Source organism: Halichoerus grypus, chromosome 3 (assembly GCF_964656455.1).
Source record: "Halichoerus grypus chromosome 3, mHalGry1.hap1.1, whole genome shotgun sequence".
Taxonomy (NCBI): domain Eukaryota; kingdom Metazoa; phylum Chordata; class Mammalia; order Carnivora; family Phocidae; genus Halichoerus; species Halichoerus grypus.
Window position 1 is genome coordinate 117,164,490 of NC_135714.1, and position 144,179 is coordinate 117,308,668.

The 144,179-nt window shown below is 35.6% G+C and overlaps 3 long non-coding RNA genes and 1 pseudogene across 4 annotated transcripts; 2 read left to right on the top strand and 2 right to left on the bottom strand.

Annotated features, from left to right (window-relative positions):
• Positions 1-3,230: 3,230 nt before the first annotated feature.
• On the bottom strand, positions 3,231-4,412 carry LOC118528977 (F-box only protein 8-like; annotated as a pseudogene).
• LOC118541259 (uncharacterized) lies at positions 3,892-42,751 on the top strand. Its single transcript, XR_013446172.1, has 4 exons — positions 3,892-4,153; positions 16,589-16,739; positions 41,734-41,887; positions 42,532-42,751. It is a non-coding gene; the product is annotated as an uncharacterized LOC118541259 (long non-coding RNA).
• A 6,010-nt stretch (positions 42,752-48,761) lies between these two features.
• On the top strand, positions 48,762-64,681 carry LOC118541257 (uncharacterized). Its single transcript, XR_013446173.1, has 3 exons — positions 48,762-48,826; positions 53,383-53,444; positions 63,529-64,681. It is a non-coding gene; the product is annotated as an uncharacterized LOC118541257 (long non-coding RNA).
• Positions 64,682-109,486: 44,805 nt separating this feature from the next.
• On the bottom strand, positions 109,487-127,971 carry LOC118541258 (uncharacterized). Of its 2 annotated transcripts, none has more exons than XR_004920011.2 (4): positions 127,457-127,971; positions 116,403-116,545; positions 111,303-114,045; positions 109,487-111,082 (listed from the first exon to the last, which is right to left on the bottom strand). It is a non-coding gene; the product is annotated as an uncharacterized LOC118541258 (long non-coding RNA). The 2 variants fall into 2 exon arrangements; XR_013446466.1 differs by lacking the exon at positions 127,457-127,971 and adding an exon at positions 118,585-118,677.
• Positions 127,972-144,179: the final 16,208 nt, after the last annotated feature.

The following is a 144,179-nucleotide window of genomic DNA, read 5'->3' on the forward strand; positions in this document are numbered from 1 at the left end:
GTGTATAAAGTACAGTAAATAAAAATAGGAATATAGGAAGAAATTAGGAGAAGATAAAGCCAGAAAAATGAGAGTATGAAGCCATATAGAAGATGTAGGCTGGAACTATAGGCCATTGTAGGGACTCTCAACTCTTGGTGAGATGGAAACATCTTGGTAGTCTTTTATGCAAAAGAGAAGCATGATCGGAGTCACACTTTTGACAGGAAAATTCTGGTACATTAACAATGAACTGTGGGGGGCGGGTAGAGACAAAGATGGAGAGCAAAAAGGTCACTTGGGAGACTATTGTAGTAATCCAGATGAAAGATAATGGTGGTCAGGTGGAGGATTTAGTCCTCAGCAGTTAGAAAGAGCTACCACTAACAGAAGTTTTCTAAAAAATCTATAGATAGAGCATGCGTAGAGACAGTGTGATAAACCAATCAGGAGCTCAGTTTTGAACATGGTAAATTAACTATGTGTGTTAGACATTCCAAGTGAAGATGTCAAAGGGGTAGCTGTATATGTGAAGCTGAATGGCAGGGGAAAGAAGATTGCAGGTATATAATTGGGAGGCATTAACATATAAATGGCATTTAAAGGTCACCAAGGGAATTAGCATAAATAGAAAAGAAAAGAAGTCCAAATACTGATCCTCAGTAAGCCCAAACATTGTGATTGTGAGACAGGGAGAAAGCAGTTAATGTAAATGAAAGAATTATCCTTTTAGAAAGAAGGAAAACCCAGAGAGTACAATTTCCTCAAAGCCACATATACATCAAATGATGATAGTAGATCAAATGGAATTCTCCATTTGAATTCTCCATGGAATTCTCCTATTGAGAGTCATCAGTGACCTTGAGAAGAGCCATTTTGGTTGAGTGGTGGCAATGAAAGCTTGTTGGTGGAGGTTCAGTAGTGAATGGGAAAAGGAAAATTGGAAAAAGTGAGTATAGGCAAAGAGATAAATGGAGCAGTCCTGGAAGGAATGTAAAGTAAAGAAAGGTTGTTTTTTTGTTTGTTCGTTTGTTTTTGTTTTTATTTTTTATGTATGAAACAAATCCATATCTATGCACTTACAGAAAATTCCAGTAGAAAGGGAAAGTCGGTGAAAAGAGAAAGGGGAAATTGCTAAGCAAAGACACTGTCTATGATAGACAATGAGCTCTAGTTCACAAGGTGAGAGGGTGAAGATGTGTGGTAAAGGACACCATATAAGCTCAGATGCAGGTGGATTACTGCAAATAGTTGTGGGGGCTTGTGGAAAGTCTCTTCTGATTGTCCCTATCTTCTCAGTGAACTCAGTGAATTAGCTGAGAATGAGGTAGTAGGAAGTGGGCTGGAAATTTGAGGGAAAAGAAGGGATGAAATACTTGTGGGGAAGCTGACAAGTATAAATGGAATAATGGAATGTAATATGATTCAAAGCACATAATAAAGTTTTATGATTAGAAATTTTAAGTGAAAACAGATTGTGTGTATGCGTGTGTTTTCCAGCCACTTGTGGTATACAAGTGTATATGTGGAATAACAAAAAAGTTAGCAATTTTTTTACATAATAGCATAATGAAATCAGAGAGGGTCAAGAAGTTTGGATTACTAAACTGAGTAATAGAGAATCAAGGCATGCTACATGTGAGGAACAGAGAAAATGTTAGGACCAATGCATTGTAAGTGTTCTAGGTCAAACTGTGTCCCCCAAAACGTATGTTCAAGTCCTAACCTAACTAGTACCTGTGAATGTGACCATATTTGGAAATAGTCTTTGAAGATGTAATCAAGTTAAGATAAGGTCATGCTAGATTTGGGTGGGCCTAATTTAATGGCTGATGACCTTTTACGAGAAAGGAAATTTGACACAGACACAGAGGTAAGACAGCCATGTGAAGACAGAAGTTGAGAATGGAGTTATGCTGCCACAAACCAAAAAACAATGAGAAGGTCAGAAACCACGAAAAGCTAAAAGAGACAATGAAGGATTCTTCCCTAAAAGCTTCCAAGGGAGCATGGCCCTGCTGACCCTTGATTATGGACTTCTTAACTCTTGATTATGGTCCCCAGAATTGTGAGAGAATAAATGTCTGTTGTTTTAAACCACTCAGTTTGTGAAACTTTGTTATATAATAGCCCTAGAAAACTAACACAGTAAATCATAGCAAGATCAAAGATGTGGCCATACCAGAGATATTTAGTCACGGAGACAGGAAGTGATGGCTGGAGTGCTCAGGACTGAGCGTTTATCCATGGCAGTGAGTGGTGGAGGGGGTGTGAAGATCATTGAAAAAGAGAACTTCAAGAAACCGAAATGCCAGGGAATTGCAAGGATTATCTTTGTGGATCTTAAAATCATCAAGAATTATGACAGTAGTAATATTAGAGAGAATGATAAGAATGTAGAAGTCAAAATATTACACTAATACTGGGAACTGATTTCAGGGCTTTAGATGACAGCAAAAAAGAGGGGAATGGATAGAATACTCTGAAGACATAAGATTTAAAGCTGATGTTATTTTGTATGTTTAAAAATTTCATTCAGTTGGTAGCATGCTATATGTATTCTTCAAATCAAATTTTTATGTAGCCTTATATTTGACATTTATCCATATAAATACATGTCCACCAACTTTTGCTATGTGATATTCCATTCTATAGCTATGCAAAATTTGTTTATCAATTCCTCTGTTAATAGATGTTTAAGTTTTTTCTAGTTCTTAATATTAAAAGCAAAACTTTCTTCCATTGTTTTTTGTTTTTATCCTATTGTATCTATAATTTTGTCCCCATTGTTTTTATTTATTTATTTATTTTGAGAGAAAAAGGAAAAGCATTAGTTAAAATCTTTACAATAAAATAATTGTGATTATAAATCTCTTTAATTAAATATGTACACATGACATAGTATTCTAAAAAAGAATGGAAATGAATAGTTTTTCAAGCAAATCTAATGCACAAATATACCATTTTTTAGAGGATGTCAGTTTAACATTCTTAAACAGCTGTGTGAGACAATGGCTCTGCTTTGTGTAAAACATGATAAGCAAAATTAAGAAAAACTCTACAAAATTCTCTAGTTCCCCAAGGAAATTACTAAAAAAGGAAATAGTAAAAGAAAAAAAAAGGTGTACACTTGAGCTTGATTGTATACAGAGGCTAGAATGACCAGCTCTACTGTAACCCCCATATCTGGTAATAAGTCCTTGGGTATCTTTAGTTTGAAGTTAATAGTTGAAGTCCTAGCAATTGTGTTTTTATGCAGGTACATGGCCAATAAGGTAGATGTTGTTATAAAAATGCCCTACAAAATCTTTACTAATGTTTTGAGCAGCATGACAGGTATTTAGAATAAATTCTCTTTTTGACATTTTGTTCTTCAGGTGAGGGCTAGTGAGGTCAATAGAAAGTAGAATCAAAGAGTAGCACTGAGGGGGCTCCTGGGTGGCTTGGCCAGTTGAGTGTCCACTCTTGATTTCAGCTCAGGTCACGATCTCAGGGTCATGAGATTGAGTCCCACATCAAGCTCCCCGCCCAGCGGGAAGTCTGCTTGAGATTCTCTTTTTCCATCTCTTTCTGCTCCTCCCCCCACTCTCTCTCTTTAAAATAAATAAACTTAAGAAAAAAATGAGTAGCCCAGTAGATAGACTGCATCAAGACTAAGGCCAAGTTCTTGAATTAAATCAGGGTTACAAGCACAGAACCTATGTGAGAACTTTGTTAGGAGAGCTTCGAGAACTCCCCACACACTCCCCAGGGGCATAGACATGATGAAAAGATTCTCTCCGTGGATTGGGCAAGAATTGATTTCTAAAGTTATGCAACGTTACAAGGTCATCCAAGACATCTCTCCTTTCAGCAAGATAGAGTCTCAGTTTTGTTTTTTGTTTGTTTGTTTTTTTCCCCAACTCAGTGTTCTTGTATAGAAGATAAACTTTGGTGAATCATCTAAAATACCCTTGGACATAAAGTAGCTTACTCCGTCCTCTGGGTTAGCAGTGAAGGTGAGGTTGCCTTCATCCAGCTGCATATACAATTTTCTGAAAGAAAATCCTAGAGGTGGCTTCTTATATATGGAACAGTGACCTCAAGTGGATTTACACAACGCTTGCCAGGGAAGTTCATCTTTTGCAAGGTCCTGCCAAACACATGAAGTTAAGCAGAGGTCAGTTGCATTCAGGTAAGACAAGATGGTAAAGCTTAGCTTGAGGGGGCAACATTTCCAAATTAATGAATCCTTCCTGTTCTTTAGATTTCTGTGCCTTCAAAAGGTGATATATATCAATGCCTCCTTGGACTTTTTTACTATGACTGCTGTTAGAAGTGTTGCTGGCAGCCATCCTCCTGCTCTGTTCTCTGCTGAGGTAGCTTTGCTTACTGTTGCCTTCCTCCTGTCGCTGCTGGTTTCTGGACACTCTCTACAGCCCCTGAACCATCTGCAAGCCCTTAGAAACTGGCTCATGTGACTGTGGAGGTCAGTCAGGCAAGTGTGGAATCTGTAGGGCAGGTTGTCAGAAAGGGCAGGCTGGAACTCTCTGAAATGGGCTGAAATTGCTGTTGGCAAACCAAAATTTCTTCTTTTGAGAATCTGCATTATTTTCAAATTGTGTCTCCTGCCTTTCTTTGTTGATCTATCCTTCTCAAATTTTTTCCTCTTTTATTAGCCTCTAAGAAAAACTGGCTTTATAAAAAATATTCTTTGTTTTTTCTTTGTTTTTTTAGAAATAATAACAGATTTTTTTTATAGTGTAGATTTTGTACATTTCTAGATTTTGTGGGAGCACTATTATTGATATTATTTCACTATTTGAGTTAAACGCTTATGTCATTTTTCTGAATTTTCTCCATTTTTAAAGAAATTCACTTAAGAGTGTAAATTTCTGTGGTTTTTGCTACATTTCACAAATATTTATAAAAATATATCTTTTCCATTCAGTTATTGATATTTTGTAATTTTCAGTGAGTTACTCTTTGAATTTAATTTTAACTCATAATATGGAGAATGTTACATAAATTTTCAATTGTATGTTTTGTTTTGTTTCTTACATGCCCCTTCTTTCTTCTGAGCTTTATGTCTTCTTTGTTGAAATTCATCTATTAATTCTTTCAACAGTGTTAAAGCCTCTCATTTTTTTGTATGCAAATATTTTTATTTTCTAGTCAATCCTGAATTACAGATATTCAAGTAGAATTATACAATGTCTGCCTGATGAATTATTTTTTTGTCATGAATGACTCCCTTTATCTGTATAAAAGCATATTAATTATATATTAAGATTGCTATATGCCAGGACCTGGCAGATCCTCTCCCATTTCTTGAATTTTAAACTTTCTTAGTCATTATATTTTAGGTATGATTCTTTTAAATAAAATGTGTTACTCTATCAAATCTAACATTCTCTGTATTTAAAGAGGCAAATTTATATTTGGACTTATTTCAATCACTTTGTTTTGTATATCTACTCATCATGTTTTATTTGTTCTTTTTACTCCATTTTTGACTTCTTTAAAATTGATCGAAATTTTTATATTTTCTTTCCCCATTATAATTTCAGTTGTTATATATATTCCAAATTTTGTGTACTTGTACCTAACATTTTTTTACCTCTTTATAGAAATAGATCACTCTTAATTGTACAACTCTAGGGATTTTCACAAAGTGTCCATTTAACCAGCCTCCAGTTTAAGAAACCAAAGATTACAAACATTCCAGAAATACTTCGTGCTCGCTGCCAGTCACTATCACCAGCTGCTTACTTTCTGTGTGGCACGTGGAGCTATTTCCTTAGAGCCATCTCCTAGTTTGCAAATTATCTGTTTAGCTCCAACTAATCCCTTTAGTCTTTCCATTGAGTTTCCATTCAGTTATTATACGCATACTACTTACGAGTTCTATTTTATTTTTCCAAATTTGTTCTTTTCTTCCTTTATTAGCTCCTCAAAAGTTTTAAGTGTATATATTTAATGGTTTCCTTATTATTCTGTGATTTTAGCTTTTAAGGTCAATTTCTATTTCTTGCATCTACTAATACCCTCATGGAGGCTCACTTGTCATGTTTTATAATTGCATTTTATGAATTAATTTTCATCAAACATATATGATTATATTTTTTCAGTTTCCTTGTTTCTGACAAGGTTATATAGATATCAATATTCTAGGAAAAATTGTAGGTGAAGATTATAAATTTGAAAACTAGGTTTAGATGTGTTTACTCCAAGGCTTTGATTTTTCCCAACTGCCTTTGTACCTTTATACTCAAGACTCTAGGCAAAACAGAAATTTTGTGGCCACCTCTTTGTTTGTGTGTAGAGTTTTTCCAGTTCACTTTTAATGGATGGAACGTATCTATGAAAGGATTTTTCAAGCAGTATTTTACACAGAATTAGAAAGTGGAGTTTAACCACCTCAGCAGCCTGGGGCCATCTTTCTTGTCTTCCTGTGTAGATTAAAAGGCTAGGCTTCAGCCTTGAAAGCCTAAATATAGGGCTAAAATCACTACAGATTATAGGGCCATCAACTCACAGCATATTAATTTTTATTATCCTTTCTACTCCTTAAGTTTTTCATTTCTTTGTGTTTGACTAGATTATTATATTTAGAGTGTTATTTTACCTATGACCTCATGTTTGTAGCAGAAAGGAAACTATGGGAGTCAGCTCAGGTCATCATGTTTTTAATAAAAGAAAGGAGTGTAAACACTCAACTAACTTTTCCTATTAAAGACAATAAGCTGCTGAGCTCATCGGCATCTCCTTTACTCTGCTTCATCCTCAAGACCCCTCTTCTCTTTTCCACATTTCTTAGTAGGCTCTGTTGTTTCTCCCCAAACAACCAGGACCTAATCCCATCACTCATATGCGGCACTTCTTCCATATCATTCAATTTTCTCCAAACACCAAAATCCTTTCCTGAGCTTTAATTGGGTCAAATGTAATTCCTAGAAATAATTTCTCTAATTGTAGGTTTAGGAAAATCAATTTACAACTCTGTTTTTAAAAATTATTTTTTAAATGTTGATTTTCAATAGCCTGTTGTAGAAGAGAAAACAAAACAAAACAAAACAAAACAAAACCTAACATGCTCTAAAAGATTTATAACTCCAAGATAAGAAAGGACTTGGACAATCAAACACACACAACTGTAAGGAGACATAAAACTATCATGAAAACCATGGCTTTGCCACAATTTTTGATTAGCTGGAACAGCACTTTGTTATTTATCTTAGACCATATTTAAAGCCATTAGTCAACAGACTGAAATCATTCCAATACCTATCTCAGATTTTAATTTTTATTTCCTTTTGCTTGTATATTCTCTAGAGTCAAATAGTTTTCCTATCTGATTTCTTCAAGCTATTTGTTTTTATGCTTCAAAACAGACTACACTGATTAAAAGTTTGGCTTTTTGTTGCACAACATTGTGAATGTACTAAATGCCAACGAATTGTTCCCTTTACAGGTTAATTTTATGTTATGTGAATTTTACCACAATAAAAAAAAGAGTGGGATTTTTCTCACTGCCTACATTGATAGAGCAGAAGCAATTACTTTCTACCTGTACACTGAATTCACTCCTGACTTAGTCAGTCCTTGCTTAAGTTCATACATGGATATATGACATCTGAGAGATTTTGTCTGGCATCCCCTAATTTTCGCACCCAGTTTCCCATTAATATGTACATTCTGTTGAGTCGGAAGAGATTGCCTTCTTTATGCTTGCTCTTTCTACCAGCTTAACTCCTACTCACTTTTCAGTCTGCTACAACCTGGTTTTCACCTGTGCAATTCCAGGAATAGCTCTAATGACAGTTTCCCTGCTTGACAAATACCTTAAGCTTTCTCAGTATTAAAAGTGGAGATAAAGAACTTCCTCTTGAGAATCTCTTATAATGTGTATATAGACATGTATACGCATGTATACATTATATATATATGTAATTTGTTAATGTCTTTGTCTGATTCTCATCCCAACTTTCACATTCCTTAGTATAGTTTGCTGATTCTAACGTTCCTATCTCACTTTTCTTATTTGTATTTATTTATTTATTTATTTTAGGAAGGGAGAGAGAGAGAGAGAGAGCACACAAGCGTGGGGGGGTGGGGCAGAGGGGAAGGAGAGGGAAGAGGAAAGAATCTCAAGCAGACTCCAGGTGCATGGAGCCCTGTGTGGGGCTGATCTCATGACCCTGAGATCATGACCTGAGCTGAAACCAAGAGTCGGACGCCCAACTGACTGAGCCACCTAGGCGCCCCCTATCTATGTTTTTGATGTGAAAATTTCACATTACTTAGTTAACAGACCTCTTACAGTTTTATATACATCCTTTTTACAGTTTCAGCTCACACAAAACTTTTAGGGACATCTGCAGTTCTACTAAATCTCAAACTAATGCAATAAATTATGTGCAATCTCTACCGCTACCAACAAACTGCTGAATGCCTCTAGATTAAATCATTTTATTTTGAAGCCCACCAATTACATCTTTTCCAGTCTCAACTGTGCTCTCAGTTATTCCTTTCAATGTCTTCGACCAACTGTCTCTCTTATTCTCCAGAGCAAACATTCTAAACCTCTGAATGCCCTCTTTAAGAAAATTCACTTAATATAAATTCCATGAAAAAAAGACCATATTAGCTATTCCACAAATATATTGACTGAATGAATTAATGAATGAAATCCATATTTTGCTTACATATTTGGCATTTATATTTTTATTCAGTATATCAAAATGTTGTCTTCCTTACATTTCTAAGATAATGTTAGAACGAAACATACACATTTGTTCAATGACTTGTGCACGCAGTAGGTAAATTTTGTGTTACAAAACAGTCTGTTCATTTTTACTTGCTTCCGTCAGTAATCCTTAACCAAGAGGGAGCCTAATTACTACTGACTATCAGTAATAGTCTTGATTGTATAAAAGCTCTCTCTAGATCAATGTCAATGTTTTTTACTCTAACATGACTTTGTAAAAGGGAAATCATTGCTATCAAACTGAGAGTTAAGGAAGGAAGAAATGCTGTAATCAGTTATGGGCATTAAATTAAATAGTGAGTAATGATACTGTTCATTTGAAAAGAAATAATTTGCACCTGCATATTTTCATTTGGCTGTATGATAATATCTTTTTAAAATTATGCAATGATTGCAGGGCGCCTGGGTGGCTCAGTTGTTAAGTGTCTGCTTCAGCTCAGGTCATGGTCCCAGGGTTCTGGGATCGAGCCCCACATCGGTCTCCCTGTTGGGCGGGAAGGCTGCTTCTCCCTCTCCCACTTCCCCTGCTTGTGTTCCCTCTCTCGCTGTGTCTCTCTCTGTCAAATAAATAAATCTTTAAAAAAAAAATTATGCAATGATTGTAACATTTACTATATTAATAAAATATCCCAATTTTGTAATTATAAAAGAATATAAGAGCTTTGTTAATTCAGCTACAATTAAAACCACATATTTTATACAATGTCATAATTTAGAAGATTTTCCCAACTTCTGACCTACACCATGTGATAATCAAGATAATGAAATTATAGTTCTTTCAGTCTTTTTCACATGATTTTAAATTGATATCAGTTTGTTTTGCTCTATCATTTTTATTGCAAAAGTTTACCTTTATCATCAACTTATTTGTCATTTTTCCACTTCTTAACCATTATTGGAACATAGTACATTCTTTATTGTATTAGAATAATTGTCATTTTATTCAATCTCCCCCTTCTGCTAATTTTATGCTGTTTGTAAACTGATTCAAATAATCTGACTTTCAAGCCATTCTATTTCTCTACTACTTTTCTGAATAAATTATTTGGACCTTCATTTTCTTCTTCTCCTAGGCCACTGAAATTAATTAAAAGAAAAGCAGACAGGCTTTTAAGTGTTCTTTCTATAATTCAATCTCTCCTGGCCAGAGGATATCTGGAGGCTGACAGTTTGGTTCTGAGTTTCTGAAAAACATTGAGTTTTACAGAAGGTGCCCAGTCACCAGAGCAATAACAAGAGAGAAGCTTTCCCTCAGGAAGCATCGCTCTGATTCTTTCTGGAAGCTGGTTTATTCTCATACAATCAACTACCTTGACCAAGTCTTTGTAGAAACTCACTTTACTATTGACACATTGAACAGTGAATTCAGGATCACAATCGTTTAGAAGCATATAAATGAAAATACTAGTTCACAATTTGGGACAAGAAAAAGAAATATATGAAAAAAAGAAAAAATATATTAAAAATCAATATTCATGCCTCTATTTTAGGGAGTCTTTATTTCCTCTTACTTCACAGATATTCAGAAAAAAAAAATTATTGTCACTGAGCTATTTCACTCTGGATCTCCTACTCATTTAAAATTCCACAAAATGCTGCATTTTTTTTCTTGATCATTTTGCATGTAAATTGAGCAGAATGCTTCTATATTGTACAAATATACTTGTATACTTGTATTATAAAAACTTATGTCTACCTCATACCCCCAATGTTTCAATAGCATTTACCTTCTAGGTTGACTTTGGTAAGATTCCATCTTGGCACATTCAGGCCAACTGAGTCATTCTTATCAACAAGGGAGGTTTGTTTCGACATATAAATGGTCTTGAAAGCATTCGTGTAAATTTACATTAATGTAAATTAAGAGATTAAGCATGGGTTCAAATTCATTTAGTGCTTGCTTGAGTTTCCCCAAATTATTTGACTTCCCTAAATCTAAGATCCCACTAACTTCATGGGATGCCGTCTGTTGTGTTGTTTGCAGCCTAGGAAGTAATATATGGCAGCCAAAGAAAGTTTTCTTTTATCTCTTGAATGTGAATGGTAATACCTCATTATTGTGTCTTTTTTTTTTTTTTGTGGAGGAAGAAGGTTAAATTATGTAATCTATGTAAGGTATTTAGAAGAGTGTCTTGAACACAATACTCTCTCAATGATTAAGGAATATTCGTGTTATTAGTTTTTATTCTTCATCTACCTTTGCTACACAACTACTTTGAAAATATTTTAAACTATAGTATCTGGTATTTCACAAGCTCCAATTAATCCATTATCTGTTGCCATTCATTTTATCTACCCTGTGTGAGAAATAGCATCAAAATTTGTCATGTAACCCACCCTAATGTCAAAATAAAATGAATCAGAAATCTGAGACATACCTCTTACACAAGAGTTTGTGAAGGGCACCTGGGTGGCTCAGTTGGTTAAGCGACTGACTTCGGCTCAGGTCATGATCCTGGAGTCCCTGGATCGAGTCCCGCATCGGGCTCCCTGCTCGGCAGGGAGTCTGCTTCTCCCTCTGACCCTCCCCCCTCTCATGTACTCGCTCTCTCTCATTCTCTCTCTCTCAAATAAATAATAAATAAAATCTTTAAAAAAAAAAAAAGAGTTTGTGAAAAATATTTTACTGTCATGAGGAATAACTATCCACATTGCAATATCTGTGATCTGTCAATCTATGATTATTTATATTTTAAGTTCATCTGACAATATCATTTTCCAATAACACTTTATAGCTTCAATACCCTTTAGAACAGAGTATATAAAGACTCAGCAGAAATTTGCTAAGCATTACTTCATTACTCTAAAAGAATTCATCATAATTAACACATAATTGCAATAATTAACTTACCCTTACTCTGCCTCGGTCTCCTCTTGAGTGTTTTACGTTGGCGATAAAATGATATACCCCATAGAGAAAGCTTTTCACTGAAGATAAATTTAATTTGAGATCAAGAGAAGAAAGACAAAAGAAAAGGCACAATGTAACGATTAGTGTGGAGTTGCCCAATATCCTTTGTGCATTTTAGTTGTCTTTCAAAAGTGTAAGATTGAAAGGAGGTTTTGGGATCTTCTCTGATTTGTAGTATTTGTTCTGAGTTGTCTGGAATTCTATTTGTTTTCTCACCCAGTGCTGACATGGGGTTGATGGCTGTAAGTTTCTTGTCATTGTCCCCACAGGATCCTTTTCCTTATCAGTTCCTGGCAGATTGTGACCATTTAAGGAGAGACTTCTTTACTGGTTTATCAACCTTATTTTCATAGCTTCTTATTTCCCAATGTCAAAAGGTATTAGGTACATTAAAAAAATGCACTCAACCACGCCAGGCAATTGTAAGTAGGATTGTATTTTAAGTGATAGAGCAAACAAAAATGACCTTGGTAAGTCTCACAGCTTGTCAGAAATATGACCATTTCTTCAATTCAAGTTTTATTTAAGAACACAAGAGCTAAGCTTAAGGGAAGTGGACTGTTTTTGGAAGAAAAAACTAGAAAATGATAGCTTACAAGTTTGAAGACCATCAATTCACACTATTATAAAAACCCAACAAGGGGTGCAGGGGGACTGGAGTGAAAAACTGCACATAGTAAACTGCAAAACAAAACCATAGGAGAATAGCAAAAGTCAAAGGAAAGAATTCCAATCCCAAATCTTGAAATGTTCCCTTTGACTCATTGATAGTCACAAACAATTCCAATGATTTATGACCAAACAAGGCAAGTATTCAGGATGCACATGTTGGGGATTTACTCTACGATGCAGCTTATGAAAACAGTGAACCGATTTGCCATCATAAAAAAGTATATACTGTCCAGAAATTTCTTGAGAAAATATTGCCAGATTGGGTAATAACTTTGTGAATAAGCCTGGAAAGTAGAGGGCTTTATGGCGCTTAATAATCAAGACAGAATCTGGGAATTGAACAAAATGCATTTTGTCTTCAGTCATTTGCATAACAGCAGTTTTATTTTAAAAGGTTTCATGCTGAAACTAGGAATGCTCTAAAAAGAGAAACAGTGAGAATTCCCATTTTGAAACAAGCTGAGTAGGAGTGAAAATATTGCCAAGTGGTCTGGCTGCATCTCAGGATTGTTGTAAAAATAAGTTATGGTGAACTCAGGCCTGAGTCAAAGGCTATGGACACAGAGGTCAGGATAATGGCTGAGTCCTGAGGATCACATTCCATTCCCATTGCTATGAAAATAGAAAGTAAATATGAAGAATGAAATTTTGGTGGGTCCTGAGAATTGCAGGCAGTTCACTTACAGAATAGAAGGTTTGCTTTTTCCTCATGAAGAAAGGATACATAAAATAGTGTGCCTTTACCTTCAAATTCGTAAAGCATCAAACATGTGCATACTACTACTAATAACATCATGATAATATCATTGCCCTAGGCAATTGTCTTTTATGGAAATGAGTACAAACAATTAAAGTGAATCACTTCCTACAAGTATTAAGAACTGTACTTCCTTGTAATATGTACTTTACAGTGCAGGAGCTCCTTTAATCTTGAATAGCTAAATTTTGAAAATAAGTTTTAATTTGGAGACCAAACATAATATGACTTCCAAATAATAAACTTTAACACATAATATAGTTTTTTAAATTCTCAAACCTTGAATTCTTAAAACATTTTTTATATCTAGTTCATAACCAGTTGACTATATCAAAATAGTAATTTTCATTTAATGTTGACCTCATGTTAAAGCCCACATTCTGCTATTGGCCACTGCATTTTCTACTTAATGGTAATTTTCTCTATCAGTCTTTGAGGTTAACTTTTATTGTTTTATGAAAGCAATTTAGCTGTGAATCTAAACAGGAAAAAATATGTCTAGAACTCAGTACTTGTATGTAAGCCATTAATAACTAATTTCCTACTTAGAATAAAATCATTATAAATAATGTATCCATTCTTACCCACTGGAGAATAATTTTCTATACAAAGAATCTTGAAAATAATATTATTTTAAGACCATAAAGAAATGTTACTGAAATGTTATCTAGTATAATTCTCATTCCATAGATAAGGAAATTCAACCTCAAATTACAGTAATTTTCCCATAACACATAGTGGCAAAATTAAGAGTCAAATGGATTCCCAGCAGATTTTAAACTCTTTGAGGGGAGGTACTTTATTTTTTTAGCCTTTAAAGTATGCAGTCATTAAGCAATATTTAATGAATGAAATATATTTTAGAGCATTTTTTAACTTGAAAATTGGAGATGATATGTGTATGTATACAAAGTCAAGACTTAACTATTTCATCTCACTGAAACTTAAACTTCTTTTTTTCTAAGATTTTGTGTACTTATTTGAGAGAGAACGCGTGCTTGCACACATGCAAGAGAGAGAGAGAGCATGCACGCACAAGAGCACAAGCATGGGTAGAGGGAGAGGGAGAAGCAGACTCCCCACTGAGCAGGGAGCCCGATGCAGGCCTCCATCCCTGGATCCTGGGATCATGTCCTGAGACGAAGGCAGATGCTTAACCAACTGAGCCATGCAGGTGCCCCTGAAATTTCAACTTCTTAAGTGTTTGGGTATAATATCTTTATTGTAGGTGTCTCAGAACAAAGTATAGTACCTAATATAGTAAATGTTAAATTAAAAAAATAGTTGAATGAATGAATATAAAATGTGTAATACTTATATATTGGTTGTAGTAATGAATAGTGATTAATTTTAATATTAACAAATAATAATATTAATTTATACCTGAATTAATGACTATAAACATATTATATCTAAAATATCTAAAATATCTCACTTTAAAAGAAAGCAAACTACAAAATCAGATAACCAGTTGTGATGGTTAGTTCTATGTACCAGTTTAGCAAGGCTATAGTACCAAATTATTTAATCAAACTACTCTAGGTGTTGCTGTGAAGGTATTTTATAGATGTGGCTCACACCTAACATCAGCTGACTTTAATTAAAGCTTACCATGGATAGTACAGGTGGGCCTCGTCCAATCAGCTGAAGACTTTAAAAGCAAAAACTGAGCTTTCTTAGAGAAGGCATTCTGCCTCAAGACTATAACATGGAAACCCTGAGTTTCTAGCATGCCTGCCTGCCCTACAGATTTCAGAATTGCCAGTCCCCATGATCATGTAAGCTTAGTCCTTAAATTATATATATTATACAACCATCTTATTCATTCTGTTTCTCTGGAGAACTCTGAGTGTTACACCAGAATTATAAAATCAGCTTGGGAAATATTTAGCACTTCCTGTTAACAGTTTTGCTAGAATCTTACTGTCATTCTTAATATTAGACAATTTAAACTATTTAGGGATACGTGATCAAAAAACAGAAAACAAATATATTGCTGATTAGTTGGCTAAAAATGTATTATCTCATTTATTCATTTCCCTCTCTCCTGAACAAAGCATTCAGAATCTTAGCCAGGGTTTCTATTAGGTCATGGTTTTCACAAAGATATTAAGATCCTTTATAAGCAAATATGGCTTAAATATTCCTATTTGTGACCTGCTTTATATATTCAATCCCTTGAATATAATCACCTATTTCTCTCTTGTATGGTCAAAATAAGTCACAGAAAGGAAAACAATGTTTAATAATATATTCTGCCCAAATACTGAAACAAATTACCTGATTTATGTTTCTAAAAAAGAAATAAATATGTAAAAACCAGGTACCTGAACTAGTTGGTTTACCCTTGCTGAATATGTGTTTTGAAAAAGTTTAATTGAAACCATCTGTTGATGACTCATTCACTGCTGAATCATCTAAAGTATTTTCTCTCCAATTTATACCAATGTTCAACAAAATGCCTTTCAAAATTTCTGAATTACCTTTTTCTACTGAAACAAAGAAAATTGGCCAAAAAAGTAAGCAAGGAAATTAATGAATCAGTCAAAGTTTTTCTGCAATTGATATGATCATGTGATTTTTCTTCATTAGTTTGTTTCTTCTACATGTAATTTCATTATTTTTTTATTTTTTCAGCTTTAATTGAAATATAATAATTGACATATAACCTCATGTAAGTTTAAGGTGTATAACGTGTTATTTTGATACGTTTATAAATTGCAAAATGATTACCACTGTAGTATTAGCTACAACCTCCAGCCCATCACGTGGTTATTTCTTTTTTGTGGTGAGAATCTTTAAGATCTATTCTCTTAGCAATATTCAAGCATATGATACAGTATTATTAGCTACAAACACCATGCTATATATTAGATTCCCAACCTTATTAATCTTATAACTGGAAGTTTGTACTCTTTGACCAATATCTCCCCATTTCTTCCACCCTCCAACCCCAGAAACCACAACTCTGCTCTTTCTCTGAGTTTGTCTTTTTTAGATGCCATATATGTGACATCATACAGTATTTATCTTCTCTGTCTGACTTATTTCACTTAGCATAATACTCTCAAGGTCTATCCAAGTCATCGCATTGGAGGGATTTTCTGCTTTCTCATAGCTGAGTGATATTTTATATATATATATTTTATATATATATTTATATATATATATATATATATATATATATATATATATATATGTCACACCTTTACCCATTCATCAGTTGACAGACACTTAGGTGGTTTCCATATCTTGACTATTGTGAGTAATGCTGCAATGAATATGGGAGTGTAGATACTCTATAAGATCCTGATTTTGATTCTTTTGGATATATACCCAGAAGTGGATTGCTGGATTATATGAAAGTTCTCTTTTTAATTTTTTAAGAAAAGATGCTCTTTTGTACCTGTCATTTGTTTGTCTTCTTTGGAAAACTGTTCCTTCAGTTTCTCTGTCCATTTTTTAATCAGGGTTTACGTTATTTGCTATTGAGTTGTATGTGTTCTTTATATATTCACAGTGTGAACCCTGGTGCTGGCAGCTCTCTGTGGCCATGGAGCTACCAGAGCTGGAAGGACTACGGGAAGGATATCAAGGCTTCAGCGGGAAGGAAATAGAAACCTCGGAGGACAATGATCAGGAGGTTGCCACAGAAGTAATGGACGCTAAAAGTAAGGCCAGAAGCACAGTTTTAGTAAAGCATTTGGTCAGTAATTTAGAGTAGAGGACGTTTCTTTTTCTGTAGATAGAACTAATAGTCAGAAAACCGCACAGATATAGAAGAATAAACAACTCCATTAACCAACTGGATTTCATTGATAGCTACAGAACACTACACTCAACAATAGCAGGATATACACTTTTCAAGCACACATGGAACACTCACCAAGATAGACCATTTTTAGGGTTATAAAACACACCTCAACAAACTGAAAAGAAATGAAATAATACCATGTATGCCCTCTAACTATAAGAGAATTAATCTAGACTAATAACAAAAAGATAACAGAAAAATCTTCAAACACCTGTAAATTAAACGGAACATTTCTAAATAATTCGTGGGTCAAAGAGGAAGTCTCAAGAAAAATGAACTAAATGAAAATAATATACCAAAATTTGAGGCAGTACTTAGAGAGGAAGCACTGGAGCAATGCTAAAGCAACAAAACAGCTAAAAGAATGCTAGGAGAGAAATTTACAATTGCTTATATTAGAAAAGAAGAAAGGTCTCAAATCAATAATCTAAACTTTTACCTTAAGGCAACAAAGAAGAAGGAAGAGGAGGGGGAGGAGACCAAAACAAACCTGAACCCAGCAGAAGGAAAGAAATAATAAAGAGTAGAATTCAATGAATTTGAAAACAGACCACTAGGATATGCCTATGTTAAGATGCTGAATCCATGAAAGACTCAGGAATTACGAGAGAAGGAAAGAAAAAAAATAAGAGAGAGGACTTTCTTTGTATTTGAGGGAGAATTTTAAAGAGTAATATGCTGGTCAGTAATGTTGATACTGCAAAGATCAAGTAGGAAAATTAGAAGCAGTAGTTTAAGTGTGACAATTAGGGAATCATTCCTGACTTTTGATATAACGATAAAATCAAGGTGGTGTAGATGTGAGATTTCAATTACCTGAATGGTAAGTTAGAAATAGAAATATGGAAATAATTTTCTAGGCACTCTTGAGGAAAGAGTGGGAGCTTGATCAGGTGACAGAATTGGAGAAAAGTGTTTTAGTACATTTCACAACTGACCATGATTGAAGGTCTTGACAAAAAGTCAAAGGGAGCCAGTAAATAGAAGATGAGTAATTAGCAGATGAAAGAACAGAAGAGGGAATGATCAATGGGACAAGATCAAGGGAATGCAGGTGTGATGGATTATCAGCAGAATAGGCTGGAGGAGTCATGGCTGGGGAGCACAGGAAGATGTTAATTTGGAAAAGGGGAATAACATTTCATCCTTTGAAAAGAAAAATGATAAGCAATCATGGAAAATGTGCAAAGAAATTTTGACAGGGATGGGGAGTGACACGAAATAAGTTCATAATGGATGGCTTTATTTGTAAATTAGGAAGCAAGTTGAACTCGCTCTAATGGTGAGAGGGTCAGCATGGCCTTAGGACCCTCAGAGAAGTGAAAATCTTGCAATACCCACAACGAGAACTGGATAGGGACTTATTTCTGTCTGAATAAAAAGAACACTGTTCAGAACAAAAGGCCCAACTGAGGTTAGATGCTATGAATTTTAATGAAACACAGAAGCATGACTAAAGAATTTCTCCCAAACCTAGTGGCAAAAACATCTCCACCATTTTCATGATACAAAAGGGAAAGGATTGGAGCCTGACAACGTGATGGACTTTGGATATCAATTAATGGGCACCTGAAATTTAAAACATTTCTAGGACACAAACTGAATTCTGAAAGTAATAGGAGGTATTTACTATTGCCTGGAATCTAACATAATACCAAAACAGAACATTTTTAATACTATTTTCACTCACATGATAATCTGCAGTTTTTTTTTTTTTTTTAAGATTTTATTTATTTGTCAGAGAGAGAGCACACAAGCAGAGGGAGCTTCAGGCAGAGGGAGAAGCAGGCTACCTGCCCAGCAGGGAGCCCGATGCAGGACTCCATCCCAGGACCCTAGGATCATGATCTGAGCCGAAGGCAGCCGCTTAACTGACTGAGACACCAGGCGTCCCAATAATCTGCAGTTTCAACTCATTTCTTTTTTCCTGGAATTTTTATTCCCTTTTCTCTCCTGTATCTTTTATCTGTCTCCTTACTCCACCACTCCACTTTCTTACAACATTCATTCTCTCTCTCATCATTCCTCCACTAACTTCCCTGGAAACCTGTATTTTAGCAATTATTTAAATAAATCCATATTTTCTCCATATTTTAAAAAGTTTAATTTTCTAAAGAAAAAAATACTTATAAAGTGAAGATTTTAAAATTAAACAATAAAAAATAATATTCTTGAATATTATAGTAAGCTAACTATGTAATATTAATTTTTAACCCATACTCAGGTTTTCCATATAATCTAATCAAAACCAAAAGCACCTGCACAGGACAAATTATCAAAATAATCAATAGGAATGAGTCTCCTTCTTTTCATATATGATTGTTACCTATCATTTTGTTATTTTTATCCACATCCATTAAACCTATTGAATTTTTCAAAGAAAAAAAAGCACTTTACTTGAAGTTTTAATTTCTCATTGCAAATATTGTTAACAATACTGTTAACAAAAAAGGCAAAAAAATTCAGCCTTGCATGTAAGCAGAGAGAATTTCTTGTACCACAAAATTTTACTAAATTTTTGGTACTTTATTATTATTTAAAGCATGATGCATCTGATGGCAATGAGAATCCATACCAGAACAATGTTAATACTTTGATTCACATTTTTGATTTAATTAAAATTCTTCCCTGTCTTTAGATTGTTTTCCTTTATATCTGAAGTTAAATCCCTTTGTATCCTCTGCCTGTGGGCCCCAACTGATTTATAGAGCTGCACTGGTAGATAGTTCAAAAACATGCTTAGAATAGTTTATTCCATTTTCACTGTTTTGATTTAAATACATGCTTCAAACATCAAGGGCAGTCATTTCCCGAGGCCTATAGGAAAATTGTACAGGCTTCTTTCTAGTTTCCTCAGTAATTGTGGCAGTACTAGACCCACTAACAGCCTAGTTTGAGGACTACATTTAAAAGCATGTCTAAGCTGTTATAAAACAATTATAACTGGAAATGACATCAAACAAAGCTGAAAAGCATAGCCTGTGAGACATATTCTTCATAGAAATGAGAGATCAGGCTTATAAAAACTTGCTAAAACTCTTGGACTTGCACTTAAGTTTAACCAAAATGAAGGTACAAATATATCATATTTTAATGTAGAAGTTGTATAGCCAGTTCTTTTTTTAATTTTTTTTTAAAGTTTTTATTTAAATTCTACTTAGTTAACATACCATGTATTATCAGTTTCAGGTGTACAATATAGTGATTCAGCACTTCCATACATCACTTGGTGCTCATCACAAGTGCCCTCCTTAATCCCCATCACCTCTTTCACACACACCCCCCACCCACTTCCCCTCTAGTCACCATCAGTTTGTTCTCTATAGTTAAGAGTCTGTTTCTTGGTTTGCCTCTCTTTTATTCCCTGTCATCCTTTGTTTTGTTTCTTGAATTCCACATATGAGTGAAATCATATGGTATTCGTAAAAAATGAATAATCCAATGTATAGCCAATTCTGTTGGTAGTAAAGAAGATTAGGAAAACATCACTCCAAACTACAAGGCAAAGAATTTGAAGGGCATACAGAGAACAGTATTAAATAGCATTCTCTTCATAAATCTGTGTGAAAAAGACATTTATTACTCAAAGTCAAATCATCTTTAGAATCAGGTATTTTCCCATCTTCAAAATATAAATATATGTCCAAAGACTGATACATTTTTTAATGTGGAATATCTTAGGTGTTGATTTTGCCTGCCATAGAATATAATACTCCTATATTAAAATATATTTCTCTGTAGCCAATAGTGTTGTAATTAATTATGGACTCTTCAACACACCCATGTACATATACGTGCACATGGAACAAATGAGTAGTTTTAGAGAAATACTTTACAATTATATGGTAAATTCCCCAACATCAACTCTTATATTTATTTATTAAACCCATATAGGATTTCCCATGTGCCAAGCACTCTTCTAAGTACCTTATAGGTATAAACATACTTAATGTTCATAACTATCCTAAAGTTATGCACTATTAGTGCCACAATTTTACATATGAGGAAACTGAGGCACAGAGGGATTGAGCAAATTGCCCAAGGTAGTAAGTGTCAGAGAAAGATAGTAGCAAGATTCTAAGATGGGATTCAAACTCAAGGGGCTGTGTCCACTACTGCTAAAAGAAAGCAAATTTAGGGTCACACTTCACATTTTACCCAGTTATCTATTTTAGATAACCAGACATTCTCATCACAGTGCTTAATACTATCTACTTTTCTCCCTTCTTTTTCCCCTCACCACTTTCTTTCCTTCTACCTTTATTTTTTCTCAGTGCTGAATAGGTATCAGGCATCTTGCCAGGGCTCTGAGGATGAAAAATCAAGCATTCAAAACGCTTAAGACTAATACAATGTACAGATAGGCGTATAGACCAGTGTGGACTACAAATGAGTACTCACATCATATGAAGATGTACATGGGATGGGAAACCCTACCCACCCTGGATGCAGGACCTTCCTAAATCTCCTGAAAGTGACCACTGAAATGGGCTTATGTCAAAGTGGTGATAAGTAAACACCACAGAGGTCGATAGCAAAGGGCAAATGACACAAAGATGAGAGAACATGAGCAGCTCTGGGAACTGCAAATAGGATGCTATAAAACCAGCAAATTAAACAGGAATCAGAGCATTAAAAGACCAGTTGAGAAGGTAAGATTTTATTCTCCAGATTACCACATGACATGGAAAATTTTCAATTAGTAAAGTATCTAAACTCTATGAAGTAATAAGATCATCCTGGAAAATACACCAGTTACTGAGGAAATACTTAGTCATTTACATATGAAATTCTAAATGCCAGACAGCTCTACCAGAGCAGGAGAACAAGGAGGAGACATACGTGACAAACACCAAAAAGATTGGTGAGAAGTACAGGTTAGGATGATCATATGTTGAGGTAACTATGGGACATTCAGGTAGCGATGTAGAGAGGTAGTCCCTATATAGAAACAGCATTTAAAGAAAGGCCTGGAAGGAAGGTAGGTATCTTGGCATCTACAGCTTCTGGAGGATAGTTGAAATCATTAGAAATGGTGAGATATCTCAGAAAGATTGCATACAATAAAAAGAAAAAAGAGGAGCGCCTGGGTGACTCAGTCAGTTAAGCGTCTACCTTCAGCTCAGGTCATGTTCCTGGGGTCCTGGGATCAAGCCCTGCATTGGCTCCCTGCTCATTGGGGAGCTGCTTCTCCCTCTCCTGCTCCTCCTGCTTGTGTGCTCTCTCTCTCTGTCAAATAAATAAATAAAGGGGAGCCTGGGTGGCTCAGTCATTAAGCGTCTGCCTTCGGCTCAGGTCATGATCCCAGGGTCCTGGGATCAAGCCCCACATCGAGCCCCACACCGGGCTCCCTGCTCGGCGGGAAGGCTGCTTCTCTCTCTCCCACTACCCCTGCTTGTGTTCCCTCTCTAGCTCTCTCTCTCTCTCTCTCTCTCTGTGTCAAATAAATAAATAAATAATCTTTTAAAATAATAAATAAATAAATAAATATCTTAAAAAAAAAGAAAAAGAAAAAAGAAGGGCCACACATCAAATAACAGAGCTCACTAATATTTAGAATGGACTTCAGATGAGAAAGTTGGGAAGAAGTTTGAGAAAGATTGGGTAGGTCAGTGGAAAATAAGAACAGACAGGACCAGGGAAACTAAGAGGAGAGAGATTTTTAAAAGCCTGGAGAGTTAAATGTTTCAAATGATACAGCAATAGTAGATAAGAACAGAGGATATTAAAAGAACTTAGCAACAAAAATGTAATTAGCAACAAAGGCAAAAAATAGTTTTGGCGCCTTGTTCGAGTCAAAGATATTGTAGTGATGGCAGTACTGAATGAGCAAAGAGGAGTAGAAAAAGTAAGTCTATACTTTTTCAAAAAGGCTGAGCCACATAGTTCTGTGGCTTCCTCTCTACAGTAGTTTCTCCTCCATTCACATTCAGCCTGTCCCAAAGAATCACAGCCATAATGGACACTTAGACTTAAGTGAAATTTCCTCACTCCCACTACAGTGTAGTACCCCACAACCTCTCTCACACATTTTATCCAGCCCACCACTCCTGCTCTCACTGCTTTTCACCTCTATAATGACCTTTCTCTATAAATCTCAATCTCCCTATATAACTCAATATGATCAACCTATTACATGATACTCCCTTAAACACCATTGGATTCTTTCCTCTGTACATTAGTCAGGCTCTTGGGGCTGCAAGTGACCCAAATCCAACTCCAACTAGATTCAGCATAAAAGGTCGTTTATTGGCTTATATAACAGAAAAGCCTATGGGTACACTAGCTTTAGGCAAAGCTGGATCCAGGTGATCAAACCATACTATCAGGAACACATCTCTCCATTTCTTGGCTCCACTTTTCTTCTGTGTTGCAGTAATTCTCAGACAGATGTTCTTAATATGTTGGTGAGGAGGATGACTCCCAGAAGCTCCAAACCTACATATTTTTTGTGGCTTGTGTGATATTGTGATTTATAATAAGAAATATACATTTGGTCTTTGTTCACTATTCCGGGCACAGAGCTCCTAAAAACCTTGGAATTTTGTAAGTGAGGAGAGCAAGAGCAACAAAGATGTCTTTTATTATGTTAATGAGGTGATTTTTGGAAAGCACCTAAGGATGGGGGCTATATGTTAGGAGAACCAACTATGGGATTTGAGTGTTGGAAATTTCAGTCCTACCCTGTCACTTCTGGGGAGGGAAGAGGGGCTGGAGGTTGAGTTCAATTATCCAGAGTCAATAATTTAATCAATCATGTTTATGCAATGAAGCCTCCATAAAACCACAAAAGGATGGGGTTTGGATAATTTCCTGGTTGGTGACCATGTGGAGACTTGGGGAGAATTGTAGGCTCTGAGAGATCATGGAAGTTCTATACTTTTTCCTCATACCTTTCCTTATGCATCTCTTCCATCTGGCTATTTCTGAGTTACATCTTTTTTTATAATAAACTGGTAATCTAGTAAGTTAAATGTTTCTTTGAATTTGGTGAGGCACTGTTAATTAGTTGAACCCAAGGAGGAGGTTGTTGGAATCTCTGATTTGTAGCCAGTTGATCAGAAAAACAGGTCATAATCCAGACTCATGATTGGTGTCTGGAGGGGTTACCAGGCAGTCTTTGTAGGCCTGAACTCTTGACCTGTGGGATCTGAGGCTATCACTAGGTAGATAGCATCAGAATTGAGTTAAATTGTAGGATATCCAGCTGGTGTTGCAGGGAATTGCTTGGTGGGGTGGGGAAACACTCCCTCCCCCCCCGCAACTCCCCACAAATATTGGAACTGTGATCAGAATTGTAGCTTGCAATTTAGGGAATAGTGAGGGGTTCTTTATCAAGATTCTGACTGGCCCACTACCCTATCCTTGAAGTTGGGGAAAAGTATCAGTCCCGGTGAAGCACATAGGATGAGAATGAGGAAAAGTGCCTTCTGAAGTTAAAAGAAGGTCTGAAAAAGGAAGAAAAAAAAAAAAAAGTGGGGCAGAGAGATGCTGCTTGGCAAATAAAGCTAATTACAGCTAATATCCACACCAAAACACTAACCATACTTCCCTACTTGCCTTTCTAATCCCTAAACCTGATTTCTTCATTTCTCCAATATAGTATATTGGAAAACTCACAGGTTTGAATCAGAAATAGCCTACAGCGAGAATGACCTTGACAACCTATATTCTGTCAGACTGGTCATAAAACATGTTGGCCTCCTATAAATCTCTGTGCAAATCTCCTTTGGCCTAGTGCTTAAGGCAATCATTCCTGGTCCCCAAAAGCTGCAATCATGCCAGGCAGAGGCTGGTCTTCCCCAAAATGGACATTGACGTGAGGCATTCTGCCACTGCCTTGCCATGTCATAAAGCTGCAACTACAAGACTTGGAACAAGCTCCCTAATGACACCAGGGGGGGAGCTGATTCATTCTCTCACATACAATCCATAACCACAGCACCACATGGGCAGGAGAGAGCTGGAACAAAGGTTTGTCAAGACCTGTCATTCTTTTCCCTAATCATCAGACTCTCCCACTACTCCACACTGGAAAACTTCTATCCAGAATTTTACAGGAATCATTCCCTTGTTTGTTTGTATGTTTGTTAATAGTTTTGTTTTGGTTTTGTTTTTAAGATTTATTTATTTATTTATTTTAGAGAGAGAGAGAGACAGCACTAGCGGGAGGGGCAGAGGGACAGGGAGAGAGAATCTTAAGCAGACTCCATGCCTCAATGTGGGGCTTAATCCCAGGACCCCAAGATCATGACCTGAGCTGAAAACCAAGAGTCAGATGCCCAACCAACTGCATCACCCAGGTGCTCCAATATCGTTATCCTTTACAGAAATGAACTATAAAACATTTTTTTCTTAGCACCTTCTCTATTGACATATCCATTTGGTTGCAAGTAGTTGTAATTAATTTTCTTTCACTTCATTTCTTTATAGTAATCCGTGGGTGATGCCAAAAACCAATGGTAGAATTACATGCTCGTGCGTATCTGCTGGTATGTGCGTTCCTGTTGGGTATAAACCTAGGAATGAAATGGCCAGGCCTATCTTCAACTTCAGTAGATAATAAAAAATACTTTTCCAAAGTGGTTGTAACAGTTCTCATTCCTACCAGCTGGGTATTAGTATTCCTGTTGACCCCCATCTTACCACTGACATTGTTAATCTCTTTAAAATTTAGCATTCTGGTTGTCTAGTGGTATTACATTGTGGTTTAAAACTGCATATCCTTGGTTTTCATTCAGGTTGAAAACTTTTTATTTATTGGGCATTTGGAGAGTCTCCTAAGGAGTTGTCTTTTTTTTTCTAATTTCTTGTTAGGAGTTTCTTAGATATTCTGGATTGGCCATTTTGTTAGTTATATGTGTTGCAAATATCTTTACCCCACCTGCAACTTCCTCTTCACTGTTAATGGTCATTTTAGTGTTTTACTAACTGACTTTGATAAAGATGAATGGTTTAGAATAAGAGTAGTAGGAGGGAAATATGATATATTTTAAGCACCAATTAACCTAATATGCCATAGGTGCCAGGCATTCTCCAGGAGTTTCTATCTAAATATTTTTGAAATAAACATAGACACACAGATCATCAGAGGTCATTGATTTAACACCAATTGCAAGATCAAGAAATAAGTATTATTAGCAATCCACAAGGCTCTCTCTTGCTGTCTCCTAAATACTAATATTTCTTCCTCTTTAGAGATAATTTCTAGTTTTGTGAGTTTTTGAATTTTGTTTACATAGAATCATTCTATGTATTATTTTTGTGTGACTTTTTCTTACTCACTTTTATATTTGTCAGATTTATCCATGTTATTACATATAGCAATAGTTTATTTTTGTTGTCATATGATGTTTCATTGTATGAAATATGTGCCATGTTTTATTTATTTTTTCTATTCTTGATGTCCATTTAAATTATTTCCAGTTTTGGGCTATAATAAAAAATGTTTCTATGAGCATTCATTATTCATGTACATCACACACACACGCACACACACACACGTACGTGTGCACACATGACATCCTGTTGGATATATACTTAGGATTGGAATTTGGGGGCCCAAGGTTATGCATGCTCTCACTTTTTCTGAAAATGTCAAACAGATTCCCAAAATGATTGTATCAATATATACTTCCTTCAACATTGTGTAACAGTTTCATCTGCTCCACATCCTCATCAACACTTGGTATAAGCAGTCTTACTCATTTTAGCTATTCTTATTGGTATGTAGTGGTATCTATTTGTGATTTTAATTTTCATTTACCAGATGAGGTTAAGCATATTGTTATGAACTTTGTGATCAGTTGGACATTCTCTTTTCTTAAAATAAATGTTAAGTTTATTTGTCCATTTTTTGATGGATTCACCCTTTTTTATTGGTTTGTAGGAGTTATCTATGCATTTTGGATATGAAATTTTTCATTTGACTTATTAAAATTTTTGCATTTTTATTTAAACATGAACTACAGATATCTTTTTCCACTACCTTAATTTTCTTCATTTTTTACTCTCTTAATAATGCCTTCTGATGAAAAGTCCTTAAATTTCATATGGTTCAATTCATTAATCATTTTCTTTATGTTTAGTGTTTTTTATATTTTATTTCAGAAAACTTTCTCAGCCATAACTTCATGATGATATAGTCCTATGTTATCTTCCAGGAACATATTGCTTTGCCTTTTTTATGTTGATCTACAGAATGCCTGGAATTGACTTTTGTATGTGGTATGAGGTGGAGGTCAAGTTTCATTTTTTTCCAAATGGATAGTGAACTGATCCACTACTATTTGATAAAAATAGCATCTTTCCTTACTGCTTTTTCATTGCTATTTTTTGTTATAAATCAATCATCCCATTGATTTCTGGCTTGCACTGTTCATATTGAAAAACCAAGTATTAGTCTAATTATTCCTGCTTGATGAATAATACATTTTTTCATTTGCCTGCTTTTAAAATGTATCTCTTTGTCTTTGACTTTCACCAGTGTTACTATAATGGATATGTATAGTTTTTTTTTATTTGTCCTATTGTGATTCTGTGTCTTTCTTCACTATAGGAAATTCTGAGCCATTATCTTTTCAGATATTGATTCTGCCTCATTCTATCTCTCCTCTGCTTCAAGGTATATACCAATTATCCCACTTCACTGTATCCTCTAAGTCTTTTTGTTCTCTCTTCTATATTATTCATTATTTTTTCTCTCTGTGCTTATTCTGAATATCTTCTTCTGATCTAACTTCCAGTTCACTAATTCTTACTTCAGCTGTTTCTTGTGTGCTGTTAAATGGAAGCGTTGCATTTTAATATATTATTTTATTTTTGTTTCAAACAGTTCTTATTTTATTAATCTTCCTTGTAATTTCTTTTTGTAATTTCCAGTTCTTTGATAAATTCTTTATCTTATTTTATTTTTTGCCCTTGAAGAATAAAAGCTTGATTATTTAAAAGTCTGATTGAAAACTCTAATATCAGGCCCCTTTAGGTCTGTTTTGAATTTCTATTGTTTTTCTTGCTTCTCCTCCTATTGACTTCCCTGTTCACATGCCTGGTTGTTTTATATAGTGTGCCATGATTTCTACATGAAAGTTTGTTAAAGTATTTTAGGCCTATCATAATCCCATCTTCCTCCAGGGAAGTAGTAATCCTGGATCATCTTCCTTCAACACTGTTACACAATGTTGAAGGAAGTATATATTGATACAATCATTTTGGGAATCTGTTTGGCATTTTCAGAAAAAAATGAGAGCATGCATAACCTTGGGCTCCCAAATTCCAATCCTAAGTATATATCTTTCTCCAATTTCAGGGTGAGGCCTCTAACTATCTCAAACCAAAATATAAAGAATATGAACACCAGTCTTTTCTCTTCACCCCCTTTGTATGCCCCGATCTTTAACCTTGGTCACATTAGACTGGAGATGCTTTCAAATTACCACTTAGGCTTTCAGCCTCTTGTCTGTTTTTTCTGGTATCAGCTAACACCTCAAGTGAAAAGCAGCCCCAGATAAGTGGCTCTAGCTAATATCTCTTGATTATTTCCTCTCTATGATTTTCATCAGACAATTCTTCATTGGTTTATTGATCTCTGATGCTTTGAAGAAACAAAAAAAGTAAATATTTTTAAGTATTTTGCTTGCCTAATGAGAAAGATTGACCTGAATTTTCAAATCACCATTACTGAAAGTGAAGAATCTCTATTTTGGACCTTTGTAGGATCATTAAAATTTTTCTTTCTCTTGATTGGTATGTTATATTCTTCCTAGCAGAATATTAAATATCTTAAAAACTAAAAATTTCTCCCAAGTAAACTAACCCTTTTAAATAATCAATGATAAACTTAATACAATAGTATGTACTCATAATCCTCACTTTCTTATGACCCATTCACTTTTTTTTAATTTTTTTATTGTTATGTTAATCAGCATACATTACATCATTAGTTTTTGATGGAGTGTTCCATGATTCATTGTTTGTGCATAACACCCAGTGCTCCATGCAGAACGTGCCCTCCTCAATACCCATCACCAGGCTGACCCATCCTCCCACCCCCCTCCCCTCTAGAACCCTCAGTTTGTTTTTCAGAGTCCATCGTCTCTCATGGTTCGTCTCCCCCTCCGATTTCCCCCCCTTCATTCTTCCCCTCCTGCTATCTTCTTTTTTTTTTCTTAACATATATTGCATTATTTGTTTCAGAGGTACAGATCTGAGATTCAGCAGTCTTGCACAATTCACAGCGCTTACCAGAGCACATACCCTCCCCAGTGTCTATCACCCAGTTATGCCATCCCTCCCACCCCACCCCCCACTCCAGCAACCCTCAGTTTGTTTCCTGAGATTAAGAATTCCTCATATCAGTGAGGTCATATGATACATGTCTTTCTCTTTTTGACTTATTTTGCTCAGCATAATACCCTCCAGTTCCATCCACGTCGTTGCAAATGGCAAGATCTCATTCCTTTTGATGGCTGCATAATATTCCATTGTATATATATACCACCTCTTCTTTATCCATTCATCTGTCAATGGACTTCTTGGCTCCTTACATAGTTTATCTATTGTGGACATTGCTGCTATAAACACTGGGGTACACATACCACTTCGGATCCCTACATTTGTATATTTGGGGTAGATACCCAGTATTGCAATTGCTGGATCATATGGTAGCTCTATTTTCAACTTTTTGAGGAACCTCCATACTGTTTTCCAGAGTGGCTGTGCCCGCCTGCATTCCCACCAACAGAGTAGGAGGGTTCCCCTTTTTCTGCATCCGCGCCAACATCTGTCATTTCCTGACTTGTTAATTTTAGCCATTCTGACTGGTGTGAGGTGATATCTCATTGTGGTTTTGATTTGGATTTCCCTGGTACCGAGCGATGTTGAGCACTTTTTCATGTGTCTGTTGGCCTTTTGGATGTCTTCTTTGGAAAAATGTCTGTTCATGTCTTCTGCCCATTTCTTGACTGGATTTTTTGTTCTTTGGGTGTTGAGTTTGATAAGTTCTTTATAGATTTTGGATACTATCCCTTTATCTGATATGTCATTTGCAAATATCTTCTCCCATTCTGTCGGTTGTCTCTTGGTTTTGTTGACTGTTTCTTTTGCTGTGCAAAAGCTTTTTATCTTGATGAAGTCCCAATAGTTCATTTTTGCCCTTGCTTCCCTTGCCTTTGGCAATGTTTCTAGGAAGAAGTTGCTGTGGCTGAGGTCAAAGAGGTTGCTGCCTGTGTTCTCCTTTAGGATTTGGATGGACTCCTGTCTCACATTTAGGTCTTTCAACCATTTTGAGTCTATTTTTGTGTGTGCTGTAAGGAAATGGTCCAGTTTCATTCTTCTGCATGTAGCTGTCCAATTTTCCCAACACCTTTTGTTGAAGAGACTGTCTTTTTTCCATTGGACATTCTTTCCTGCTTTGTCGAAGATTAGTTGACCATAGAGTTGAGGGTCCATTTCTGGGATCTCTATTCTGTTCCATTGATCTATGTGTCTGTTTTTTTGCCAGTACCATACTGTCTTGATGATGACAGCTTTGTAATAGAGCTGGAAGTCCGGAATTGTGATGCCTCCAGCTTTGCTTTTCTTTTTCAACATTCCTCTGGCTATTCGGGGTCTTTTCTGGTTCCATACAAATTTTAGGATGATTTGTTCCATTTCTTTGAAAAAAGTGGATGGTATTTTGATGGGGATTACATTGAATGTGTAGATTGCTCTAGGTAGCATTGACATCTTCACAATATTTGTTCTTCCAATCCATGAGCATGGAACGTTTTTCCATTTCTTTGTGTCTGCCTCAATTTCTTTCATGAGTATTTTATAGTTTTCTGAGTACAGATCCTTTGCCTCTTTGGTTAGATTATTCCTAGGTATCTTATGGTTTTGGGTGCAATTGTAAATGGGATCAACTCCTTAATTTCCCTTTCTTCTGTCTTGTCGTTGGTGTATAGGAATGCCACTGATTTCTGTGCATTGATTTTATATCCTGCCACTTGACTGAATTCCTGTATGAGTTCTAGCAGTTTTGGGGTGGAGTCTTTTGGGTTTTCCACATAAAGTATCATATCATCTGCAAAGAGTGAGAGTTTGACTTCTTCTTTGCCGATTTGGATGCCTTTTATTTCTTTTTGTTGTCTGATTGCTGTGGCTAGGACTTCTAATACTATGTTGAATAGCAGTGGGGATAGTGGACATCCCTGTCGCGTTCCTGACCTTAGGGGGAAAGCTCTCAGTTTTTCCCCATTAAGAATGATATTCGCTGTAGGTTTTTCATAGATGGCTTTTATGATATTGAGGTATGTACCCTTATCCCTATACTCTGAAGAGTTTTGACCAAGAGAGGATGCTGTACTTTGTCAAATGCTTTTTCTGCATCTATTGAGAGGATCATATGATTCTTGTTATTTCTTTTGTTAATGTATATTATCATGTTGATTGATTTGCGGATGTTGAACCAACCTTGCAACCCAGGGATAAATCCCACTTGGTTGTGGTGAATAATCCTTTTAATGTACTGTTGGATCCTATTGGCTAGTATTTTGGTGAGAATTTTTGCATCCATGTTCATCAGGGATATTGGTCTGTAGTTCTCCTTTTTGATGGGGTCTTTGTCTGGTTTTGGGATCAAGGTAGTGGTGGCCTCATAAAACGAGTTTGGAAGTTTTCCTTCCATTTCTATTTTTTGGAACAGTTTCAGAAGAATAGGTATTAATTCTTCTTTAAATGTTTGGTAGAATTCCCCTGGGAAGCCATCTGGCCCTGGGCTTTTGTGTTTTGGGAGATTTTTGATGACTGCTTCAATTTCCTTAGTGGTTATAGGTCTTTTCAGGTTTTCTATTTCTTCCTGGTTCGGTTTTGGTAGTTGATACATCTCTAGGAATGCATCTATTTCTTCCAGGTTATCTAATTTGCTGGCATAGAGTTGCTCATAATATGTTCTTATAATTGTTTGTATTTCTTTGGTGTTGATTGTAGTCTCTCCTCTTTCATTCATGGTTTTGTTGATTTGGGTCATTTCTCTCTTCTTTTTGATAAGTCTGGCCAGGGGTTTATCAATCTTGTTAATTCTTTCAAAGAACCAGCTCCTAGTTTTGTTGATCTGTTCTACTGTTCTTTTAGTTTCTATTTCATTGACTTCTGCTCTGATCTTTATTATTTCTCTTCTCCTGCTGGGTTTAGGCTTTATTTGCTGTTCTTTCTCCAGCTCCTTTAGGTATAAGGTTAGGTTGTGTACTTGAGACCTTTCTTATTTCTTGGCCCCATTCACTTTTTCAGCTGCTAGAATATTGGTTTTGGTCTGTATGTATTTAACAAATATCTTATAAAGTACCTAACATTTAGTCACTCTATTTCAATCTACTTGATTTCTTAAAGATAACTGAATTTATATTTTTTAATTGGTAATTCTAAACCCATTAAAAACACAAACCCCAGGACACCTGCTCAGTCCTACCCTTTCAGTTATCTATAGCTTTGACCCTTTGGGTAACAATTCTTTTCATTTTAATTTGTTTTATATGAATAATTATCATTTGCTTAATCTTTTTACTTCCTTACTTCCTTTTCTTTTCCTGTGTTTTCTGAAGTTTACTTATGGCCCCTTTATGTCTTTCTTTATAGTTTTGAAGTACAAAGTAATTATTAGTCAGTTTTGGAAGAAGTCTTCTATTCCCTCTAAAATGCCCTGCAAGATGTTGTTTTTCTATGATAATTATAGGTAAAACACCTGCATAGTCCTCTGCAGCTCTGCCTCTCTAACATGAGCCATTTGTTTATGTTCACTATCTGCAATAACCAAGACTCTGAGTGTTTTGCTGTCATAGGGAAAAACTTTTTAGATCTCTTTTTGGAGCAGTTACTTTCTGATTGCATTTAAGCTGAAATAAATATGTCACATTTTCTGCATTACCTTCTCCCAGGAAGAGAAGGAATTATTATTTCAGCATTTCATGCATACACCATATTATATAGATCTGTAATTTCCAAACCTGATTGTTTTTCAGAATAGTTTTTAAAAAATACAGAATCCCATGGTGCCACCTAAACCTACGAAATCAGAATTCCTTAGGCTAGAGCCTAGCAACTTCTTGTTGTAGTTTTGTTTGAGTTGGTTTTGACCTCCTTTGATAACTGTGATAACCAACCAGGACTGCAGTCTGCTACAGTGGTGGCTTATACTTCTCAAATCAAATCTTCTAGCCAAAAAACTTAACACTGGTTTTCACTTATGTCTTGTTATATCCTGATATAGCTCTACTTAAATCTGTATTTTTACTAATTATTTTACAATTCCTAGGCACCTAGGATTGTAATACCAAACCTATCATTGACTTTTTTCTCTCCTGCCTTTGCCTCTCCAATTTCTATCCAGTCTTCAAAACATATTGATTTGATTTCCACAATATTTTTCTCATCTGTCTTCTTTACATTTCCAGTGTAACTACTCTAATTCAACTCCCATTTCTCTTGCTAAGACTTTTTAAAGAGACTATTCTCCCTGACTCTAAGATCAAGCCACATAATCCATCTTATGCCCTAATCTCAAAAAACCATAGCTTGACCTTTAGTGTGCTTTTTTCAAATGTTTTTAATAGCTTTTCTCTTTTTCAGTGAAAAGTGAGTGTCCATAGACTGATTGGCAATCAAAATTTACTATTACCTGCTTATGGTGTACTATTTTAGTGTTGTCTCCTGTTTTTCCCTCTTTATACAACTACCTATTAGTCTATTTATTTTTCTAAAAATGCTCTGTACTTTTAGCTTTCATGCATTTGCTTATCGTATCATTTTTTTTAAGGTTTTATTTATTTATTTGACAAAGAGAGACACAGCAAGAGAGGGAACACAGCAAGGGGAGTGGGAGAGGGAGAAGCAGGCTTCCTGCAGAGCAGGGAGCCTGATGTGGGGCTTGATCCCAGGACTCTGGGATCATGACCTGAGCTGAAGGCAGACACTTACTCTGGGATCATGACCTGAGCCGAAGGCAGACGCTTAATGACTGAGCTACCCAAGCGCCCCTGCTTATGGTATCTTTTACATTAGATTTGTCCTTCCACATTCCCTCTCTGTTGAGATAATATATATATATATATACATATATATGTCAAAGTAAAGTTCAAATGCCACATTCTTCAAAGCTTACTTGATCTCACATGGTTGCAATGATCCATTTGTCTTTACAATCTTATTATTTTATGTTATAGATATTTTGCATGTAACTCTTCTGCCTTCATTGTTTGTAAGCTCCCTGAGAATTGAAACTAAATTATTCAGCTTTCTTTGCTCCAGAATGCCTGGCACAATGCCATGCCCACAATGAGGGCTCAGTAATTTATGGAATAAATTGGTGGGTGCATGCATAAACGGCTATACTGAGAATCATAAAATAGCAGTAAAATGACTATCCAGGCATCACTAAAATTTGCTTACAAGATTCTAATGGGAGAAATTGAGAGTAATAGAGCAACAAACATATTATTATTATCTAAGAATTATTTCACTTTGATGAGATGAGTAAGTGATTATCTCTGCCTGAACATATAATAACAGAGTATGTAGAAATATCTACTTAGTGATTATTTAAAATGAATTTGTTTCATCATAATATTTAGATGAATGAATTCCAAACATAAAGTACTACGTATACCTAGGCAAGATATTCTGTCTGTTTTTAAATAATTCTTATCTGGAAAATAACTATTTTTAATATTAGTTGGCAAACATTTATATAAATTTCTGATAGGAAATTACCTAATACATTCTCTACTGTTTCAGGCAAAAATAGGCCTTTAACTCTGCATTCATTATGCAGACCACCAGTAACTGGCTCTTCAAAGAAGTTGTCATTTACTGAAGAACAATGTTCCTGCCAAGTCATTTGAATTACTTGCCTCTTATGGAGTTTGTTTTCACTTATCTAAGACTATGCTATATCTTTGGCCTTTAGAGGTAGTAATATACATATGCTGTTTAAATACAAAAAATTTGGTCTGCATATGTCAACACATTAACAGTTTATGTTTAAAGTACTCAGCGTGATTTAAAAGTGGGCAGGATGTGTAAATTTAATATTTCTGTTTCCAGCAGAGAATAACAATTACCATGAAAGTGTTCTACAAAGGAACTTTAGATAATGTGATCTCCTCTAAAAAACACAATTCATTGTGTTTTCAATTCATTGAAAAAAACAACCTCAAAATAGACTAAACACTATAGAAGAAAGTTACTGGATTATGCAGCTACACTCTAGGATAAACATGGCTTTCAGCAGGGCTGGATCCAGAAACACAAAGGATGCCATTAGGACTGCAGGTCTTTCCATTCTTCTCTTTCCTATGGTTAGGCTTCCTTAAAAACTGTAGTTGTGGCTTTAGGCTCACATTCTCTTTATGATTTGTGATCCTAGAGAACATAGTGGGTGTTTTCTGATAGTACCAGCAACCCAGGGACAATTCTGTCTGGCTCAGCAAAAGGTTCTGGGCCTCATGTCGGTAATGTGGGCAATGTGATTGACAGGTTTATCAAGTGGGTGGAACATTTCCCAGAACAAATTCATGTGGAATGACAAGTACCTAATATTGACTATAGGTAGGTAACAACCGGCAACTCTAAATATGCACTGATAGGTAAACATTTGAGGAAAAACCTGCAAAATGGACCACCTGCTAACATACTTTAAATACTCTAAAAGAGGACAAAAGGCTATTGGAAAGAAGACTAAAGACATTGAGAATTAGATTTTGCTAATAAGTGCTAATTTATTTTCTTTTCTGCGATGAAGCATCCACTTCCTTGTATAACAATTCTTTTTGACCAGAAAATAGTTTATATTATTTCCTCCCCATATGTTCCTCTCCTTTGAGAAATAACAGTCTTCACCTGTGTTTTCTCTTGTATTGAGAGCAATAACTAACTGAAGGGGTTGATATATCTTTCCCATCTACTTTTCTTTACTCAAATAACCTACATGAATTTGCTTCACCCCTGTCTTTTTTTTTTCACTCCTGTCTTTTAAACTTGTCTTGAATATATTATCATCATCCTACCTGTCATGATATTAATTTAGGCTGTCAACATAGAGTACCTGTACTATTGAAATTATCTCTAGAGCAGTCTCAATGCCTACATTTTCCCTATCTTACACATGGTCACAAGGGGGGCAGTGCTAGAGAGCATATCTAATCAAGTTAATGGCTTCCCTTACATTGTAGCTGAATAGATGGCTCCTAACAACTACATTCATGATATGGCACAGCTTTAATTGCAATAACTTCCCTGACTTGTCATCATCATACTTTGGTGATATAGAAATGCCTGTACTTTCCTCAGTATGTTATGGTATTAGGTATCTCCATGTACTGATAGTTCCAGTGCCAACAAAGTCAATAACTACCCTTCAGTTCTATTTCTCTATACATACTTGTATATTGCATTTTCACAGAGTATTTTATCTGTTTGCATACATCACTCTCATTATTCACATTAGGTTCTGTTTCTTAAAGGTGTAAACTATGACCTTAGCTACTCAAAATGGTATTCCATAGACCAGAAATATTAGGATTGCCAAAGAGTGGGTGAGTGAGTGAGTGAGTGAGTGAGTATTTATTTATTTATTTATTTATTTTAGAGGGAGAGAAAGAACATGCATGGAGTGGGGGGCAGAGGGAGAGGGACAGAGAGGGAATCCTAAGCAGGCTATAATGCCCTGAGTGGAACCCATGTAGGGTTCCATCTCATGACCCTGAGATTATGACATGAGCTGAAATTGAGAGTTGGATGCTTAACCAACAGCCATCCAGGTGCCCCACCAAGGAGTTATTTAGAAATGAAGAATTTTGTGCCTACCAGAGGCTTAGTGAATCAGAATATGAATTTTAACAAAACCTTCAGGTGATTTAAATATACTGTAATTTCTGAGGAGCACCGATTTTTGACATAGTCCTTGTAGTTTAATAGCAAGTGTCTAGCAAATATGTACTTATACCTGGTAAATAGTAGATGACTTACACACTTTGAATGAATTGAATTGAATTGAACTGAATTGAATTGAACTGAAAGAAATTTATCCACATCATGATTTTTTCTGAGCCTTGGTAAAAATTTGCACCCTTCCTAGAAATATTGTACTGGGGAACTTGCCTCCTAAGAAGTGAAAGATCCTGTGATAATGTCATATTCCCAGACTATGGATTTAATATTTGGCCATATCTCTTCCTTCAAATCCCGGAAAATTTCTCTGTTTCTTGTAAGCTCACCATTAACCATGAAAGTGAAAGCAGTGGTGAGGGAAAATGTAGGTAAGAATTCAAGCTGAGCCGGGGCACCTGGGTGGCTCAGTCATTAAGCATCTGCCTTCAGCTCGGGTCATGATCCCGGGGTCCTGGGATGGAGCCCCACATCGGGCTCCCTGCTCAGCAGGGAGCCTGCTTCTCCCTCTCCTTCTGCTGCTCCCTTGCTTGTGCTCTCTCTCTGTCTCTCTCTCTCTGTCAAATAAATAAATAAAATCTTAAAAAAAAAAAAAAGAATTCAAGCTGAACTATTGCCTGTTGTAGGAGGTTGACTGCATTGTTTGGTGATGCCCTTCCACACAGACTCTGGGTTTGGGCACCTGATTGCTTTAGCTAGTAGAATAGGTACACATTCAATTTGATCAGAGATGGGCACTTCCATTTCCTTTTTCTTGATCCTTGCCTTCATTACTGGAACAAGGAGCAGAGCCCAGTAGGCCCCTTTTGTTGTACCAGTTAAGGCTTAGACATGACAGAAGACTCAGCCAAGATGAAAAAAGCCAAGGTGTAGCTGATGAGCAGCTGACTAAAGACAGGAGTGAGACCCTCCAATCCCAGGTAGCCAATACAACGATGAGCACAGGTATTTATTGATATATTGTCATATGTCACTGAAGTTCAGTGGTTGTGATGTAACATGAGTGGGGCAAGAGATCGCTGCTACAGTGATGGAATGCAGTTCAAGTACACTCTCAGTGGTGGTTCATTCACAACTTGAATAATTTTTTATAGTGCTTAAACTTAACCAACAGAAGTGTTCTCTATACTTAAATATCTTAGTTATAAATCTTAATTATAGGAATAAAAATAGTTTATAAATATAATAAAGCTGCTCTCAAAAGACTTGGAATCTCTGTAGGAACCTGGTTAGCATTCTTTATTTTCTTCCAAATGTACCATGCCCACCTCTACATTCAGAAGGTCAGACAAGACTGCTTACTTAATTATTAGGTAAGAGCTGCTGGCAAGAATACCCTCACACACACACACACACACACAATAAACGTACACAACAATATATATTATATATAATATGCAACAATATATATGTAATATATATATGTAATATATATGTATATATATGTATATGCAACAATATATATGTAATATATATTGTTGCATGTAAATATTGCCTATATGTAATATATATATTCAACATAAATAGTCAACACACACATATCTATAGCAAGAAATTTGTTAAAAGTGGAAATGAGGCCCTTGTATATGTAAATGCTTCTAACAAAGGAAGGACAGAAGGAAATTTTGTTATATAAGCATCTTTCTTGCTTTTTCATTAGGTTCTCATAATTCTTAGTTGGGAAATCTATTCTTTAGATTATACTTAGGCTAATTAATCCATTAATCCTTTACATCTTTCAGATGATTTAAATCACATTTATTAAAAAAAAAAAAAAACAGAGTTTGAGAAATCTAGGGACTCTGCTTGTATCTTACTGATACCTAAGCCACAATGAGCTAAAGTATTTACAGAGTAATGAGGAAACCATTACTTCTGAATAAAGTTATATATCAATTCAGTTAAAGCATTTTAGTTAGCCATTGGCCAGGGTATAGGGACTGGGGGTGGTAAGGTGGATGAGGCAGCAGCAGGGAGCTACGACCCCATTCTCACAGCAGCTGTGCAATGGCTTTATCACTGGTAACGGTGAACCAGCAGGTCTAGAGGTTTCAGTTTTCCTGATTATAAATCTGAAATTTTTATTCCTTAATATTTTCCCACACCTTCTCCTTTTATGCAATCAAGTATTCCTTCCTTTTGATGTTCAATGGCTTGTAACTCTTTTCTCCAGATGTAACCCAAAATATCATTATTTGCTGTCCAGTCTGCATAAGTAAGATGACGTAAGAATGAACTAAATGAGTCTCTAAGTGATTTTCAAGTAAAGTTGTATCAAAATGTCTGTGAATGATTTGTGTATCATACTCTTAGGTCGTTCTATAATGTACAGTATATATAGTTTGCATTTATCAGTTCCAGCTTTGCCTGAGTCTACTATTTACTCCAAAATTTTCCAAAATTAGATTATAGCAACTGCGTCCTTAATCAGTGAAGAGTATAATTTTCTTGCTTTCACTAATGAAAGCAAAATAAATGTTATTAATGTAGCTTCTATATTTTTAATTATAGAACTACAAAATATGTTTCATTTATCTTCTAGATATTTTTCTTTATTTTTTATTTTTTATTGTATTATGTTATGTTAATCACCATACATTACATCATTAGTTTTTGATATTTGTAACACTCACTTTTGTAAAATAAAATAATTGTGGTTTATTTGTTTTTCTTTAGTTGAATCTCCTAGTACATCTATGACAACAATTCAAGGAAGAAACATGAAAATACTTTTTATGATATTTGTTTTCCTCTACATTTCTATAAACTAGATTTCCATGCTACAAGAAGCTTATTAATATTGTCAAGGAAAAATGTGAAGTGAGGGTTGATTCACTTTCTTCTTTAAAGTGATAACTATTTGTTAGAGACTATGTGACTTATGTGTAAGAAAATAGAGGTTTCAAGATTATGTTAACAAAATCTGAAAGAAACATAGAATTTACCAAATGACAATGACACAAAACAATTATGGAATATGACCTATTATAATCATATAAAGTATTTACTTATAAATTAATCCATCTTCAATTCAAATCATGTGAGCATATTATTAAAAGAAAAGATGTACTCAAAATTGCATATAGTGAATATTTCAGAATTGTTGTTTTGTATCAACATGATGGTTGATATCTATTGTCCAATTACAATTTTGAGAAAATTTCTAAAAAAAGTCAATATTTTATTTGCTTTTTTCAGGAATTTAATATCCTTTATGACTTTATCACTTAATATCTACTTAGGTAGTATTCATCCAATGTCCAGAAATTCTTAATATTCTGCCGAAAACCAACAAATTTCTTAGCCTATCTACAGAAAGCCATAAGGCAGACCAATACTCTAAGAATATAAAAGTGATACAATTCTCACTTAATTAATTGCTGTGCCTCTACTCAGGAATTGATCTATTTCATTACAAATTGTAAAATACTATATCAACCAGGTCAGTTGGATGATACAAGAACTATATTCTGATATGAAGAAAACTGGAAAGCTGGAGAAATTAAAGACAAAAACCAACCACCCAACCAAAGCAAACATACAAACAAAAGATAAAACACATAAAAAAATGAGTCTAAATATTCAGCTGATTACCCAAAGTATCTTTTTCATTTATACAATGATTTTTCATGTATAAATTAGGTTATATTTTGAAATATATCTTTACTTAATATGCTGATAATATAAACAAACTGAGTAGCATTGTTGTGTCCATATTATGAAAAAAGAAAGACATTATATATGATTCTTGTTTTTCCCTTCAAATCTTTATCAATTATGGAAACTAAATAATAAATTTTGCAATATATTTTTAATCTTGGTTGCAAATAAAAGACAACAAAACATAGGTTATTAATTATATCTTTTAAGAAACCATTAATAAAAATTTATTGACTTTTATACCACACATTATCTTCATAGAATTTGCTTCATCTTGCATTTTTATGCTTTGTAATTTCAGAAATCAGCAAGATAAATGTCAGAATAAAATTTTACATTTGGTAGAAATTAAAACTTTGACTTTCCAAGTTAAGAGTTGTTTTGAAAGAAATGGCAAAAGTGCTAGTATCCGGAGGAAATATTAGGCTCAAGATAATCTGTCCAGAGTCTAAAAAGAAAAAAAAAAAGTTGTTCATGGAATTTTCTTCATAACGAGATGAACAAAATATAAAACCTCATGCGGCCTCCTGAGTCATAGCAGGCATGTTAAAAGGTGAAAAATTAAATTCTTTCCAAACTGTTATTTTGTGGCATACTACACAAGGCCTATGTATTAGGGATAAAAATTGTTATGCTTCTTTCAGACATGAATACAAATAATTTATTCAAATAAAATCCAATACTTGATTAGGTCAAAAGGAGAGGGAGAAAATATTATCTTATGACTTATAGATGAACAATCAAGGGACTGATGAAACAGGAAAAGAAAAAGCTTTTAAAGGCCAACCATAGAAATCTTCTTGCCAATAATCCTCTATTATCCAAGCTGGGGATCATGAGTTAGTGTCCTCCTGCCAGTACAAAGACAAATTGTAGTCCAAGATTTCTATGCCAAGAAATATCCAGAGATGAAATCAGAAATATCCCAGGAGGTTAGAAGAAGAACACTTTCAAAGTGTTTTTAACAGAGCAGTTGGTGTGATCAAATGGCCAGAGAAATCTTAGGCTGCATGGTTGCTCTGACTTTGTTGGGTTCACCCGCTTCACGGTTGAGGGAATCTCTGTCCTTAATGCTGCTTGTCTAGACTTAAATGTTTAAGGAAGTATTCGGACAATCCCAGTAAAAACCTTAGGTCTTCAGAAAGACCTTCAAAAAAAGGTCTTCATACTAAAATATTTTAACAATTTGTCCAACATCATTCTGCCACCATCTGGCATAAAGCAACATGTTCCAGTGATTCAATCCCTTTATTTTGGAATTTTCTTTCTTCCAGATTTATGTTTTCCCAAAGAAGAGAAAATCATCAACGTGTAAATTTAGATTTTCGGTGGGCTAGAATGCTATATTGCAGAAGTAAGCAGCGTAGGTCATTTCACATCAGCTGGCAGACTTAGATATTGAAATGCAAAATGGCCACCTGCGATCTGGTAAGTAGAGTAATAATAACTACACATCTGATCTAGAATGAACAGGTGTAAGTTTGTAGGGTGTATCCTTAAACATCATTAGAAAAGCAGAATAATGCTTACATGGAAATAAATTCTATAGTTAGTGGCAAGGGATAGATGTCAAAATGGAAACCATTTGTCCTAAGGGGTTAAGAACTGTTGTGTCAGAATACTCTGGTTATTACACTCATTCCCATAGTTAGTATTAACTAAGAGACCATGGACAAATTAATATCTCTAAGCCTTAAATTCTTGATATTTAAAATCAGGATAATGATTGAGTCTGCCTCAGAAGATTGTTGAAAGTATTAAATAAGTTCCTGTGGGTTTAACATTTAGCACAATGCCTGGCATATTATAGTTTTACACACAAATAGAACATGTTTTATATCTATTATATTTTATCATTTAGTGAGTGCCTAATATATTCCTGATGAAGTATTTTGTAATTAATGAAATTATTTCAAATCGTTATTATAGCCCCACAGGTAGACGTAAATGGCCCCATTATATAGATGTGGAACTTTAGGATCAGAAAGGGTTTTGTTGCTCAAATTTACATGGTGATTAAGTAGTTCATGACAATGGGACCTGTACCTGTCTGATTATTTTTTATCCCACAGGTATGAGTGGAAGCAAGAGTTCTGACCATAAAATAAACCTCAGTTGTATGTGACCTTTTCAGACCTAGTTGGAACCTAGTTGTGGATCTCATATCTTCCATATAATTCTGGAAGAACACCTGCCTCTTGCTTCCAAATATTATTCCTATTTACATGACACAATAAATTTCGCATGGCCAAATGTGACTTCTCTAAGTTAAACACTTGTTCTACAAATGTGTCTCTCTGTTAATACACAAATATTCCCAAAGAGTGATGAGCTATAAGAAATTGAGAGTGACTCCTAGTGCATGTATTTTTCGCTTGTTCATTTGTTTAAAAATTCTTTCCTTGTTCTCATAGATTCTGGAAAAGATTCATAGCAAGGCAAGCAATACCAAGTGCCTAAAACAGTGGAAATGAAAATAACTTAGATCACCAAAGATAAATTTCTAGTTTTAAAATGATACTCAATGTCTAGTGTGTCCTTTAAAGCAACTCTGTATTACTCCAAATCCCTGTTGAGGCTCTGCTTCCCGACTATGAAATACTTTAAATTTTAGTATGGAGGCAGCCAGAAAACTCTTAGACTCAAACTGCCGAAGCAGCCTTGAAATCCATCAAACCATGTGCTTCAAAACAACTTTCTATAAAACTCTTTTTAAAGAGATATGAAGGATGCTTTCAAGAATGTTCTGGTAAACACCAGATTTATCATCTCAAGTAGTCATGTCCCATAAGGTCATCTCATCTCTTCTAATGTACATTTAAATTTGTGGTGAGGGAGGAAAAAATCCTAGACTTGAAACAAAGAATTTAGATACATAAAGAGATTTTCTGAAAATGTCATGACTATAACAACATTTAACCGTTTCAAAATGGCTACCAGATAAGGTGTAAATTCAAAAGTGAGATATTCACAATTACATATTTTACTAAAACTTTTTTTTTATCTTTTCCTCATATGGTAATTGCAGGTTTTCGCTTAGAAGTCGTTACAGTCAAAATGGTTCCAATACAGAAAGAGTTTTAGTAATATTCAGATGAAATCACAGTAAAAGAAATAAACCAGAAAGTTTATATCACTAAGAAATGGAAGCAGATTTTCAAAACTCCAGACAAAACTCTTAATGACAAGGAGAGAATTCCGACTAGTGTAAGTGTCAAAGCTTAGCTGCTGAGATGCCTGTTTCCTTCTTTACATCTTCTTGTCACAGTTGAAAATGAGGCAGAAAAATCTTAAAGGCTCAAACATCATACAAATTAAGATTTTTCTGACTCCTGTTGGGACCATAGAAACCATCAAACCGTTATAGTACATTCTGTATAGAACAAGTAATGAGGTGAGAAGCAGCTCCATTTCTATTTCCTCTGAGTTGGAAAACATGTGGAGCAGAAACTGGACAGACACAGAGTTAGCCATGAGCCACATGCCATTGTCTGAACTCTGAGACAAGAAAGCATTACGCATGCGCACATCTGCACAAGACCATATGCTTCCCAGATTTCGGCTAAAGAAACTAATTCTTTATGATTCAGGGGAACACACAGATTCTTTAGTACAGCTGCAGAATGTGAACCACAGAGAAGAAGCTACAGGGACTAAAGTCACATAGCAATTGGACTAATAGCAATTGCACATTTCAAAACTGAAAACTCTTTGGAATATATTTATATTGTTTGAGACCAATCGCTCTTTCTGCCCCCCTGTGTTTTTATTTCAGGTAGTATAATCCTTTCTTGGGTTTCACAATTCTAAAGCACAGTGCCGAATGCCATGTGGTCTTAATAAAAATTAATCTGACTTTCAGCAGAAAAACCAAAGAAGACTTTTTTTTCTTTTAGATTCCTTTCTTAATAAATTTTTCCCCTAAATATTTATAGTTGTATCTGTTACTTAAAATATACATCACATAGTATTATTAACATCATGTTAATATTGTGTATGTGTGTGTCTAGTATATAAATAGGACTCTTGGCCATTTAAAATTTTTAAATACTGTCTCCTCTGAATATTTCAAATCTAGTAAAAAGCATGGGTGCTCAAAATTTGCCTGCCTGGCTGGAATCCTCAAAAATGTCTTGCCCACAGACCCATGTTCCAAGCAGGGACTTGAACCTCTTCTTTTAAACCTGCTAACACTAAGATACCATGTTGAATTTATACCCTCAATTTATATTCTCATAATTCAATTTTAAACAGGTAAATATTTTTACAAATCAAACAACTCGTTTCTCAAAAAAAGGTTGCCAGTGGATGACCCAAAAGAGGAGAAGTGCAGAATCTCTTGAAGCAACTTCCTCTAGACATCTAAAGATTTCCAGAGCAGCACTAATTTTATCTATTTAAATGTTGAGCTTTGTAGCAAGATTTCTTTTAAATACAGGGACATGTTTCTTAAAAAAAATTCTGGAAAATTCTGACATACACACACACACACACACACAAAACCCAAAGTTAGACGACATTAAATGAATCACCAAAGTCAAACAATGTATTAGTGATGGAGCTAAACTTAGAACTCTTCCCCAATGTCATGTACACCACTCAAATGTAGGCATCTTACTAATTTTGTTTTGTCTTGAATAAACTAAGAGGCCTCCTGGTGCACAGCCTACTTTCTCCCATGCATTCAATTGATTCTGATATATTCCAACCTAGGTTTAAAATAAAAGTTCAAAAGCCAACAAGAGGTAACCCAGTGCTTAGAGCTATTAAATAAATATAGGAAACTCACAGAAAACAACATGTGCATTTTGGCAATGTACACTTGAGCACCGAACTGAGAAAATAAGGTTATAAATACCAATAAAATAATTTTGACTTCTACATGCTTGTGTCAATTGCACTCACTTTATTTACCATTCTAAATGTCCAAATGAAAAAGGTACAGTCTTATAGAATAATACTGTAGAACTCAGAAATGTTCTTGTTCTTAAAATTCAAATATTTCAATATGACAAATTTGTTCAGAGGCATAACTGTCTTTTTAAATATATTTCCTTCATTAGTTTGTTTTTTCAGCACTCTTGTCGCATCTGTACATCAAGACAAAATGTCATTTTCAAACCCACCCTTTGGACGTATTTAACTAGGCTTTTAAAGCAATTGAGAAGAGTGTTGTAACTGCCTAAATTGAGAAGCTTAAAGCAGGAGAACTAAAATAAAGTGATTTACAGCCTAGAATTATTTGCAGAAAGTTTTAGAGTAAGATAAACTTCTAGAAGGCTGATGTTCAATACATATTTTAAAGTTCTGAAGTATTTTGTCCGACTGAAACTGAAGTACACTGGCAAACTGGGCAGTCAGTTTACTTAAGCTTGAAAATTCCATTTCATTCAAATTGGATACAGTAGTTAAATAAAACAATGGGGCTTCTATTTTCTGCCACATGTTATTTTTTTTTAAAAAAAATGTATACAAATGCTGTCATATGAGCAGACTGTTTGCCTGCTCAGTGCAAGGTTTTATGTTTCTGAAAGGCCTCCATCCCCATCCCTTAATGCTGAAAATAAATCAATTTCATCTGTTGGTTGTTTTATTTCTAGGGCTTTTTTTTCCCCCCTGCTTCCTTTTAGGCCAATTTCCACAAAGCCATATGGCAGCTGAGAGAAGGAAAGCAATGGGCTGTATTTTCAGATCTGAACAAAAGGGGCGGCGGGGTCAAAGCGGCCCATGAATGCATGGGACACAGTCCTGTATAGAAGGGCCCCCGCCCGTCAGGGAGGACCGAAGGGAAGGCTGATGGAGCTGCCACTGCTTAAACAGAGACCTGGTGGGTGCTTTCCTTGCTCATGTCATCCACTTTCGTCTACCCCCACTTTCACCACATCCCTTTCCAGTTGGTTTGGTGCCAAAATCCCATTAGCTATATTAATGACATATGGTTGGAGGAAGTGTGTGGCAGGACAATAAAGGCACAAATTGAGCATTCTTTCTTTTCATTCCTGATATTTGTATCACAGGATGCCAGGATCCCAACAAAGATTATGTCCATCACATTTTTTAGAGCTCAGAATGCACTGCAGAAAAGAGTCCATAAAACATAATGACTTGTCCCTCACCTTCTCCAGTCGAGCTCTTCTGCTCTCTAGTGATACAAAATACTAGGTAGATGGCTACACGTTTGAAGAATAGAACATGTTCTCAGGCTTTAAGTTTTTGAATCTTAAAAGTTTTGGATGTAGGGACTTGAAGTTCTGATGCAGGGACGTTCAGACTTTCCTGATTTCGCCGACTACACAGGCACCCACGCGCAAACACAGGCCTACGGGAACTTTGAAACAGTTAAGCTTCAGACCTTTTTAGACATGTGAAACAACTGCATAGCAAAGAAAACATTTTTTTTTAAGATTTTATTTATTTATTTGACAGAGAGAGACACAGCGAGAGAGGGAACACAAGCAGGGGGAGTGGGGGAGGGAGAAGCAGGCTTCCCGCTGAGCAGGGAGCCCGATGTGGGGCTCGATCCCAGGACCCTGGGATCATGACCTGAGCTGAAGGCAGACGCTTAACGACTGAGCCACCCAGGCGCCCTCAAAGAAAACATTTTAGTGATCACCATTTAGAAGGACAAGTCACGATGTACACAATGGCAATGACACAAAATTTTCAAAAGGAGTAAATAAATACATATGCTGTTGCCGCTCACACCAGTGCCTTACACGGAACTTGATGTTCACACTGGCAGGTGGTTAATAAGATGAAAAAAAGTTAGGGATGCATCATACTTTTTCTTTCCAAAGAGAGAGCATTGAAAGAGAGGAAAATGAGATGTGAAGAATAGCTCCTACTCACACACGCGTGTATCCCTTTAATGCCCGTTGCTTTAAAAATTCATGGCCAGACAAATTGGAATGTACAACTGCAACTGCTTCTAATCCTGCCCAGCAGGATTCTTTACTGAATTCTTTACTCAGTAATTGGATATTATAATTATTATTTAAAGAAGTAATATGCATTTAAATATTTAGGTTGAAAAAGAATTAGAAGTATGGGGGAAGGGGCGCCTGGGTGTCTCAGACGGTTAAGCATCTGCTTTTGGCTCAGGTCACGATCCCAGGGTCCTGGGATCGAGCCCCACATCGGGCTTCCTGCTCAGTGGGAAGCCTGCTTCTTCCTCTCCCTCTGCCTGCTGCTTCCCCTGCTTGTACACTCTCTCTCTCTGTCAAAAATAAATAAAATGTTAAAAAAAAAAAAAAAAAAGAAGTATGGGAGAAGAGGTTAATGGATAATTAATTATCTACCATTAGAAAAAATATTGACGGCTGAAGACAGGGAAAACTAGCAGTCCTGGGACTTGAGCAATGATAATGGTGATCTAAATAAAATGGCTCATGATAAGTGCTTCAAAGTGATATATCTCTATCTGTAGATCTACATCCATAGGATCTATTTGAATTTTGCTAGCACCACATGTATAGGTACCAAAGTACCAAAGTCTGCTCAAACAATCCCAAAACTGAGTGGCTCAAACAACATTCATTCTAATTTCACTCACGAATCTGCTGTTTTATCAGGGACAGCTCATCCCTACTCCATTCAGGGCCCACTGGGCAGGTTTGAAGACACAGTGCTGGAATCATCTGAAGACTCACTCACTCAGATAGTAGATATTGATGCTAACTGTTGGCTGAGACTTCAGCTGGATCTGGGGCTACGTCCGGAACACCTACACCTGGCCAGTCCATGCAGCTGTTTGGCTTTTGCACAGCACGGTAGTTCTTTTTGAAGATCAAGAATCCCAGAGGATGAAGCAGAAGCTGTATCACCTTTTAATATTTAGTCATGGAAGTCACACAGTGTCAGATTTGCCATAGTTGAGCCTCACCAAATTCAAGAGAAGAAACCATAAGATCCACCTCTCCATTGTTGAAAGATCATTTAAGATAGAATATATTGATGTGAACATCTTTGGAAATTACTGTCTGTCACAACAGCACTGCTTTAGTGTGAGGAAATAAATCTATATTTGATTAAGCCATCATAGCCAAATTCCTATAACACACATATTTATAGATACATATTGCATATGTTTTTGTTTGTTTCCATGCTTAATATGTGTCCTCTACTAGACTGTGAACTCCACTAGGGCAGAGATTATTTCCTATTGTGCTCCCTGTCTTGTTTATAGTAGCTGTTAATTTTAACAAGAATTTGTTGAAATGTACCCTGAAGCAATAGAGAGAAGGCTGAGAGCTTTGGGAGTTAAATGTCTTTCACTGTGGTCAAGTACAGAATTCCATGTTGCAATACACTGACTCACAGCCATCAGGAGGGAGACTCCTAGGCCTGATCTACTCCTGAACCTTGAAGGTGGGTCTTGCTCTTAGAATGCTCAGGAATTACAAGTAGTTTTTTTGTGTGTGTAAGCACGGACTCTGGAAACAAAACACCAAAAACTGAACACAGTTTCTTGGCAATAACTTTCTAAGGACATTTTATTGGCAGGTTCAATCTGCTCTACAATTTCCTAATGAAAGCAATTTTCGAGTAACCCTGATCTTGTACAGTAGAGCAAATTGGAAGAGGTAAGAATGATTTAAATTCAGGTAGTATGGCATGTCAGTGTTTGAATTTTATATAAAAGACCATGAAAAGCAATGTCAATGTGGAAAACTCTCAAATAATATGCCCACAAAGCATTAAAAAAATAGCAGTAATGTCATTAGTAGTTTTACCTTTGCTAGTAATAAGACAAACTGTTACTATGATTATCAGATGTATTGTTTAAAGTGGTTTTGTTATGATTTCATGCATTGGACTGCATAATATTTACTCTCATGTTTCTTCTAAAGTATAAATTCAATGATGGGGAAAAAAAAGTGTCTCATAGAAAAAAATGAAACTTTTTTCTTCCCTTATGACACGTGCAATTACCTCACCCTCTAAAGAATTTATGTTGTAAATACTGGGTTTATTGCAACACCTCAGATAATTACAGTTTTAGGGGTATTGAGCAGAGAAAGAATTGCTGACTGTCTGCACAATACCCTCTTTTATTCAGTATTAGTCTCAGAAGAATGTGACGATATAGGTTAACTATGTTATGCCGTCCTTAAGGAGAAAAAAGTTTATATTTTTTTAGAGGGCAATATTCTTTTAACAAGCTAACCCAACTTGTAAGAAAGAAATAAAGCCTTATAAAAATTGGAATAAATGTCTTCAAACCAATATGTTATTTGAAACACTGTTTTACATGTTACATTCATTTTTGTCTTACCATCACATAACTCTGCAAATAGCTATTGAATTCAAGCTGTCTCAAGGGTAAAAGCATAAAGCTGAATGTTTCTGTTGGATTTAGCTGAGCTCAAAGAACGTCTGGATTTGTTGGTCATGGCATTCCCTCTTAAACCCTCAAGTGTCTGTTCGAACCCAGTTATACCAGAACAAATCAACAATTCAGGGTTTTCTCTTACATGTAAAAACATCTGTTTACATGGCTTATGTTTGGATGAATATAAGCATATTACCATTTACTGAAAAAAAATGACAAGATGGTATATAGCTTTTGTACCTAGTAATCTATATTCTATTCTTATGTTTCAATACTCTAATAAATTATAGAATAGAGTCTAATTCTCTTTGCCTTGTACTATTTCTGGTAGTAAATAGTCAATCAGAAAACAGATTTTAAAACCAATCTTTACAAAAAATATTTTTTTAAAACGCTTTTTGTTAGTTATTTAAGTGTGAGAGCAAATATATCATCAGGAATATTAGCATTGTTATATTAACTTGTCTATAGATCTTTGTAAAACTCAAATGGAGAGAGAAAACAGATTATAAGATAACAACTTACTAGACATATTTCTCTTTACTCGCATTAAGATAACAACTTATTAGACATATTTCTCTTTACTCGCGTTGTAAAGAGTACTACAACCACCATAACTATATAAACAGAAGAACGGAATACCAACAAATAGAGTAGGTTACAAAGGAGGGAGATGGAGTTTACTTCTTTTGTTTCCTTATCCGATATCTACTGCTCCTTCTCCTAGTTTGTAAATTCCATGGTTTGATCTTTCCAAAGTATGTAAAAGAAGGTAAGCAGGAAAGGACTGAAAAGTACTTACTTCTCTTATATTGCTACAGTGTTACATCACTAGCAGTTTCCGCATTTCAAATGTATCTAAAAAAATTAGCCTGTCAGCATTATTATGATCTTGAGATAGAGATATTTTGTGCAATCTGAATGCAAAAATAAGACAAGTCTCAAACTAATAACGCACACTGGAGATAAACTCCTCTTCACTTGAGGGTTCTGCAAACACCATATCTGCATAAACTGAAGAATAAAATTCACGAGATGAAGCAGTTTTGCTCCTGTATTTTTTTTTTTTTTTAATTCTTTAACCCTGGGGATATCTGGCCTGCAATTCCCATGGGCTGGGTGCAAGGCATTTTATTGCTAGTCATTTGCCACTCCTTGCTTATCTCTTGAGCATCTATAATTTGACCAGTTTTTTAGCCCAAGGTGTTTTCACCCTTTTAGTTGGGTCCCTTTGATAGATTGACCCTTTTCTGGTTATTTTTAATGACTGAACCCCTGAGCCCATTTGTGTGTATACTCCAACATTTTTTTTTTTTTTTTTTTTGCAATAAAATCTTTGAGTGCATACTGACTTCTATGCAACCATCACTTCTTCGTTCCTATTTGTGTGGCCTCAGTTCTGGTCCTTAAGTGAGTCCCGAGGAACATATATCAAGCTCTCCTCTTGGTCACTTAGAAGACTTCTTTTTTCTACTTGAAGTAAGGGACAAGGACCTGCCTGAACCAGCCCTTTACATCAAGGATGGGGTGGAGGAGTACTCAGGGTGCAAAAAGTTCCCCATTTAAAATACTCTTCTCACATTTAACCAGCCTACTCTCTACTTCATAATCTCTTCCATAGGTTGTTAAAAATAAAAGCCACTTTATTCTGCTCAGCATTGTCTAAACTCTTGAGCTGAGACTGAAAGTAAAATAATTGTATTTAGAATCCTGTTGCATCCTTATACCACCATATTTATACTCTGATGTAAATTAGCAGTTCTAGATAATCCACTGAAGGAAAGTGACTTGTCCAAAATAATAAAACATGAGATTGTTTTGCTGCCCTGACAACAAATAGAGGGATTTTGCCAAGTCTTAAGTAAACAACTGTTTTTATTGGTACATGGAAGGCAGATTAACATTCATTGGACAGGCAAACTAGTATCTCCTTAGCATATGGTTCTTGAGGATATGTGATAGGTCAACACAGATAATTTAATTATATTTAATTATATATATTTATATATATATTTATATATATATTTATATATATATTTATTGTAACAACAATAAAGGAGATAGTTAATATTTTTCTCATTTTACAAAGAAGCAAATTGACACATAGAAAGCTAATTTCTATTTCCAGAATAAGTTATTAAATAACATGGAAAAACTGTTTTATCCAAAGCTTGCTGTTTCAGGGATACCTTGCTGACTCTTGACATACAAGAAAGTTTTTATTTACTATTACTACAGTTTCAGAAATTTAGAATGAGTTCTTTGGTTCAAAAATATGTGCCCCATTAAACATTGTATATTTTCTCTAAAGCCTGTATTACGTATCTACTTTGGCGATCATCTTGCTAACATGCATATGCTTAGAATTTTCAGCAATAAGTAGTAAAGTAATTTTGGAAATCATATAGCAAGTAACATAGGGAAAGTAAAAAGGACAAAGAAGCGGAAAAAAATCACAGTACAATATGGCTAAACTATGTATTTTGGGTTAATCTAAAATAATTGTGCCAAAAATGTTCCAGTTAGGGGCTAGGGAAGCAATCAGTTGCTGATATAATCACAGGGGCATGTGACCACAATGAAAGGGATAGAAGTGAGGAGACTTCCAACATCACAGGCCTTATGATCAACTGTGGATCCTTAGCAATGTTTTGTCAGTTTGAAAAACCTTCAATTTAAGAAATTACTAATTGCTTCTTGTTTATTTTGCTTAATTGACCTCTTTAGTCAAAGCAGCAAAGGCAGAATTGAGTGAAATGATGAGATGGAGTTCACATTTCACATACACAAAAAAATTATATGATTTTGTGATTCATTTGGTCCCACTGTTATTGCTATGGTCTGAATGTGTCCCTTCAAATTCACATATTGAAATTCTAATGCCCAATGTGATGGTGTTAGAAGATGGGACCTTTGGGAGGTGATTAGGCCATGAGGATGAAGCCCTCATAAATGGGATTAATGACCTATATTATAAAAGAGACCCCACAGAGCTTCCTTGCCCCTTCTACCATGAAGATAAAATGTGAAGTTGCAACCCAGAAGAGGGCCCTCTTTTGGCAATGCTAGCACACTGATCTCAGACTTCCAGCCTCCGGGGCTGTGAGAAATAAATTTCTGTTATTTATAAGCTATCCAGTCTGTAACTTTTTGTTATAGCAACCTGAATGGACTAAGACAGTTATAAATATGAAAAAAAAAAACAAACCCTGCATTTTCAAATATGAAACTGTGGGCAGAACGTGGATTTCTCATCATTTTTCATAATGTTTTTGTTGGCTTTTGTATGTAAATGACACACTTGCTCATTTATGGTCAAATGCAGCCTTTGGTTCTCAAGTCTTTTTCTTGCCTACAGCAACGTCACCTAAATATACTTACTTAAAATGTAATTGTAGTTAGTTAAAAAAAGAAATTGTAAGTGGACTATAGTGACTTTTAAGTTGGTGATTGATCCCAATAGGTTATTCTAGATTGACACCTGATCAATTTAGTGTTTTCAACGAAACATCATTTTTAAAATTTCATCCCTGGGGATAAAGCTTTCACTAAAGAAAATAGCCTAAATGTCTGTGTTCCTTTCATCATTTAGATTAGCCAGGGAAGAGGGACATATTACTGTGAAGTGACATGCAAGTGAAGTTCATTGCCAGGGTGAGTAATAACTATTGTCTAAGAGCTATCTGGAGAAAAAACGAGATGGTGCAATTCACAGGGGTTTAAGTTTCTGCTAAAAAAATAATAAAACTTTCTTCCAATGCATTTCCCTTCCTCTCTGTCCTAATTTCATAAACCATGATCAAAATTGCAAGTTTGGCATCTTAAGTCTCTGTGGCTGTAACAATTTTTCCCAACTAGTAACAGATTCATTTCTGCTAAAATTCTATTACTCTAAGCAATTTCTCTCAAGGATTGTGACAATTCTTCTGAAAACAGATCAGCAGCTTTCAGTATAATCTTACTTCATCTAACTGGAACAAGGTCCACTTCTGGTAAATCCTGCAACTGGATGTGACAGGAATAGAAAACTCTATTTCAGTACCTTGCAGAGTATGATGAAAGGCATTTGGAAGATGGTTTGGATTGGTTTTTGTTTGTTTGTTTCATTTTGTTTTCAGTGTTTCTCTTAGAATTAACTTTTGTTCCATTTTATTTTTAGTCATGCTTTAAAATGACTGCTCTTATATTTTAAGCCGAAATAAAGTAATGAAGTTCTCTTTCAAATGTTTACCAAACATATAAAACAATATAAACAAAGACCTTTTAGAAATATTTTTAAATAGTTGCATTAAAAGAGGTTCAGAAATAAACTGCTGAATTCTACATTAGCTATACTCATTTGCAAGTTATAAACACACATGTACATACTCAAAGGCTGATACTGCAGGTACTAACATCGAAAAGAAAAAAAAACACTTTGAATGTAAATCTGAGAAAGAAAAGAGAGAGGAAACTAGGAAAAAAAAAACACAAAAAGGGAGAGAGAGGTCAGCAGAGAAAGAAGAAAGAGATAGATGAGCTAAAATCTTTTCACTTGTATTTACTTTAGCAGTCTACAATAGTTTGATGAAATTATTTAAAGCTTAATTTAGTCAAGAAAGTTAATTTAAAGAAAGTTCAATTGAAAGTTTAATTTAAATGAAAACAATCTTGTAAAGAACATCTATCCCTCAAGGTAGTTAAATTGCAGGGAGGTATTAATGATCACTTTGTAAGGAATCTAAGTGAGCTGCCCAGGCTATAGAGCCAAGAAGTGATAGGACCAGGTCTGTGGCAAATTAACAAAGAAAGAGGGAGAGAGAAGGAGACAAAAAAGAGAAGAAGAAAAAAGAATCTAACATCTAAAGTTTCTGTAAATTGAAATTGATACCAATTTTCTAAAATTCTTTAAAATCTTTAAAAATTCTTTAAAAAATCTTTCAGGATGTATTCAAAATAATTCATTACAGTGCTCATAATAATGTTTGTAAGGATTACAGAGCAGCGCATATCCAGGTGTATGGGGAGGCTTTTTAGGCCTTTCTCCTCCTTTCTTCTTTTCCCTTTCCCCTTTGTCTTCCTTTTTCCTGTGTCTTCTTTTTCCTCTTCCCTGTGCTCGTAACAGCTACCATTTATTTAGTACTTGGTAGCTTTACTAATGTTCCTATCCGATGCTGAGTGTTTACATATGATGTCTGGTCCCATCTCCAAAGCTATTCTACATTGTAATTTTTACCACTCACTCACAAACAAGGACATGGAGACTCTGTTTGGAGAACAGCTAACCCTAGTGCTGTACTCTTTATGCCACACATTGCATTACAATATGTCACAACCCCAGTGAATAGTTGCAAAGAAGTCAGTACATATATTGTGCCAAAATAAATATTGATTTCTTCTTCTTTTTTTTATTTTAATTCTAATTAGAGCTTGGGTTACTTAGTAGACAAGGCTAGGACTTTTACAAGGTAAGAAGTATAAAGTATAGGATATTCCCTACACTTGTCAACAATCTAGGGTTTTGGGGGTGCCTGAGTGGCTCAGTCAGCTAAGTGACAGTCTATTGATTTCAGCTCAGGTGCTGATCTCAGGGTCATGGGATCCAGCCCCACCTCATGCTCCATGCTCAGTGGAGTCTGCTTGAGATTTTCTCTCTCTCCCTCTGTCCCTCACCCTGCTCACAATCTCTCTCTAAATAAATAAAATCTTTTGGGGTGCCTGGGTGGCTCAGTCGGTTAAGCATCTGCCTTCAGCTCAGGTCATGATCCCAGGGTCCTGGGATTGAGTCCAGGGTCCTGGGATCGAGTCCCAGCATTGGGCTCCTTGCTCAGTGAGGAGCCTGCTTCTCCCTCTGCCTGCTGCTCCCCCTGCTTGTGCCCCCCCTCTCGCTCTTGCTATCTCTCTCTGCCAAATAAATAAATAAAATCTTTAAAATAAATAAATAAATAAATAAATAAAATCTTAAAAAAAATCGAGGTGTTTAGAAGTCAGAGTGAGAGAATGCTATTTTGAATTTTGCAGACTGCTTAAGAATTATCATTTAACCATTTCCACTAACTTTAAAGAGGGTGAGTAAGGACCACAGTGGTTTGAAAGACTAACAAAAAATGCCCCTCTTGATTAGAATAGTTGTGCTACATTAATAAGCCATATTTTTATACTAATTAGTTCCATACCATATGAAGTTAAAATAAAAGTGAGCAATCTGGGATATTTAGACAATCAGTCAGAATAATTCTTGCCTGCATATTGGGAGTTTTAAAAAATGCACACTAGAACATTAAATATTTTTACACTACGTAGAATTAAAAACCTTTTATACTAGTTGCAAAAATGTTAGCTCCCAAAAAGTTCAGTGTAATAAAATTAGCCAATTAGCAACGTGTAGCAAAAATATTTAAAGAGGTTATATAAGGCCAATTAAACAAAATCATCATAAAATAATAACTCAGGAATTAAAGATATCACTAGGAACTTTGGAAATTGTCTGCTTTGTACTATTCATTAAAGGACAGATAGCCTGGTAGTGGAGAAATTTATCAGAGGGTACTGCAGAGAGAAAAATAGCTCTGTTAAAGTGGACTCCTATATAATGATAGACTTACAAACAGTTGGAAATCTGAACCAGGAACAGAAAACAATATAGGAATCTTCTTTAAACCATGAACCAGGTATATGGAAGATGGCCCAAAACCAAGAGGTTGTAAAATAAGACAGCAGAGAGAAATAGAAGACTCAAAATGTCCAGATATGAAACTGACACAGTATTTCAGAGAAGACATGAAGTAAGGAACAAGAGGAGAACATTATTCCCTAATTTAGGCAAGAAAAAAGTATAACAGCCAACATGCAAAACTCAGGGAATATATAGACAGTTTCAATTAATCAGAAGCGTGAAAATGTTTCAAGAACCAGGCAAATACAGGGACACCTGGGTGGCTCAGTCGGTTAAGTGTCTGCCTTTGGCCTCAGGTTGTGATCCCAGGGTCCTGGGATGGAGTCCTGCATCAGCCTCCCTGCTCAGAGAGGAGTCTGCGTCTCCCTCTGCCTGCCGTTCCCCCTGCTTATGCGTGCTCTTTCTCTCTCTCTTTCTGACAAAAACAAAATCTTAAAAAAAAAAAAAAATAAGAACCAAGCAAATGCATAGGATTCAGAAATACATAAATACCAGATGTTGAAGTAGAGCAGGAGAAAAAAAAAAAAAAAAACTAATAAGCAATCAGGGTAGGAGACAAATCACGGGGCAGAATTAGAAATATTTTTCAAAGATATATTTATTTATTTGAAAGAGAGAGAGAGCAAGTGTGGGGAGGGACAGAGGGAGAGAGAATCTCAAGTAGACTCAGCACTTGGTGCAGAGTCCAACGTGGGGCTCGATCCCAGGATCCTGAGATCATGACCTGAACCAAAATCAAGAGTCGGCGGCTTAAATGATTCAGCCACCCAGGCACTCTTAGAATAGAATTTTAAATAATTTCCATCTCAAAGATATGATTCCTCATGGGGCAAAAGACAATCTCTGGGTGAAGATAGGTCAGTACTTATAAGATCAGAAAAAAACACATAGGGATTAGTAAGTGAGCAACATTGGGAGCAGTGAAAATATGGGTCAGAGCTTGTTAGATGTCAGCAAAAGCACCTAGACAGAAGATAAATACAAATACCAATGAGTTATCTTCTATTATAAATAGACTACAAAATGTATATTGTTCAAATACACTAGAAGTTTCTTTCTCACATAATGATAATGGGTCACACTCATTCAGGAAGGTAAGCTGACAGAGTTCCTGCCATTTTCAACAGGTGGCTTCCCAAAGTTTCACCTTCATTCCAAAGGGGAGAAAAGCATTCTGAACTCTAGCGGTCAGGAAAAGTCTCCTCCCATATCTCTGAATACGGGGAGCAAAACTGACTGCTGGTCCCACCTGCTGCACTCTGAAATCCAATACTGTTTTTGTGCTGAAGTCAATGACTGGGAATGGCAGAGATACTTAGGCAGGCCTGTGCTGGGAGACACGCACTTCTCCGATGTGCAAGTTTGGCTGCCTTGCTGAAGCACTGTTAGAATTGCACTATAGTCTAAGACTTTCCCTACACAAATTTACTTCCTTCCCCCTCTCCTCCATGAGGATCAGACCTGTGTCAAGATCTGAGCACCCTCCCAGCCTCTTCATACTCCCCATTTTCCCTCAGGTGATTTTCTTCAGTAAATGACTTGCATGTCTATACCTGTCTAATATCTGCTTCTCAGAGGACCCAACCTAATGCAAGTAGTGCCAGAAAGCAACCAGTAAAATGGGGTCTGGGACCAAGTCACTCACTGTCAGTCAAGGAGGATGCTATTCTGAAGAATGCAGGGCACAGAGAGTTGCACCCACATGATACACTTCAAGCACTGATGATTTCACAGAGGTGACCTGGAAAAATATCCCTGGAGAGAGAAATTCTTTTATAGATTTAATAAATCAGGCATTTGAAAAATATTGGAGCACCAATGCTTAGAAGGCATCGGAGCTTATTACTGCAAAGTTGAATTACTGCCTCGCAAAAGGCTAATGTGAAATTCAGGGCTTAAAGATGACGTGTGAAGAGCCACAGGGCTCTATGGTAGCTCTCTGAGCCTCTTACTCTGTAGTGAAAGAGCAGACAGAGCTAAGCGACCAACGGAAGGTGTCATATTTGAAGCTTCAGAGTTCCAGACATGCTTCACTGCCTGGCTGAGTGGGTGGGTGCGCCCAGCTAATATCAGGGCTCCGGTTGGAGCCCTGGAACATGCTTGAGGTGAGGATTTCTGAATTGACTCCTCCCAAAGCGTTACCTCTGCACATCTTCCTGCTCCAAATCCTCCAAGGTCACAATTTGCCTACTTTTCCTTAGCAAGAGCGAGCTGCCTTGCTGGAAGATGCTGAAGAGGCCCATCTCCTGTGAGGACTCAGGGGCTTCTCTCATGGACACCCCGCCACCCCGAACTCGTCTCCCAGCTACCAAGCCAAATACAGGGTTCAATCACAGGATTACTGGGCTGGGGAAATGCCAGGCCAAGGAGGGAGGAAAGGAATAGTTCATGGAAGGAAACGTAACAATCGCTTACATACCAGTAACATGAGCCAAGGACTGTCTTTAGGATTGGATTTTAAGGGAGCTTGATCAAGGGGACTAGTAGATACCACTGGATAGGCAATATTTTACTAACTTGAAATATTTGTAATATTTCACTATTGGCAAGCATTCTAAAAGATACAGGGATTTAACACCTTAGCGAGGACCCTGGGGAATGAGACGCGTTACTGATAACTACAGTGACTCAGAGAGGCCTAAAAGGGGGCTGTGACCAATGCTGAGCAAAGTGAAAATGCTCAAGCTGCCTAGACTGACAGTAGAGGAAGGAATATGGAGACCAAGTAAAGCGGCATGCTGGAATGGATATATTATGTGACATCAAAAGAGTCACCAGGTTATGTTTTATGTGAGGTCCCCCAAACAGACCATTTTCTGAGGTCTCAGGAATGTGCTGGTGAGAGGTTAGAAAAAGTTCAGGAGCAGCCCTTGTCTGCAGTCACGGAGCTGGCCCTTTAATATCCCTGATGATGATGTGCCATGAAGTAATAGAGGTCAGATGGTAGAACTTACCTGTTACAAATCAAGAGGCCAGATTATTATATAATTTCAGGTTGGAGGAGCAGCCGAAAAGGATTGGTCAGCAGGGTGTTTAGAGATAGCTCATCGACAATAACATCCCAAGAGGCAAATAGACAGGTAGTCAGTGAGGATGTTGCTTAACTTTCACAACCAGAAAAAGTTTTAAGAATGAAGAAATAGGAGAATGAAGGCAGCTGTCCCAACACGAAGTCATATTTGCTTGCTCAATTCTCAAACTTGAACCAATTTTCAAATCCAGAACTTATTGAAGAAGTGGCCTGGTGTTAGGAGGGAAGGATTCTCTCTACTCAGACAGGTACACACTGTAATGATTACCCTGGTCCTTCCCCAGGAGGAACTGTGGCCATTTATTCTGATGAGTACACTGGGAAAAGCAGAATACGCACACATTTCTAGGATCGTTGAGCACAGGGTCTGAGTTGACACTGATACACACAGGGACCTAAATTGCTATCAAGTCTCCCTGTTACAGTAGGCGATTACAGGTGCCAGGTAATAAATGGAGCCCAGGATAAAGTTTGCTTTAAAATGGAACTACTGGCCCCACAGACCCCAACTAGTGGTAATTTCACCAGATCCCAAGTGTGTAATTGGAATTGATAGAGTTAGCAGTTGAAATAATCCCCATATAGGGCTGGTCTGTGGAGTAAAAGTGTTGATAGCAGGCAAGGCCAGGTGGGAACCTCTGTCACCTCTTCCTCAGTGGCCAAAATTTTACATCACAAGAGTCTTTTATTAAGGGCTAGGGGATAACAGAGATGATGATGATTAAAGAGCTAAAGGATCGTAGGGGTGGTAGTCATTATCATATCTCTGTTTAGTTCACCAATCTGACCCCTGCAGAAACCAGGTAGATTCTGAAAAATATCTGTAGACTATCACAGGCTTACACAGGTCCCAGTCACAACCACTATGTTGTATGCATCATTGCTAGAGTAGATTAATAAAACCTCATATGTGCTCTTGAGCCGCTAATCAAATAAGTAGATTTTTTCAGATCCAATCAGTTTGGAAGATCAGAAACAGTTTGCATTCACTGGAAAGGACAAGAATATTCAATTTAAAATTTCTTCTCAGGACTAAGTTAATTATCTTGCCCTGTGTCATAATAAACTCCAAAGAAATTGGACCAACTAGTTATCCCTAAGAACACTACACTGATTCATATTAGGACTCCATGCTGGTTGGAGAATAAGCAAAAGGTGGCTAGTATTCTGGAGGCACTGGTGAGACACACGCCCTCTAGAGGTAGGAGATAAATCCTACAAATATCAAGGAAACTTTTTTTCCATGAAGATTTTATAATCAAAACTAATGATGTACTATATGTTGGCTAATTGAACTTAATAATAATAATAATAAAGATTTTATAATCAGGGATATGCCAAGATCTTTCCTCAAAATAAAAGAAAAAATGATTGCTTCTTTTATCCTCTGCTACAAATAAGGAAGCACAGTGTCTGGTAGGTCACTTGGGGTTCTGGAGGCAGCACGTTCTACACCTAGGACCATTGCTCTGTTTTGTAATTCTGGTGTTGCAGGAGTCAGCTAGCTTTGGATCAGGCCTGGAGCAGGAAAGAGTTCTGCAACAGTGCCAGACTGCAAGTTACTCTGTCACTTGGCCCCTATAATAAGGTAGACTTTATGATATTGGGTGGGAAAAGTTGGAAGATGGCTCTTATGGCAGAATCCAGTGGAAGGATTATAGGGTGGGATTCCTTACATCATTCAGGAGTAAGACTGCCATCTAAAGCAGAGAAGTATATGTCTTTTATTAAAGAGCTTCTGACATGTCACTGAGCACTAAAGAGAGAATACTTGGACCATGGGTTACCACGTGTCCATATATCTGGAACAGCCCGATGCAAGTTGGGGTCTGTTGGACAGGCCAAGTCATAATGCCAGTTGAAGCCCAGGGTTTTGTATGCTTGAGATCAAGCCTGAGCAGGGAAAGAAAACACAAGTAAGTTGCATAAGCAGGTAGCCCAGACTCCATGTCATTCACATCAGTTGTAATAACACCTCCCCATATCTCACATTTATGACTACATGGGATTGAGGAATTCTATACAACCCATTGAAAGAGAACAAAGAGAAGGACAGAGCTTGATTTACTGATGGGTTAGCTCAGTGTGTGGACTAAGCTAGAAATGGATAGTGATTGCATTCTCGCCACATGTAGGGACTACTTTGGAAAAGAGTGGGTAGGTGCAATATATCTAATGGGTCAATCTATGATTGGTACACTTGGTCATCCATTTAATGTGGAGAAAAATGACCCAAGGTGAGATTACTGGTCAGTCAGTGACAATTGGCTTGGGCATCTGGTTGAGACCTAAAAGAAAAAGCATAGAAGGAGCAAAGATAAGTGGGGCTAGGGTAGAGACATGTGAATTCATATGTGGAATGGGCATGAAAAAGTGAAAATTTTATATCACATCTTAAAGACAAGAAGTGTGGTAGTGGGCCCATGGCCATATGATCCACCGGTTTATATCACATACTGCATTATCTTGAGGAAGTTGGCCTTATAGAATGCTACAATAGCCTTCTAAAACACAGCTGAAGCACAAGCTCAAAGGCAACACTCTGAAAAAAAAAAAAAATGCTCCCATCTTCAGGATACAGCATATGCATTAATTTAGAGACCTTGAGGTGATATTGTATCTCCAATAGGAAGAATATATGGGTCCAAGAACTCAGAAACAGGACTAGCCCAACTGCTGTCTTCAGTGATTAATTTTATGTGTCACCTTGGCTGGGCTGTGCTGCCCAGATATTTTGTCAAATATTATTTCGGGTGTGCCTGTGAAGGTGCTTTTTTAGATGACATTACATTTAAATCCACAGACTTTGAGTAAAGTAGATTACCCTCCATAATGTGGGTACACCTCATCCAATCAGTTGAAGGCCTTAAGAACAAAGACTGACCTCTCCCAAGCAAAAGGGAATTCTGCAGCAGACTGCCTTTGGACTCAAATAGCAATTCTTCTCTGGGTCTCCATCCTGTCAGCCTACCTCATCACATTTTGTACTCACCATGTCTCCACAGTTGCATGAGTCAATTCCTTAAAATAAAACTCTCTCTGTATGGTTCTGTTTCTCTGAGAGCTCTGACTAATACATCATGATTCCCAAAGACCCATGGTGGGGTAAGGGGGTGGTTCTGTGCTTCTAGTTTCTCCAACTTTAGATTCTGCAGGGTTACAGGATTTGGTCTCCAACGGGAGTGCACTTTTGTCAGGGGAAACAATAGGATTCTATTTAAATACATACTACAGAGCATTTTAGACTCCTTACATCAAGGGACCAGAACATTTTAGACTCCTTACATTAAGGGACCAGCAGACAAGAAAGGTACCGCCAGACTGGCAGCAGTAATTGACTTCAATTTGAAGTAGGGATACTTCAGTACTTTATAGGGGCCAGGAGGAATTTGGAACCTAGGTGATCCGTTTTGGTGCCCATGTCAAACCCCACTGTAACTGTGGATGGACAGCTGCCACAACTCTGGCCTGAGAAAGGTTTGACTGCCAAGAATGCAGACTCCTCAGGAATGAAGGTTTGAGTCACATTACCAGTTAAGCCACCAAGAATTGCCAGGGTGAGAGTTGAGGCTTAAGGGTAATTTAGTATGGGTATCTGGAATAAGGAGGGAATGGGTTCCAATTATGACCCTGAGACACCTGCAGCTTGGGGGCTATAGTTTGTCCCACCAGCCTCCTTCTGAGTTTCTCCATAGGAGGAGTGGCCCATAGACACAGAGAAGAGATGTTTCCTGACCGTGTGGAGCAGTGAAAGGAATAGAATGTGGCAGCCAAGTAGTCACCTCTCCAGTCTCCTACTGCAAGGAGTATCCATGCCAGCAGTCCCAGCTGCTGTACCTCTGGGTCTACCACCACTTGACAAAACCATGCTTCCTCTAGCCTGTCCCAGGCATCAGGGAGAGTAAAGCAGACACATTCCTGGGAGATGCCAGACTCCTCGGACAGGCATTTTCAGCTTAAGTTTTCCCCCTGGCCTTGTAGAAACTCTCCCAGGATTGAACTGTACCTAAAGATGTTTCTGACCCAACTTTCCTTCCTTTCTCTCTCCACAGCATGACTCAGGCCTGGAAAGCTTTTTCACACACATACATCTGCTTCCCCATTTTCCCTTGCAGACATTTCCCCTAATACATTTCTTGTATATTCAGTCCCACGTGGACACCTGCTTCTTGGAGGAGCCTGCGGAGGGCTTGGATAGGGGAGACCTGAAAGGCAACAGTCCTCTGCACTCATAGGGTGATGCCTAACACTCGGTCATCTACCTGCACCAACCACGACAGAGCTAAGGAAATGGCCTAACTTGCTCAGACAGACGGGGAAGGCATGGATTTAACAGGCAGAAAGACAACACTGAGCAGCAGTCTGTAGAAGACCAATGGTATCGAGAAACTGAAGAAAAAATTAAAATGGTGTCTTCACAAATACTCAATTCTCCAAAGATATAAGGTGTTTTTTGTTGTTCTCATTGTTGGTTTGTTTTTAGTGTGCTTGTTCGTTTCACATATACACAAATATGTACTTATATAAAATTATATTCATATGTATAATTTGAATCATTTTTTGATTCAAGATATTCATGGGATCAATACAAATTTCACAATTATTTTAATAACTTCACAATATTTCATTGGCTGTTTGTATCATAACTTACTTAATCATTCATCCATTATTGGGCTGTTTTTTTCCTTCTCTATAATTATAGACAAGACTGGATGATAAATATATATATATCTATTATATATCTTTTGTCTTGTTAGTTAGTTGGTATGGGACGTTTACCCCTATTTACCTAAATAACTCCTCAGATTTCACCTTTGAATTTAAATATCATTTCATTAGGATGCCTCCCCAGGCCATCTAGACTATAGCTTATTCCCTGTTTTATGCTATCCCAGCATGTTATATCCCACAGTTTGTATTTTATAGTTTGTTGTTATAAAATTCTGAAAGTATTTAATTTTTAAAAATTCATTCTTTTGCATTAAAATACATTATGTATGAGGACAGGGATATTATATTGTTGGCTTGCTTAATATTTTATCCATGGCACAGTAATCATCATATAACATATATCATATTCAATAATATCAGTTTAATCAATGACTGAATTTACTTTTCACAATTTCTAATGAAAATGAGATTTTATTTATGAATGCCTTCTTCAATTTTTAATCTATTTAATAAATACCACTTTATATATGGAAACATCATGAGTATTTTAATTAATTTGTGTGAACTCTTTGTTTAGTAGGAAAATTGGCTTGTTGAGATGCTCAGTACAAAACATTTCCTTACAACATTTATTTCATGTAAAAGTTTAAATAAGGAGGTTAATCAGCCAAATGTGTGTAGAAATCTGTGTTTCCTATTTATTTATTTATTTATTTATTTATTTATTTTGATGTAGTGTTCCATGATTCATTATTTGCGTATAACACCCAGTGCTCCATTCAGTACGTGCTCTCTTTAATACCCATCACCAGGCTAACCCATCCCCCCAACCCCAAGAGGGCACATATTGAATTGAGCACTGGGTGTTATATGCAAACAATGAATCATGGAACACTACATCAAAAACTAATGATGTAATGTATGGTGATTAACATAACATAATAAAATAAAATAAAATAAAAAAACAGTGAATAATCATGACAGGGGAGTAACCTAAGGGTAAAGCCAAACAGATACATTGTAAATAAAGCTATAGAGGATACACAAGTCTAGGGAAGTGTTAAATGATGGTAGAAAAATTTAGCTGTCTGCCTTACTGCCTCTCAAGAAACAAACAGATCAGTCACCCTCTGTGGGCAATGTTACCTTACCCTCATCCCTTTTATCTGTTTGAAGCTTACTCTATTTGAGGGAGGGGAATCCCTTAGGTTGTAAACTAGTGTCTTCGTGCTTCTGCTAAAGCAGTTTTGGGTCTTTATGTAGTCTCATGTGGAAGTAATGTTTTTAAATCTAAAACAAAATAAGGAATATTACCTTCTCATTTTACCCACAGATTAAAATTTTTTCAGTTGCCACAAGTAGAATAGGTATTTCCCGGGTTAGTTCCATCTATTTATTTCTTCATAGCATGGAAAACTATGATTGGTTGAAGAAAAAAATCAAATCAAATTCACTTGGTAGGAATTGGCTATTTACCCATCTATTTTCATCAGTCAAAGACATCACATGGAGTATTCTTAGCATTGTGTGCATGTGACATCTAACAAGATGAACGACTCAGTCCTTGCTCTCAAGAGCTGTGATTTAAGGATGGGGGAGAAAACACATTGTTATTTTTAACTTTGCTAAAAAGTGTACTAAGCCTTATATGTCTGAGAAACAAACTGAGGGTTCTAGTGGGGAGGGGGTTGGGGGGATGGGTTAGCCTGGTGATGGGTATTAAAGAGAGCACGTACTGAATGGAGCACTGGGTGTTATACGCAAATAATGAATCATGGAACACTACATCAAAATAAATAAATAAATAAATAAATAAATAAATAAATAAATAGGAAAAAATAAAAAAAAATAAGTAAACCTTATACATGATTAGTACCATTAGCCAGACAGGAGCCAAGTATTGGAGGATTTATCAGAGCAATAGACACCTCTACAGTTTCTGAGTATCAGAAACAGCCTCGGGTGGTGTGGTATTTGATTGCAGCCTTTAGTGATGGGTGGCATGTCAAGGTCTATAGATAAGAAGAAAATAAATATTTTTGAAAAGAAAGAATAACACAATCAAATGTTCAGATATGAAAAACAGAAGACATAGACACTGAACAGGGAAAGTAATTTTTGCTGGAGTTTCATGGAGATGGAGGAGATTTGTGGGAGGGCAAAACTTGCCCTACTCCTTTGAAAGGCAATTGAGATGTCCATCGACAGATGAATAGATAAAGAAGATGTGGTATATATATACAATGGAATATTATGCAACCATCAAAAACCCTGAAATCTTGCCATTTGCAATGACATGGATGGAACTGGAGGGTATTATGTTGAGCGAAATAAGTCAATCAGAGAAAGACATGTGTCTTATGATTTCACTGATATGGGGAATTCTTAATCTCAGGAAACAAACTGAGGGTTGCTGGAGTGGTTGCGGGTGGGAGGGATGGAGTGGCTGGGTGGTAGACATTGGGGAGGGTATGTGCTATGGTGAGCACTGTGAATTGTGTAAGGCTGTTGAATCACAGACCTGTACCTCTGAAACAAATAATACATTATATGTTGAAAAAAAAAAAAAAAAGAAGATAGTAGGAAGGGAAAAATGAAGGGGGGATAATCGGAGGGGGAGACGAACCATGAGAGACTATGGACTCTGAGAAACAAACTGAGGGTTCTAGAGGGGAGGAGGGTGGGGGAATGGGTTAGCCTGGTGATGGGTATTAAAGAGGGCACGTACTGAATGGAGCACTGGGTGTTATATGCAAACAATGAATCATGGAACACTACATCAAAAACTAATGATGTAATATATGGTGATTAACCTGATTAAAAAAAAGAAAGGCAGTTGAGAGTGCTTGCTCATTTGTGAGTTGGGGACTGTTTTGATATGAGCTATCCTACATCTAATCTCACATAATGTACCATGTGTCTGAGTGGAGAGAAGAATGAAAGAAGAGGATTTATTAAAATAGGCTTGATTTAGTCTGAAATATGGAGGAGGCGATATAGAAATATATAGCTGTGAGTGCTTCCAAGTTAAATTCATAGAATTAACAAAATATTGCTCAAGTGAATTTTATATATAAAGAGAAGCACAAATAGACAAAGATGACCCCAAAGTTTCTAAGTGAGGGAATCATATTTAAAGAAGTGGAGGAGTTGAGGAACTGTTTGGCTCATAAGATAATTTTATCCATTTTTAAAATAATTAGTAGCTGAATCTACTTAATGTCAACCACTGATCATAGATCCTGGAATGTTGTAAGTTAAAAATGAAAATAGAAAAAAAAAAAAAAAAACCCGCAGTATTTGGTTTACATCGCATTGAGTTTTAATTGTCCATCAGGTCCTGGTAGAGATGTCTGGATGGCAGGTGGAAATGAAACCTTCAACCTCGATATTCTGGGCTGAGTGTTTATGTCCTTACCCACTCACCCCTGCCAAATTCGTATGTTGAAGTCATAGTCCCGATGTGATGGTATCAGGAATGGGGCCTTTAGGAATTAGGCTTAGATGAGAGTGGAGTCCCCATGAGGCGATTATTGCCATTATAATAGTGACCCTAAGGCCTCCTCTCTTTGCCATGTGAGGCTATAGCAAGAAGGCAGCCATCTGCAAGCCAGGAAGAAGACCCTCACCAAGAACCAAATCTGCTGGCACCTAGAACATGGGACTTCCCAGCCTCTAGAACTGCAAGAGATAAATGTCTGTTGTTTAAGCCACCCAATATGTGGTATTTTGTCACAGTCACCCACAGAGTTTAAGATACTGGGTCTGCGAAGATTGGACATCGACAAAAGCTAAAATCCATAGATTTGCCCAAAGAATAAAATTGTAGGACATACCCACATTTAAGGGATCACAAAATAAAAAGCTAGGGGAATAACAATCTTGAAGTTATTGGATAAGTAGCAGAACTAAAAAGTATGGACTCAGAGAAGAAAAGAGGATAACTCTAAAAAGTGATCAAAAGTGGCCAAACCTATTTCGTTGGCAAAGTACAAAGAAGCCTGAGCCAAGTAAATAAGCTTAGAAAAATGGTTGTCTTAGAAGAAAGTGAGAGAAGAGAGGGATTCCAGCAGGCATCAGAAGTTTTTATTTAATTCAACACATGTTAACACTGCTATCTTCAAGATGTTCTGTAAACCACTGCATATGCAGAAACAATGCAACAAGGTAGACAAATCTTTCCTTGTATAAGAGAAAGTCAAAATAAATAGTCAAATACTTTTAAAAATATGAATTGTGAAAGAAACATACAAGCTTTGGGATTGAGAACAACAGAGCACCTACATTTCGTTCAAGAAAGAATACTTCAACTGAAATTTGAAAGATAAGGAGGGACTAGCCATGAGAAGAAAAACACCATATGCAACAGCCTTCTATGGGATTTATTGAATTCCAGGAACTGAAGGAAAGTCATTAAAGTCAGAACATAAAAAGTAAGGAAGAGAGTAGATGGATGTGAGACTGGAGATGTAGGAAGGAGAAAGATCATGCATTGCTTCTTTAGCAACAAAAGGGGTTTGAGCTTATGTGGGAGGACTCAGGATCAACCCTTGTGGCACAGGATCAACCCTTGTGGCAGAGAAAGGAAGCAGGATTGAATATTTGTATAAGAATGAAACTAACGTAGAACAACAAAAGTAATTTTAAAAACAAGAGCAAATTTGGAGAACTTACACCACCTGATTTCAAGGTTTATAAAGCTGTAGTAATCCAAAGGATGGTATTAATAGAAGGATAAACATATAGAGAAATGGAATAGAATAGAGAGTCAGCCAATAGACCTACACATATATTATCAGTTGCTTTTAAATAAAAGTTCTAAGCTGTTCAATAGGGGGAAAAAAAGTCTTCCAACATATATGGTGATGGAACAACTATATGAGAGAAAAGTAAACATCAACACACATCTCGCAGAAAATATATAAATCAAAACAAAATGGATCATGATCTAAAAGTAAAAGTTAATGATATAAAACTTCTAGAAGAAAACATAATAGAAAATGTTTAATACCTTGGAATAAGGAATGATTTCTAAAATAGGACACCAAAAGCATGAGCCTTTAGAAAATGAATAGAATTTTCTCAAAATTCTAAGCATTACTTCATTAAAAGTCACCATTAAGAAAACTAAAAAAATCAAGGCACAAAATGAGGCACGATATTTGCAATAAATATTTCTGATAAAAGAGGTGTATGCAGATAATATAAAGAACATTCACACCTCAATGAGAAGCCAACGATGCTACGAAGATGTCAATAGATGCTTCACCAAAGAAGTATACTAATGGTCAATCAGTGCATGAGAGGATGTACTATGTCACTAACTACCAGGGAAATCCAAAGCTAAAACACAATTAGATCCACTTCACATAAACTATAATGGGACAAATTAAAAAGATTTACATTACCAAGTGTTAGCAAGGATATAAGATGACTAAATGCAAAATGATGTTTCTATGTCTTTGGATAACATAGGACAAAGTTCCATGAACAGAGGAGTCTCTAGGCTCCTCTCCAGCTACAGCAAAGAAATTTGTTTCCGACCAACCCTTCCTCTGAAATCTGAGAACCAAAGACTACGCCCAGTAAGGGTTTATAGGAAATAAAATTCCTCACAGGTACTGAATCACAGCTTTGAATGATCTCAATCACTGATTAGATTCAGTTTTTCTTCCCTTAATTAAGCTGTCAGAAATTAAACCAAAAGCTCAAAGGGAGTATAAATTAAGGAGCTTCAAATTAAGTCTAAAATTTTTCATTTATAATGTGTAGCATTTGAACAAAATTAATCTAGCAAAAAAGTGTGCAATTGCTGACAAAAATCAAGATGAAATATAGAAAATAGAAAGAAAAACACAAGAAAGGTGTGCCTGGGTGGCTCAGTTGGTTAAGCGGCTGCCCTCAGCTCAGGTCATGATCCCAGGATCCTGGGATCGAGCCCCGCATCGGGCTCCCTGCTCAGAGGGAAGCCTGCTTCTCCCTCTCCCTCTGTCTGCCGCTCTGCCTGCTTGTGCTCTCTCTCTATCTCTGTTAAATAAATAAATAAATAAATCTTTAAAAAAAAAAAAAAGAAAAACACAAGAAAGCCATATATTGAAGTTGTCTAAAGGAGACTTTAAAATAATTGTGATTTAATGTTCAAGTTATTAAAAGAAAAAAAAAAGAACAGAAAATTTCATCAGGGAACTAGCATCTATAAATATATCACACCAAAATTCTGGAACTGAAGAATAACATAACTGAAGTTAATAACTGAACAGATAGCACAGAGATTAAAGAATGAAATGAAAGAAAAAGGTGGCATATCCAAAAAATAAAAATAAAAAAAGCACAGTAGGGGGCGTATGGTATTTGCCACAAAGTTTATTTTTTTTAATTTATTTTTTATTTTATTATGTTATGTTAATCACCACATATGACATCATTAGTTTTTGATGTAGTGTTCCATGAGTCATTGTTTGCATATAATACCCAGTGCTCCATTCAGTATGTGCCCTCTTTAATACCCATCACCAGGCTAACCCATCCCCCCACCACCCTCCCCTCTAGAACTCTCAGTTTGTTTCTCAGAGTCCATAGTCTCTCATGGTTCGTCTCCCCCTCCGACTTCCCCCCTTCATTTTTCCCTTCCTACTGTCATCTTTTTTTAAACATATAATGTATTATTTGTTTCAGAGGTACAGGTCTGTGATTCAACAGCCTTACACAATTCACAGTGCTCACCATAGCACATACCCTCCCCAATGTCTATCACCCAGCCACCCCATCCCTCCCACCCCCAACCACTCCAGCAACCCTCAGTTTGTTTCCTGAGATTAAGAATTCCCCGTATCAGTGAGATCATAAGATACATGTCTTTCTCTGATTGACTTACTTCGCTCAGCATAATACCCTCCAGTTCCATCCACATCGTCTCAAATGGCAAGATTTCATTCCTTTTGATGGCTGCATAATATTCCATTGTGTGTGTGTGTGTGTGTGTGTGTGTGTGTGTGTGTGTGTGTGTGTGTATATATATATATATATATATATATATATATATATATACCACTTCTTCTTTAACCATTCATCTGTCGATGGACATCTTTTTTTTTTTTTTTTTTTTTTTTTTTAAAGATTTTATTTATTTATTTGACACAGAGATACACAGTGAGAGAGGGAACACAAGCAGTGGGAGTGAGAGAGGGAGAAGCAGGCTTCCCGCGGAGCAGGGAGCCCGATGCGGGGCTCGATCCCGGGACACTGGGATCATGACCTGAGCCGAAGGCAGACGCTTAACGACTGAGCCACCCAGGCGCCCCCTTGTCGATGGACATCTTAGCTCTTTCCATATTTTGGCTATTGTGGACATTGCTGCTATAAACATCGGGGTGCACGTACCCCTTCAGATCACTACATTTGTGTCTTTGGGGTAAATATGCAGTAATGCAATTGCTGGGTCATAGGGTAGCTCTATTTTCAACTTTTTGAGGAATCTCCATACTGTTTTCCAGAGTGGCTGCACCAGCTTGCATTCGCACCAACAGTGTAGGAGGGTTCCCCTTTTTCCACATCCCTGCCAACATCTGTCATTTCCTGACTTGTTAATTTTAGCCATTCTGACTGGTGTGAGGTGGTATCTCATTAGTGCTTTTGATTTGGATTTCCCTGATGCCAAGCGATGTTAAGCACTTTTTCATGTGTCTGTTGGCCATTTGGATGTCTTCTTTGGAAAAATGTCTGTTCATGTCTTCTGCCCATTTCTTGATTGGATCATTTGTTCTTTGGGTGTTGAGTTTGACAAGTTCTTTATAGATTTTGGATACTAGCCCTTTATCTGATACATCATTTGCAAATATCTTCTCCTATTCTGTAGGTTGTCTTTTGGTTTTGTTGACTGTTTCTTTTGCTGTGCAGAAGTTTTTTACCTTGATGAAGTCCCAATAGTTCATTTTTGCCCTTGCTTCCCTTGCCTTTAGTGATGTTTCTAGGAAGAAGTTGCTGCGGCTGAGGTCGAAGAGGTTGCTGCCTGTGTTCTCCTTTAGGATTTGGATGGACTCCTGTCTTATTTAGGTCTTTCAACCATTTTGAGTCTATTTTTGTGTGTGGTGTAAGGAAATGGTCCAGTTTCATTCTTCTGCATGTGACTGTCCAATTTTCCCAACACCATTTGTTGAAGACACTGTCTTTTTGCCATTGGACATTTTTTCCTGCTTTGTCGAAGATTAGCCACCAAGTTTAACGTAACATTTCATTTGGAGTCCTAGAAGGATATGATGTGAAACACATGATATTTGAAGTGTTAAGACAATTCTCTAAAATCAGTGATGGAATTTAAGTTACAGATGCATGAAACACTGTGAACCCCAAGTTTTAAGAGAGACATTTCATAATGACAAAGGAGACAACGTGCCAAAAATATATAACAATTCTAAATTTATGTGTACCTAGTAACCAACCTCAAAATATATAAAGCAAAAATTTACAAAACTAAAAGGAGAAATAGACATTTCTAAAATCAGAGTGGGAAATTTCAACGTACCTTATCAGTTATTGATAGGATATGTAGACAAAAAAATCAATTAGAATATATAAGATTTAATATTATGCTAAACATGTTTGATCTAATTTAGATGTATAACCTTGCACCCTACAATTGTAGAAAGGAACATTTAGCAGGGTAGTCTTCTCTCCCAATTTGTACAAAGCCAGAAATATTTGAGAATTGAATGAGCTTGTGGTTATTTTCTTGATCCCTTATTTTTACCTTCTGAGGCCATATCAAACAAGTATATAGTAAATAAAATATGTTTTTTAAATAAATCATAGACTTAAAATTGGAAGATTTTTATCACAAATAACATTTCTTTAATTGAGGGCACATGGACACAAACTATCATTGTTTAAATATTGCCTTTTTATTATTTTGAGTCCAGGTCAGAATCATGTCTCAACTTACCTCGCACTCTTTCATCCATCTATTAAAACTGTTTTTAATCCTCAGAAATATTGCTAAGGTCAATAATAACATTAATTTCTATGTACCTAATAATACTGAACAATTATCTACATCAAGGTTCTGCAAACTACAGTGGGCAACTTGTTTTTATAAATAAAGTTTTGTTAGGACAGAGCCACACCTCTTCATTTACATATCGTCAATAGTGGCTTTCACATTACAATGGACTATGTGAGTAGTTGTGACCAAGACAATAATGCCAACAATCCTGAAATATTTACTCTCTGTCCCTTTAAGAAAAAACGTTTGCCAATCCTTGATTCCTGATGTACATGTTTGAACAAGCAGAGACTAATCTAATGAAATTTAAACCATATGGATATCTTAGGTCTATTACTCATTTATGTTTAAAGATTTGCAAAAAGCTCAATTTTGCATTGTTTTTTTTGTTTGAGTAGGAACCCTTCGTATTAGAAATTGCTAAATGTAAGGTCCTACTGTACTGGGAACTTCAATAAATAAAAACAAACATTACAAATATTTTAATATGGCATGAACAAAAATTATGAAATGTATGGAGTTATCACGTTCCTCTCTGTAAATTGGAGGTAATACTGCCACAAGGGCATTTTCTGGAATCTGATCCAAATATTCAAATCACTCTTGGGACCATTACACAATGAAGATAAATAACACTTTTAAAGAAGATAGAGAATGACACCTCATCATCTATAACTGTCTTCCCTATTTCTTAGTATCTCCTTTTGCGCTGTTTTTTTTTTTTTTTCAATTTCATTATAGGGAATATCAAATGCATCCCAAACTCACTCACCATGAAGTTGTTATAACAAAAGAAAGGAAAAAAACAAAACAAAACACAGGGAGCGGAAATGAAATCACATCTCTACACTTCTGGAAACAATCAAGCTGTATGAGTTAGACAGCAGGTCAATGCTGTTTTGCCAGAATACCATAGTACAACTCTATTGAAAAATTAAACCAACACAGAAATTGGAAAAAAAAATAGGAGGGGAGATAAACATTCAAAATATTGCAGACTGTATGTACAGCTTGACACCATGCGGATGGTCTTCATTTATGGAAAGGTTTTGGAAGAACTGTTGTGAAGAGTGGAAATTAACCCTTGAAAATAAAAGACTGGCAGCAATTTCAGGACAGACATTATTACAATTGTGTGATTTAAAAGGAATCTTTCAATATTTAAGGCCACCTACTGTCTGTCCTTCGAGATGTGAAACCATACATTGTTTTTCATTTAATCACACCTATCTATTCATTTGTGCTCCATATACCTTGTAATAATTAGAAATAATACTGTCTTAGATGTGCAGATTGCTAAATTTTAATTCCAATATACCTATTCCAATACTGCCACACATTTTGTTACTTTGTTTGCTTAACCGTCAGACAAGCATTTAAAACAGGAAAGACTAGATCTGGAAAACATGATTTTGAATTCACACTTGAAGATATGGGTACATTTCTGGATCTAAGCAATTCCTTTCATTTTATTGCTTCTTATTTTTGTCTAGTGGTGATAATATATCCTTAGTGTATATGTACACCTGTTTATACATATTTATTTATAAATATAATATGTATCAAAAAATTAACCAAAGAATCAAGTATTGTTGGAACAATATAATTAATTTTTTTCATGAATCTTATGAAAAGAAACAGTAACAAGTTAAGGAAATATATTGATAATTTGATACCCTATGTGGGGTATTAAGTTTCATAGTGTTTAAGTTTCTATGAAGAACAGTATATATTTATGATTGTCAGTACTATTAAAAGATGAATAGACAGATGACAGGATAGATTGATAGATGAATAGATACTACCACACACACAACTCAAGACCGATTGGAATTTATGATCATGGTTGGTAATAAATGTTTGTACAAGGCCTCTGAAGATTCTATTTAATAAATTTGATCATTAAATTTGGAAATGACTTAAGTCTTAGTAAAGACATTAACATTTTTCCTTCTAATAATGAAACAATTTCTACTCTCTTTCAAGTATTTATTTAAATATTATGCACAAAATAAGACTAAAGTGGAACTAAAATTTTAACATGTCATTTTATCTTTGTAAAGTTGGCAATAAGATTGTTAATTATATGGTCCCCATATTTCTTCTTTACCCAAAAGACTATTAATTATATCATAGTATTTTGCACGTAGATTAATGATACCACTAACAATTCCTTGCAAAATCTCTTCAGCTTAAAAAAACTAGCATGTCTATAAATAACAATACCAAAGAACTGTGGGAGGAACAGACAGATTTCCTTGTAATTTTGCTTATAAATGAAACTAAAACATTTAATAATAATTTTTTAACATTTTCAGAATAGACGAGGTAAGACAAACAACAACTACATATATTTTTGACAAAGAATTGTTTATTTCTATTATTTAAAATTTATCCCTTTATTTTCAATAATAGGACATGAGGAATATTTATAGGTGGTTGTTGACTGAACTGATGAAAGTAGTTCATTTATTAAATTTGCATTGTTTCCATACTGAATTTCAAGCATTCTGCTAACTTCTCAGGATACAGAAATGAATGGAGCATTATTTTTGCGTTGGTAGATTCTAGCCTAATGGGAAATTTGACTTGAAAACATGAAGCATTCAGTACTAAAATAAAAACTGCATCCAGAAAAGCCCCAGATCCCATAAACAAATATTTTTTTTCAAACATTTTCTCACTTTCCTCCACTTGCAAATGCAAGGAATTTTTTTTTTTTTTTAAGATTTTATTTATTTATTTGACAGAGAGAGACATAGTGAGAGAGAGAGCACAAGCAGGGGGAGTGGGAGAGGGAGAAGTAGGCTTCCCGCTGAGCAGGGAGCCCCGATGCGGGGCTCGATCCCAGGATCCTGGGATCATGACCTGAGCCGAAGGCAGACGCTTAACGACTGAGCCACCCAGGCGCCCCCAAATGCAAGGAATTTTTAAATAAGTTCCTTCTTTACAATTACAAATTTTTGTCTTTGTTTTCTATTGTTGCTTTATTTTGCAATGTCTTCAGCAAATGTGTTCCTGTATCAGTTATCCATTTGCTTTGCCATGCCTAGAACAAGACAAACAAAATGAAATACTAAATGTGTTAGTCAAATTACTTGTACTAAAAGTTATTTTACCAAATGAACTGACCTGAAATTGTGAATTTTGCCTTTTTGTTTTTCTAGTATAAAACTTACACGATTTTAGATATCCTAGGGGATAACTTCTAAAGCTTTGCATCTGACTGTTAAATGGATATATCAATATTTAATTTAAAATTTGAGCTAATATTTGCTTTATCTTTATGTCATTTGTCTGCTAAAGTTATAATAAAATAAAAGTAACAAAGCTAGTTTTGTAGTGGAAGCCCCATATCACATTGATATGGAAGTTTTCTAACTTTCTATGGGTATGTTTTTTTAAAAGAAAATATAAATTCTTCCAAGAACAAGACAAAATCAGTTGAAAAAGTTGTAAATGTGGAAATCATTTTGTTCTAGGAACAAATGTGGAAAATGGTATAATCTGAAGATTATAAAATTGTGGTTGTTTTGAGGTCAAAATGATCAGTATTATTTTCTCTTGAGCAACACAGGAAGTAAAAGGGTCTTTTTTGTTAATTCCATCTGGCTCACAGATGTCATTTATTGTGAAAATTGGAAATATATGAAAACCTTATGGTTAATCTGTTTGGAAACACATTCATGTTTATGGCAAGATAAAAATAGATATGATAGACATGTTTAAAGATGATATATTTACATATTTATCAAATCTAAAAAATTTGTAAGTTACTAAATGATAATTTTTTCAACTAATGATCCTCATATAAAATAATATTCAATGAAATTTTCACCAGTCCAAAGAATAATTTTTGAATAAGATGTTTTTAAAAGAAACTTACTTTTATCACTGGAAGATATATGGAAACATGTAGTGATTATGTCAGGGGAAAACTCTTACTTATTTAATAGTGTTCTTGATAAGTCCTGGCTTATGGATCATTTCTTTGGAAATTGTGCTACATTCTTTGTTTCCACTTAAATTTGGCTCCTAAGAAAACATTAACTAGACACTTATATTTACCTTTAGAATGTGTATACAATATAACATTTTAAAGTTTTCATTTAAAAATGCAGAAATAGACCTTTAGAATGATGTCCATATAGCCAGCATAACACTAAATCTGTAAAAAAAAAAAAAAAAAAAAAAGGCAACACCACACACATACATATAGATAGTTTTCACTCTGTATCTGGCTTTCTCACCACAACTGTTTTATGCATTAAGAACAATCTGGCTGATAATATGGTGTGTAAGTGAACCTTAATGTGATGCCTGACTTTCTTCTGATATAGTCAGTTATTGTCCAGAGCCTGAATTACTGAATCTCACTTTCCTACTGTTCCCAGTGGGCATAAATTCTCAAATGTATGTAGAGTCTCTGCAAATACAACATCATACTGCCTCCTGCGGGTCAGCTAAGAGGGAAAGGTTATAAGTTCAGGAAATACTGCTGAACTAAGCAGCTTGTGATTTCACCTATAAACTAATAGGCATACAAATATATTTGCTCAGTATTATATAGAAAGACATGAACTGCTGCTTGTAGTTTTGGGTCAGGCATCTGTACTGAGATGATAACACTGAGGTCCAGTGAACACAGCAAACACAGCATTACTGTGATATCCAAGTTTCTCTGTAAACCAACAACAAGATTACACTTAATTATGGCCTCATTAAAGCTGAGTTACAGGGGCGCCTGGGTGGCTCAGTCGGTTAAGCGACTGCCTTCAGCTCAGGTCATGATCTCAGGGTCCTGGGATCGAGCCCCGCATCAGGCTCCCTGCTCCGCGGGAGGCCTGCTTCTCCCTCTCCCACTCCCCCTGCTTGTGTTCCCTCTCTCGCTGTCTCTCTCTCTCTCTGTCAATTAAATAAATAAATAAAATCTTTAAAAAAAAAAAAAAAAAAAGCTGAGTTACATGTGCAATAGGCAAAAATAGAAGTGAGAAAGGAGAGTTAGAGGTGAGTGCATGATTTAAAAAAATGCTTATCTGTGCCATTACTGTATCTTTGCAACATGTGAAAGCAATCTGAAATTTTGATTCCACAGATACATCCTACATTTTTTGAAATTTCTTTGACCAATATGTACTATATTTCCTAAACAAGGTGCATATTGCTAAAATGGCATCAGGAATTTCATAATTAGGTTTAATTTGGAAGAATTTAAATATGATATCATAAAACTAAATGTTAATTCAATTCAACCAGGATAATGTAACAGCTTGTCTGAGAATTTTGGCGCACACCTTAGGCAATGGTGTCTCTTTTCACACATATGGACGTGTCTTTTGGGAAAAATGAATGGAAAGTAAGTAAGCAGAGTAATAGCCGGATGTATCCAAATTGCCTACCAAATCCACTCAGCTGAGACTGAGAAAATCTTAGAAGGCCCATACAACCCTTAAAGCCATTCACAATACTGCTTACCCCATGAGACATTTCAACAGCTAACAGTGCAAAATGACCGCAATATTCAATAAAATTCTCTGACACGATTACTGGGGGTTATGGGCCTATGACAATTTTTGAGCTTCTGAACCTAACAGCTTTACAATCAACTTAAAATCAGTAACAGCATTTGATATTAGTCATATTTGTTTACTTCTAGAATTTTGATAGGTATCATAATTTTGTAGTATTGATCAATATGCTATGTGCTGTGTCAATATAAAAAACACAAACATCAATTTCAGTTACTTGGAAAAGTTGATGAGAACTCAGGAAAGCATTTCATTCATCTTAACATTTTTGACTACAAGATTTGGCAAACTTACACTTTCATTATGAGCATGTATCCTTGCCTAGGAAAATCGAGTATTCATGTACTGTTCAAGTGAAATCACCCATGTTAGAAAAATGTCTGTTTCAGGGTTTTTTGTTTGTTTGTTTTCCAGTTTCTTGGCTGATGAGAGTGTATTTATAACGAAAAATCTTTTGAATGAAACACAACTTTATTATTCAAATGTGGATCTGGAGCAGATTTATCAGCTGTTTTTCATATTGTACACCTTCATAGTGTTATGAAATGATAGGTTTTAAAAAGAAGTGCTTTAAAACACATTAATTTCCTTTCTTGCAGCTCCAAGCCTCACTCTTCCTGGTGTGTGTGTTCAGCTGGTTCTCCAAACCTTGGTCACAGTCTCTCTGACCTTGGTTGCCTAGTTACAAAATCCTCTTTGTGATTTGTGAGATGCTGGTCTTGATGGAGAGCAATGGAGTTTTTTTTCCTAAAGTAAACTTAAGAGAGTTTCTATTTCAGACTAGAACATATTAAAACCAGTATATTTTGCCAAATTTAGAACTTGTACTTCTTTGGGATTAAAATTATGAACTGGAATTTTTTCTATCCAAATTCTATTTAATATTAACACATTTACTTTCTGGTTCTAGAGAATAGCATCTCAGGTAGTTAGGATTGCAATCTAAGGTCCTTAAACCTAATGAATGAAAAATTTCCTCATTCTTTATACATATAAGCATAGGTGTGAAATGTCATTGTATGTCTTCTGAAGACAAATATTTTTAAAATGAATCAATAATGTATAATACTTACTAATTTTTCCATCCTTTCTATAAGTGAACTTAGAGGAACTGTATTTTTAATAATTTTTTATGCTAGAAAAATTATCCTTGATGCTAGAAAAACAATTTGTGATGCACATTTCACTGTATTCATTGTCATAATCTTTTTATCTTTCTAAAGGCCCATATCCATATGCTAGTGTCAAAAAAGTATTACTCTCAGATAAGAATTTGTTTAAACTTTTAAATCCAGCTTTCTCAGATTTGTTTTCCCAGAAAATAAGACTCTCTGGTATATATATACACAATTAAGCAGTAATTCAGTGAGCTTATAAAAACACACAAAAATATTAACACTTGCTTGTAGTGAGAGTGTAGGTATATAATTCTGGAGATTACTTTAAATAGGAGCCCATGGACAAACTGAGCATAAGCACCACGGTCAAGTTAGGACTAACGAGTCCATTATATCATAGGTTCAGCTTGCAACATCGACACTTGAGCATGTAGTCCCACTGAAGTTAGTATAATTGGTACCAGCTGTTTAACTGTTGCTTTTTTTTCATTTTGGACAAGAGCCAACTTGACTTGAAAGCAATGCCACTAAAAAAAAGAAGAAACTGAAGAATGATGCCAATGTATATGTATATATTTCATTCAAGCCATCTTCCTCAAGCAGTTCATCTCGAGGCCATGATGATTCAAACACAATAATAGTGATAATGGGCTGTTTGGCTGCTAAAAGGCAGCTGGACTGATTGAAGCCAAGATGAGTGGGAAAAAAACATCTCACTTTTAAACTTTGTCTTTATGAAAGAATAATTTTCTTTCAACAATGTCGCAAATGATTTATTTTCATCTTCCTAATATTTTCTGTAACACAATCTCTGTAAGACTGATTTGTAGCTAAAGTAACAAATGGGTCCCGAGTCTCCAAATTTTAGCTTCTTTGTATTTTTTTTCTTTAATGAAGGTATTGAGCAAAGACTATTTTTTTTTCTGAAATCCGAGTATCAGACAATGTTCCCCATTAAAGCTTCGTAAAACTGAGATATAGCTCAAATATCATCTAAGAGGTTTACTGAAATTCATACAACTATTTAATGTTAAATCCTGGATCAACAATTAAAGTTTCTTAATTCCTAGTTAATGACTGTTCTACTGAATGATGCACTGGCCTTCTTAATTTTCCAAATAGTGATTTAAAAATAAATTATAGTAGGTTAAATAAACTGTAAAATTCCAAGCTAATTAGTGAAATTAAAGTAATAAACCAAAATTTGTAAAACTAAAACAATAAAAGTTTCATTTTAGCCAACAGGGAACTTTTAAATGTGCTAAAAGTAGTAGAGAGTATGCACAAAGATATCTTTTAAAAGGAGTAATTTGGCAGCAAGTTAGTCAAAAGGTTTTTAATATTAAAATCATGAGAAACGATCAGGAAACCACGGCAAGAATGGAAGTGCCTCTCAGGGTGTCGCATTCAGAAGAGAAAGGAAGATAAGAATGTTAGACATAACATAATAAAATAAATAAATAAATAAAAAACGAGATAGTAGAGATCCAAAAAAAAAAAAAAAGGCCACAAAAATAGAAAAATCTGGGCTTGAAAAAAACTAGATAAAAAAAGGAGGGGAATTAACACATTAAAGGAGAGTTCATGTTTTGGATGATAAACCACTTATTCATTCAACAAATCTTTGTTAAGCACTTACTACCTACTAAGCACTCTTCTATTTATTGTGATTAAGAAAAGAGTAGTATGTCACTGATAGAAATGGACAAGATTGCAGTTAGCATCTTTATCATTGCTCAATATCTTTGTCTTTAAACACATTTGTTTGAATGCTTTTTCACACTTCTTATGTCTCTGGAAGACCATGAAAAGGAGTAATGATCTAGTGTATAGAACAAAAAATAGAAGGGCCCCATATTCTAACACAGGATATTTTGTGAATGAGTAATTAGACTACCCTAGAGATAAAAATGAATGACCCTACACAGTTTGTTTTGTGAATTACTTTCTCTCCCTGCTTCCCAGATCTCCTATAAGTACCTTCTACTTTCTTCATTACTGGGGATCCTTCCTCTTCTGTACTTATTCCAAAGGAAACCTGAGTTAACATGTGATTTATGGGCAGGGGAAAACAGATTAACTCAGTCTTCCCTAACCTACTCAGAGATAGGTTAGCTAATCAATTGAATACCCTTACCAAAAGTTCCTAAACTTGAGAATGAAATAGATACACAGAGAAATAAATATTGGCATTCCCCCATGTATCCCACCTCTAATTTCTCTCCCATGATACTAAAGCAGGATATTTTTATGGCTAGGTAGGATTGGCTGGTACTATATACAGTGGGGTTTTTCTTGGACCATAGATTTATCAGTAGGTGGGACTCCAATTCAGCTATTTGTCAACAGGGAGAAAACAATGGATCTACTGAGAATTCTTCAACCTCCGTCCAACTGACATTTTGGGCCAGATAATTTTTGTTGTGAGGGAGTGTCTTGTGTGTAATAGGATGTTTAGGAGCATCCCTGATCTCTACTTATTAGACGCCAGTAGCACGCTCCTCGTTGCCTGCTTCCCCAAATTGTGACAATCAGTTGTCTCCAGACATTTCCAATGTTCCCTGGGGGAAGTAAAATCAACGCCAGTTGAGAGGTGCTGGTTTAGCCAGACCACAGTCCTTTATACAATAGAAGCAGTTCAGTTCATAGGGGTCGGTTACCAGTTGATCTGTGCTCTCAGAACTCATATGGGTGCCTTCCTGCATCTGTGGATCAAAAGCATACCTTAAGTTTTTATATCAGAAATAAGCTCTTTCTTCTACGGCTAAAATACTTTTGTCTATATATTGGAAGCAGGGGCTGGATTCTTATTAGTTCAGGGGCTCTATCTACATAGTGAAATGAAACTTATTAACACTAGAAACTAAAATACTTTCACAGTCAGTATTTTTCTGCCAGTAAAGAAAGTTTACTCTTTCCTTAAGATCCCATTGTATAAATTTTATAAAAACAAACATAGGCTTGCTCTTTGTTCCCATCCTCCAAATCCAAATAATCACAAATATAACTTTACATCAATTGATCAAATTTACTTCGAATTCTCAGTTATCAGTATGCTGATCCACACTTACCACATATACCTATATCAATTTTGAGCTCTGTTTTGAACTCAAGATGTTAATAATTCGACAATCTATATATGTGTGCTTTGTTAAATAATTGCTCAGACATTTCACACAGTAGGTAAATATATTAAATGTTAATTCTTTGGCCACATGATAAAAAATTTATGTTTTTCAATAAAAGTATAAAATACCAGTTTAATGAAAAAAATCCCATACATCATTTTGGCTTCATCCTCAATCAACATTTAACAGAAACATGCATTCTCATCAGATCTTTATACTTCTAGGTTTAATCAGGAAGAGAACAAATTAAACCAAGTACTTAGGATAATTGGGACTATAAACAAAAGACAAACCATTTGTCCGTTTTTTTTCCCTTAAGCACCAAATAAAAAGATATAGATCTTCTATTCTTTAATATGTTTTAATGCTGTAATATTTGTCAAAGTCTTTTTAATGCCATGACAGTTGTAAAATTATTCTTTTGTAATAACGATTGGGTTTTAACTATAAAATAACCCATTGCCTATGTTATCAAGGGCCAAATTTGCGACATTTGGTATCGTCCATTTTTTTTTCTGCTTTAACATTTCTTCACTCAATTAGTCAATAATATGCACTGAATTTGCAAAGTAAAGCCTACAACTCACCAGTTTCTGATTAGAATTCATCCTTAGGAAATTATGTCATAATAGCTAATGTTTAGAACAGAAATGTAAATTTTCTAGAAGCTTTTCAGTTTTTTACTCTTCTCTCATTTGTTTGCTATCCTTATAAATGCTCTACTGATCCTGTTTTGAAACAAATTTTTACATAGTTTCAGAGGATTGTACTGCAATAAAAACCTAATAGACTTCTTGTATAGGTCTTTTTTCATCAACTACATATATTGAATCCTTGAGGTCATGAACTATTTCTCTGTACAGGGTCTTGTGCACAGTAGGTGCTCAATTAATATTTGTTGATAGATTACATGATTCATGGATGTGATGATTTTAAGAGTCTAGCATTTGATTTTATGCTTCTCTAAAACTGAGTGGCAGAAAAGTAGAGAATTTACAGTAACGACATTGAGGTCTTCTACTGTGGGGGATTTATTCTACTCGATTCCAGGTACAAGGTATCCTTGTATATTAACGTTAACTTTTAAGTGTAATATATGATATCCTGCAGGTAAACTGAAATCTCAGATGGGCTTAAGATCCAACTTGCATATGTTGAGTTTATTTATCTGGTTTTATTTAGAGTTTACTTTCAGGAAATATAATCATTCCAAAATCTTGAAAATGCACAAGAAGGAAATAGTTTTGCCTATATTTTTGACAATTGAAAATGAAATACAAATCAATAATTTCCTCTAATTAATGGATTTTAAAATTTGAAGAAAATCACCTGGAATATTTCATGCTTCTGCAAGATAGTTTGACTTCCAATTTAAAGCTATATTTGAGGAAGAGGAAATTATTTTATTTTCTCTGAAGACAGTCTTCAATTTTTCATTGCAAAAATCCTTCTATATATCACTCCTTGCCCATTTTTACATATAAACCATTCCTTTTTAGTTCCCTTGGTGGGACTTTGGTCATTTGTCTAAAATATTAGTAGCAGATTTATTCTACTACTTTCTATTCATTCTACTGCTCTGCTTCTGATTAATCATGTGGGCACAACGAAGATCCAGACATTTGTTTATTGATTCCCATTCAAAACTATAAGCATTTTATAATAGATGCATAGAAATTCACAAATTAAAGTTATTTCTTAGGGTGCCACATTATTATTTATGTATTATGATTCTAAAACTCAAGAAAAATGTAAGGGATTCGTACATTTACTGTGTACCCATCATTTATGGAGTATGATTTAAAAATATATATTGGTTGACTTTTTAAGCCTGTATCCAAGTAGTCACTTGGGAGTTTATAGTCCCAATTCAGTGATAGTCCCATCCCTTTAGGCATTTTGGAAAAGCTCTTTTGAAAGTAGCCCTATAGTCTGTGGTATATTTTATTGACTCACCCAGTAGCGCCGGACTTTTATACTTTCAATTTGGATTTCATTTGACAAAAAAGATGGAGCTCATTTGGAACCAAGACTCATGAAAAATGTAAGTGATGGAATTGGGCCGTGCCATTTTTAGCCCCCAAAGAGTCTGTGTTTTTAATAGCGCTAAGATTGATTTTTGTTTCTGCATGACTCACATATTTGCAAGAATACACAAAAAGTTTTCCAAATTCTTTGTGTAATGGAATAAATAGACCGTCTCCTAAGATGTCCACTTTGAAGGACAACACTCCTTTGATGAAGGAAATTTAGGCATATTTATAAAAAGCAATTATTTATAGTCACAGATTGCACTTTCACTTAGGAAGAATACAGGGCTATCAGATTGCTCAGAGCAGGACCTGGCTTGTCAGAGATCTCAAGACATCCAACCTGAGGTGGTACCACAAAACTGTTTCTATCAATAACTTTAAAAAATTTTTTGAAAGACAAAATACCTTTCCCCGTGCTCTTCTAACTTGGTTCTTGCCCTTATTAAATTAACTTTTCTGGTGTTACTTGAATTTTTTAGCCTGGGAATTACGTAGGCTTAAACAATCAACATAAGCTAATAATTCCCTGTTTCCCTTGCTCTTCTAGAAGGCAAGAACTGGGCATTTGTCCAAGAGAGAAAATGTTGAATATAAATCCAAAACCTGAAGACATACATCTTGGTTTTTCAGTTGCTGCCTTAATTAGGGAGGTAGGGAGAGCAAGTGACATTTTAAAATTGAGTCTAAGTATTTGTAGAAAACTCAACAAAAAGTGAGTTCCTTGTAGAAAGCCTGTGAAACCAGATATAACTGGACAGCTGTCATTTTGTGGAATTTATTTCCATGGAAAATTAGAGCTTCCCTCTAAACCCTTTTTAATTATGCGTCTTTAAAAAGGGCTTCTTTGTCTCGAGGCTAGGCCCATAATGACGAAGTTTTGAGTCACAGTTCCTTTAGAGTCTTTTTTAAGGTAGTTATTAATCTTAGTGTTTTTAAATTCATACCTTTGTAATAATAATTGGGACTTCATATCAGGCATATGGTGTTAAAATCCTTTATTAATAAAATCAGAGCAAATGAAGCATCATTTCCAAATCCAACCATACATTCATTTAATGTATATTTATCACATGTCATTTTGGTTTGGACACAATGTTGAAAGTTAAAGCTACAACTGTAAAACAAAAATGAACAGACTTCATGCCCTTGTGGATCTCACAGTTTATCAAAATCAAGAAACTACTTCAGAAAACTATTATCCTATAATAAACCATACATCTCAGGTTTATTTAAATTGTCACATATAGATAAAGCCAATCATATTGTTATTGACATTATCACCTTTGAAGTAGACATTTATAATAACAAAGCATATATGTAAATATTAATTTTTAAGACTTATTTTTCATTATCATAAAATATTATGATTGAATGACACTGTATAAAATTTTGATAAAAACCAGGTCTCTGACTTAATTATAATTTCAGAAATTTAATTTATACCTATGATTTTTGCTCCTTTACATAAAACAAATAACACCTAATATATCAGCCATTTGTTTTTCATTTTCCCCAACAGAAGCAGAGGAAACTTTATTTTTACAAAATTGAGAACAGTATTTTGTACTTAATTAGTTGACTTCTTTGATAATTAAGACTATTTTTAATGTTGCTTAAGATAGATACTACATTTATTCTCTACTGATATGTCTATACTTCCAACATATATATTTTTTCTTAACCATATCTATTATATAATAAGTATCCAAAAACTTCTGAAGCAGATCCAATTTCTAAGCACAGTAAGCATTAAGGTTTAGGAAAGGTATCTGGTGAAACAGACCTGACCATTTCAAACAATAAATTATTGTGAGATTATTGTGTTTAATGAAAGTAGCTAAAAACTCATATTTATTTTGTGTTTGCTTTAACCAATGAAAAAAGTTTAACTGAGTAAGAACATTTTTCTCATTATACTCCCAATTTCATGCAGTCCATAAAGAAAATTATAGGTTGTGTTTTAATCTAAAAATGGTATGACTTGATTCGAGAAAGGAACCAAGTTATTTTGTAAAACTAAATTTTTTGTTGCTTTATCTTTTACACTTAAAGATTAGAATTAATGTCAGTATATGATGTTTGATACCTTAAAGATTAGAAAATTAGCAGCACATATATTTATTAAATGAGAACATTTTTAAGCTTATTAAACTTAAAGGTTTAATTTGGTTTAATAAACTAAAAAATATATAGTTCCTAAAAGCACAATTAATCACATTTTATTATTTTTTATTATTTTTAATCACATTTTAAGTAAAATTTTTCAATTTAGAATAACTCCTCACTCAATAATGTCATCTCTCTCTATAGTTCCTTTCTTCAGTGTATTTGAAATAACTTTATTAATAATCTCTACATGCCAGAAAAATATCTAAAATGAAAACAGAGATCAGAAAATATTAGAATGACTCTTCAGTGAAATATAGACTTGAGGATTGGCAAGTCACATCCAAATTTGTTTGGCTTTCTATGTGTAGTTGGAAGTAGCATGACATTGACTATCAATACAAGAAGTACTATGAGTTATTAGATTCTTTAAGAAAAAATGCATTTTTTTAGCTATTATGAATGACAATGTAAGGGGCTTATAAATATGGAATATGCTGATAATGAATCATAAACTTATGAAGAAGGAATTATATATTATAGACAGAAAATAAATATGCTGTTCTAGGAAATAAATGGTGTTGTTATGGCATTGTAGAAATAAATAAAGAAGAGATTATTTCCCTGAAAAATTTGAGTGATAAAAAAATAGATATTCTCTATCTCAAAATTATGTGGTTATATGACATTAAAAGAAACAAAGAAAACAAACCTATGTAAATAATGTACCACAGTTAAAAATGTACATCATTTTCCCCTTGAACTGGACTATTCAAAGGTATTTTCACATCTGATGTTCAAATCTACATTTTAGTTTTCATTGGTACCTATAATTAATAAATGTATTTGCTGGGTTTTATGTAACTTCTTTCTGTTAAGACATTTCTTATGTGCCAACCTGGTATGATATTGGGCATTGGATTAATAATTATGCCTGATTAAAAATGATTTGGGTATGAATTCTTACTTACAACGTCTATATCTGGAAAGAGGGATGAGGGTAAAAATGAAAAATACCAATGATAAAAATAAGACACTAGAAGATTTAAAAGAGGAAAGTTTATTGTTATGGTTTGCTAATAATGTTACGATTAGGAGTGTAGTATTTGCTTTGTGTCTTGAAGAGTAAAAAATTATGCAATTGGAAATACGAAACTAGAAATACACATTTGAGTGTCTTCATTGAAGGCCTAGTTACAATCCCAGGATTAGATGAAATGACCAAAGGGAGAAAGGCAACTCTCCAAGGCATACAGTTTACCTTCTGTATATAAGACATGATACTTACATTATTCAATTTTACTTTATCATTCACACTATGATGCGATGCAGGTTTTATTTCCACTTATTATAGATGAATAACTCGAAGCTCAAACAGGTCTCATAACCTGTCAAAAATTCCATTTTTTTAGACTTTATTTATTTATTTATTTGAGAGAGAGAGAGAGAGAGAGGGCATGAATGGGGGCTGGGGGCAGAGAGAGAGGGAGAAGCTGACTCCCCACTGAGTGGGGACCTGGACACAGGGCTTGATCCCAGGACCCCAAGATCATGACCTGAGCCAAAGGCAGACGCTTAACTGACTGAGCCACTCAGGTACCCCCAAAATTCCAAAATTTATAAAGTGTAGGTCAAAATTAAATCTTGTTGGGACTGACCCTAAAATCTATACTCTTAGAAAGAAGAAGACACATGTATATAGAAGATTTAATATCAAGCAGGGCAAAAGCACGGCCAGAAATAGGTGGAATGTGCTACATATTTGCTACATTCTGATCTTGACACTTTAATTGATATTTCCTTTTCATGAGGAAATCTCACTTGCCACCAACCATGTATTTATTAGAGGGGCAAATATGACAGCTTACAATTGAATCATTTTCTTCAAGAGTCAGATAGTTGCCCTATGTGTATGTGGCATGAATTAATCCTGTGGTATTGCTTAGTAGGAGTTCAGCATCCCCCTGTATAACTACAATTAATGATATTCTAAGTGAATCATTCCTAGCACCTATTTGCTCTTATTCTCCTTCCCTTCAAAGACCTCAGGTGAAACATTGTATCAGCAATGTTTGAAGGGTTGCCATGTCTGTGTTTATAGATATAAGAAAACATGCTTCCTTTTAAGAAAAAGACACATGTGGTATTTAGGAGCACTTTATCCTGAAGGACAGAGTAGATGGTAATTAAGTCACTGGGCTTTGTACTAGAGTTCAAGTCTTGGTCAGCACTTATCAGGGAAATTACTTTGGGTAAGCTGTTTAACTATTACATAGTGATATCTACACCTTACTGAGTTCCTGTTACATCCCAAGTATATATGCATATTTTATTCTGATTTTCTTAAACAGGACAACAATCCTTCAAAATAGCTATTATATATTTCATTTTGCAGCGAAGGAAATTGATGTTAATCAGAGTTTAAATTTGGTGGCTCAATCTAAATTATTGTTACTCACTATACCAAAGTGCCTGTCTTTCTTTCTTCTAAACTATGCTAAATCTGTTCATTTTGCCTTGTTATTCACTTCCATTCCTTCCATCTTCATGAGACCCTGGCTCATGGGACTATCCCTCTCACCACTCTTTGACCCTCAGAATCTCCTTTTGGCTCCTTTCTATCAACACCTAAGACTCAAGACTTTCCTATCTCAGACATTTCCTTTCATTCTTAGACAAACTTTGTCTCTGCATGGATTCCCTCAAAATTTGTTTACTTCTCAATCCTCAGTTGAATACATTTTGGTGTCTGCCCTTATCACTTCAGGGAAATAAACAGCTTTTGCAAATTTCAATGACTTTTTTACTAAACCATATAAACCCTACATAGCATTTAATTCACTCAACTACTCTTCTTGGCAATATCTCACATTCTTGACTACATCCTTCTTAACACATACAAAATACTAATTTATACATGGGCATTGGATTTAGTATGTATATGCTTGAATGCCAGTTTCATCTCTTGTGAAATTCTGGGCAATGTTTAAATTTTTCTCTTGAGAATTCAGGGGATCTATTTGGGGGAGACAAGACACACACACATAAAAAATATGTTGGCATGCAGGGAGTTAAAAATAAGAAGCAATAGAAAGTAACTAGTGTCTAATTCAGACTGGATAAATAGGAATTTTCTGAGGAGGGTGTTTAGGCTGATACATGAAAAGGAGCACTGGGAAAGAATCTCGGGCAAATCAGGAGGAATAAGCTTGCTGTTTCTGAAGAATCAAAAGAAGGTCTGTGTGTCTAGAGAAGATTGAACAAATAAGAGAGTGACATGACATGGGTGGGAGAAATAAGCTGGTGCGAGAAGATGTAGGGCTTTGTAAGCAAAAGTAAAGAGTCCATATGTTATTCTAAATGCAAAAGGAAGACATTGAAGAGTTTCAAACCGAAAATGATGAGTTTTAAATGCTTAGGTACAGTTTTATACTTAAGCTTGCCATATATATAACTATATACGAGCAGTTGATCAAAGAATTCAATAGGAAGCTGAATCTCATTTGACTATAAATCTGAAATACTTGGAGGAGAAAAAGACTGGATGCAGAGATCTCTGTTATATCAAGAGAAAATCAAACAAATGAAAAACAGCTCACTTATGGGTGAGCAACTAAAGCATTCTGTTCTGCTGAGTTCCATTCTATTTACTATCTGCACGTATGGATTAACACTGGAAGATTAGCCAGTCTCCTTTACACAATGTAGGTAGGGATACTCACCCCATTCACTGGTGGAATTCTTTGAATTTCAAGTAACACTTCAAGTAATTTTGATGAGTAGTTCAAGGGACTTCCCTCATAGTGCTTTACGGTTGTTATAAGCATTATGTGAAAACACCTACTGCAGTATTTGGAACATAGTAGGTGCTTCTGCTATAGATAAATATGGATATAGATCTAGATCTAGATATAAGCATGGCCAAAAATATGGACATATTTTGTCTTATTGTCAATCTAAAATCCTGGAAAAATAAATATAAGAAAGGGTATTACAAAGTAACTCTGAAATTTCCCCAAATTCACATAGCTACTCAGCTCTAAGCCTAGACCACACAAATTCTTTTATAGATTCGAATGCCTCATATCTATAATGTTACAAGCATTTACTAACTTCAAAATATTAGAAATGGGTGGATCATCTTATGCAATATAGAAATTTCAGCTGACATAAGCAAAATAGAAGGTATATGGCACTACACATCATTTGTATTGGTAAGAATCACCAAAAACAAGTATATAAAAAAATGTTAACTTGAAAAATATTTGCAGCACAAATGATAAACAAGGAATTAAAGCTTACCATAAAAATAACAAATATGGATTTATGCTTACCATAAAGATAACAAGTGCAAGCTAATTAAAAGACAAATAACCAGTAATAGATAACATTGGCCGAAGGAGACCAATGGCCAACAGCATATGAGAAGATGCTTAATCATAGTAGTTAGACAGAGAAATACATATTAAATAAAGTAATGTAGCACATTAATATGACAAAAATTTTAAGAAGGAATAGCATCTAGTGATTAGGAGAATTCCCATAGAAATTTGGGGGACCTTTGGAAATCATTTGGGAATTGGCATAAAAAATCTATCAATAGCTGTTAAAATTTAAAATACCATAATCTTTGACCCAGAAATCCTATATTTAAAATAACCTTATAGAAATAAAATAGCTAAGACATAAGTACAAGAATTTTTACTGCAAGGATTTTTATGTGTAAGGATTTTATATATTCATAGCAGCAAAAAGAAAAATAAACAATCATCGATCTTTAATAATTACATCAAATCTGAATTTACTGAGAAAAATAGCTGTTATATGTTTAAGTTCAAGTTATATAAATTATAAAAATATATACATAAATGTGTATAACAACTTTTATTGCAAACAACTATAATAATAAACCATGTCCATAAGTTTGCATATTTTTATTTATGTCCATATAAGAATGCATAAAGGTATGGAAAAATACAAGTCATGCTGTTATCATTAGTTAATTCAGTATGGTGGAGAGAGGAATAAGAACATTTGCTTTACACTTTGCATTGATTTACTAGATTAAATAAACATGTACTACATTCATAATTTATACAGATAATACATTTTTAAAAGACATATAAATTGTTTTTAATGGAATAAATGCAATAGTGTTGTTCAATTTTCAGGAAAAAAATATTATTTTCTTTTTCTGTCTTCTCCAACTGCAGCTTCATTTCCAATTTTGCTTTTTCAAGCTCACCTTCATCATGAGTTGTTTATGTGGATATTTCTCTGCCATGGTGCCTCAATACCAATTAAAGGTTAAAACATCTGAAGTGTATTGTTTATTCCCCACAGAGCCCTAATATGGCTTAGAATATATAGCCTTTTGGCAGATGAGACAAACACAAAACCACTTCTTTTAAAGAAATGAGAATTATATCCTCTCAATAGAAGACATTTTTTTTTCTTTCAAGTCTCTCTGCTTTCTCTGAATATTACAAAACACTGCAACATAATCAAATAACCAAACAATGCTTATTTATCATCTTAATACACCAGTGCTCCACTAGCCAATGTACCAAAGAAATTAAGCAGCCATTATCACTTTATCCCTGCTGTTCTGAAACTAATAAAAACACATTAATAATAAAGTAAAGTTAAATATAAAGGGCTATGTAACAAGATGAAGCAATAGAAAAAGTAAACATTATACAATTAAATACACACCTCCACAAAATTCTCATCATTGGGACTGGTCTGGCTGCAGGAAAAGTGAGACTTTATAAAAAAATCTCCAGAAAGCAAACATGCAATCATCACCTACATTCTCTGCAAGACAAAGTCAAGAGGATTGACTAAACGTGTCCGAGGTACCTGAGATTTTATCGATGGGGATGTTGCTGACAGCATAAAAGATACATGACAGTAGGTAAGACCTGTTCACTTGCAAGTGGAAGTACAAAAAATATTAAGTTAGAGAAATAAGGCGGATGGCAATAATCTCAGTCACCTAGAAATTATTCTTAAAAATCTGAAACAAAACCTACTGTTGGTAGCCAATTCTCCATAGATCTCACCTTTCTTTATATTTTGTGAGCAGAAGCACCCATTGCTTTTATTGCACGCTGTCTTTTTAAGGATATTTGTATAGCAAAAAGCCTTGGAAGTTAAAGATAGTGTCTCCCTTTAGAGCAAAAAGCAAGCATGGTTTTTGTCTGGTATAATAAAGATAACTCCTGCAAGAGAAAGGATGGACAGGCTTATCCCCATTATAAAAGATCTGGGTCCTCTAAATTTAGGGTTCATTTCTGTAATGTAGCCCATCTAGGCTGTTCTGTGCTTCCCAGTGAGACTTGGGATAAGGGAAAATGATGCAAGTTTGTTGCTTTGCTGTTTAGTGTGCTATGAATAATTAGTCCTTTGTCTCTGACCAAGGAGTCTCGTGTTTCCCCCAGCATCAATGAAATTTGACAGGCTAGCTCGTGAGCTTGCAAGTAGAGTGAAATCTCAGATTCTTCACAGTACTTCACAGTATTGGAGACAAGAATGGGGTAATTACAGAGACATGGGTTTTGGGAAATGAGAGGATGAGGGCTTTGTGGCACAAATAAGGAGATTTGATAAGTTGGCAGGGATCAGTAACAAACATATTCTATTTTACAAAAGTACTTGTTTACAGTGGATTGGAAAGTTTAGAAAGAAAGAGAGAAATGGAGAGAGAGGGAGAAGAAGAAAGGGAGGGACTAAAGGAAGGGAAGGAGGGAGGAAAGACTGGAGGTTCCTTTACCACTATGATTTTAGAAGAAATACTTTAGGTAATGTCTTCTAAATCTGAAAATATTTTAATAAGAAGATTCTCTTGGTTTGATAAATTCAACACTAATGTAATCTTGCTGGTTAATAAATGTTTTGATATGTTTGATATATGTGGTTTTAAAATTGCATTGCTTAACATATTTTGGCTATGCAAAGTGATAGATCTATAAAGTTCAGCTCTAGGCTTTTCATTATTTCTGATTAACAAGACTGACCTAGATACACTTCCCAACAAAAGTTGACTTTTTATTTTAAAATTTGTTAACACAGCTATTCAATTTCTTTACATATCATTCCAATGTATACGATTTGCAGCAAAGCCATTTTGTGTGTGTGATGGAATAATCTTCATTCTCCTCATAGGAAGTACCCAAATCAAGAGATTTATTATAAGTTTGGAATGATAAAATAAATGATGAAGAAATTTTGATTTACTTAATTAAAAAATACACATGAAAAACTTGTTAAGATAAGCAATAGTATTATATTGTATAGACCTTCTTTGGCTTTGTTGAACAAAGTGTGGGAAATATCTTAAAAGCGACATTTTGGTTCTTACAGTGTTGAAGGCCACATTTTAAAGAGGTTTCAGCAGATTCTGCAAAAAAATATAAAGAAGATTATTGAAAAGAATAATGAACATATTCATTTGCTAGGTTTCATACTGAGTTTTCAAATCCTGTGGCTTATTTGAGCTTCCTTTAAAAAAAAAAAAAGTATTCTTTGGTTAACATTCATTAACCATATCCTGCTGATAACAAGAAATAAATTTAGTAGGCAGCTGGATGAGACTGAATGTAGCAGAGTTGAAATTGTCCTGGACTAGTGATCCAAAGACCTACTTTTCTCCAACTCCACTGTTTAAACATGTTACCAAATAAAATGTACATTAAAATTCTCTTTAAATTATTTTGCATGTACTGTTATCAATGATGCAGTCAAATAAGTATTGGTTGCCTAACTAAATAATTGAAAGTAGTGTGTGTGTGTGTGTGTGTGTGTGTATGTGTGTGTGTATGTGTGTGTACTGTAGAGGCCAAGAGTAGGTGTCCCTAGATGGGCCATATGGCATGTAGATTATTTTTGAGCTGAAAGCAATCAAGACACAAAAGACTCAGGAAGAAATTTTGATCTCCTCCCCAACTGCCTAAAAAGAATTTAGAGGAGAGGACATGTACCAGGAAGAGATCTATTAACAGAGATTCCTTTTAACCTAAGAGATTTATCTGCATACCAGGGCACCTTTTTTTCCAAACACCTCCTCTCACTTCCCTGTTAATGGTTTCCTGCCCTTTATTTACATCCTCAGATACCTACCTCTCTCCTTAGCTCAGGATGTTATATGAGCTTCATGTTGCCTGTCTCTGGAAATCTCATGTCACACACACACACACACACATATATGCATGTACATATATACATATCTATACACATGTGTGTATATACATGTGCATGAGGGGGAGAAAACGAGAGAATATATATGTGTATATATAAGTATATACATATAATACACACAAACACACACAGATCACTTATAACATTGATCTGTGGATCTCAATATTCAATCCATCAGCCCTGAATTGGGCCTAATAACTGATATCTATAATCTTATACTGGAGAAATTGACTGATACAAGAAAAAGTAATTTTATTTAACAACATGGCTTAAGTAAAAAGTCATAATTTTCTAGCTTAGTTGAAGCCATAATACTGGTTATTAGTCCTTTCAGGTCAACATTATGTCCCTTATTCTTTAGAGACTTTTCTGAACATTTTTTTTGTCATTAAGAAAAATCTACAAATCTATCCACTTTATTACTCAATCTGCATCTATATGATATTTTCCTCTTCTGATATGTTATTGTTGAAAGCTGAGTTACATGTACTCATCCAATTTCCAGCTCAAGAAATGGATTCTATCAATTGTGTCCTCTTTTTCCTGTGTTGGAATCACTGTCTACCAGTTTCTTCATGTTATACTATAATCTATTCAAGTTTCTGTCCCATAAAATGATCCTCCTTGCTCTCTTGCTATCCCTTTTCTTTCCAATTCAGGCACATATCTTGTATAGTTTTCACATTCCCATTGCAATTCATAAGGCATGGCAATCTAGCATCTACACAATGACCTGCTGGCTAACTTCAGTGGGAATTTTTTTTTCTCTTACTTGACCTTTTAAGTGAGTTTAACATTCTTTCTTTTTCAATTTTCTGAACCCACAGAATTGTGCTCTCCTGATTCTTGTCCTAGCTCTGTTTTCATTCTCTTAGTTTTTAAAAAGTTGATCCTCTTTCATTGCCTTTCTCTTAAATGTCAATTTGCAACTGATCCTTTATAATCTCTTTTTTAAAACATTAACAACCCTCTTATGATTTTGCCCAAGTTTTTAAACAATAGCTACTAAATCTTTGTTCTGGCCTAGACCACTGATATTAATGTTTATAAAACTTAGTAGATTAAATAACTTACTAATTATGGACTGAGGTATCCCAGAAACATTGCATCATTTCTGATTTCAACCCAATCATAGTTTCCCTGAATGCATTCTTTTTCTTGAATTCTCTTTTTGTTGGCTTTCTAATTCCCAAAGAGAAACTTAAATCATCTTAGATCCTTCCCCATCCATTTCCCCCACATCAAATTGTTCAAGACCTGCAAAGGCTTTTCCTTGCTATTTATCAAATCTATCCATTAATCTTTTCTTTTACTTACAAACTCAATCTCTTACCAACTCTCTTGCAACTTTTCCATAGCTTCTTGCTTCTAGTCTTGCCCTCTCCTTCTTATTTACTCTTCCCATTGCCACCAAACTGATTTTTTTAAAACAAAAACCTTAGCTGATTCCCCTGTTTATAATGCCTATGATTCATAATTGTTTATACTCTAAAGCCCATATGCTATACCTAGCTTACAAAACCCTTTTTTGATATGGTCCTTATTTAAGTCTTTTGCCTCATTTCCTTTAAACTTATTTCATGTTTTAGTGGAATAGATATTTCATACCTCCATTCTTTTATATGTAACATTTCTTCAGCCAAGAATAATTACACACATGCACATACATACTCAAAACAAACACATTTTATCTCCTTACAGTACTCCTAATCAGCTTGGCATGGATAATTAGAAAATCTTCTTTATGTATATACACAGAGTTAATTATTACATTTGTGATAGTGTTATATATTTATCATGCTTATTATTGGATTTACCATGGGGTGCCTGGGTGGCTCAGTCTGTTAAGCATCTGACTCTTGATTTCGGCTCAGCTCATGATCTCAGGGTCCTGGAATCAAGCCCCTTGTCAGGCTCTCTGCTCAGCATGGAGTCGGCTTGTCCCTCTCCCTCTGTTCCTCCCCCCACTCATGTTCTCTCTCTCTCTCAAATAAATAAATAAAATCTTTTAAAAAAGAATTTATCATATTGCACTGCAATGTATGTGTGTCCATATTTATTAGCTTACCTTAATGTTCTAGATGCCGTTTCATGCAGAGAGCATCTTGCTCTTTTCTGCATCTTCTGTGACTGGTATGAAGAGACTCAAAATATGTATGGTGAATAAATAAATGGATAAGCATTTATCTTTGTGATGAATGACATGATATGTTATTAGTGTGGAAAGGAGATGAATCATCATCAAAACATATGCTAATAAGATTTCAGGAAGAGCAGTGAGCATACTGTAAAGAACCTGAGCCCTCGCTGCTTTGCAATTAATGCATAGATATGCCTCCCAGTTGGCTCTGTCATATTGTTAATGACAAACATCACTTAAGACTATCTCTAAGTTAAGGGACGCCTGGGTGGCTCAGTCGGTTAAGCGGCTGCCTTCAGCTCGGGTCATGATCCCAGGGTCCTGGGATCGAGTCCCACATCGGGCTCCCTGCTCAGCATGGAGTCTGCTTCTCCCTCTGCCTCTGCCCCTCCCCCTGCTTGTACTCTCTCTCTCTCTCTCTAACAAATAAATAAATAAAATCTTTAAAAAAAAAAGACTATCTCTAAGTTAAAATATAATCCTCTGAGTGTAGGTTACTGAAAAAATAGACAATCCTCATCTTATAAAAAGGTTGTATTAAAAAATTTCTTTTAATTCAAGCATTTGGAACTCAGATGCTTTTTTACTATGCAAGTAGTATTGTGGACTACTGTTTATTTTTTCAAGAAGGTCACAAAAGTCAATTTACCCATAAAATGCCTGATCATAATGTGAGTTCTTTTTCAGTTGTACTTAATTATAACTCTGAAATGGATGTGATCAAAACCAGACATTTTCTCCTTCTGAAGGACTGAGACTCTCCATCTCCCATCAAAGTGTTCTTTAATCAGAATGCTGAATCTTTAGGGAAACAAAAGCAAAAATAAACTACTGGGACTTCATCAAGATTAAAATCTTTTGCACAGGAAAGGAAACAATCAACAAAACTAAAAGGCAACCTATGGAATGGGAGAATATATTTGCAAATGACATATCTGATAAAGGGTTAGTATCCAAAATATATAAAGAACTGATATAACTCAACACCCAAAAAAAAAAAAACCAAACAAACAAATAATCCAGTTAAGATATGAATAGAAGTTTTTCCAAAGAAGACATGCAGATGGCTAACAGACAAATGAAAAGATGCTCAACATCACTCATCATCAGAGAAATACAAATCAAAATCATGATGAGATTCCTCTTCACACCTGTCAGAATGGCTAAAATTAACAATGCAGGAAACAACAGATGTTGAAGAGGATGTGGAGAAGGGGGAACCCTCTTACAACAGTGGTAGGAATGCAAACTGGTACGCCACTCCAGAAAACAATATGGAGGTTCCTCAAAAACTTAAAAATAGAACTACCCTATGACCCAGCAATTGCACTACTAGGTATTTACCCAAAGGATACAAAAATACAGATTCTAATCAGTACATGCACCCCAATGTTTATAGCGGCATTTTCAACAATAGCCAAATTATGGAAAGAGCCCAAATATCCATCAAGTTATAAATGGATAAAGAAGAGGTGGTATGACATTTTTATTTCCATTGTATCTTACATAGTGTGGTAGGTACTGTAGAAGAAACACAGAGGTCTAAGACTAGGTTTAAGGATGTGGAGAAAAATGGGGAACTGAATGCCCCCACTGTTTTATCACATAAAATACTCAATAACTAGATGTGGCTAGAAAATGTGAGCTGATGATATTTCATATGCGTTCTTGAATGTTGTGCTAAGATTTTTACCCTTAAGCAGGATGCATTAAGATGTCATTAAAAGATTTGGACATACACTTTAGAAAGTTTAAATAGGAACTGGTAGGTATGAAAGCATGGAAGGGACAAATACTGCCAGAGGACTATTTAGGTTATTGCAATAGTTTAATCTCTTTGCTTAAAATTGAGGAACAATGATCAAATGTCTCCAGTACAGGAACAAAAGCCTACACAGGGACAACACTACTCTGAAACTTCACATATAATGGTTTCATAAGACAATGAGGGTTACTAATCCTTAAAACATCCGTACTTACAGGAATTACTACATTTAAGGTATGTATGAAAGCTCAAGTATTTCATGCTAGGCACCTTTATACTAGGCACCTAACAACAAATAACTATCATTCGAGAAAATATCTCCTTTTCGTGTCCACCACAATGAAGTATAATCAGGTTGTATGGAAATACTCAACAAGAAGATGAAAATGCTTTGAGAAATACGTATTTCCCCATCTGTTACACAGAAAACACAGGTGGTTATACAACATTTGTAAGTATGTCAACTCTGAAAGTCTGAAATAATGCTCCTGACTGACAAAAAATTAACCTAACAAGAAAATTAAAGTGAAAAAAAAAAAAAGAAACTTTAACAGATGCTTGAAGAAATCGTGATATTAAGCATATTGAGGCAAGCCTAATTTTTTGGGTCACTGACATCCCACTCTGTGGTGGCTGCTTAAAAGAAAATACTAAGCTCCATGAAGAAATGTGATAATTAAAGTATTTGGTGGCAACATATATGTCATCACACTCTGGAATCTTCCTTTTCAAGATTTCACAGTGGAAGAAATACAAGCATGTAGTGGTTTAATGGCAACTGTCTTTTTCCATCAAGTGGAGGAAAAAATTGTGTTTACTTTTTTCTTACACACATACACACACACACACACAAACGCAAGAAAAATGGCACCAAATGTGGTTGAAAAGTTACAACTTACTTAAAGATCCGTATTTTAAAATCCAGATTGAAAACTGAAATTTTTCAAAAGAAGTTTCTTTTGACATAGAGAAAACTCTCTAAATGTGATGAGTTTACTTTCCCCTTTTTGGCAAGTTGAAAGCTATGTAATTTTGGCTACTGAATCCTCAGTAAACTATAACATTTGGATATCTGATGTAGCAATAATTTTCTCTTTGGGCCCATGACTATCAAGCCATTAGTAACTGCACATATTCTCACCTTCAGCCAATTTTTTTTCTTCCACATAAAGTGGGTGGCCAGGTGTAATACTCACAGTCCTGCCTAATGGGAAGGTATTTTCCTTATTGTCTTTCAAAATCACCCCTGAATATGACTGTCATGTAGCCACCATCCATTCTTAGCTTTTGCCTTCAAATCAAACTGGCCTATCCATAAATCAGAAGTTGTTGGAAATGTTCTCCTCTGTTAGCTCCTAGTATGGACTTCATTCTCCCCGCCCCATCCCCCCTCCAGTATAGTCATCATAGATGAGAACTAGGGAAATGGATCTGGTGCAACTGGACTGGAGGGCCTGGGGGTCTGGGATCCCTGCTCACTCAGCTTGTCCATGTCTACTCTTCCTGTTCAACTTCCATTTTAGGATAAACTGCTATTTGAACCTATCCAACTTTATGACTTGGAGGGGATCTTAGCCTGTTTGGACTTCTATAACAAAACACCATTAACCAGCTAGTTTATAAACAATAGAAATTTATTTCTTGCAGTTCTGGAGATGGAAAGTCCAATATCAGGGTGTCAGCATGGTTAGGTGAGAGCCCTCTTTCAGGTTACAGACTTTCATTGTATCCTTATATGGCATATCGGGCTAAGGATCTCTCTGGAGCCTCTTTCATAAGAGCACTGATCTTATTCATGAAGGTTTCACTCTCTTGATCTAATCACCCCCCAAAGGACTCACTTTGTAATACCATCACCTTCAAGAGTTAGGATTTTGACATATGAATTTTGGGGACACACAAGCATTCAGACCATAGCAGAATGTCTGATAGAACCCAGATTGTAAAGCGTGGTCACTTGGTGGCCTGTCATCTAGTGTTCCTTCTCTACAGAATCCCAGCAATAATCCAAGAGCTACTTCTGGAAAGGCAAGCAAATAGAATCCCAGGAGACTTTGTTGTCATTTCCCACAGGGGCTTGACAAATCCCACCTACTATAGATTTTTTCAATCACTGACATTTCTAACACCAAAGGGTTTAAGGTGTCCTACGGAGCTAGTGGCAGAACAGCTTTCCCTACAGCTTAGACCTGCCACTGAGCCCTTTTGTGCTCTAAGTGCCACTCAAAATTTGGTAGCCTCTGACATTCAAATCAGTATCACCCAGTATGTCAGGAGCAGTATTCCTAGGTTTGGAATATGTTGCCTCAAGAACTCAAAGAGGTCTATCAAGAGCTGTGTTTCATTCATTGTGGCTAGAGATTGACATGCCCCTGAATAAAAACTGACTGAAGTGACAGGTCACTGAATCTTAATTCTACCCTGTGGAGCATATGTGTGATAGAACAAAGCTCTAATAAGTTAGTTACCCTTTGTTCATCCTGTTTGGTCAACTGATGCCTTCATTTTAATGCATCAGTGTGCTATCCTATGGGATTCTAGGCAGTACAGACCTCTTCAGAACATGACAGAAGGTAGAGGAGCTAACATATCACTTATGCAACACTGTCAGTGAATTCTGTGGTCATCGTAGGCAAATGCAAACTGTTTCTGATCCTCCTCACTAACCAGAACAGCTGCATATCATATACCTGACGCCTTATAAATCTTCTCTAGTAATAATTCCACATCTATCATAGCAGCTGTGATTGGGGCTAACACTTGGTTGAGCTTGCAATAGTCTACAGTCATTTTCTATGACCCATCCAATTTCTGCAGGTACCAGATTAGTGAAAGCAATCATAAGATAAGGAACATTATTCCTGATACTTTAGGTTTTTACTGGTAGAACTCATATTTGCCATGTCCCCCCTGCCCAGGATATAATATTACTTTTGATTTACTTCTTTGAAGTCATTTTCTAAGGTTTCCACTTGGTGTTCCCCAAAGACCAAGTACCCAATGTGAGGTTTATTCCAACTGCCAAGTATATCAATTCCAATGTTATACTTGGGAAGTTGGAAAATGACCAATAGGAGGGGTTGTAGACTAAGGAGGCCCACTGTGAGCTGCACTTCAGCCAAGACTCCATTTACTGCCTCATCCTGACAAATCTCCATTATGAGTGAGACCACGATGATACTTTAGGTCTTCAGGTATGAATGCCAACTCAGACTTTATGTCCAATAATCTTCAAAATGTGTAAGAACCAATTTCTCCAGTGACATGAGTAAATGACCAGAGTTTCCTTTGGGCAAGGCCTGGAGGAATTACTATCATATGTATTCATTGCAGTGTTGCAAGTTCCTCCATTTTAGGAACTTAGAGACCAGTTCAGTCAATAGATTTCAGGTTTAAAAATTGACTCAGGACTGAGACCTAAATAAAAAAATCATATTTTCATCTTCTAGCTCCTCTAATTCTTGCCTCTTTCTAGTTGTGGATTTTAAGTAACACCCTTTTTAGCTGCCTTTCTATTTTGCGCCTCAGAACACCACATTCTATGAACCATTTCCACAGTTTTTTGTGGGTCAATTCTTTTTCTACCCTTCCAACCTTGCTGCTTCTTACTGTAATTTCAGTTTCCTGGCCTATTTTGTGGCTAAGTGTTGCTACCTGGTCCCTATTACTTTGGAGTCTAATCATCCCTCTGTGGAACTCAGCTCTGTGACCCAACTCCTCCCCTACTCTTAGTCCTGGTCTGCAGAAGAAATGAGCTCCATAGTGATGCTGGTGCTCCTCCCACAACATGTTCTTCATGTGTCCTCCGGACCCTGATGCCCAACATAATCTTGTAGTGTTTTTTTTCATGTCACATAATATATCCACTGCAACATGTCCACTTAGCTTCAGCCTCTTTATTTCTTGCTCTACTCTCTGCCAGGGTAACTTAATCATTTTCACATCCCTCAGCACTGACCATTGCTTTTTCCAAGCTTCTCAAAGTCACCCCAGCAGTGAGTTCACTCCATCCCTCAGTGTCTTCGCCAGGATGTTAAATACTGTGTCCCCAGGAAGTGCTCCAAAGTCAATGAATTCTTCTTTATCCTGTCTTAGATTCTGAATCCTTTCACAATATATACACATGTTAAATCATCAAATTATATTGTACACTTTAAGCATCTTACAATTTTGTCAGTTGTATCTCAATAAAACTGGAAAAAATCGGTAATTAAAGTAAGTACCAGAAAATGACCCCAAACCCCCCACAAAACCCTGTGTTCTGGACATTACTGTTAATAGTGCCCTTTCTCATCCTCAGGAGTCTACTTTGCATGATTAATTATATGGTCATCCCGATTAGAACACAACTCTCTTATATTTTATGCCCATCACAGATGTATACTCTTTATTGGTAATAAAGTTATAGTTTATGAGTGTTCTATGCCAGAGATACATCTTATATACATATCTCATTTAACTATCATCTCTCATCTCTAAGAGAGATTAAATAATTTGTTAGATATTACCTCACTGATAAGAGGTAGGAACAGAATGTGAAACCAGATCAGTCTGATTCCATAGCTTCTGTATTATGACCCTTTCTGTTTATCTCTGTTGACACACTTTTTTTTTTTTATTAACATATAATGTATTATTTGTTTCAGGGGTACAGGTCTGCAATTAATCAGTCTTACATGACACACTCTTTTAACAATTAACTGAAAATAGTTCCATTTCTGTCACTAATTTCTCTGGACCTTAGTTTCCTCATCTCTAAAAGGAGGAGTTTGGCTAAATAATTTCAAATGTTTCTTTTAAACCCAAAATCCTACGACCTAAATTAAGAAGCTGGCTTTATTACCATGGCTATCAAAGTGGTTACTATAGCCTAAATTTTGTCAAACCCAGGAGGAACATACCCAATTGAAAAATATAGTTGTATGTGAACTCTTTTAAAAGAATGTTCTTTGGGAAGTTCAGTTATTCTCTGAAAATCAACAACATTTCTGCAAGGCCAGTGCCTCAGAGATAACTTAACATTGTTCAGTAATACCAAATACTGAGGCATAGCCATTCTTTTTCTTTAATTTTTATTTTTAGCGTAGTTTCAACAATCAAATGGATCTATAAAGCCTACTAGAGCAATAGCAATCACATGCTCTCATCCCATTCTTTTAGCTCTTTCTTTAGACATTTATCTTCATATCTATAAATAATATGCTTACAGTGCTACTCTGTGATTTTTTTAAGCCAACATCTATTGGCTTCCTACTATGAAAATTAATAACTAAATTCTCTTTCGTTTTCCTTGTTTCAAACCACTGTTTCTTTGTGCACTCACACATACTTCACACTTCTCACCCCCGTCTCAAAATATGTTTATAATGCAATGTCATTACTTTAATATTCAGGGTTGATATTGTGGTAAATATGGGTGTGAAGAGCAGTGGCAGTTTAGTCTTAATATGTATCAGGATGGTGTTTCCCTTCTGGCAGAACTTTGGTTTCCAGACAATTATTTTCACTTATAATTTGCTCAGCTATCTAAGAACTTATCACTAATTTACTCTAAAATCTCTTCTGTTAGTATCAACCTCCCCTTCATACATTTGAATACATCAGATATTTCATCTACTTAATTTCTTAAGGAAAATCTTTCCTCAAGGCTGCTAAGAGTCTCCAATCTTGGCTGACTGCTCTTGAGGCTTGCGACTGAGGATCTTCCTCTCTCATCCTTGAGATGTTTTTCTCCTCATTTTACATTGGATTTTCTTCCTAGGTTACATAGTTGTTTTTTTTTTTCCCCCCCTTCCTGGTTTGCTTCTTAGTTTGGTGAAATATATCAACCAGCAACATCCTAAGAGGCAATAAAGATAACTTTGAGACTAAATGTCTGAAAAAAATTTTTCTATCACCGTATTTAATTGATTTTTATTTAATTATATTTTATAAAAATTTCCCTTAGGATTTTGAAGGTACTGCTTTTTATTTTCTCCTGGTAGTCTGTGATATCAAGCTCTCTCAGGCCATTCTGATTCCTGATCCTTTTCATGTGACCTATATCTTCTCCCTTTCTGGAAACTTTTAAGACCCTCTCTTTGTTGAACTTCAGTTTTCCAGAATTTCAGTTTGAGATGATTTCTTTGATATTTCACACTGCCCTTTTTTTTTTTTTTTTTTTTTTTTGCATTTAGAAGTTTGGTTTTCAGGAAATGGAACACTGGTGCTCTAATTTTCCTAACTTCTCTCAAGTATTTCTCACCAATTTTTCTATCTTCCAACTTTCAATTTTATCTTCCAACCTTTCAAATGAGTATTTTAAAATAATTACTGAGTACAGACAGGCATTTATATCTTTTTTAGCTCTCTGAACACTCCTTTTGTTTCATGGCTTATAATATCCACTCTTATTTCTTGGAATATATTACTAAATTATTGGAATTTTTTTATCCCTCAGTTGTTTCTGTTTTCGCAACATTCCTTTTTTACTTATTCTTGTTGTGCATTTTGGTCTACCTTTCCTATTAGAGCCTTCCTCCAATTAATGATCTCTATTTGTTAATATTTATGATTAGTGCACTAAGAAGAGAATTGGAAATTCTCTGGGCTGGGTGAAACTTATGGGCTGGTAAAGCCTCAGGGAAGATACTTCTCTCTCCTGCCTGTGAAGATTAAACTTACCTGTAAACATTCTGATGGCCAAGAGAAGAAATGAGCAGAAAGTCACAACTCTTAGTATGTGAACTTTCATGTAACCCTCTATTTTTATTTATTTTTTTCTGCCATTTATTTTTTTTAAATTTTATTTATGTTATGTTAATCACCATACATTACATCATTAGTTTTTGATGTAGTGTTCCATGATTCATTGTTTGTGTATAACATCCAGTGCTCCATGCAGTACGTGCCCTCATGTAACCCTCTATTTTTAATGGCAAATGTCCTTTTAAGTTAAAGATATTAGGTGTTATACGCAACTAATGAATCATTGAACACAACATTTAACTAATGATGCACTATATGTTGACTAACTGAACATAATAATAATAAAAAAAGAAAGATAGAAAGAAAGGAAATATCTCTTATTTACTGTTATCTTTATTCAAATTATTCCCAAATTGTTAGGTATTTATGTAAAAGTTAAATATGAATGCCTTCTAGATGAGTGTTTTCAAAATACAAATAAAAAGAAAAAGAAAATACTCTAGAATTTGCAGATAAAGATGTAAAAGCATATGATAAAATGTATAATATGGTATAGTACATTTGAGGTATTCATATAGAATACCAAGTCACACTTGACAAAGTGTTCCAGTAAAGATCAGGTTGGAGCTCAAGATAATCACAGTTCTCCCAAGTATATACTATCCATTATCCCATTCTGTAGCAAAGAGGCTATTCGACATCTTCAGTCTGATTCTGGAGAATCAGAAATCCTTTCCATTATATTAATTCATATAGAGACTCTACTGTATTTGGGGAACTGTTGTTGGTTCCTTCATGATAATAACCTGCAGTCTTTACTAAGAATTGGACATTCTATTCTCTGCTACTTTATTTTGCATCAAAGATATAATATCAAAACATCTCTATTATTTCTTTTCTCATTATTTTTCAGTATTGAGACCAAAGATAAATCCTCACATGAGAAGATTCAAATCAGTATAATCATTTCAAAGTCTTCAGTGAAAATTGAGCTTTCACATTTGATTCTCTCATTTCTTTAGATAAAGTTCACAGGTTCTGTCATAGGATGTATGATGGGTGTTAGGAAGGAGTTGCTGAATTTTAAAAGCTTTTTCAATATAGGGGAGGGTGGTTTATAATGTATATAACTCTTTATAAAGTGTTCTCCCTTGAGCCAGATGTGGATTATGGCAATGTCTACTTCTATGCAGGTATCAGACCTCATAAAATCAAACCTCATAAAATTCAGCAAGCCAGAACTATTTCTATCTTCTCTACATGGAAATTTCGTACAATGGAGGGGTTGGGTTGCTCCATGTAGTGGGAACTTTTGCTTTACCAATCGGTTGTGAATTTGGTACTGTAATACATCTTTTCTGATTCTAACTAGTCTTAACAGAATATACCTGAGCTGTAAAAGGTTCTATTTTCACCTTAGCACACTGAGGTTTTAGGACGCTTTGGCAAGTGAAACAGCCCCTCCTGACTGCATGTGGTACTGTCTTTACTCTTTCCCTTCAGAGAAAGACTATGTTCAGTTATTCAGAAAAATTCTTACTATTCATCCATGGACTTGCTCCCTCACTTTCCTGAAATCGGCAGAGAGATTTTACTATGTATAAAAAATAACCCAGCTTATTTACCTCATCAGCTAATGCAACATCGCCAGGGAAGTTCCAGGTAGCAGGTGTACAAGGACAACACTCTGTGTTCACTTCCCAAGCGCCCCAGCTTAAACTGAAACTCTCCTTTTGAAACCTTTGGACCGATACTGACTACTACATTTTTGACTAGCTATCATTTGATGCATCTTTTCTATTAATATGGGAAATTAAATTACCTGTGTTTACACTATACATGTCTCATATTCATGTATTTACCATGAATTAAAACCCATTATGGACCAGGCAGAACAGCCTAAGTATTACTATGTATAAAACAACAACAATAATGACAACAAATATTGCTCATAAATGTCATTATCCAGAAAGCTCATCAGCAGTATTCCTAAGAAAATAAATTAAAACCCACTTTATATTGACTCATATTGCCATAGTTCAGGCAATGCTATTAACTGAACAATGTTAACACTAGGTTTACTAATACTGATTTTGATACTTTAAGACAGGCTATAAAAATATTATGCACATTGACAACAACCTCTCCTGATAGAGGAGTAGAGTGAGAAGGAATAAAGCAAACAAATAAAAGAGTGCATAAATCAGTGAATGCAGTCTACTGTAATATAAGTTCTCCAGACAAGTTAAGCTTGGGCAAAAAAAAATGTTTGTTCAATTTCCACAATTCTTTGCTTCATATTTTTTGTTACAAATTTTTGCTCTAAGTTTATAAGGGACTATTTTGGCAGTGGTATGGAGTAGACAGACCCCTTCCTCACAAATTGTTTATTTTCTGTTTATTTTGATATTTAAAGTCTCTTGGAGAAATGCATTTTTCTTTAATCTTTTTTTTTTAACATATACACATTTCCAGAAGTAAATAGAAGGATCCATTTATCTTATGTCAAAGTGTATCTAAGATTCTATAATAGGCTGTATTTAGAAATACTCTATTTTTACAGAAACTAATTTGGATTTGCTCAAATATAAATAAGGTTAATTCAGTTACTTTTTTTCATTTCCCAATTATCATCATCAAAAAGCACTGATTAAAAATATATTTCTACTTAACCTAGTTGTGGCTGCTATACATAGAATTTGATTAAAAATTAAATATAGTTATTGGCTATTAATGACAAATTCTATGATAAGAATGTACAGCAAATCAGAAATTTGTATTGCAGTTTTCCAATGGCTTACCAATATAGGCAGGTTCTTTAGACCAAAGCACTTATCCTCCTGTATGTAAACCGAATTTAAGTAAATTATTGAATATTTAAGTTTATATTCTTATTTCACATTTAATACAAATAATTCAGCCTCTAATCTATAAAGAATTAGAGTGTCAGGGTTCATTTACCTTTCACTTATATATTTTCATAGGTAGAAATGCTCTTATAAAAAAGAGAAATCTAAAATCAGAATATGGTCTTGTGGAGTGGAGACATTTTAATTGTAGTTCCTTTATTTTGAGATGTCTCTACAGATCCTCTGCCACCAACATCACCTATAGAATTTTAGGCCAGAGATTTTCATAACTAGCAAACAAACAGTATAAAGAGAAATTATTTTCAGGGAAAATAATTGAGTCCATGAAAAATAACATAGAATGAAAAGTACAAATAAAGCTCAAGGTGGGGAAAGGTTTTTAAATGAGCATGAACTCAGAGAGAAGTTGTAATTTGATACATAGGCTGTGAACCCCCAGAGAAAAACAGCAATGTGGAATTGCCATTAGGTTTCTGGGAATGTGGAAACTTTATTTCGCATGCCAGGATATGTGAAGCAAAGCCGAGTTCCCAAATGTGAAACTGTCTGGCAGGCAGAGTTTTATTTTTAAAAATTTTACAACTGTTGGTGAAAACTTCAGCCATTTCGAAACACTAGATAGATTTTTTTTTTTAAATCCTATAGCAAAAGAATTGATTTGTATTCATTCAAGTTTGATACTATCCAGAAAAGTTAAAGAGAAACAAATAGCTAGATAACTCAGGAAAATATGTTTGCTTTTGACAGAAAAACAACAATAAAAACCATTTGGGTTTTACATTTAAGTATATTGCAGTACTCTTACTGACTAAGCAATGGAATGACATTCTCAGAATCAGAATGGGGTAGAAATAGGGGATAAATGCCTTAACAAAACAATAAAATACCAGTGAACAATTTTGGCTCTAAATGTACCATCTTTTTGAATGAATGTGCTAGTCTCCTTTTTCACTCATAACAATTAGGTTTCCCTATTACAAAAATGGGAATACTTGCAAATGAACTGAAACTTTACTCTCACAGAAATGTAATCTCATGTTTCTCCATCATATAGAAGAATTAAATATGGGACAATGTTTTAAAATAATATCCTGCTCATATGATTTCTTCATTTTTATGTTTTAAAAGGCATCATATAATTACAATGCTATTTGGGGGCTTTTTAATTCATTCTTATTTTTCCATATTTTTACTCAGTTTGCATTCATTTCTATTATCATCAAAATAGTGCTCACATCAAAATTTTACATTTTAAATACATTAATTACAAGCAATGTATATATTAGTTAATATCTTTAAAAAACAGTTATCAGTATGGAAATTTTAGCTTTGCTAATGAGTAATAGAAGGTTGTATTGAAAATCAATGAACAAAATAAGATGTACAGAATGTTTAGAAAATACAGAGAATTTTTGTCTTGAATCTACGTCTTGTGTTTATTGTTTAATTTCAATGTCTATATTGGTCTTTAGGGTTAAATGAATCAGAGCAAATACAGCTGGTATGATTAAGCATTTATCCAATTAATAGTTCCATACTCAGAAGTCACATATCACATATTGAAAACACAGAAAGTTGGATTTTTCCCCCCCCAAAATGGAATTCTTATGAAACAAACATACTGAAACACATCTTTGTGGTTATTTAGATACCTGGAATTCTTTTATCTTTGGAATTTTATCTGGGTCCTTTTGCATTTGTATCTTTGACTCATTCAAGCACTAATACTACTTTTAACTTTTTGTATAATCTGTTTCTATTTGTTTATTTTATTTTTTTCTCCTTTATGTTCTCATTTACCTCTGGCTCTGAATTTCTTTCTTGAAACTTTTTTTTTTAATTAAATTCTCATTTAGGAAATCACCATTTTAAAATCAGCACTCTGCTCTGTAGATCTTGTCCTTGCATTTCACCTGGGTAGTAGATACATACTCTTGGATTTTACACATTTATTAATGAACTGGCATTTGAACATATTCTTGACTGAGATCGCCACCCTAAGGCCCTTGCTCTGCATACCAGTGTCCTTGAATTCCTGCCTCTAGGTTTCCCTAGTGTCACCTTTGTCAGGTATTTTAAGGTGAGACTTTTAGATTCCATAATACCATTAAGCTAAATTCATCTCCAGATTAAATATACACAGATAAAATATACTTCTGCAGTATTTTTTAAACCTATGCAACATGAAAGACAACATTGCTTTTAAAATCTTTTTTCTCTCATATTGATCAATAAAACTAAATTGAGAACTTGGATGTCAATGTTAATACCAACAATTATGATATTTGGGAACTCCTCTTAAAGATTTGGGTCCTTTTGACAAAATTAATCAATGATATTAAGAAACTCCACAAATAGGGTGCCTGGGTGGCTCAGTTGGTTAAGCGACTGCCTTCGGCTCAGGTCATGATCCTGGAGTCCCTGGATCGAGTCCCGCATCAGGCTCCCTGCTCGGCAGGGAGCCTGCTTCTCCCTCTGACCCTCCCCCCTCTCATGTGCTCTCTCTCTCTCTCTCTCATTCTGTCTCAAATAAATAAATAAAATCTTAAAAAAAAAAAAAAAGAAACTCCACAAATAATGGACAATAATTGAGCTTTATATCATAAGACTTTCCAGCCTGTGAGTAAGCGGATCATGTTAACTTTTATCTCCAAAGTGAAATGTTCTAAGAGCTCCACTGCACAGGCCCAGGAAATCCAGGACATTGCAATGAACTCCTTCTTAAATGTTTCCAAAAATCAGGATGCAATTTCATAGCCAGCTTATGGCTCGCTTTTGTTGTTGTTCTATTGAAACTACACAACTCAATTCTGACTAAGTCCATCAAGATGTTGCCTTGAAATGGCAGGGTTGTTTTTTGTTTGTTTGTTTGTTTTTTAAGATTTATTTATTCATTTTAAGGAGAGAGAGAGAGAGCATGCGTGAGTGGGAGGAGGGGCAGAGGGAGAGGGAGAAAGGGAATCTTAAGCAGACTCCCCGCTGAGCACAAGCCCTGAAACAGGGCTCAATCTCAGAATCCATGAGATCATGACCTGAGATGAAATCACGAGTTGGTCGCTTAACTGAGCGAGCCACCCGGGCGGCCCTTGAAATAGCAGTTTTACTCCTAACTCATTTGCCACCACTGCAGTTGCTATTGCAGTTAAAATTCCATTTCATCATTCTCCTGAACTGGAAAGAAAGTGTCATTATCTACGATGGGTGAAGGGAGAAAATCTCGTAATGAGGCTCTTCAAGACTCCAGTGAGTTCTGTGAGTTTTGCCCCCTTCACTCTAGCCAACTAAGATGTCTTTCAAACCCCGGATGTCAACAAACTCTCTCACAGAGGCTTTGCCATGACAACTCTCTCTGGCCACCACTGTTAGAGTTCTCACTGCCATTATTACTGCTTCTACTTTAGATAGAACGGGAGATCCTCTGAAATTACAATCAAGGATAGGACCCTACTCCAGTTTCCACCTGCCAGTCACTGCTCTCCAGTGCAAAGAGTTTATTAAATTTTGTCCAAAGTTTATGATTACTATCCATGGGAGGGGCAGTCCAATGGAAGTTATGCTGTCATTACTGGAAGAGGAGCCCATATTGTATTTGAATCTTCCTCCCCATTACCCTGTCATACACATTCAAGAGATTGTGCCACATTCTAGCTTATTGTGGGAAAATTCCTCTAGACCTAATAGTCTTTTTTTTTTTTTATACAGATCCAAGATTTGCTTCCAAAATTTTTACATAAAGTGGTCTTAATCTCCTTTCTACTTTTACAGTTCTTTGTTATTTCTGCTCAATGTGTTCTTTACGTCTCATTAATTTTCACAGCCTAGTTGCATTGTTCCGCTATTAAGAGCTCTCCCATTTTTTTTTTCTTTCCTGTTGTACTTCTTGATACATAGAGCATAAAAAAGACATACATACAAGGGTATGGAATGACTGCATAGAACCACAAATGTAGTATGTTTTATACTATCTATTTCCAACTCTGTAAAATAATATTTCATATCAAATCCTATTGAAACATGAATGGTAGAAATAAATAAATACGAAGAATGCAATCTTTATTTTTTCCATTTTTAACATTCTCTTTGAAAAAATATTTTAGATTATGTCTATTATTTTATGTAACTTAAAAATTCTATAACTTTATTTTTTTCTTCTTTCCTATCAAATTTTTCTGCCAATTCTTATGCCATGCTTTCTTTTTCCTTTCTTATTTAGCTCATTTCTTCTATTAACATAACTTACACATAACTTTAAACAATATATTGTCAAGTCACTGACTTTTGTGGGTTTTTTTTAAAGTTCCATTGCAGTGTCTGTCCACGGTGCATACCACTCAGATATTCCTTCAAGGGGACCTACTGTTTCAGGAAAACTGAGAGCCTCTAACTGTACACCTTTAGGTTCCCCATGGGGCTTAGGCTGCTGTCAGTCACTGATCATGTCAAGGGTACTAAAGATGGAATATTTCTGCCCAATATGTCACACCTGTAATGAGAAAATATGCTCAGGATCTCTCTGTCCATTTTCTCAGAGTAGTTCTACAACATGAGCCCTTCCTATCTCATCCTCCTCCTTTCTCTCCCTTTTCTCCCCATAGGTGTTAGACGTGAATCATGCTGTGAGGCTCTTTCTACCACTCTTGAGCACTCCCTCTTTAACCTCCACAGGAATTTACCACAATAAGTCTTACTTGTGTTTAATTATATCTTGATGTCTTCTTCTCAGGTAACGTGAACAGTGAGCATTGGTACTGAGAGTGATTTAAGGAAAGCAAAAAGATGGATTGGGGGGACTGGCTCACTTGCTGCCTGGCTAGCAAGGAGAATCCAATCCTAAGAAAAATATGGAACAAAAAGTGGTGACCAGTTGCTTAATATTTCACTGGCAGTGGCAGGGAAATGCGTTATTGGAAGGGAATACCCTCACTGGTAAGGATCCAGTTTTTGGAAGGCTGAGGCGATTGGGATTGGGGCAATATCATAAGAACAATGGATTTAGATGATTATCCTTAAGTTATATTGATACACTGCAGAGGAAAAATAGTAAAATGATGGACAATAAAGGGTAATTTGGACATGTACAGTATAACAGTAAAAGACGACTTCATTTTGCATCTCCTATTACAGAGACAAAAATACAAAGTCTAGAGAGCCTTCTAGAATTCCAAAGGTAACACATTCCACACTCAGAATTATTGCGTTGGCCCACATATCAGAGAGACTCAGAAGAGGTTAGGCTTGAGTGGGATCTGAACAGGAAAGGGCTTCACAGCAGGTCCTAGCTACAATTCAAGCAGCCCTTGGCCTGGGTCACAGTATCTGGCAGACTCTGTGGAGATAGAGATTTCAGTGGTGAGAACATACAAGTATAGTGTTTATAGCAAGGTCCAATGAAAGAATCATAATGTAGTTCCATGGGGCTTGAGTGCAAGTCCATGCAATCTGTAATAGAAAATTACACACATTTCAAGAGACAGCTCCTGTGTGCTATTGAGCCCTGTAGAAAGAGAAGGCTGTCGGGCGCCTGGGTGGCTCAGTTGGTTGGGCGACTGCCTTTGGCTCGGGTCATGATCCTGGAGTCCCGGGATCGAGTCCTGCATCGGGCTCCCTGCTCGGCAGGGGGTCTGCTTCTCCCTCTGACCCTCTTCCCTCTCATGCTCTCTCATTCTCTCTCTCAAATAAATAAATAAAATCTTTTAAAAAAAAAGAGAGAAGGCTGTCTTTGGGACAACAATTGAACATTCATCCATAAATACCCATTGTGAGCTGGCTATCAGATGGACCCAGTCATAAAGTCAGACAGGGCCAGCAGCAGTGTATTGGAAATGGGACATCAGGAATTAACTCAAGAAGGATAAGAGAGCATGAGAAAGCAAATGAGAAGACAGCCAAGGTCAACTCAGACTGTATCCACACCCATCTTCCACCCTGTACCTATGATCATATAGGCTCTACCTATGACTAGCTTAAGGAGGAGGGAAAAGCCCAACTTGATTTATAGATAGGACATCTAAGTTTGTGGATCCAAGCAAAAATGGATCACAGCTACATTACAACTGTTTTCAGGGAGTGAGTTGAAAGAAAGTAGACAGGGAACAGCTTCCAATAAGCAAATCTGCAAATAGTGCACTTGTCACATTTTTGGTGGAAGCAAAAGTAGCCCTAGGTGACACTATATACAGATTCTGTGGTGTGGCCAATGACTTGGTCAGCTTGTCAGGGTCAGAAGGAAAAAGAAAAAAAAACTGTAAGGTTAAATGAGGAAGGCTGGCAAGAAGACAAGTGGGTGGGTATATGGGATATATAGAGGCACAAAGTGGAGTTGGTTTTGTATCACCCAATCAACACCTATCAGGATGCAATCCTCACAGAAGAGGTACTGAAAAACCAAGAAGAAAAGTGACGTAGTCCATACATGTTACAGATTTTGTCAGTGGCCAACCCCAGAACCAGCTCAAAGGGCACATAAACAGGGTAGAAGACATAGTAGAAATGGAGACTACACGCGATGCAATAATGTTCTCCTGCATACCCAACCCAGTTTGACCACTGTCACCTCCAAATGTCTTACATGCAGTAACAGAGGCCAGACAGAGGCCCTGATATGCTATTATTTCCCAAGGAAGCCAACTGACCGCTCAGGGGCAAATTGACTACTTTGGATGCTTTCTGTCCTGGGAGGGCCAGCAATACATTCTCCCTGGATATGGATTTTATATTCTTGCCTGCAGAACCTCATCCTGCACTGCTAACTGGGAGCTAATGGAATTCCTGATCTATGAGTATAGAACCCCACAAAGCAATGGTTTTCTGATTAGTTCTTCAGCCTCTTTTTTTGCCAGCTTTAAAATTCAGCCAATGTTGACAAAAGGGAAACACTAACAGTGTAGAGTTCACTTCCGTGTGCCTCCCCTCTCTTTAGGATTTTGCTCCTCAAATCTCTGTTGCCTTACCAGCCCTAAACCCCAAATTTTGTCTTTCTAGCCACTTGATATTTTCTGTTGTTCTTCTGGCTTCTCTGCTCCTTGTGTATGGCTCTTTGCCTGTGTTTTCTTCTCATGCAGAGATGAGCATTGGCAAGTGCCCTAAGAAGAACAGCTTTACTTGAAGAGTGATGACTAATTTCTCCTTGGTTGTCTTTTCTTTGGAATCTTAGCCTCTCTAGTCCGGGTTGTCTTGGCAGCTTCCAAATTCCTTCAAACAGAATATTGTGGTTCTTTAACCAGATTTTCTGGTTTTTCTTGAGTGTGTGAGTGGGGGCTGCATTACAGTGCTACAAGATACTTATTCCTAGCTGGAAGTAGGAATGTGCTATTTGTACCTAAATAATTCTGTAAGGAAAAAAATGTCAAGGTCACTGCTTGTACAGATTCACCATTTAGAAATGACATTCATGATTTTTTTTTTACAATATCCCAGTATCAATATTCAGTTATCCATTGAACATTTCTTTGAATCATCTTACTTTTTTACTTCCATAAATGAAAAATCAATATCACCTGATATAAACACACATGCATGAGAAAAAATAAATTTAATAATTAGCTTTTTGAACTCACCATGTGTGACAGAAAATATGTTTCTGAAATTCTTTATGTGAGTAAATATCCTCATTATAGTCTAGTACCCTCAAAAGTATTAGCACAAATGAAGAAAACTGAAGCGCACAGAAGTTAAGAAACTTACCTGAGATTACCAAGCTAGTAAATAGTAGAGCCAGCAAATGAATGTAGGTTGTCTGGCTTCAGAGCTCAGTGACTTTGCAACTGTATTTGATCACAACAGTGAAAATATTTCAACGATATTAAATTTTAGTCAGATCCTATCTCCTGCCAAGAGAGAATGAAAAGTGTTAGAACAATGTTAAAACATACTAGCAACAAACTGATTTTTCTTCTTGAATGGTATTAAATGTATTAAATGATGTATTAAAAAAGGACTGAAAAGGCGCCTGGGTGGCTCAGTCAGTTAAGCGTCTGCCCTCAGCGCAGGTCATGATCCCAGGGTTCTGGGATCGAGTCCCGCATCGAGCTCCCTGCTCAGCAGGGAGTCTGCTTCTCCCTTCCCTCAACCTCTCCCCTCTGCTTGTGCTCTCTCTCTCTCAAATAAATAAATAAAATATTAAAAAAATAAAAAAATAAAAAGGACTGAAAAAGAGTTGATAAAGACACACTTGTCTTGTATGATTCAATACTACTTCATTCTAAGCCTGTTTACCAGCTAAAATCATCTTGTATATATACCCTGCCTTAGAAAACACTGTTCTAACCAATAAGTTAGCCGAAATTATTGTGTCATTGGATTTTTCTAAAGAAATCAAGAGAGAGATATGCTTTGTACAAAAAACTAATTGGTAAAATTCTAGGAGATTCACTCTAGTAATATTGCTATTAAGAGACTTCAGATAAATTGGTTATGTGTTAAAAACTACAGAAAACTGACTTTCCACTGTAAATATCTTTAAGGTTATTTAGTCAAAATGAACAAATCCTCATCTTCATGGTTTTCAGAATTATGAGATTTGCCAATACAAGAAAAAATAAATAAAAAAATTTAAAAACATCTGATCAATTGAGGCAAAAAGGAAAAAAAAAGAAAATAAAAGGGGAGTGTTGTTTTATTATTATTTTAGCTAAATTATCTCAGATGTCTATACCAATCAAATTCATTAGATAATTTATCAGGTTTTTTCCCAATATTTTTTCAAAGCCCCTATCCCCTCCAAAAACTGGACAAGTATTTCTGTGAGACCATATTTGTTGAGTGCTACTAAATGCTAGTTAAGAACACCAGTAAGTCAATGTATTTTTAAGAAACACAAGCTGACATATTGATTAGTTTTTTATTCATTTCCAGTGAATACAAATGACTAAAAATCATCTGACTTGAAATAAGTTTTCTCAAAATTTTCTCAATTTCTATCACGCCAAAAAAGGCTTTTTTTTTTTTAAGATTTTATTTATTTATTTGTCAGAGAGAAAGAGAGAGAGAGCACAAGCAGGGGAAGCAGGAGGTTTGCCACTGAGCAAAGAGCCCGATGCAGGACTCAATCCCAGGACCGTGGGATCATGACCTGAGCTGAAGGCAGATACCAACTGAGCCGCCCAGGCGTCCCTCCAAAAAGACTTTATCCCAACACATCAAGTAACTATTATTTACACCTGTTTCTCTTTACCTAGAGGCCCAATTTTAACCAGAAACATACACCAGTGTTTGAGAAAATTAAAATATTGTTAATTTTGCTTTTGGATAAAATACTTCTAGAGTAGCATGTGCCTTGTACCCTTGGGGCTGATGTTTTGAATCATTCAAATAACAGAAAAATATCTGACATATAACCTGATTCCCAAAGCCAGACCTGCTGTCAAACAAAACAGAGTATATTTACTTCCTGTCACAAAAAGCTTGACTTTATTTTCCAATTTAAATAAATGAATAAATATATCAATCTGCATCCCATAGCAACAAGCTCAGTTCTGAATTTTAATTCTGAGACACACAGATAATTAAATGACATTAGATAGATGACGGAGAGACAGAGACATGGATAGCTAAAGCATGGGGCCTTGCTGTGAGTGCGATGCCTAATGATATAATGTTCTACCTCTTTCTTCCTCAAGGACAATGCATTATTTGATTAGAATTGAGCAATGCACAAGTTGTGGTCATTAAATGAAAATTATCGCAGCAAAATCCAGAATTTGTAAGAGCTTTACCTTTCTTTTGTGAGATGAGAGCATGACAATGATGCAAAAGGAGATGGGAAAAGAGAAGATGCCTGATGGATCATGTCACCCACTGGAAAGAATACATATGGAGACTGAAACTCTGGAAATTGACTGCCTTAAAATTAACTGTGCCCATTTACCATTTAAAAAGTCTTCCTGGAACGCCTCGGTGACTCAGTCAGTTAAGCGTCGGACTCTGGATTTTGGCTCAGGTCATGATCTCAGGGTTGTGAGATCGAGATCCATGTTGGCTTGAGATTCTCTCTCTCACTCTGCCCCTCCTCCCACTTATGTGTATGCACTCTCTCTGTCAAATAAATAAATCTTAAAAAAAAAAAATTCTTCCTGACCCACATGGGTACTCATCCCACCCAGTCTGATGATCGTTGTTGTGAAGATATTTTGTATCACTTGTTTATACTTAAACACTTTTGAGTAGTTTACAAAATTAATCTATTTTAGGTGAAGTCTTAAACACCACATCCTACATCAGGTATTCTTTTTCATGTAAAATTGACTAACTATATTCTCAATTACCCTAAAAATGTCATCAATGTTCAGTACAACATGAAAGATATTTACAGCTACTTCATGAGAAACCTAGTAGACATTAGCGGCAGTACCCTCTTCCCCAGCACACGCAGGCATTATTTTCTTTGTGTTTTCCCATTTTGAATATTTTCATAGTGTAGTTCATATGATATATCAAAAACATTCAGATCTGTTTACAGAATGATAGAACAAGTTGTAACCTACCATCACTCCAAATTTGATACATGATTAATTTTATTTCACACAGTAAAACAAAACAAGAGAGGTAGACATAATTAAAATGGTGTTTTGCATAGAGTTTCAAATGCACAGCAAACAGCTTTTATACTTTTCTTTAAAAATTCCAGAGAACACATTTCCATTAGAGTATATAAAACATAATAGGTCTTTCTGAAGAAGCCATTCAGTTTGACTCACAATGGGAATAAAACAGTCTAGATCAGTGGATCTACTTGGGATAGGACTCCTGTATTGTTTCTAAAGTCCAAATACATCTTTAAGAGGGGTTGGTAAAAATGGAATCGAATGGTAATGGAAAAAATAAGAGACAAAAAAATGACAAAACCATAAGCAGCTGAGTCCCAAGTATGTGATGTTATAGTTAGGAGCACAGTTTTTAACTATGGTGAAGCTTTCCATGCAATAGAGGAGAGAATAACAGCAATGTTTGCAAACCCCTTATAATGAAGAGGAATTTTAAAGAAAGTCTTTCTGGCTCTTGTTTTAACAAGGAAATTTTATAGAAATCTAAGAAATAGAGGTTGAAATAATTCCCCCGAAGAGGTTTCAGGTGTATTGAATCCCATTTCAATGTTGCTGACTGGTTTCAGTGTGCCTTTGAATAATTCATTTCTAGATCTTTGGGTTGTTGTTGTTGTTGTTATTGCTGTTGGTAAAGAAGCCTGTCCTATTTCATTGCTGACTCACTTTATTCCTTCTTCCTTCCCACCTGACAAGTATGTTTCTAATTGAAATGCACAGTAACATTTGCCTGCTCAGGAAAAGAAACAGAGAAAAATGGTTTATAGTTAATCTTATTTCAGTTTGGCTCCTTAAAATAAAAATTAAATCCTTTGAAGTCTGAATAAAGAAAAAAGAATAAGGTCACATTTGTCAAGCAATATACATTGTAGACATATTTATGGCAAGAAATAATTATTTCTAAAATAAATGATTTTTATAATAGCACAGCTTGTTCTATATCCTGAATGAATGGGTGAAAGAGCAATGTATTCTGTGTAGAAAGCTACTAAAACCATACTGGGCATGTTATAATATTAAGGAAACTCATATACCTCTTCATTATTTATAATGTAAAAAATTGAAAAATGGAACAAATTTCTTAAAACTCATTGCCAAGTGGAAGAGGCTTTTGGAGTTTTCAATGTTGTTTGCAGTTTAATGGGACTGTTCCTAACACTCCACAGCTTTCTTTTGTTAACTGGCTTCCCCATTCCACAGTTAAATCATCTTCACTCCCCAAAGAGCCTCTTTCTTAACTTGCTTATGTCTGTCAATGACACCAACAGCTTTCCAGTGACTAGGTCTGAACTCTTGGTATCATTTTTAACACCTTTTCCCTTTTTGCCACTTACATGCAATGAGATAATAAGTGCTATATATTCCATTTCTATGATTTCCTTACAGATAACCTTCTTTCCCATTGTTGCTACTATTAGTCCAGTTTACACTTTGTTAATTTTCACCTAACAAACTATGGTCCCCAAACAAAATCCAGCCTGCTACCTGTTTTGTAAATAAAATTTTATTGGAACATAGCCCTGGTCACTCATTTCATATTGTCTATGACTGCTTTCACTCCCTATCAATAGAGTTAAACAGTTGTGATAGAGACCATATGGCCTGCCAAGCTGAATACGCTATCTGGCTCTTTGTAGAAAATGTCTGCCATCCCTTGACCTAGAATATTGTTACATGCATTCTAACAAACCTCCTTATTCCTAGACTCTCCAAAAGTTAATCCTGTTGGTTGAATCTTTTTAAAAAACCAACATTCATGACAATCTCATGCTCACATCCCTCAATGCTTCATCTATACTCATAGACACAACATATAATTCTTAGTCTGCTATTAGAAGCCATGTGCACCACATACACTGGTGTAGACTTTGTCTCCTAGGGATATTTACCCTTGCCCTTCCCAGTTCTACCTGAAATAAGCATCTTTCTTCCATAGAAATACTGTATGATGTTACAAGCCCATCTAAAATAATTACTCCAGGAATCTTACCCCAATTCATCCAGACATATGTGAACTTGCATATATTCCTTAGAGAATTGTCCTTAATCTTTTTGCTATAGTCATTTGACTTACACTTTAATTAAATTGCAAGCTTACTGAAGAATGAAACTTTGCCCTACTTTGTCTTTATCTGCTCTTGGTCCTGGTTTTGTTCTTATATTTGTTTAACACATATCTGTTTTGCAACTTACTAAATTCTAAGCACAACACTAGTAAAGGAGGATGCAAAGAAAGGAAGGGTAGTCTCTGTGTTCAACAAGTTTACTCTTTAGTATTAGAATTAAAAAAGTAAAGAGTGGGGCGCCTGGGTGGCTCAGTCGTTAAGCGTCTGCCTTCGGCTCAGGTCATGATCCCAGGGTCCTGGGATCGAGCCCTGCATTGGGCTCCCTGCTCTGCGGGAAGCCTGCTTCTCTCTCTCCCACTCCCTGTGCTTGTGTTCCCTCTCTCGCTGTGTCTCTCCCTCTCAAATAAATAAATAAAATCTTTAAAAAAAAAAAAAAGTAAAGAGTAAAGTGTAAGAAGTTTAAAGTAAGGAGATGCCTAAGAAGAAGACGAGACTTCTATTTAAGTTTGATTGAAAGATAGAAGAGCCTCAGTGAAGCTGGCAACTGAGTTGCCTTGAATAGAAGCTAGCCAAGTGCAAAATGGTAGAGGAGCATTTTGGGTAAAGAGAAGCATATTGTGAAATAGCATGGGGGAATTTCAGTGAAGTGTGAAAAGTTTCACAAATCTGTAGTTGAGCATGTGCTGTGAGTAGAGTGCTATAAGAGTTAAAGCTCTAAAGAGAAAAAGGAAACAAGTCCTAAAAGTAGAGCTCTGAATGCCTTATTGGAGAGTTTAGACTTCACGCTGTAGGCAATGATTCAAACACAAGTTCTAAAGAACATGGGTATTGAAAGATGTTGGTACTTCTTAAGAGGAGAAAAGAGGAGACTATAGTCAGTCAACTCACTTTGGGAAATACCCGATTAAACAAAAGTAATTAAAGTCTTTTCTGTAAGATTTGCACTGCTGACCAAATGGGGCATAGATTGTGGAGTACTTCCCAAATTTATATTAACCATGAAATCTTTTTGTCTGAAAATATTGACTGATATACCATAGGAAATTGAGAAAACACTGCTCTATGTAACAGAACAACATTTCATCATTTCCCCCTAAGCACAATGAAATGTGTTCACAGTGACAGAATAGAGACAGGAAAATGAGGTAGGATATTGTTGCAGCAAATTACAAACAAAAAGGTCCCATATTAAGGCAATGAAGAAAGAAAGAAAGAGAAAGAAAGAAAGAAAGAAAGAAAGAAAGAAAGAAAGAAAGAAAGAAAGAAAGAAAGAAAGAGAGAAAGAAAGAAAGGAAGGAAGGAAGGAAGAAAGAGAAAGAAAGAAAGAAAGAAAGAAAGAAAGAAAGAAAGAAAGAAAGAAAGAAAGAAAGAAAGAAAGAAAGAAAGAAAGAAAACAAATTCAAGGGGTATTTAAGAGTTGATAGAAATAAGATTTGTTAACTAGATGTGAGGATATTTTTAAAAACACATTGATTTCTTCACCCCTTTGCCTAAAACCCAAAAATAGTTCACCATCTCTCATGGCATCTTTAAGTTCTATATGGATATGCGTGTTCTGCTCCTTTATTCTTCCACACCTCATCTGTCATCATCACACTTTCCCAGACTCCTTTCCTTCCACCAACTCTGGCCTTCTTCGAGCAGTTCTCGCTACTGTGCTTCCCTCGGCCTGACAGCCTTTACACTTGCAGTTCCCTATCTGGAACTCTCTCTTTTCCATCTCATAAGTCAGTTAACTCAAGACTTTTATTTCAGTTCTAGGCTCAAGTGTTTCTTCTCCTGAAAATCTTTTCCTGATCCTCCTGATAAGGTTGAGTGTTTCATTATATGCTGTTTTGGAACAAAGTATCTCTCATTCAAAGCTTTTAACATAGCTGAATTTTCATGGGATTTGTGTGTGTGTGTGTGTGTGTGTGTGTGTGTGTGTGATTATTTGCTTATTATCTGTCTCATCACCTAGATCAAAATCTCCAGGAAAGCAGGGAACAGTTCCTGGTGCATTAAAAAGCTCTATGATACTAATTTAATATACTAATAAAATAATAAATGGGAGAGGAAGAAATCAAAGATATTTTTAAGATTTATGATTTGACAATGAGCATACAGTTATATTTATTGAGTAGAAAACACAAAAGCATATGGAAATGTGGAGACATGACGCAATTTGGTTTTCAATCTACTATTTTTTATATGTCTAAGCAGTTAGAATGTGAGTCTGGAGATCAGGAGAAAAGGTCTGAGTGAGCAATAGGCATTTTGACTCCCTCATTGTAGTTAATGAGATAACCCAAGGAGACTATACCTAATAAAACAGAAAGTCTAAGATTGGCCCCTTGAGAGAGAACTGCGTAATGGAAATCAGTGTAAGAGAGGTCTATGGAAGAGATCTGATGGTGCAAACAGTGGTGGGAAGAAAAACAGGAAAGACTATTTAGAACCCAGAGAACAAGTTTCAAATTAGGAAGAAACCTCACTGATGGGCACTGGAATGCTCTCAGTCTAGCCAAATTTACTTGTGAGTTATACATTTCAAAGAGATTACAGATAGAGATAAACAAGGTTGTATCCATGGATAGTACATACCACTTGGATATAATTAATACTCTAGAACTTTCCTTATAAGGAAAAGGAAAAAAATTCAGATAATCTATTAATCACTGGGCTTTGATAAGTGCGAGGATGGGAGTCATATAGATTTGGGAGATAGCTAGGATATAATAAAGTTTTTTATATTTTACTTGTATGAACCTATTTACATTTCCTCCAGTTCCTTCCATGTATGTTAAAGGTAATAATACCTATTTTCCAGAGTTATATGTATTAAATAAAATATAAATGAAGATAGTTATTTAATCATTGGATCTATGTAAGATATTTGTATGGAAACTAAAACGATTTTAATACTTTGAAGATTAAAACAGGTGAAAATGCTGACCTAACTTTACCCTAACAACAATATCCTAAAATAAATTGTCGGGGTTAACGTAGAGCATGAGATCATTCATAATACCTGGCTTGCTAAAATGTCACACGGAGGCCACTGGGGGTGAGGGAAGAAGGTTTCGGAGAAGGGCATAGGCCTTTGGAACACCGGGGCCCGCGTGACCACTCTGCCATAGGAATGCCGCGGGGAGTTGCCCTCCCCGAAGCTCTCTTACCCCAAACAGCCGCCCTGTGATCTAAGAAATGCACGCATTGTCCCTTAGGCTATGTGTAGCAGAACTCGTAGAACACGCAGAATAGCATATCGTATCTCTCCCGTAAACAGATCCTCCTAGTTCCAGTAAGACCCCTTGCCACACATCACGTGCTTGAGAAACAGTGATAAAGATTTGTGATTATCCTGAAGGACCAGTAAAGGCGGGAGCAAAGAAGAACAAAGGGTCTTCGTCTCTGAGCGTTGACCCCCTTGCCTTCTCTCTTTCACTGAAAAGTCTGGAGTCATCTTTCATCCGCCGGTACAGGGATTGCTGGCCATTCCGGGCAAGCGCGGCTCTCTTAAGGCAGAGTGGTCGCCGCGGGCGTCGGCATTCCACAAAGCCCTAAGTCCTTCTCCGAAACCTTCCCTCGCCCCCGGTGGCCTCCGTGTGAGGCAAGCCAGGTATTATGGATGATCTCATGCTCTACATTAACCCCAACAATATATTTAATGTACTTCTTAACAGAAAATGCAATAGAAGCACATTTCCAAAAAAATTCTATAGCCTTGGCAAAAATCTATGTGAAAAAGCCAACAAAATTCAGAAAATCCATTTTATAAACTCTGCAACAGTACAAACAAGTATTATAATCAGAATTCAAGTTCACATTAAATTCTAGAAATTTAATTCCTTATCGACATCCTAAAAGAGTGAATAATTATCATCATCTGGCCCTATTTAAGTCAGTCAGTATCATTTGAAAACAGCACTGCAATATACAAGAAAATAAGACTCAAGCTTAAGGATGTCTGAAAATACCACTCAGCATTACAATATTTCTACAGTAAAGTATTTCATCCACTTCAGAATCATCCATAACACAAGCTGTGCTTAATGAATAAATAATTTCCAGAAAGTTTTAAAAAATAGTTCTGCTCCAAAGGAATTCTTTGTCAAATAGCATTTAAAAGAGTCAGTTTCTTCTTAGCAGTGTTACGTGTTATCCCAGAACTAATTTGAAGAACTTAACCAAATCGTCTTCATAGATGTGAAGTATGAGATGAATATATTACCAGAAGATCTATCCCATCTTCTTCTTGAAACTACTCAATTTCCAACTATAATGCTATGTGCTCCCCTATTTAACTTTGACTCTAGTATTTTAATTGCCTCTTGATTACATACATAAAACTATTTGAATTCTTTTCTCAAAAGGTGGTATATAATATCACAATCATTTAAAAACATATGTTAAAGTGGTTAAGGTCATGTATAAAGATCCGTCCAAAATTTAAAATTGTTTTCTTTGCACTGTGTTTCTATCATAGTACTTGAAGTGATTAATATTTTCCTTGAAAATTAAATGTTAAATTGTCTAGAAAAATAACATATGCAGAAAATATTCAAATTGTCTTAAATTTCAGTTCCCAGGTTACAGAAAGTCTTTGTAATTTTTAAATACTTTTTTTCTATTCTATTTCAATGTCCTATATTATCTCTATTAATAAAAATATAAATCTGACAGAATAGAGTAACTGTAATGGATGGAAAATATGTATACATAAGTTTTATTTTTAATAAAAATCCATCATTTTATTTAAGAAACATCTTTAATCACCATAAAATCTATAAAGAAAAATAAGAAAAAACATGCCCTTTAATAAGAAAAAGACAGTCTATAAATGAGAATTTACTTTTTAAAATCACTAAAACTGGGATTTCTCATGAAGTAACAGAGTGGCAATTTCTCTATGTAATCTGATTAATAGTGTTAGCCAAAATGGATGATTCAGGATTTTACCCTGTTGTCACTGATTTATTGCTCAGACTAACTAGAGTATTCATTTCAAACTTTCCAATGGATAATAAACAAAAATTAATAAAGTACTTTAAATAGATGTATGTAGTGTAATATATTCACTCTATATTTTTACTAATTAACTAAGATATATCATAAATGAAGGAAATATACAAGAAGATCTAAAAGTTAAGGAAAGGCAAGAATGGAATTATAAAAAATAAATACAATCATCTTGATTTAATGACATGAAGCTAAAATCATCTAAATTTCAGTGTTCTGAGGAACCATACACTTTTACACTTTTGGAAAATTTACCTTGTGGGAGTATAATAGGAAGAGATTGTGAGGAAATATTCATGTTTAAAATCGAACATTTTTTTGGATGAACATTACCAAAGTAATGATGGCTGGCCAATTTTTAGGTATGACACACTTTTTCATCCACGTAGCAACGACAAAGAAGAGATAAGTACAGAAATGTAGTATTTTAATCACTTCGTTCAGCTTTGAAAGAAATGTAATTTTAGCGTATCACACAGCAACTGCCGAATAACTGCACAACAACAGAACCTGGCTTGAAAATTCCCAATATTTCCAACACTGACGATAACTGAAAGGTCATTAGAGAAAAGTAAGATGTCGTTGTCATCTCTAAATAAGACACGAGATAAACAATTTGGAGACCTTCCACATGACAGATAATATCTATATGTGAGTCCTAAACCCAACAAATAGGTTACTCAGGATCCTAAAGACACTTATGTCGCCATCAGACAAATTACTGTCGTAGCGAAAAACATTAAGAACACATTCTCTCCAAAATAAAGTTTCCATTTAGGCACAGTCAGCAGGGCTTAATTAGAAGGCATGAATAATTGAACGTGCCGCTGCTGTCTCTGAGCAACAAACTTACGAGTTATGTAGAAGCACATTCTTGTTAGACAAAAGGGCACACTGCACTGAATCATTCTCGAATGTTTTCCCCTCTCTGACGGCAACCTTTTCAGTGATAATTCAAACGACTACCCTCTGAGCAAATACTATAAATATAGATCTTCAGTTAAAATGGAAAAAAAAACAAACAAACAAAGCAAAACAAAAAAATTCCTGCAATCTCTACATAAAGCCAAGTTTCTGGAAAAAATAATAGAAACACAAAGGGGGATAGGAAAAGGGCATGAATTAAAAATACCTTAGAAGAGTGAAGTCTTCATAGAATTAGTCATGCTGGCAACAGTGTTAGACAGCAAGCTCACAAATATTCTCAACTGGAGCACAATTTGAATTTATGCCCCTATTTTTCACTTTCTATCAGCCCCTCCCTAACTGTATGATAGTAAACCGAATGCTGAATGCTTGCCTGTGATCCCTGGTGGCTACTTCAGGTCCCATATGCCGAGGAGCTCCTTAAAAAGGCACAGAAGAGTTAGCTGAGGTGATTAAGAACGTATCTGTTAGGCAGTTGGGCATGAGCGAGGAGGGATAAAGCAGGTGCTGGCCACACCCTCGGGCCACCGCGGAGGGTTACCAGCACACCTTCAGAGCCACCTCTCAGGGCTAACAGAAGAGGCCCTAGCCATAGAGCTGCCTCAGAAGCCACCAGGTGACGTCTAAGAGCTGAGCAGGCGCACAAAAGGTGCAACTTGCCCTTTGGTTACCTTAAAGTCACAACAGAACCCATGAAAAGCCCATAAATATGCAATACATAAATACAATTATAACAGAATGCATCATGGGTAGGCGCATGCGCAGAAGCCAAACTGTGCTAGAACCACCAGCTGTCAATCAAAAATGTTAATCAAAGCCAAACTTCTACATCCACACAGCAGGCTTAAAAGGATGCAGCTAGAGCTTCTCGGTGCCATTGCCCCTCTTGCTTTGGCAGTGGCCAGGTTTCACTCTTAGAAGTGTAATATGCTTACCTACTCAATAAACTCTACCTCCCCATTCTGGTCCTGGGTCTCCAGTTCTTTGGTGCATCTGGGACAAGAACGGAGCAACCCGGTAACATATCTACTGGTAAGCAGTATATAAGTGAACTAAAAAAATGTTAAGACACAAATACACAACAAAATTCAAACACCTAAACAGTAACAAAACCAAAAAAACACAAGCAAATAAAACATAAATCACAGGGTTTAATTACGTAGCTCATCCCACCAAGCACTGATTTCCCTGGAGCCACGTCCAGCACTGCGATGTCTATGTTTTACTTTTCTTTTTACTCTCTTTTCCTATTCTGAGCCATGTGTCATCTTCTTGGATCCCTTGTTTATTCTATAGAACTAACCCAAGGAGCCTCATCTCTTTCTATGTTTATTAGTTTGCCTACTGTAATAAGGAATTGCAACCCACTCCTTGAAAGCTACAGCTACCGCTCTGGCTCCTGTCGACCTTGCAAGGCTCTCCCTGCCCTCTCTATAACCTTCTATTGTATTACTCTCTGCCTCTCTCAAATTACTTCTCTTTCCATATTCTGTGCCATGCCTGCGGACCCCTCTGGACCTGCAGAAGGAGACATCAGAGCACACGGTTAAAAGTCTGAGACTCAGCGAGGTCACAGGGCAGTTTTTGTCACATTGGTCACGCTCTGACCAGCCCATCACAGGGATAGCGCTAGAAGCTGACTAGTCCTACTTTTGCTTTTTTGGCCACTTGCTTCTCTCAGCTCTCTCAGAACAGCCAACACAATGTTTCTACTGGAAATGACTTCATGGCTGCCTTTTAGAAGATAGCTCTTTACAGAAGCCTAGGAGGTCTGCTCTGCTATCCCTACAGCACAGTCTCCAACTCCAGGATACCAGCGAGGCATTTCTGCGGGGTGACTACCTAGGAAAGTAACCTGGGGCTACTACCCTGAAACAGCTTTCATTTCTTATCCAGGATATTTGAACCGCACCCAGTAAATTCCTTAGCCAACTCTAACTTACATATAGCTATCCTCAAACACTTTGTGCACAAAATTTGACAAAGTGTCATCCAAAATATGTTAATTTGTAGAGACAGAATAGTGCAATAATCCAGGATGTAGACTATAACCAGAATGCCCCAGATTCTAATCGCAGGGCTGCTACTTCCTACCCAAATTAACTTCACTGAGTCATTTTACCTCTCTGTACCTCATTTTCCTCCTCTGTAAAATAGGAGAATAGTCCTCTTAAGATTATTAGGAAGAATAAATGCGCTCAATCATGTAAAGCGCTCAGAAAAAAATGCCTGCCACATATACGAAACACTATATCAAGTGTTATATAATGTTAATAGACATTATTATGAGTAGCATTGATGGGGGAAGGTTGGATATTAGTCTTTACTTTCTACTAATTTCACTGAATAATTTTACAAGCATTTGAAGTTCTTTCAGTGTATTTTACTTTTTAATAAAGAATTGCTAGCTCATATCCAAGATCTTTTCCAATATCAAAAATATGAATTCCTTAGGAATTCCCTTGGGTAACTATACTTTCAAACTGAAGCAAAGTTGTTCTTAAGATATTTATAATTAGGAGTACTTAATGGCTGCCTTAGTCTTGAATTACATACAGTCACAAGACAACCTCTTAGATGATATAGATAGACACTTTAAAAGACTGTATTGACTATATACATATTTTATAATATGATTTCATTTTAAAATTATATCAATAAATATTTTCTCACATTATTTATTTGATATTATTACTGCTATGTGCATTATTTATACTGAATAGTTATTCCTAGGAAGAAGAAAATATTGAAATTCATTGTTTTCTTTTTCAAGAATGAAATTCTATGTGGATAGATCTAAAAAATAAAAACACATGTTTCTTAGCTTATAATAACTATGATATGCTTCCTGTAAAGAATAAATAACCTTACCACGATAATAGTTTCAGAAAGCACCCCCTCAAAGAGAAATTATTTAGAAAAAAAATACAATCTTAAATTTGGAAAACAATTGAGATTCAAATAGGCAAATTGTCTACCTAATATAACAAACACAAAGCATCCATTTTTTTTCTAATAGACATTGATCATTGCTCAAAAATATCTGGGTTGAGGAGCTCATTATTTCATAAGGCGCCCTATTCCTTTGTATTTCTGAAATAAATTGTGTCAAAACTCACCTCCATGTCATTTCCCTGCACGTGCCTGCTTCTGCTATCTGGAATAAGAGATGAGTGCATTATCTTAAAATATTTCTTATGATGTGATTTCTAGTTTTTAACTATCCTAATTCTTCTTCTCTAATTATATTCTTCTTTCTAGTTTCCCTCTGAAAATCTCAGGCAATTTCAAAATCCTTTCTTGTTTCATTTTAGACATAAAAGATATAAATTTCAATTAAATAAAGCACATAGTTATAACTCAAAGGACAAAATTATTTTTCTTCTTCGTTTATTGACAATTTTTATCTGGCTTCTTCAGCAGTTTCCTTAGAAAATAGGAGCAACAAAAATATACATTTAGTCTAAAAATTAGAATGACCTGTTTTGGTATAGCCTCAAACCTAAAGAATACCATGAATCTCTTTGCTTTCCATATTACCATCAAGCACTATGTTATTGGTTTTAAAGTCCAGTCTACTACTTGTCCATTTTTATTTGTGGCCAAAATTAATTTCTCCAAGTTTTCTATTATCGGGCAAATCAATTCTAAAACACAAAGCAAAACAAAAAAAATGGTGAAAGTGTTATGCCTTAATTATAATATTAAGAAATATGAAGTGAGCCTCATTAAATATATTGCTCAAATTTGCAAATGACTCTTAAACATGAAATGATTCTCTCCTTTCCAAATTGTGAGGAAATTAAGCACGCATCTTCTCAAGGATATAATAAGAAAACTAATCCCTTAACAACCCATCTCTGAATGGATAGGTGCATATCTATATCTTTATCCATGCTTAATGGAATCACACCTGTAGATTGCATAACTCTAGGGAGAGATATTTAGGAGAGGATGTCACAAAGGATGTCGCACTCAGGACTTCAGGTAATTGCATTATATCTGTGACAGCATAATAATGGTTGCTTCTCATCTATAAATGGGGGTTAGAGGTAGAAGTTGAAGAATGATAATAACCAAGAAACAAAGGAAAAAGGAAGCATAATCCTTTTCAGAATTTCAAATGAGTCATGGTATAGTCAAGTTCATTTTTACAAAAATCACATGAAAACATCAAAAAAAATCAATGAGTAGGATATTGCTGAATTGCTATTATTAGCAATGGTGCTGGTGGGGGTTGGGGGAAGGATATACTGTGGTTGAATAAAGTTAATATAGGTGAATCATAAATTATGGGACAAGAAATAAGCACTCTAATAATTTTGCATTTTGAAATACATGTTTTATGCATTTATGAAAATGCCCCATAAATTAAGTAGTATATTCAAGAATGAGAGAAAAAGCAAACATTTTATTCAAACCAGTTGTTTCATTTTCCTGTTTTATTATATACCACAGAAAAGTGATTTAAAATTCATAACTAAACCCTGTCTTGCATCAGAAAACAATCTTCCCTTCCATATTTAAACCTATTTTTAAAGGGAAAAATGTATATTTTACATCTTGTGTTAATAATAAAATGTTGGCTTATTTTATATAATATTTTGGCCAGAAATCCTGAGCTTTATCCTGTGTACTTACATTTGTCCAATACAACCTAACAATAATTCTGCAACAATTTAGGCAATTTAGTAAAGAAGATTTTTAGTTAAAACCAAAGCTCTAATGAGGGTTGTGACAACATTTGCATCAAATTGACATCAGTTTCCAAGTGAAATGGGCAAACACTAATGTTACTCACTCAAAGATGCTCAAGTAGTGTACTTAAGGCAACTATCACATGCAACTTGAAAACAATCCCACAATTTAGTCAAGGGTCTTCATGAGTCCTGGGAGAGAATTTGATTCTAGCTTATGTCTGGGCACCCAGGAAAAGATAAATAGTATAATTGCATATCTCGGAATTAAAGACTCTAAAACTTTTATTCATACTCTAGAAAAACACAATTGACTCAAAAACAAATGTATTTTTTCAAACTTAGCACTGTCTCTGACATTGAATCGATAATTCTCTACCAGTCATTTCGTATGCCATTCTAGCTGACTGAGGATAATGACACTCTATTTGGTACTTTCAGAAGTACAATATGGCTTTTGCTGTGCTTATTCAATGAAGAACTGACTTTCGAGGCGATCTTTCAAAGTTACACTCATGGTCTACAAATAAAGCCCAGGAACCTGTCTCTCTAATAACCCACACTCTCTGGTCATTGTGTGAAAGTATATTTTGCAATCTTTATACTTACATATGCATTAGGTCACTTGAATTTTGTATCCTCTCTTATTTAACTTCTTGAGATAGAGACTGCTAATGCCTAACAAATACATAGTGGTAAGAATTCCACTAATTACCCACTTTAGAGACTTTATCTAAAAACAAATTCAACAGAAGAAAATTAAATTTATAAATATTAATTACAGCATTATTTATCATTATAAACCCTTGTCCAACAACAGAAAAATAGCTAAATATTTTGAACATCTTTTTAGATAAATATTTTTAGCCATAAAGTTATAATTATGAAGATAATTTGATGATAATTATGAAGATGTTAATGAAATAATATGAACTGATAAAAGTACAATATGATTTTAATATTTAAGAAATAAATATGCATGTGAAAACAGTAGAAGGACAAATGGACTTAGTCTTGAGAGGATCTTTGTAATTGTAAATAGATGATTTTTTTCTTTAAAAATGCTTTATACTAATGTTACTGTTACAAAAATATATGTATGTACATGATTTTGCATCGCATAAAATAAAGTCAGTCCAATCATCTGATTTGCAATAAGGTAGAAATGGCAGAAAACTGTCCATATTCTGAGCATGCTAATTAAAATGATAATCATATATTTCTGACTTTACTCTCTTCTAGGTAAGTATTGCACAGTATAGACTAGGAAATGAGATCTATGGAGATATATAGAGGGAAGAGTCTATAAATATATAAACCATGACATTCTAGTCACAACTGAGCCAGAAGTGCTTGGGTAAAAAATATAGATACTATTATTAAGGCTGTAGGTGCCCTTCACTATGCCATATTTTATTATGTCACTTAATTGCCACAATTATGTGATGGCTATTATTATCAAATCCACTTTACAGATGATGAAGCCAATTCTTAAAGAAATTAAATGACTTGCCTGAAATCGCAGAGCAAGCAAATGGCCTAATCAATTCTAAAGCCAGTTCTTTTGAGCCCAAGAGCCATTGACTTTAATCCCCATACTGTGCTGCCTCAACATGAAAATGATCTGGTTTCTCACTATCTCCACAGAAAACCTGGATATATTGGGAGATGGAGAGCCATCATGTTACAGTGTACGTTTTGTTGTCAGGGGCAAGTTGTTCTTTGTGAGCATAGGCAAGACATTTTATTTTTGCCAGTTTCAGATTTCTCTTGGTAAAACGAAAATAATAGTAATAAAAATAGTCATACTTTTTTTTTTCCCCCACAAAGGGTTGTTGTGAGGTTTAAAGATAAAAAACTTGCCATTCCCTCCATTCACTCAGCCAGTAGTCCCTGAACAGTGACTTTGTTCCAAGCCTTCAGCCAGGGCCCAGAGAAATGAAGATGAGTTAGTGTAGGAAGACAGAAAAACATACTACTTGAATCAATTTGGATTACCAAATGTGTTAAGTACCACGAGAGAAAAATAAAGATGGGGAGGGATGTTAACTAGTTCAGGGGGTAGGTAAGTCCTCCCTGAGGAAGTACTGCATCATCTGATATTTGAATGATAAGTAGAGAATTACTAAACAGAAAGTGTGAGGGAGACTTTCTGTCAGAGAGTAGGGTGTGTAAAGAGCCTGAAGCAGGAAGAAGTGGGCTTGAGGAATCAAAGTAAGGCAAAGCAGTGACATTTTACCCCTGAAGCTAAGAAGCTGCATAAAATAATACTGGAGAGAGAAACAAGGGCTAGATAATAAAATCTGAGTCCTTTAGACCCTTTAAAAGATGTTGATCTTTTCATCAACAAAGACTAATGATAAGTCATTTAAGGGTTTTGAGTAGGGACCACGGGATGGCTCAGTCGGTTAAAGGCCTGACCCTTGGTTTCAGCTCAGGTCATGATCTCAGGGTGCTGGGAATTAGCCCTGCATCCAGCTCCGAGCTCCATGGAGAGTCGGCTGGAGATTCCCTCCCTCTTCCTCTCCCTCTGCCCCCATGCCTCCTCTCTCTCTCTCTCTCTCATAAACAAATCTTCAAGGGTTTTGAGTAGATCAGGGGCCTAATCTGGTTGGGTTTAAAAAGAATTGAGGAACTGTGGGAGAGGTTTGGAATAGATGGATATAAGGAGACAAATTAGCAAATGGTGGGGGAGAAGTAAGAGATCCAGGTAGTTTGGACTAAGGCTAAACTCTAAGGATTTCCAGCATTTAAATGTCTCCTGGAGGAAAATGAGTGGAGCCAGCCCCTTGACGAAGAGCACCTAGAGAGGTGAAGAAAAATCAAGGCTGGACAGTGTAGTGAAGCCAAAGGCAGAGTTTCAAGGAAGAAGTGGTTAATACCCCCAAGTGCAATTAAAATGTCAACTAGAATTGGAAATAAAATGTGCCATTGGATTTAGGGACAAGGAATTCATTACAACGGAGAATGACTTCGTTGTTTTTATTTTTTTCCAGGGATTTAGGTTTTGGTTCTGTTGAAAGGTAAACTGAGGCATAGTAAAATTTTTACAAGTTTATTTGAGCAAACATTGATTCCAATGGGGCAGCACCAAATCGAAAGTGATTAGGAGCAATCCTCTGACAGGAGTTAGGGGCTCTTGTTTATAGAGAAGGTATGGAAGTAAGGCAAAAAGAATCATTTCAGTGGCTATAGGTTAAGGTATTGCATGGTGTGGGAAAGCCTAGCTTGCTTTGTCTTCTTTATTATCTAAATTGGCTCTCAGATTATTTTGTAACTCATGATACAAAATGCAGTCCTATGACCAAATGGATGATGTTGAATTCACACTGGTATCCATGTTTTCTTTTCTGGGAACTCCAATCCTTAAAGGGTTTTATAACTCTGACTTGATTCTATTGTTTGTTCCAAGAAATATTGTTTTCTGAAAAGAAATCCCATACTTGATATCTATAGAGAATATCACTTTTATCTCTGCTCTATGAGTTACTAGTTAATCTAATTGGTAGCTTTTTGTGAGTCCTTAGTTCTTATTTTCCTTGTTTGTACAATTTCTAACAAAACCAGGGCTTCCCCCCCGCCGCCCCGTTTCAATTCTATAAAGAAAGTACTTCCCAAATCATAAGTGAATTCATATTTCCTTTGGAAGAAGTCATCTTAATATCTGAACTGTACTTCTAACCTTTTCAATATATTCTCAAAGCCGGTAATCTTCCTACGGGCAAGTGGCAATTACTAGGATTTGTGAGCAAATAAAGACACGCTAAACTGTGTAGTAATGGGTTTCCAATCTCAAACTAGCTTGACCTTGTATAGTCTATATAATAGCACATAGTAAAGAATAAACTGCTAAAGTAGAAAGAAAACAACAAAAAGAGAGGACAGGAACTTAGTCAGACATTTTAGTGCCTCGAGGAATGAAACCGTCTCATTCTTCATGAACTGAATGTTATTTATAAAAGCGCTGCTCTTCCTTCTGGTCTTATGATATTTCTCCTCATCAGCTTTTCAAGCCTTGCAGAATCCCGTGTTTTTGTTGTGGTTGCTGTTATTGTGCCAAAGAAGTTGTCACATATTATGTGGCAGACATGAACTCAAACTAACACATTCTTACAAGTTAGTTCCTAGTTTAGTGATACTGGCAAAGGCCTGAGCAGAGCTTTTTGAAGTTTAATTTATAAAGCCCTGAAAACTAAGCGTGAGGGCATATTAAAATCTGTCCTCTTGAGAAAGCATGCTAATATTTATGCCATAGAACCTGTATGATTAGAAATGGAACATCAACATAATATCAACTTAATCATCAGTATCAATAAATAGCAAAAGTTTGAGGCTATATTAAATACTTTTTTCATATTTGTACAGAGCATAACAGCATAGTACAATGTATTCCACTTTATGATTAAAAAAAAAAAGATAATGAAAGGAGAGAAATACCTGCTGTGTCCCTTGTTAAAAATTACATTTGGGGATGTTTTTCTTCACTTTTCTTTCTTATCCTTCCTCTTCCCGTATTTGTTAACCCTGCATTTCTTCATTTATACTTTATTTGGGGAAGGTAGGGCCTGTTGTGTCATTTACTAATTGTTTTCAACAAATATTTACTGAGCATGCACTATTTGTCTGGTGCGCTGCTAGGCTCTGGAGATGGCAATAGTGAACAAAAGCCAACATTGCCCATACCATCATGGCACTGGTAGGCAGGTGGTAAAAAGAACCAATCAAATGACCTCTGAAATAAACCCCAAATTGTCCTTTTGCAATTGTTGCAGAGCAAAGGTACATACGGGAATTGAATGTGACCAAGGAAGTCAAGGAATGTTGACTCATCTATACTGAGGAATCCACTCTAGCAAGAGGGCAGTGGAAAGCGTTCCTGGCAGATGGAGCAGATGCTGCAAAGGAGTAGAGTGAGCATAAGAAATCTAAATGATTCTACTAGGCTTGGAGTAGAGAAAGAACGAGGGCAAAAATCAAGCTAGTCTCTAACTTGGGTAAAATATTACTAGATTTTCCCAAAGATCTGTGCACATTAAATTTAACCACCATGGCATGTCTATGATAGTGTTAGAAAATAAAATGGCCAATTTGTAAATTCACTTGCAAGGCTAGTCGCTAGAGGCAAAAAATGTTAACAGAACCCAAATCTTCTGATTTTTCAAGCCATGGACCCAATGATATTAACTCTCCTTTATAATACAGCATAGTGTTGTAGTCTTCATTTGATTATGAACAAATAATGCTTAAATTACACTCAGCTTATTGGTGACAAATGGCATGTTGAGTCACATTAATGAGCATGAAAATGTGTTCATGAAAAAGCAGTGTCTTCCCTCATTTGTGTCTTACCTGGGGTATTAAATTATCTTAGAAATACTCTCACAAAGAGAGTTGGAGTAAACTGAATCTCGTAAATTTTTGTCATGTTATTCCAAAATGTTAAATCTTAGTGTCTTCATCTTTATTATTTATCTTTTTCTATTTTTTAGGTAGGCTCCACACCCAACGTGGGGCTTGGACTCATGACCCTGAGATCAAGAGTCCTATGCTCTACCAGCTGAGTTAGGCAGGCACCCCAGGTCTTCATCTTTAAAAATAGGGTTACAATCTTTTACTTTACTCACTAAGTACTCATTTGTGTTTGTAACACTAATACCTTGCTTTTGTTGAGTGTTTCCTATGAGACAGAAACCTTGCATCTGTTAAAATGATCTAGCTGAAGCAGGTCCTATTAGAATCTTCATTTACAGATGAGAACTTGGAGGACCAGAACATCGAGGACCCAATAACCAGGTCAAGGTCTTATGAATAGTAGGGGCATAAATATGAATCATACCCAGACAGTCTAGTATTTGAGTTGAAGCTTGTAGCAACTATGGATATATCCTTCTCTTCTGAAAGAAATTTGGTTTGGCTTTTTCATCTCAACTGACAGGCTAACTAATACATTGGTTTCACTGATGCCACCAGATTTTGATTAACTCCAGTTTCCTTTCCGTCAACAAATTTGGATAGGCTTTCAGATGCAAAGAAATTAATAAATGCAGCCCATCTTCTGCTTTTAGTTATGTGTTTCTCCTTGACTTGATTACAAAGAAATCCCACAAATGATTTTGTAGGAAACCTCTGTTGTCTGCTGATAATTTGATTTGAAACAAAGCAAAAAAAGAAACGCTTTTTTTCATTTTTCTTTTTTTGACTTATTAATCCTTAAAAAGTACATTCTGCTAGGAAGCTGCAGCGTACTTTAAACCAGGTTATTTTAACTAAACATAAATATAGCACAAATTGGATGTCCCTTCAGGGCTTTGAACTGACTTGAAATTTAGACTGTACCTAGGCCTTCAGTTTTATCTATGCATGTTCTTGGAATAGAGCCAAATTCTCAGCAGAAACATACATTTGTAGGCATTGGACCAGCTGCAGAAGGTTTTGAAACTCTGAGCACTAGCACTTTCTAAAAGCTGAAAAATACAGAGGATCTCAGAACTTTAATTACTTAACTTCTCCAAAGGCACATGTAGAAACCCCCTATGGTCTATGCCTAAACTCTTCATCGCTTGGGGTGTGATGGAAAAAAGAGAGGTTTGGAGCTTGACTGGTTTTACAGTCCTGGTCTGCCATTTAGTTTTGGCAAATTGTTGACGTTTTATTTTCAGTTTTATCATATCTTACTGTTTGTGTGTATGTGGGCCTGAAATAGCACAGCATACCAACAAATCGTCATCATTGTTATGTTGAAGCTGACCACTTTGAATTACCAGTATTCGGAAGTGTGTCCTTCTGGATATTCATTTCTTTAATAAGTTTTAAAACATCTCTCCCTTGGTAGCTGGCTTTCATTTTCGGGGAAAACAGCCTTCCATTGTAACTGTCTTTCTAATGACTGCATCATTTTACACCATCATTGTATGGAAGGTTCATCTTTCACAGCAAATAAAGTGCTCAGATTTACAGGGCATCCATAAAGTAATCTTTTCAAAGTTATTTAAGCTGAAGTGATATGGCCTCAAGTACCTAAATCCTAAAAAGGCTTGAAAGGTTTTGGAGTTAAGTGGGGTAAAAACAGCATTTCCCAAGTCTCATCAAAAGAAATGTATATAAACACTTCAATTAAGACAAAATAGATTTGCTCTTTTAAGTATGACAAGGAAAACAGGTATCTTGCCAAGTAATGTCTTGTGAATTCAGGCACATTTATTGATTTTTTTTTTTAAGATTAGCTTATTTTACTGAATTCTGCAACTATATCCTGCAATATCCATCTGCGCCCAGGTTTTATAACATTGAGGTTGTATTCCCTTTCCTTAGGAAAGCATGAATAGGCTGAAAGGGATGATCATTACCCTATGTCCAAAAATAGAGTACCATGTCCTGCTTCGGCGATGTGAACACCACTCCCAAACCTGCCTGTTTATAATACGAATTAAAAAATGACAAATATCAACTTTGGAAGACTACAAAAGGAGTGAATTTGAAATAAACTATAGAAAGACTGTCTATTTTCTTTTTTCTGGGCTCTTGGTGCTAAGTGTGATGCTGAGAAATGCGGACATAAGTACACTGGAGGCCTTTCAAATTAGCCCAGGAATTTGCAGTCACTTAATAACTTAAGATACCTGAACCAATATTGATTAAAAACTTTGGCTTTCAGCTGTACTAAGTGTTCTGGGGCTTGACAGAACTTTCTAGCATGTACAAAAAGACATTTGCGGCTGAAACTTTGAGACATAGAAAAGAAGACCTTCAAAGTCTGATGAATTATATGCCAACCCAAGGCCCTAGTACCAGCAGACTAGCTCACACTTAGAGGGATAAATCAAAGCATTAATCGGTCTTGTCAGTAAAGCAGGTGTTTTGACTGCCTTTATGGTTCATTTTCATGCAAAAGAGTTGTGGGATACAGAAATCACAAGGGATTGTAAATAAATGGCCCTGACAGGACTGATCCCATCAGGCGAGGGGGCCCAAATCCGCCTGTCTTTTCATATTATGAAATATACCTAATAGCAGTGCCTCCTTAAGCCCTAGCTCTACAATAGTCTATTTGTGAGCTCAGGAGTTTTCTCCTTTTTTTTTTTTTTTTTTATCTTTTCTTTCTTCTTCTTTTATTTATTTATTTACTTTTGATATGCCAAAGGCATTTCTTTTCTTTTCATGATAAACCATTTCAACAACATAGCAGGTTTAGAATGTTAAAGAACCATGGCGCACATGACTTGACACAAGGATTTTTGTTTTTAAAAGAATTTAAAACAGGATAAACGAACTGTGTGATGTTGCTGCAATAGGAAAGGGAAGGAGGAGGAGGAGAAGCACATCCTTCGTCCCCCTCCTAGTTCAAAATTCAGTAATAACAGAAATATTGTTAAAAAGGTCCAGCAACATAAACAATTCTAAAGATATTGCTTTATTAGAAACTTTGTATTTGGTAAGTGTGACTAAGTTTGGAAAAATAATTTAAAACTTGAAAAATCTCAAATTTATGGTCAATCTGACATCTTATAGAGAGTCAGTTCTAATTTCTTATTTTGGAATTTTGTTAGATTTGAAAGTGAACAGTCATTGATGTAGTAAAATATAAGTTGAAAACATAAATGAAATTACTGTTGAAAATTCCCTAGTAGATTTCATGATTTTTCTCCAATATAGTAGTATACTTTTGGATAAATTCCAAAATTACATGCCAACTAGTTAATAAGCAATTATTGAGTACTTATTTTGCTCTGGATATTATTCTTTTTTTTCTTTTAAATTTTCTTTTATTTTATTATGTTATGTTAGTCACCATACAGTACATCATTAGTTTTGATGTAGTGTTCCATGATTCATTGTTTTTGTATAACACCCAGTGCTCCATGCAGTACGTGCCCTCCTTAATACCCATCACCGGGCTTACCCATCCCCCCACCTCTTACCCTCTAAAACCCTCAGTTTGTTTCTCGGAGTCCATAGTCTCTCATGGTTCGTCTCCCCCTCCAATTTCCCACCCTTTATTTTTCCTTTCCTTCTCCTAATGTCCTCCATGTTATTCCTTTGTTCCACAGATAAGTGAAACTATATGATAATTGACTTTCTCTGCTTGACTTATTTCACTTAGCATAATCTCCTCCAGTCCCATCCATGTTGATGTAAAAGTTGGGTATTCATCCTTTCTGATGGCTGAGTAATATTCCATTGTATATATGGACCACATTTTCTTTATCCATTTGTCTGTTGAAAAGCATCTCAGCTCTTTCCACAGTTTGGCTATTGCAGACATTGCTGCTATGAACATTGGGAAACATATGGCCCTTCTTTTCACTACATCTGTGTCTTTGGGGTAAATACCCAATAGTGCAGTTAATGGGTCATAGGGTAGCTCTATTTTTAATTTTTTGAGGCACCTCCACACTGTTTTCCAAAGTGGCTGTACCAACTTGCATTCCCACAAACAGTGTTAGAGGGTTCTCCTTTTTCCACAACCTCTCCAACATTTGTTGTTTCTTGCCTTGTCAATTTTTGCCATTCTAACTGGTGTAAGGTGGTATCTCAATGTGGTTTTGATTTGAATTTCCCTGATGGCTAAAGATGATGAACATTTTTTCATGTGTCTGTTAGCCATTTGTATGTCTTCTTTGGAGAAGTCTCTGTTCATGCCTTCTGCCCATTTTTTGACTTGATTATTTGTTTTTTGGGTGTTGAGTTTGAGAAGTTCTTTATAGATCTTGGAAATCAGCCCTTTGTCTGTAGTATCATTTGCAAATATTTTCTCCCATTCTGTGGTTTGCCTCTTTGTTTTGTTGACTGTTTCCTTTGCTGTGCAGAAGCTTTTTATCTTGATGAAGTCCCAAAAGTTCATTTTTTATTTTGTTTCACTAGCCTTTGGAGATGTATCTTGAAAGAAGTTGCTATGGCTGATGCTGAAGAGGTTACTGCTTATGTTCTCCTCTAGGATTTTGGTGCATTCCTGTCTCACATTGAGGTCTTTCATCCATTTTGAGTTTATCTTTGTGTATGGTGTTAGAGAATCGTTGAGTTTCATTCTTCTGTATATAGCTGTCTAATTTTCCCAGCACCATTTATTGAAGAGACTGTCTTTTTTCCATTGCATGGTTTTTCCTGCTTTGTCAAAGATTATTTGACCATAGAGTTGAGGCTCTCTATTCTGTTTCATTGGTCTATATGTCTGTTTTTGTGCCAGTACCATGCTGTCTTAGTGATCACTGCTTTGTAATATAGCTTGAAATCAGGCAATGTGATGCCCCCAGCTTTGTTTTTCTTTTTCAACATTTCCTTGGTGATTTGAGGTCTTTTCTGATTCCATACAAATTTTAGGATTGTTTGTTCCAGCACTTTGAAAACTGTCATTGGAATTTTGATCTGGATGGCATTGAAGGTATAGATTGCTCTGGGTAGCATAGACGTTTTAACAATGTTTATTCTTCCGATCCATGAACATGGAATGTTTTTCCATCTTTTTGTGCCTTCTTTAATTTCTTTCATGAGTTCTGTAGTTCCTAGAGTATAGATCCTTTCCCTCTTTGATTAGGTTTGTTCCGAGGTATCTTATGGTTTTTGGTGTTATTATAAATGGAATCATTTCTCTAATTTCTCTTTCTACAGTTGCACTGTTAGAAAGTATAAGAAAGCAATTGATTTCTGTGCATTGATTTTGTATCCTGCCACATTATTGAATTGCTGTATGAGTTTTAGTAATTGGGGGTGAAGTCTTTTGGATTTTCCACATAAAGTATCATGTAATCTGCGAAGAGAGAGAGTTTGACTTCTTCTTTGCCAATTTGAATAACTTCTATTCCTTTTTGTTGTTTGATTGCTGTTGGTAGGACTTCTAGTACTATGTTGAACAAGAGTGGCAAGACTAGGCATCCTTGACATGTTCCTGATCTTAAGGGAAAGGCTCTCATCTTTTCCCCATTGAGGATGATATTCACTGTGAGTTTTTCATAGATGGATTTTATGAACTTGAGGAATGTTCCCTCTATCCCTATACTCTGAAGAGTTTTAATCAGGAAAGGATGCTGTATTTTGTCAAATGCTTTTTCTGCATTAATTGAGAGGACCATATGGTTCTTCTCCCTCCTCTTATTAATGTGTTCTATTACATTGATTGATTTGCAAATGTTGAGCCACCTTGCATCCCAGGGATAAATCCCACTTGGTCATGGTGGATGATCCTTTTAATATATTGTTGGATCCTATTAGCTAGGATTTTGCTGAGAATTTTGGAATCCATATTCATCAGGAATATCAGTTTGAACTTCTCCTTTTTGATGGGGTCTTTGCCTGGTTTGGGGATTAAGGTAATGCTGGCCTCATAGAATGAGTCTGGAAGCTTTCCTTCTGTTTCTATTTTTTGAAACAGCTTCAGGAGAATAGGTATTATTTCTTCTGTGAATGTTTGGTAGAATTCCCCAGGGAATCCATCAGGCCCTGGACTCTTGGTTTTAGGGAGGTTTTTGATCACTGCTTCAATCTCATTACTGGTTATTGGCCTATTCAGGTTGTCAATTTCTTCCTGTTTCAGTCTTGGTAGTTTATAGGTTTCCAGGAAGGCATCCATTTCTTCCAGGTTGCTTAATTTATTGGCATATAGTTGTTGATAATAAGTTCTAATAATTATTTCTATTTCTTTGGTGTTAGTCGTGATATCTCCCCTTTCATTCATAATTTTATTAATTTGGGTCCTTTCTCTTTTCTTTTGGGTAAGTCTGGCCAGTGGTTTATCAATCTTATTAATTCTTTCAAAGAACCAATTTCTGGTTTCGTTGATCTGATCTACTGTGTTTCTGTTTTATAATTCATTGATCTCTGCTCTAATCTTTATTTCTCTTCTAATGTGTGGCTTAGGCATCACTTGTTGCTTTTTCTCTAGTTCTTTAAGCTGTAAAGTTAGTTGGTGAATTCGTGATTTTTCTATTTTTTTGAGTGAGGCTTGGATGGCTATGTATTTCCCCCTTAGGACTGCCTTTGCAATATCCCATAGGTTTTGGACTGATGTGTTTTCGTTCTCATTGGTTTCCATGAATTGTTTAAGTTCTTCTTTGATTTCCTGGTTGACCCAAACATTCTTGAGCAGAGTGGTCTTTAGCTTCCAAGTGTTTGAATTTCTGCCAAATTTTTTCTTGTGATTGAGTTCCAGTTTTAAAGCATTATGGTCTGAGAATATACAGGGAATAATATCAATCTTTTAGTATCAGTTAAGACCTGATTTGTGACTCAGTATGTGGT